The 118802-nt window shown below is 32.8% G+C and overlaps 10 protein-coding genes and 3 pseudogenes across 13 annotated transcripts; 7 read left to right on the plus strand and 6 right to left on the minus strand.

Annotated features, from left to right (window-relative positions):
- Positions 1-529: 529 nt before the first annotated feature.
- Positions 530-2136, minus strand: LOC125824043 (cytochrome P450 71A3-like). The gene is made up of 2 exons (XM_049503395.1): positions 1231-2136; positions 530-1132 (listed from the first exon to the last, which is right to left on the minus strand). The coding sequence occupies exons 1-2, from the start codon at positions 2134-2136 to the stop codon at positions 530-532; spliced, it is 1509 nt and encodes a 502-aa protein (XP_049359352.1).
- A 2680-nt stretch (positions 2137-4816) lies between these two features.
- Positions 4817-6598, minus strand: LOC125824144 (cytochrome P450 71A4-like). Its single transcript, XM_049503503.1, has 2 exons — positions 5657-6598; positions 4817-5567 (listed from the first exon to the last, which is right to left on the minus strand). Exons 1-2 carry the CDS (start codon positions 6569-6571, stop codon positions 4962-4964), a joined length of 1521 nt encoding a protein of 506 aa, XP_049359460.1. The 5' UTR covers positions 6572-6598; the 3' UTR covers positions 4817-4961.
- Positions 6599-7697: 1099 nt separating this feature from the next.
- On the plus strand, positions 7698-9823 carry LOC125824156 (cytochrome P450 71A3-like; annotated as a pseudogene).
- Positions 9824-19820: 9997 nt separating this feature from the next.
- LOC125824157 (cytochrome P450 71A4-like) lies at positions 19821-21643 on the plus strand (annotated as a pseudogene).
- Positions 19880-42844, plus strand: LOC125824150 (cytochrome P450 71A4-like). 2 transcript variants are annotated; one of them, XM_049503514.1, is made up of 4 exons: positions 19880-19906; positions 33469-33505; positions 41154-41918; positions 42036-42844. In XM_049503514.1, the coding sequence occupies exons 3-4, from the start codon at positions 41226-41228 to the stop codon at positions 42645-42647; spliced, it is 1305 nt and encodes a 434-aa protein (XP_049359471.1). In that variant the 5' UTR covers positions 19880-19906; positions 33469-33505; positions 41154-41225; the 3' UTR covers positions 42648-42844. The 2 variants fall into 2 exon arrangements, with proteins under 2 accessions (XP_049359471.1, XP_049359470.1); XM_049503513.1 differs by lacking the exons at positions 19880-19906; positions 33469-33505 and having other exon boundaries at positions 41031-41918.
- Positions 33380-35516, plus strand: LOC125824154 (cytochrome P450 71A4-like). Its single transcript, XM_049503517.1, has 2 exons — positions 33380-34270; positions 34740-35516. Exons 1-2 carry the CDS (start codon positions 33383-33385, stop codon positions 35340-35342), a joined length of 1491 nt encoding a protein of 496 aa, XP_049359474.1. The 5' UTR covers positions 33380-33382; the 3' UTR covers positions 35343-35516.
- Positions 42845-60759: 17915 nt separating the features above from the next.
- LOC125824045 (cytochrome P450 71A3-like) lies at positions 60760-69908 on the plus strand. Its single transcript, XM_049503396.1, is given in 4 exon segments — positions 60760-61498; positions 69051-69203; positions 69317-69388; positions 69391-69908. Coding segments are annotated over 4 exon segments (1482 nt in total).
- A 4348-nt stretch (positions 69909-74256) lies between these two features.
- Positions 74257-75888, plus strand: LOC125824153 (cytochrome P450 71A4-like). Its single transcript, XM_049503516.1, has 2 exons — positions 74257-75144; positions 75277-75888. Exons 1-2 carry the CDS (start codon positions 74257-74259, stop codon positions 75886-75888), a joined length of 1500 nt encoding a protein of 499 aa, XP_049359473.1.
- Positions 75889-80286: 4398 nt separating this feature from the next.
- On the plus strand, positions 80287-82752 carry LOC125824158 (cytochrome P450 71A4-like; annotated as a pseudogene).
- A 2407-nt stretch (positions 82753-85159) lies between these two features.
- Positions 85160-112781, minus strand: LOC125824148 (cytochrome P450 71A3-like). 3 transcript variants are annotated; one of them, XM_049503508.1, is made up of 3 exons: positions 111879-112781; positions 111175-111368; positions 85160-85649 (listed from the first exon to the last, which is right to left on the minus strand). In XM_049503508.1, exons 1-3 carry the CDS (start codon positions 112779-112781, stop codon positions 85241-85243), a joined length of 1506 nt encoding a protein of 501 aa, XP_049359465.1. In that variant the 3' UTR covers positions 85160-85240. The 3 variants fall into 3 exon arrangements, with proteins under 3 accessions (XP_049359465.1, XP_049359467.1, XP_049359466.1); XM_049503510.1 differs by lacking the exons at positions 111175-111368; positions 111879-112781 and adding exons at positions 85934-86339; positions 93940-94370 and having other exon boundaries at positions 85160-85843; XM_049503509.1 differs by lacking the exons at positions 111175-111368; positions 111879-112781 and adding an exon at positions 85934-86833 and having other exon boundaries at positions 85160-85843.
- LOC125824155 (cytochrome P450 71A3-like) lies at positions 88715-90326 on the minus strand. Its single transcript, XM_049503518.1, has 2 exons — positions 89424-90326; positions 88715-89317 (listed from the first exon to the last, which is right to left on the minus strand). The coding sequence occupies exons 1-2, from the start codon at positions 90324-90326 to the stop codon at positions 88715-88717; spliced, it is 1506 nt and encodes a 501-aa protein (XP_049359475.1).
- On the minus strand, positions 97181-98825 carry LOC125824146 (cytochrome P450 71A3-like). The gene is made up of 2 exons (XM_049503505.1): positions 97914-98825; positions 97181-97783 (listed from the first exon to the last, which is right to left on the minus strand). The coding sequence occupies exons 1-2, from the start codon at positions 98823-98825 to the stop codon at positions 97181-97183; spliced, it is 1515 nt and encodes a 504-aa protein (XP_049359462.1).
- Positions 108251-110122, minus strand: LOC125824145 (cytochrome P450 71A3-like). The gene is made up of 2 exons (XM_049503504.1): positions 109203-110122; positions 108251-108972 (listed from the first exon to the last, which is right to left on the minus strand). Exons 1-2 carry the CDS (start codon positions 110112-110114, stop codon positions 108367-108369), a joined length of 1518 nt encoding a protein of 505 aa, XP_049359461.1. The 5' UTR covers positions 110115-110122; the 3' UTR covers positions 108251-108366.
- Positions 112782-118802: the final 6021 nt, after the last annotated feature.

Consider the following 118802-nt stretch of genomic DNA (forward strand, 5'->3'; position numbering starts at 1 on the left):
ATTTCCCCCTTCGCCCTCTGCCTCTTCGAGTAGTCATTCACTTCTTCAGTCTTGCTGCTCTTCTTCCTCTATATAGCGTGGGTTGTACATACCAGGCCCCGAAGGATGGGCATTCCTTTATATCGGGAGGAGGAGAAGATAAGGCAGCTATTTTGCGATTCTTGCTAGTTTTTCTTTTCTTGTCATGTTATCATAATTAACTTGTGAAATGTTTATGTTATTTAATTTTGTGGCAGAGGACTTGGGGTGCATTCTCACGCAGTATAATGGATGATAAAAAAACGTCAAAATTTGATAACAAAGTAGTCATGATATAGTCAATGTCCTACTTCAATTGGACAAGGGCAAAAAATCAAATTCGGATAAATTTAATAACTAATGTAATATAGTACTGATTAACATGGCGCAAAATTAAAAAGAAATTAAGTGAAACAATTAAAGGTAAATGAAAAACAAAAGTGTTCCGACATTTATTTATGGCTTTGGATACAACAGTAAGAAATGGATATGGAAAGAAAACTGATCCTAATTAATCAGAACATGGAGTGGCAATTGCTAGCAAAGGTGATTTCCTACGAATAGTGATGCCAGTGCATTCAGTCATGTCCAATTCTTCTTCTTTTGGTAATGCTAAATTGAACTTGTGCACAATCCTTGCTAATGCTAGCTCATTCACCATAATAGCAAAAGTACTTCCTGGACAGCCTCTCCTGCCACCTCCAAACGGAATCAACTCAAAGTTTAGTCCTTTGACATCAATATCACTATTCAAGAACCTCTCTGGTCGGAATTCCTCTGGATTTTCCCACAACAACGGGTCTCTTCCAATTGACCAAGCATTGATAATCACTTGAGTTTTAGCAGGTATGTGATAGCCTAGTAATTTTACATCTTTAATTGATTCTCGGGGAATTAATAGTGGAATCGGTGGATGAAGCCTAAGACTCTCCTTGATCGCTGCTTTCAGATAGTGCATATTTCCCAAGTCATCCTCTTTTATCTCCGCTTTCCCTTGGACTAATCCCCTCACTTCATTTTGTAATGTTTCCATCGCTCTTGGATGCCTCAAAAGCTCTGTCATTGTCCATTCTAGAGCTGTATGTGTTGTGTCCGTACCAGCAGCAAATGAATCCTACGTATTAAAAGGGAAACACAATTAATAATATTAAGAAAAAGGTTAAGCTGAGCTTGCAAGTATACCTCTTTTGCACATATTGCCATGATGCTTACCACGAAGAGAGCCTTCAATGAATCCCTTTGAAGAATAAATCCAGTTTCCTTTCCATTCTGAATTTCCAACAAAACGTCCACAAAGTCTTTAGCTTCATCCGCGTGGTATTCTCCTTTTGTGTTCCTAATAATGTGTTCTTCAAACACACTCTCCAAAAATATATCCAACTCTTTCGCCACTTTGTCCACTTTAGTGTCAAGACCAGTGATTCTATTGACCCATTCAAGCCATGGAATATAATCCCCAATGTTAAGAGTACCTAAAAGTGAAAGAAGTTTTTCTATGATTGCCTTAGCATTCATCCCACTTTTATTCACTTCATCATATTTCCTCCCTAATGCCACTCTGCTAATTATGTTATTAGTCATACAACTGAAAACATCTCTCAAATCTATCACTGAATTCGAAGAATCACATCCTTGCTTGATTTTTTCAATCATATTCGATGTCTCTTCTTCTCTGATATCACTATAAGATCGAACTCTTTTGTTGCTGAGAAGGTGAAGTACAGTGACACTTCTAACTTGTCTCCAATATTCACCATAAGGACTAAAAGCCACATCCTTAGAGCCATAAAGGAGTTTATCTGCCATTCTAGAGTTAGGCCTGCTTGAGAATACGAGATCGTGAGTTTTCATGATATCACGAGAAGCTTCAGCAGAAGAAGCAACAAACACTGGCTTACTGCCCAAGTGAAGTAGCATGACTGGACCATATTTTTTGGATAACTTATGGAGAGAACGGTGAGGATGCAGACCGAGTTGATGCAAATTCCCTATAATGGGAAGCTTTCTCGGAGATGGTGGTAACTTTTTTGAAGTGTTGAAATTAGTAAAAAGCCATTTATGAAGAAAGAAAATGAAAACAAACAGAGGAAGTAAAAGAAAATAGCAGGGGAGATCCATTTTTGTTTTTGTTGTAGCTAGCGAGGAGTACCGAGATACAAAAAAATCTAAATTCGGGGCTTTAAGTTAGTATAATAACTACTCCCTCTGTCCCTAATTACTTGTCTAATTTCGAATTGACACACCTATTAAGAAAACAATAATTGATATAGTGAGTTTATCATTTTACCTCTATTAATTATGAAGTTGATGAATTAAAAACTTAAGATTTTCAAGAAGTTCTATCTTTTTCAAAATAATTAATTGAGGGTATAGTAAATAAAAAAAAAAAATCTTTTTTTGATTTGTCAAAATTGACAAGTAATTAGGGATAACTAAAAAATGAAATGTAGACAAGTAATTAGGGATAGAGGGAGTACTAGTCTTATTATAATCAACCGCAGACTATAACTTGCAAGTTTTCTCCATGAATACTTCTTTTTTATTTATTTTTTTAAAAAATAATATAATTATAATTTGCCTAGATCTATTTTAAAATGACGAGAGTTCTAAGGATTGAGATGTTTATATCATGTTTCGTGATCATGATCAAACTAATCACGCATTTTCATAATACCTAAAGAAAAGTTCTTTTGCATGAAAATAAGAATTCACGTTGTGATATCGACCAATTTCTTGAAGAAATTATATAGTGATGGAGACCACTTTCTTCTTTATACGATAAAAAACAAATTATTCAATTCTTTATTCTCTCAGAGCTTTAGAGTATACGTAAAGAAAAAATCTTTTGGTGAGAAAAAGATACATATATATAGTGGTGTCGACCTCTTTCCTGAGGATATTATTATTTGAGAAAGTGAAAAGGATGAGTTTATTAAATTAATTGGGAAAATTATATATAATAGCAAACTATTAATTCAAATTAAATGTTGTAAACATAGTTTGATTTAATTGTACCCCATAGCAAACTGTTGTTATTTCACCTCTCTCCCTGGTGAATCTCGCTCGCCACTCTCACTCCCCTCTCTCACTTTATACAAACACAAATGTATACATTGCGTTTGTGTTTGTATAAAGCGAGAGAAAATTGTATATACAAATACAAATGCATATATTTTCGTTCTATACACTTATGATTATACAAATATGATCTTCCCCAACCAAGTTTTCTTTTGTCTTTCTCTCTTCCTCGCTTTATACAAACACAGATTATATAATTGATTCTTTTGTATATGTATACCGAAATAGATTATTCAATTGCTTCTTTTGTACATATGTATAACAAAATAGTCATATATAGCAAACATAAAATTTGCTATGAAGCGCAATTATGCAAACTATAGCTATAACATACAAATATGATTTTTGTGTTTGTTATATGTGAAAGTTGCTCAACTAATAATGATGCTTTTAGTTGTAAATTGATAAGTTTTTGGTATATATTTAACTAGAGGAGATAATGATAATATCCTTGGGTTCTTTTTGCACCCTTAGGGTTGTTGGTAGTATAAATTAGAAAAAAATAATGCATACGCTTAGCTTTGTGTATTATCAATATCTTATTTTGTAGTGTATATTTTTAATTTATGTATAACAAATGCAGTGATTATACATTCTATTTGATATTATGTCATGTATAACTAATATATGTCAAATCATCGTATTGGCAATGTAAAGTTTTTAACGTATGCATTAACTGTTAAATATCGTACTGCAAAGTCAGTTTTTCCAACAAAATAACTTCAAACAAATTTCATACAAATAATGAAATATACAATATGAAGTTACATAAATTTTGGAAACAAAAAATCATATAATAACAAGATGAAAGGAAGAAGAGTCAAGTCCTCTGAATTCACATAGTTTCCTTAAGAAAATTATTCCCCTCAAGTACCCGATATTATGGAATATATCCTCCCAGGATAAAATGACTCACGAAAAACAAATAGTGATACCTCAAATTTGTTGTCCAGCGAACCACTCAATGGCATGTAATCACACTTGAAGTTTTTTTTGGAAAAGCAGAAACTTTTTTCTTACTATGTAGTGTTTTTCTTCTTGTAAACTTGTTTCAAAACTTATTTCAATATCTGAGAAAAAAATCAGATATTTATAGCCTATAGGTGAGCACAATGATTCATGCATGATATGTGAAAAGGTAACCTAGAAATACGAAAGGTTGCATTCATCTGTCATGAGTATTCATGAATGGAATAACTCCATTCATACTTGCAGCACTTTCACATTTTTTATTCACCAATCTTTATTCTATGTACCATTATCCATTCACACACATTATACAATGAACCCAACATTAACATGGTTAAAACAAAATCTTTTCCACACCTCCACTTTTATTTGTGGAGGATATTTTTGTAAAAAAATATTTATTTTTAGAAATTATGAAGTGCATGTTATTTTTAACATATCAAACAAAACAATGCATAAAAAATAATGTCAACTTATTAATATAGCATAACTAATACCAACATTACTAATGAAGCACAGTCAACACGATTATTTGACACACACCCTATCCTTGTATATTTTGCGATTTGACCCTTTACCCAGTCATTCATTTATCATTTATGAAATCATAAAATAGTTCATTTTGTGAGAGTAAAATAGGGATGATGTTTTTTTCAATTTCAAGTTCATTTTGTGATGGGAAAATTGGGATGATATATTAGAATTTCAATTTTTCGAGGAAGAAAACCAATACGTCAAAATACTAATTGCATAAAACAACATACAAATTAACACCCAAAAAGGAAGTCGACCAATACACTTATTACATATTGTGAAATTATTAACTACTAGCAATCCTGGTAACTTAGTTTAATTAATAATATTGGTGAATAAGACTATGGAGAAAAAACTCCTAACTAGCTAGAGCATGGAGTGGCAACAACTAGCAAAGGTGATTTCCTACGAGTAGTGATGCCAGTGCATTCAGTCATGTCCAAATATTCTTCTTTTGGTAACGCAAAATTGAACTTGTGCACAAGCCTTGCTAATGCTAGCTCAATTACCGCATTACCAAAACTACTTCCTGGGCAGCCCCTTCTGCCAGCTCCAAACGGAATCAACTCAAAGTTTAGTCCTTTTACATCAATATCACTATTTAATAATCTCTCAGGCCGAAACTCCTCTGGATTTTCCCATAATAAGGGTTCTCTTCCGATCGCCCAAACATTAATAATGGCTTGAGTTCTAACAGGTATGTGATAATAGCCTAATAATTTCACGTCTTCCATTGATTCTCGAGGAACTAATAGTGAATTCGGTGGATGAAGCCTAAGGCTTTCGTTGATAACAGCCCTCAGATACTCCATATTTTTTAGATCATCCTCTGTTACCTCTGATTTTCCTTGAGTTAATCCTCGCACTTCATTCTGTAATGTTTTCATGGCCCTTGGCTGCCTCAAAAGCTCTGCCATTGTCCAATCTAGAGCTGTATATATTGAATCCGTCCCAGCAGCAAACGAACCCTATGATAGAAAATAATAAACACGAAATAAAATTTAAAATAGATTGTTATGTTGGATTTAATAATGCATTGGAAATACGAGATTCTTACCAAGAGGATAGCTTTCAATGAATCCCTTTGAAGAGGAAAGCCAGTTTCCTTTCCATTTTGAATTTCTAGCAAAACATCTACGAAATCTTTAGCTTCAGCCGCGCTGTATTCTTTTTCCTTGTTCCTAATAATGTGTTCTTCGATCATACTCTCTAAAAATGTATCCAACTTTTTAGCTATTTTCTCCACTTTGGTGTTTAAACCATTGATTTTATTGACCCATTCAAGCCATGGAATATAATCCCCCACGTTAAAAGTACCCAAAAGTTGAAGAAATTCTGCTAGAATGGTCTTTGCATCTATTCCACTTTCCCTTTCATTATATATTCTCCCTAACGCCACTCTACTAATTATGTTATTAGTGAGCGAACATAAATGATCTCCCAAATTTATCACTGAACTCGAAGAATCACATCCTTGCCTAATTTTTCCAATCATATTAGCTGCTTCTTCTTCTCTGACATAACGAAAAGATTGGACTCTTTTGTTGTTAAGAAGGTGAAGCACGACAATACTTCTAACTTGCCTCCAATATTCACCAAATGGACAAAAGCCCACGTCCTTAGAGCCATAAAAAAGTCTATCGACTATGCTGGATTTAGGTCTGGTTGCCCATACAAGATCGTGAGTTTTCATGATATCACGAGCAGCATCGACAGAGGAAGCAACAATCACTGGCTTACTACCCAAGTGAAGTAGCATGACTGGACCATATTTTTTCGATAGTTTATGGAGAGAACGATGAGGATGCGACCCAAGTTGGTGCAAATTGCCTATGATTGGAAGCTTGCTTGGAGATGGTGGTAATAATATATTTTGGGTATTTGAAGTAGTATAGAAGCAGTGATGAATTATGAGGAAAATGAAGACAAACAGGGGAATTAGAAGAGAATACCAGGGACAGGGGAGATCCATTTTTTTGGTAGTTAGATAGTAAAATGAAATCAAATTAATAACACCTACAAGTTGATAAAATCATTGATTCCATTGCACCCAGATATATAGAGACGTAGTGAATACTTTTTGTTTAAAAAAATAATAAAAATGTATGTTTTGGTGGATTTTACTTTAACATGACAAGAGTTCAGATTACACACTACAAAAAAAAAAAGAGAAAAAAAAAAGAGGAGTAATTAGCTAGGAAATTTGTCAATGACCCGTAATTATCATAATTATCTGGTAATTCATTGCCAATCAATCGTTAAGCTGGTTTAGCGACAAACATATGTTATATTTAGGACAAGTTTTTGCCCAAAGCCATCCATTAAATCTGTGATTATGACAGTATTTTTGATATTATATAGGGAAAACGGTAAATATACTCCCTACTTTATTTTATTATTTTAACTTTATCCTCCGTTATATTACTTGATCAAATTTACACTTACGGTAATTGATCTTATCAAATATACCCTTCCATTAAATATTTCCCCTAATCTGGCCAAGATTTTCTAATTTCACCCCAAAATACCAATTTCAAAAGAATCCCCAATGCCTTGCGACCCACCAAACTAAAACGCAAATCAGATTATGTAACTATATATATTATATCTCGTGATTATGATCAAACATATTACTTATTTTTTATTGTTTCCGAGATTTAAAATATTTGTAAAAAAAACTCCAAAGTATCTAAAGAAAAGATTTTATGATTTCGACAAGTTTCATAAAGAAATTTTAAAATGATATCGACCTCTTTCTTGAAGAAATTAGTGACATAGACCACTTCTTTATTATAGAAACAAAATACAGTTTTTCAAAAGCTAAAAAATGTAGGTTTTCCCACTTAGCACCTACTGTTCTAATATTGGCTAAAAGATTTACAAATTGTTACTCTCGTGCATTTAGATTTTTGACAGGTATTCCATTAATATTTTAACGACCAAGATTTGATTTATTTTAACTGTGGTTAAGTTACTTCTCTCTCAAAAGTCAAAACCTTAACAAGCTACTTAAACTACGTTAGTCTTAAGGTTGGAACATAATTTGAGTCCAAATATTCTTGATTTGTACTCAATACTCCTTACTTTGTAAAACAAAAATGGACTATTTTCTTCTTGTTCCTCTGCTTGCCTTCATTTTGTTTCTTCATCTGTGCTTCTTTAGCCCTTCAAACAACCCAAAGAGGTTATTACCACCATCTCCAACAAAGCTTCCAATCATAGGCAATCTCCATCAGCTTGGATCACTTCCTCACCGTTCTCTCCATAAACTATCCAAAAAATATGGTCCACTCATGCTACTTCACTTTGGCAGTAAGCCTGTGCTTATTGCTTCCTCTGTCGATGCTGCTTGTGATATCATGAAAACTCACGATCTCGTTTGGTCAAATAGACCTAAATCTAGCATCGCTGATAGACTCTTTTATGGCTCTAAGGATGTGGCCTTTAGTCCCTATGGTGAATACTGGAGACAAATTAGAAGCGTTACGGTGCTTCACCTTCTGAGCAACAAAAGAGTCCAATCTTATCGTCGTGTGAGAGAAGAAGAAATATCAAACATGATTGATAAAATTAGGCAACAATGTGATTCTTCAAATTCAGTTGTGATAGATTTGAGAGATATTTTTAGTTGTATGACTAATAACATAATCAGCAGAGTGGCCATAGGAAGGACATACAATGAAGGGGAAAGTGAAATTGCTGTTAAGGCTCTCATAGAAGAACTTCTTATACTTATAGGTACTTTCAACATTGGGGATTATATTCCATGGCTTAAATGGCTCAATAAAATCAATGGTCTGAACACTAGAGTGAACAAAGTAGCTAAAGATTTGGATGCATTCATAGAGAGCGTGATTGAGAACGCATGATTAGGAACAAGAAAGCAGAATGCAGTGCGGGTGAAGCTAAAGATTTCGTGGGTGTTTTGCTGGAAATTCAGAATGGAAAGGAGACTGGTTTTCCTCTTCAAAGAGACTCATTGAAAGCTCTAGTTTTGGTAATTTTCCCTCCTTATTCCTTCCTTGGTTTGTGTCTTGTTTTAATTTTCTTTTAAGCATCTGTCTTACTCAGCAGGACGACATCACTCTATGAAGAAGATCCACAATGTAGTCTCAAGGGCTTTGAGAGTTTTGTTAGCGGGAGAATTTGTGAGACAGAAGTGTTATGTTATCAATTGTGTGAACTTCTTTTTATTCTGAGTGATTTTTTTGAGGTTATTCTTCTCGATATTTGTCCATGTATAGGTTCTAGTTCAGTTAATCCACAACCATCATGATATTCAATGAAAGTCCCTAGTTTCAATATCCTTAACAGTATATCCATTCTGTCTATCATCAAGATTCAACTTTGTATTATAGTCAAGATATAAATTTCTACGGTTTCTCCACAACCTCCTTCTATCTTGGACGGTGTGTAATCCATAAATAACAGCACCATTTGTAAATTATATATTCTGACTAGTCTATATATGTACTGTGGAATAGTTTAAAACTGTGTCAATCAGAATATTTTTTCTAAACCTTTATAGTATACTATATTTTTTTTTCTTCTTAATTTTCATATTATTTATTTTTAAAAACTAGTAAATTTTGTTCTTTGTGTTTCTTTATAATGCACAGGATGCGTTTGTTGCTGCCACAGAATCAACGTATACAGCTTTGGAGTGGATAATGACAGAGCGTTTGAGGCATCCAAGAGTTATGAAAAAATTACAGGACGAAGTGCGAGAATTAGCCCAAGGGATAACAGAGATAACAGAGGACGACTTAGGTAATATGCAGTATCTAAAAGCAGTGATCAAAGAAACTCTCAGGCTTCATCCACCAGCTCCACTACTAATTCCTCGAGAATCAATGGAAGACGTAAAATTACTAGACTATGACATACCTGCTAAAACTCAAGTCATTATTAATGCTTGGGCTATTGGAAGAGACCCATTGTCGTGGGATGATCCAGAAGAGTATATAGGCCAGAGAGATTCTTAAACAGTGATATTGATGTGAAAGGGCTAAACTTTGACTTGATTCCGTTTGGAGCTGGCAGAAGGGGATGCCCAGGAACTGTTTTTGCTATTGTGGAAATTGAGCTAGCATTAGCAAAGATTGTGCACAATTTCAATTTTGCATTACCAAAAGAAGAAGATTTGGACATGACTGAATGCCATGGGATCACTGTTAGTAGGAAATCACCTTTGCTTTATGTGGCTACTCCATGCTCTAGCTAGTGGTCAATAATTTCACGATATGAAATAACTGTTTGTTTGCACATATCTGTTATGTTGTTGTTTGCAAGATTTCTTCTTTTTGACATGTTCTTGTATGCCAAAAACATCAAGCTATTATTCTACACGGCAAGAGTTCAGATTACACACTACAAAAAAAATATAGGAATGATTAGCTACGAAATTTGTTAATGCCCCGTAATTAACACAATTATTTGGCAATTCATTGCTAATCAATCATTAAACTGGTTTAGCGACAAACATATGTTAATTAGGGACGAGTTTTTTTGCCCAAAGCCATCCATTAATTATAGGATTATGATTTATGACTGTTATTGAATATACCCTCTACTTTATTTTATTGTTTGACTTAATCCTCACTTATATTATTTGTTCAATTTTACACTCGCAGTAATTGAACTTATCAAATATACCCTTCCACTAAGATTTCCCCTAATCTGTCCAAAATTGTCCGATTTCAGACCAAAATACCAATTTCAAAATGATCCGTAATACCTTGCGACCCACCAAACTAAAACCCAAATCAGATTATATAACGGTATATGCTATATTTCGTGATTATGATTTAAAAAAAACATATCACTCATTTTTTAGTGTTTCAGAGCTTTAAAATATTTGTAAGAAAAAAACTTCAAAATATCTAAAGAAAATCTTCATGGTTTCGACAAGTTCCATAAAGAAATTTTATAATGATATCGACCACTTTCTTGAAGAAATTAGTGACATAGACAACTTCTTTTATTTTAGAAATAGTAAAGTAGTAGTATAAGATTTTAAACAAATATCAAGCGTGAAATCAAGAAGAGAATCTTTAAAATATATATCTTATTATTTAGTTAGTTTTGCTGGAATGTCTATACAATGTCAGAAGTTTTGGGTTTGTTAAATATATTTTTTGATTGAAACTATGCAATATTAGTTGGGAAAATTGTATATATGTTAATACCTCATTTAATTTTGGGAAAATTAAGCGGTTAAGCAAACTTATAGTACTTAATTACTCATCACAGCTATAGTTTGTTATAATTATCACTTGCGACTAATATTATACACTAATTACGTGGATTGACTTGAGTTTGTATAATTAACCACGTTTGTATATGTATAATTCGCCACATTTGTATAATTCGCAGCGAACAATTCTTTGTTTTGATTTGTATTTGTATACGATTGTTTGTATATGTATATGACGATGATTTCCTTTGATTTTTCAGTTTTGTCATCACATACATTCAATCTTTTTGTGTATAACTTTTTAAAGTTTGTATAAACATGTAGTTTTTGGATTTCGTATAATATGATTTATATAATGTAATTTGTATAATATATTTTGTATAATTGTTAAAGTTCATATATTTATGTTTGTATCGATTTGTTATTTCGAGTTTTATTATTTTTGTATAATTTCAGACTTTATATTACTCAATTATACAAAAACATGTGAATTATACAAACGAGATGCGAATTATACAAATTATTGTCCTCTCTCGCTCGCCTCTCTCCTCCCTCTCCCAGTCTCGCTCACCTCTCTCCTTCCTCTCCCAATCTCGCTCGCCTCTCTCCTCCCTCTCCCAATCTCACTCGCCTCTCTCCTTCTTCTCCCAATCTCACTCGCCTCTCTCCTCCCTCTCCCAATCTCGCTTGCCATATATACAAATGCATATGTATAATATACAATTATCTAACTGATATATATACACAATTCACCTCTCTCCCAGTCTCATTCGCCTCTTTCCTCTCTCCCAGTCTCGTTCGCCTCTTTCCTCCCTATAATATGTAGCTACGAATTGTAATTATCAAACTATAACTATGGAGAGTAATTAGGCTTTTTTTGAGTGGCTATATGCAAAAGTTCCTCTTTAATTTTTATGTTTGTCTTCTTATAAATTTTTTAATTACAATAAAAAGAAAAATAAACTTCTTCTTAATAACCTTTTTTTTTTTTGTAATTATATCATAACAAATATTTTTCTTTCAATATTTGACTTAATACACAACCAAATCATTAAAGGGAAAATTACACGGTTAAGCAAACTTATACTACTTAATTACTCATCATAGCTATAGTTTGCTATAATTACCACTCACGACTAACATTATACATTAATTACGCGGGCTGACTTCGAGTTTGTATAATTAGTCATGTTTGTATATGTATAATTCGTCAGAATATACAAATACATATGTATAATATACAATTATCTAACCTATATACATATACAATTCACTTCTCACCCACTTTCTGCCCTTTCTCGCTTGCCTCTCTCCTCTCTCTCCCAATCTCGTTCGCCTCTCTCCTCCCTCTCCCAATCTCGCTTGCTATATATACAATTGCATATGTATAATATACAATTATCTAACATATATACATATACAATTCACCTCTCTCCCACTCTCTGCCCTCTCTCTCTCGCCTCTCTCCTCCCTCTCCCAATCTCGCTTGCCATATATACAAATATATATGTATAATATACAATTATCTAACCTATATACATATACAATTCACCATTCTCCACTCTTTGCCCCCTCTCTCTCGCCTCTCTCCTCCATATAACATGTAGCTACGAATTGTAATTATCAAACTATAGCTATGGAGAGTAATTAGACTATTTTTGAGTGGCTATATGTGAAAGTTCCCCATCATTAAACTTGACAGGACACCTTAGATATTTGGGCTGCCTTGATATTTCACACCTTTTCATTCCTTCTTAAAGCCCAATTTATTATAATATAATGGACTTATGAAATGGACCACTTGAAGCAAACTGTGAAGCCCATTATTTCGTCTGCCTCTGGCCCAGAGAAATACCCAAGAAAGGAATTTGACTAATTAAAGCCGGTTTTCTCAATCTTTAAGAAATGGAGAACTTCCGTAAATGCATCCTTCGACTATCTAGTTTACCAATATGGTCATATAGTACACTATATATATATATTTTTTATTATATATGTGGCGTATAAGTATGTATATTATAAAGAAAAAAATATAAATTTCACTAGTTTAGAGATTAATTATTTGATTTTTTGTGAATTTTCAATATTACTGCTCCTATCATATTTTGATTTGTAGAGATATATGAATTTTGCACGTTCAGATACAAGTATCTCAAATACATGCTAAGAAGATATATTTAAATATGAAATTTAACTGAAACAAATCCATTTATAAGCAAATCACGCATTTTTTCTTGTGTTTACATCCCTACTTTATTCAAATAAGGAGAAACATCATGGTGACTAAAAAAAATGAATTAAGTCAATTTTAAAAGAATTTCAAGAAAAAGAGAGTTTTAAAAGAATCGCCACCTAATTTTAGGAAAAATTAGAAAACCAGTTAATTAAAAATGTTTACGAAACCATGGGATTCTAGGTAAGGGGTTCAAATTATTCCAAAGGAAAGGTGTTAGGCATCCTTCGAAATCCACAAATATGGATCCCAACTGAATTCATTTTTTCAAATTGAAGAGGAGATAAAAACAAATATACAAGTATAACAAACGTTGCAATATACACAAGCAATAAATTAAAATAATAATATAAGACACGACCTAAATTGCCTAACATCGATATATACAAAATAATGAATAAAGAATATAATTCATATTTTCATTTGAATAGCTTCAATGGGAAGCAACTTCAGGTACCTGTAAAAACACTTAGTAAAAGTGTTAGTAATAAATAAATATGAATAAAAGTAAATGAATTACATAATAACTTAAAAAATAAAATGAGAGGTCTTGGAAATTGACGGTAATTTCTTCATCGCCAACTTTAACATACAAAATATATGAAATTAAACTAAATTTCCGTCTTTAATAATAGGAAGACCTCCAAAACCGACGGAGAGATTTTCTCATTGGCCAAATTTAATATTAGCTACAAAGAAGAGCATAAACTCGCTAAACTAAACAGTTCATTAGAAGAGATCAAGAGTATCTAAAATTAATTTACTAATAACATTAATCAGAGAAGAGAAGAGGAAAATGAACAGATGAACAACAAATAATAAATAATCAAAATAAAGACATTAATAATTTAAGCTAACAAATGAGTAAAGGGAACAAAACATACCGTCAACTCAACTAGACTCGGCACTAAAGTGATAGAAAAATTCAAAAGATGCAAACTCAATTGTAACAACTCAATATTTAATAATAATAATATATATAATCTAAAGAAAAATGCTATAAACAATGGCCAAAGTAGCCTAAATCAAAATGGCAATTCAACAATAATATATAATTAAAGCAAAATGCAATCGTCCTAACTATTAAATAACACATAATCTATAAACAAACATAAAGATAATAACAACTTAAACATATACAGGTAACCCCAAAAAATAATAATTAAGACCCTACAAAAAAAAACCAACCAAACAATTGAAAAAAGAGTTAACAATGCAAAACAGAGAACTACCGATATGTTACTTTTTCGGTCAGATCTGGGAACTTCAGGGTGGTCACTGGTTGTTCTCCAGCTCGTTGAAGAGTGATGAAATGGAGCTCAGAGCTCATTAGAATGGCAGAAAGTTACCTGCAAAACAAGAGGAAGAATCGAAAAGGCGGAATGGGATGGGGACTGGTTCGGTTTCCTTGTTATTTGCTCCGGTTCATCGGAGTTTGAAGCTCCTCGCCGGAGTTTGAGGTCTGGCCGCTGGATTTGGTTGTTGTTTTCGAGCCTTGATACTCGCCTGGTTGTATTGTTGGTTCATGGCTGCCATCAGTGGGTTTCTCCGGAGATGGGGTCGAGCTTAGGATTCACGTGAAATCTGCAAAAAAACAACATAAAAATCGTGAAAGGGAAAGGGGAAGGGGTCTGGTTGCTTGGATTTGGAGGTTGTTTCCGGTGACTATTTCACCGTAAAAGGAGAAAAAACGAAGGGTTTTTGGAGTTGTTATTGTTGAGCTACTGGTGGCTGCTAGTTGTGGTGGTTTGCCGCTGGTAGCAACCAAAGGTAGAAGAGAAATGGGGTTTGTGAGTGGCGGCTGAAAAGTTTTTTAGAAAAAAAGATTAGGTTTCTATCTATTTGGAAATTGTTTTTCTGAAGGCCAAAAATATTATCCGCCACCCTTGGGTTAATGAATAAGCTATTGTTTATATAGAAAATTAAAAACTACCTATAGTACAATATTATTCTCTTAAAATCGAGGGTCAAAATCATTAGTAAATAAAATATTTGCGTATGAAATTTTATCCATATTGAATGAATTTCTAGATTGTACAAAATATCAAAATGTATATTAACAAATGTAATGAATAAATTAAATATTAAAAATTATATTGAACGTAACTAATGACATGTAAAAAATGCAATTTAACATAAATAATAATTTAATCAAAATGAACAAATATTTGAACGTAGTCAACCGGTTATAACAAAAATAATGTAATTAAAATTATCTAATAATTTTTTTTGAAATTTTGACAAATAAGGATAAATATTGATAAACTTATTTAAAATTATATTAAAAAAATGTATTTTACACTATTAAATAAATAAAACTTAAAAATTACGAATTTTGAAAATATTAGGCCAAAATTGGGTAACAAGACATTGAATTTGTTGTGACATCTTATAAATTGAATAGAAAAAAATGTCCTTTCAAATATATTATATGAAAATATACATCTCTTAAAAATGATATAGAACTAAAAACAATTTTCTCAATCATCACAATCACAATCACAATCACATTCACATTCTTTTTTCTACTTGGCACTTTTTTTTTTCTTTTTCTGGGGTTTCGATCATACAAAGAGGTGCCTTATTCCAACACAGTGTAAGTAGTATCTGTTGTTACTAAGATACTTAGAACAATAACTTTGAAGTACTTGGTATGAAACAACAAAGTTTAAAGAGTATTTTTAAAATTAGAAACTTAATACCAATAAAGAAAATAGAATCTGAAACAGATAAGAAATAATATATAAAATATTTTTCTCAACGAGCCCCTTGATTAATGCACAATGTGTTCTTAGGAAAATTATTATCCTTTAAGTACACGAGGTTAATGAAATATATCCCTCTAAGGATAGAATGATCTTACTCACCGGTGTATCAATACCTAAAATCACGATGTCAACGAACTACGCAACAATAGGAAAGTATACTTAGAATACTATATTTATTAGTAGAAGAAGAAGTCAAGAAATTCGTTGTTGAAAAATAAAATAAAAAACCCTTTTATTTATAGACAACAAAGGGTATAGTGAACATTTGTTTAATGTATCTTATTGTTCATCACAATCCTTTGGAAAAGTCAAAAGTATAACCCTTAGCAAAAGTTACAATCTTACAAAAAAAATCTCAACTTTTTATAAAAATTACAACTCTTCGTAAAAGTCACAATTCTTCATTTTTCCATTGACACATTTTAAAACCAAACATTATTTGTTCCACCGGCGCTACAAAAAAAAGCTGAATTTATGGGGGTCATTTTTTCAATTTGTGGCGTTTTAGGGACCCCACAAATTAAATTGTGGCGATCTTTAAAAACGCTACAATTACTCTTGCCACGAGTATATTTGTAGCGGTTTTAGTAAACCTCCACGACACCCCCCACAAATCACTAATAAATTTGTGGAGGTTTTCTAGTATCAATTTGTGTCGGTTTAAAACCTTCACAATATGATCCCAATATTTTATTATTTTATTTTTATGGATTTAAAATTTTTGTGATATAAAATCAATATTTACATAATTTGATTTGTGGAGTCTTACAAAATTATTATTATTTTAATAAAAAAAAATTGATTTACATTAAGCTTAAAATAATATAAATAAATAATTTTATTGAATAACACACTTAATGCAAATAAAATTTCATTAAACAAATTTATATTTATAAGTTTCACAAGTTCAAACTCATGTGAAATAAAAGTAATACAAACTTTTGTATAATAACTTCGACATTACATTTCAAATCATAAGAAATTCAGAACAAATAAATATTAAAAAAATCTATAGCATTTGTTTGGTGATTTAGGTTGTTGTCACTCAATCTCTTATCCAAGGTGAAGTAAGATCAATCCTCGCATCAAGCTGAAACAATAAAAAAAAAACTATATGTCATTAGATTAATAACATATAGTGATACATATATATTTTTGTAAGTCTTGAAAAAAATAATCAAAGTTTAGTTCATTCCAAAAGCAAATTCATACAAAACTTTGGTTTGAAAAAAATTATAAAATTATGGATGAGATAAATTTATTTTTGATGTTCTTTCATACACACTATTGCGAATAACAATGATTTCATGATTATTTCTACCAAAACAAAAGCTAGGTGTACAGAATAGGAAAATACATATTTTAAAGTTATACTTATATTGATCACAATCTCATATGCAAAATTATCCTTTAATTTGCAATAGTCAAATCCAATCAAGAATAAAATTATTACGGGATATTTAATTAAACAAAAATAAAATTGAGGCTTACCTGAAATCATTTAAAGATTGGCTATGAATAACTTACGATGTGGTGAGAATTTAAACAAATCCTGAAATATGTAAAGGCACTAACTCATTAGGTTTAAAAACTTGTAAAATACAAACTATCTACAAATTAAATAATGCTAAAAAATTCTAATGTGGATCATCAAACTCACCTTACAAAGATCAATATTTACATTAAAAAATTAAGATCAATATTTATATGCAAAAAGACATTTACCGTCTATTTCATTGTGCAGAACCTACAAGAGAAAAAATTAATTAGCAAAAAATTAAAATTCACACTCACCCAAAAATTACCTGAAAATGAAGTAAAAAAAGAATTAGATGTAAAGGGAAAGAGGAGAGGGTGACAGAAAAGTAATAACTTAAGAGGGAAAATGATATGGGATTTGGGTGTGGGAGGGTTACGTGGGAAGGGGGTAGTTATTTGGTTGATTTGAAAATTTTAAGGGAATTAGTGGGGATGGTTTTAAGTCTATTTTTAATGTTTTGGAGAGAAAAATAATTACTATTTATTTTTTAATGCACATAACAAGCTTTTTTCTTTTTAATGTTTATTAACAAGTAACTAATTAGTTAATTTGACATTAGTATTAAAAAAACTCAATTAAAGTTAAAATTTAAGCAAAAATAAATATAAATGAATATGACTATATAAGATATCACAATACAAATTATAGTACTACTATATATAAGATAAAACGTTTAAGTGAAATTGGATAAACAAAGTAGAAAAAATATTCAAGCTTATCGTAATAGATTGAAAAAAAATAAAGGATCTAAGATTATAATCAAATTGAAATGAAGAAGAAGAATGTATGTATATATATAATGAAATTAACTTTCAACATTAATTGTTATATATCATATAATTTGAATATATATATATATATATATATATATATATATATATATATAATTTTGAAAAGTAACAAAACAAATTTTTGGGGGTCGATAATCCCCACAAACTATTCCAGCTTATGACAATTCTCTAACCTCCTTAATAAAACTATCATAAAAAGATTTATATTGTGGGAGTTAGAAAAAACGCTACAAAATGTATTAATAGTGGAGATTTTAAGAACTCGCTCAAATTAACCGCCATAAATTCAGCATTTTTTGTAGAATATGTCCAACAATATTGCACTAATATCATTAAACTGTTTGCATTTATAACGAAAAATCAAACTTTATATTAGTATCAACCATATTATTTGTTGTAACCAAGAGGTCCTGAACTTTACCTAATTAGTATCGAGTCATAATTTGTGATTTATCACAAAAAATACCACCGAATAATGGGAAGTCTGCTCAGATGTTATGAAGGTATTATTAATTATTATACTTCATCCGTTTAAAAAAGAATGATTTTCTTTCCTTTTTAGTCTGTTTAAAAGAAAATGACCTTTTTTCTTTTTTGGTAAAGAAGAGGACTATGTTGATATCTTGAAAAATTCACATGGGTGTTAAGGACCAGAGAATAAAATATAGGATATTTGTAGATCATGATCTGTTCCTTTTTAAACAAAATAAAAATAAAATATCTGGCCTCTTTTGTTTACTACAAGGATATACTAATTTATTTTAAGATCTAAGTATTTCATTATTGAATAAATATTCCACGTTTATAGCTTTTCTGGTCAAGCTTTGGAAAGTGAAAAATGTTTTTTAAAGATGTACTTATTATATAACGTCTGAAGTGTTCAACCAAGCTTCCACAGAGAAAATTATGTGTTTTTATAGTAGCAAAAACAGGAGCTAATATGTTAAAATGTCATTGTACTATAAGAAATTATCTAGAAAAGTCATTGAATTACATTTTGTATCAATGAAGTCACTTAACTTAAGATTTTTATCTTTAAAAATCACTCAATTATATTTATCATTAAAATAAATTTGATATAACTCAGACAATAATTTTACTTTAAAAGTAATACAATTTGAAAACATTTTCTCTGCCAAGATCTCTATTTCTTATTTCTTTTGTTCACAAGGAACCAAATGAAGAACCAGTAATAGCTATTAAAAGTTTAAAACTAATGTGTTGGCTGCTCGAGGTGTTGATAAAGTTGTAAGTACTGAAACTGATGGACCATCTTCTACTTCTAAAAGAGGTTGTTGAGGTTCAGAAGAAGAAGATTAGAAATCCTAGTATAGTATAGATATTATCTTTGTAATTTTTTATTGTTATTTCAAACATTTATTATTTCATAATATTATTTTTTTGTGGGATACATGATTAAATGGCATAAGAAAAATAATAATTTGTCATGTTAAATTTATTTTAATGATAAATTTAATTGAGTGATTTTTGAAGATAAGTCTTAAGTCGGGTGATTTTATTGATACAAAACAAAGTTTAATGACTTCCTTACATAATTTCTCATAATTCAGCAACCTTTAAAGATATTAACTCCGAAAACCGAGTACAGTTTTTCAGCAGCTAAAAAAGTAGTTTTCCCATTTAGCACTTTTTGGAACATTGGCCAAACACAAAGTATTGTTCTAAAACAAAAATGGAGTATTTTCTTCTTGTTCCTCTGCTTGCCTTCATTTTGTTTCTTCATTGGTGGTTCTTTAGCCCTTCAAACACACAAAAGAGGTTATTGCTGCCACCATCTCCAACAAAGCTTCCAATCATAGGCAATCTCCATCAACTTGGATCACTTCCTCACCGCTCTCTCCATAAACTATCCAAAAAATATGGTCCAGTCATGCTACTTCACTTCGGCAGTAAGCCAGTGATTGTTGCTTCCTCTGTCAATGCTGCTCGGGATATCATGAAAACTCACGATCTTGTTTGGTCAGGTAGACCTAAATCTAGCATGACTGATGGACTCTTTTATGGATCTAAAGACGTGGCCTTTACTCCATATGGTGAATACTGGAGACAAATTAGAAGCATAACGGTGCTTCACCTTCTCAACAACAAAAGAGTCCAATCTTATCGTCGTGTGAGAGAAGAAGAAATATCAAACATGATTGATAAAATTAGGCAACAATGTGATTCAGTGATAGACTTGAGAGATGTTTTAAGTTGTATGACTAATAACATAATCAGCAGAGTGAACATAGGAAGGACATATAATGAAGGGGAAAGTGGAATCGCTGTCAAGGCTCTCCTAGAACAACTTCTTGTACTTACAGGTACTTTAAACATTGGGGATTATATTCCATGGCTTAAATGGGTCAATAAAATTAATGGTCTGAATAGCTGAGTGAAGAAAGTAGCTAAAGATTTGGATGCATTTCTAGAGAGCGTCATTGAAGAAGGCATGATTAGGAACAAGAAAGGAGAATGCAATGTGGGTGAAGCTATAGATTTCATGGGAGTTTTGCTGGAAATTCAGAATGGAAAGGAGACTGGTTATACTCTTCAGAGAGATTCATTGAAAGCTATCCTTTTGGTAAAATTTCCCTCTTTATTCCTTCCTTGGTGCGTGTCTTGTTTTACTAATTACTATAGTCACTCATTGCCAGCCAGCCAAGGGGTTTACTTGATTTATTAGATTTCTAAGTTTTATTCATAACCTCCTTCTATCTTGGACGGTATGTAATCCATAAACAACATCACCATTTGTAAATTATATATTCTGACTAGTCCAGATATGTACTTAATTGGGAATAGTTAAAAACATTGTCAATTGGAGTATATATTTTCATGTTAATTTTCATAGTACTATTTATTTTTAAAAACTAGTAAATTTTGTTCATTGTGTTTCTTTATAATGCATAGGATGCGTTTGTTGCTGGCACAGAATCAACGTATACAGCTTTAGAGTGGATAATGACAGAGCTTTTAAGGCATCCAAGAGTTCTGAAAAAGTTAGAGGATGAAGTGCGAGAATTAGGCCAAGGGAAAACAGAGATAACAGAGGATGACTTAGGAAATATGCAGTATCTCAAAGCAGTGATCAAAGAGTCCCTCAGGCTTCATCCTCCGAATCCACTTCTTGTTCCTCGTGAATCAATGGAAGACGTAAAATTACTAGACTATCACATACCTGCTAAAACTGAAGTCCTTATTAATGCTTGGGCAATCGGCAGAGACCCATTATTGTGGGACGATCCAGAGGAGTACCGACCAGAGAGGTTCTTGAATAGTGATATTGATTTCAAAGGACTAAACTTTGAGTTGATTCCATTTGGAGCTGGCAGGAGGGGTTGCCCAGGAATTACTTTTGCTATTATCATAAATGAGCTAGCATTAGCAAGGATTGTGCACAAGTTCAATTTAGCTTTACCAAAAGAAGAAGATTTGGACATGACTGAATGCCATGGGCTCGCTGTTCGTAGGAAATTACCTTTGCTAGCGGTGGCTACTTCATGGTTTAGCTAGTGCTTAATAATTTCACGATCTGCTTCCTTTTTGGGTGTTTTGCACATCTCTGTTATGTTGTTGTTTGCAAGATTTCTTCTTTTGACATGTTCTTGTATGCCAAAAACATCAAGCTATTCTATACGTCTTGCCATTTGATATTTAACTATCAAACTAAAAGATGTGTCACTTCATTGCTACACTAATAAATCATCTTGCCGTTTGATATTTAACTATCCAACTAAAGGTTTTCCAGGTTAAGTTGGGATATAATGATTGCAAAAGAAGCCTTGCCTTTTTCATTTTTATTCTTCAACAAACAGTGGTATAATTGAAGTGTTGAATTAATATTACAGAACCATAGAGGTAGAATTCTGTTGAAATAACTATTTGCACTTCAACGAGAAATTTGCCGGGGAACGTTTTTCGGAAATCCATTAAGGTAGAATTTTGTTGAAATAATCAAAATTTGTGTTAGATATATTTGTATTAGTCTGTCCCAATAATGTGTTTGAATTACAATATTATGAAAATGAGAATGTTAATGCTTTTTAGCTAACCTAGTAGGTGTTTGGACATCCGGTTTTATATCGCAATATAAAATTATGAGATGAAATTAGCGTTTGGATATGTGATTTCAAGTTGATCAAATTCTCCAAAAAGCATGATTAGGGATTTTTCAAATATAAAAATTGACTGACAAGTTTATAATTTGTAAAAATAACCCCACATTTATGTCTACTAATCATTTATTTCATATGTAAATAAAATTTATAATTCATATCATTACTTTTTGAATCATTTATATCTCATATAACGATTATTCTCAACAATATAAATTTATTTTTCTTCAAATACATTCCAACTTTACCATATATATTCACCAAATACATTCCTACTTTGACCAAATTTTTTTGTGGGTGTTTGTGATGATTTAATAAATTATATGTGTTAGTTCGAATGGGTAATTATAGGTATTTATAAGTTCAAATGAGGTATGGACCGTGAAATAGAGTTATTCTATACCCAAAACTAACATCTAAAGCCAAAATTATGAACGTTCGAAGTTTCTCTTATTCACAACTACACTAGTCTCACGTAAAATGGTCATAATGCTTAACTCTAAGCATTAAATGATACAAGATTGGTGGCATTTGAAAGAAAACTCATTGACCTACAATTTTCATATGTCATGGCTCACATAATTCATTACGTACTAAAAAATATGCATGGTAGTATACATTGTTTGCCTTCAAGAGAGGCACACATTGATTGAATGTAATTTTTCGACCAAATTTTTTTGTGGGTGTTTGTGATGATTTAATAAATTATGTGTGTTAGTTCGAATGGGTAATTATAGGTATTTATAAGTTCAAATAAGGTATGGAACGTGAAATAAAGTTTTTCTATACTCGAAACTAAAATCTAAAGACAAAATTATGAACGTTCAAAGTTTCTCTTTTTTACAACTACACTAGTCTCTGGTAAAATGGTCATAATGCTTTACTTTAAACATTAAATGATACAAAATTGGTGGCATTTGAAATAAAACTCATTGACCTACAATTTTCATATGTCATGGCTCACCTAATTCATTACGTAATAAAAGATATGGTAATATACATTGTTTACCTTCAAGAGAGGCACACATTGATTGCATATAGTTTACCCAAAAAAAATATTTTGTGGGTGTTTGTGATGATATAATAAATTATGTGTGTTAGTTCGAATGGGTAATTATAGGTATTTATAAGTTCAAATGAGGTATGGAACGTGAAATAAAGTTTTTCAATAACTGAAACTAACATCTAAAGCCAAAATTATAAATGTTTGAAGTTTCTCTTATTTTCAACTAAACTAGTCTTTGGTAAAATGGTCATAATGTTTCACTTTAAACATTAAATGATACAAAATTGGTGGTATTTGAAAGAAAACTCATTGACCTACAATTTCCATATGTCATGGCTCACCTAATTCATTCCGTACTAAAAGATATGGTAATATACATTGTTACACATTGATTGCATTTGGTATTTTGACAAAAAATCTTTGTGGGTGTTTGTGATGATTTAATAAGTTATGTGTGTTAGTTCGAATGGGTAATTATAGGTATTTATAAGTTCAAATGAGGTATGGAACTTGAAATCGAGTTTTCCTATACCCGAAACTAACATCTAAAGCCAAAGTTATGAACGTTCAAAGTTTATCATATTTACAACTACATTAGTCTCTGGTAAAATGGTCATAATGTTTTACTTTAAATATTAAATGATACAAAATTGGTGGCATTTAAAAGAAAACTATTTGACCGACAATTTTCATATGTCATAGCTCACCTAATTCATTCCGTACTAAAAGATATGGTAGCATACATTGTTTGCCTTCAAGAGAGGCACGCATTGATTGCATGCAATTTTTTCACCAAAATTTTTTGTGGGTGTTTGTGATGATTTAATAAATTATGTGTGTTAGTTCGAATGGGTAATTATAGGTATTTATAAGTTCAAATGTTGTATAGAGCGTGCAACAGAGTTTTTCTATACCCGAAACTAACATATAAAGCCAAAATTATGAACGTTCGAAGTTTCTCTTATTTACAACTATACTAGTCTCAGGTAAAATGGTCATAGTGCTTTACTTATAAATTATGTGTGTTAGTTCGAATGGGTAATTATAGGTATTTATAAGTTCAAATGATGTATAGAGCGTTCAATAGAGGTTTTCTATACCCGAAACTAACATTTAAAGCCAAAATTATGAATGTTCGAAGTTTCTCTTATTTACAACTACACTAGTCTCTGGTAAAATGGTCATAATGCTTTAGTTTAAACATTAAATGATACAAGATTGGTGGCATTTGAAATAAAACTCATTGACCTACAATTTTCATATATCATGGCTCACATAATTCATTACGTACTAAAAGATATGGTAGTATACATTGTTTGCCTTCAAGAGAGACATACAGTGATTGCATGTAGTTTTTTTGCCCAAAATATTTTGTGGGTGATTTATGATGATTTAATAAATTACGTGTGTTAGTTCGAATGGGTAATTATAGGTATTTATAAGTTTAAATGAGGTATGGACCGTGAAATAGAGTTTTTCTATACCCGAAACTAACATCTTAAGCCAAAATTATGAACGTTCGAAGTTTTTCTTATATCAACTACACTAGTATATGGTAAAATAGTCATAATTCTTTACTTTAAATATTAAATGATACAAAATTGGTGGCATTTGAAACAAAACTCATAGACCTACAATTTTCATATGTCATGGCTCACATAATTTATTACATACTAAAAGATATGGTAGTATACATTGTTTGCCTTCAAGAGAGGCACACATTGAGTGCATGTAGTTTTTTGACTAAAATTTTTTGTGGGTGTTTGTGATGATTTAATAAATTGTGTGTGTTAGTTCGAATTGGTAATTATAGGTATATATAAGTTCAAATGAGGTATGGACAGTGAAATAGAGTTATTCTAAACCCAAAACTAACATCAAAAGCCAAAATTATGAACGTTTGAAGTTTCTCATATTTACAACTACACTAGTCTCTGGTAAAATGATCATAATAATTTACTTTAAACATTAAATGATACAAAGTTGGTGGCATTTGAAAGAAAACTCATTGACCTACAATTTGTATATGTCATGGCTCAACTAATTCATTACGTACTAAAAGATATGGTAGAGGCACACATTGATTGCATGTAGTTTTTTGACCAAAATTTTTTGTGGGTGTTTGTGATAATTTAATAAATTATCTGTGTTAGTTTGAATGGGTAATTATAGGTATTTATAAGTTCAAATGAGGTATGAAACTTGAAATAGAGTTTTTCTATATCCGAAACTAACATCTAAAGCCAAAATTATGAACGTTCGAAGTTTCTCTTATTTACAACTACACTAGTCTGTGGTAAAATGGTCATAATGCTTTACTTTAAACATTAAATGATACAAAATTGTTGGCATTTGAAAGAAAACTCATTGACCTACAATTTTGATATGACATGGCTCACCTAATTTATTACGTACTAAAAGATATGGTAGTATATATTGTTTGCCTTCAACAGAGGTACATATTGATTGCATGTAGTTTTTTGACCTAAATTTTTGATAAATGTTTGTGATGATTTAATAAATTATGTGTGTTAGTTCGAATGGGTAATTATAGGTATTTATAAGTTCAAATGAGGTATGGAACGTGAAATAGAGTTTTTCTATACTCAAAACTAACATCAAAAGACAAAATTATGAACGTTCAAAGTTTCTCTTATTTACAACTACACTAGTCTTTGATAAAATAGTCATTATGTTTGACTTTAAACATTAAATGATATAAATTTGGTGGCATTTGAAAGAAAACTAATTTATCTAAAATTTTCATGTCTTGGCTCACCTAATTCATTACGTACTAAAAGATATGATAGTATACATTGTGTGCCTTCAAGAGAGGCACACATTGATTGAATGTAATTTTTCGACCAAAATTTTTTGTGGGTGTTTGTGATGATTTAATAAATTATATGTGTCAGTTCGAATGGGTAATTGTAGGTATTTATAAGTTCAAATGAGGTATGAAACTTGAAATAGAGTGTTTTTATAACCAAAACTAACATCTAAAGCCAAAATTATAGATGTTCGAAGTTTCTCTTATTTACAACTACACTAGTCTCTGATAAAATGGTCATAATGTTTCACTTTAAACATTAAATGATACAAAATTGGTGGTATTTGAAAGAAAACTAATTGACCTACAATTTTCATATGTCATGGCTCACTTAATTCATTACGTACTAAAAGATATGGTAGTATACATTGTTTGCCTTCAAGAGAGGCACACATTGATTGTATATAGTTTTTGACCAAAATTTTTTGTGGGTGTTTGTGATGATTTAATAAATTATGTGTGTTAGTTCGAATGGGTAATTATAGGTATTTATAAGTTGAAATAATGTATGGAACGTGAAATCTAGTTTTTCTATACCCGAAACTAACATCTAAAGCCAAAATTATGAACGTTCGAAGTTTCTGTTATTTATAACTACACTAGTCTCTGGTAAAATGGTCATAATGCTTTACTTTAAACATTAAATGATACAAGATTAGTGGCATTTGAAATAAAACTCATTGACCTACAATTTTCATATGTCATGGTTCACCTAATTCATTACGTACTAAAAGATATGGTAGTATACTTTGTTTGCCTTCAAGAGAGGCACACATTGATTGCATGTAGTTTTTTGACCAAAATTTTTTGTGGGTGTTTGTGATGATTTAATAAATTATGTGTGTTAGCTCGAATGAGTAATTATAGGTATTTATAAGTTTAAATGAGGTATGGATCGTGCAATAGAGTTTTTCTATACCCGAAACTAATATCTAAAGACAAAATTATGAACGTTCGAAGTTTTTCTTATTTACAACTTCACTAGTCTCTGGTAAAATGGTCATAATTCTTTACTTTAAACATTAAATGATACAAAATTGTTGGCATTTGAAAGAAAACTTATTGACCTACAATTTTCATATGTCATGCCTCACCTAATTCATTACGTACTAAAAGATATGGTAGTAGACATTGCTTGCCTTCAAGAGTGGCACACATTGATTGCATGTAGTATTTTTACCAAATTTTTTTGTGAGTGTTTGTGATGATTTAATAAATTATGTGTGTTAGTTCGAATGGATAATTATAGGTATTTATAAGTTCAAATGAGGTATGGACCGTGAAATAGTATTTTTCTATACCCAAGACTAACATCTAAAGCCAAAATTATGAACGTTCGAGGTTTCTCTTATTTTCAACTACACTAGTCTCTGGTAAAATGGTCATAATGCTTTCTGTGGATAGTTCATGTGCTAGATGTTTGTGTCTATCGACGTAAGTCCTCAAAAAAATTACTATGACTTTCAAACCGTATAAACCAGAAAAACCAAACCAAACCGAACCAAACCGACAATAACCAAACCAACGGTTATTTTTTTTCGTTTGATTTGGTTTGGTTTTAGAAATTTAAAAAACTGATTAAATTGGTTTGATTTTGATTTTAATCAATAACCGATCCAAACCGAACCACGAACACCCCTATGACTGCACCTATGAGGAAAAGTTTGAAAAAACCTAGTAATCATATCAAATATTTACAAAATGGCTAATAAAAAGTTCTAAACAAAATTATGGAAATAGCTTGCAATACCATAAATCACAATCAAATATACATTCAGGTTGAAACAGAAATCCTAATTATAACCTGTTGGAGATATTGATCTCTATAATAGACAAAGAAACCAATAAATATTAGGGGAACTTTCACATATAGCCACTCAAAAATAGTCTAATTACTCTCCATAGCTATAGTTTGATAATTACAATTCGTAGCTACATGTTATATGGAGGAGAGAGGCGAGCGAGACTGGAGAGAGAGGAGAGAGGCGAGAGAGAGGGGGCAAAGAGTGGAGAAAGGTGAATTGCATATGCATATAGGTTAGATAATTGTATATTATACATATATATTTGTATATATGGCAAGAGAGATTGGGAGAGGGAGGAGAGAGGCGAGTGAGATTGGGAGAGGGAGGAGAGAGGCGAGAGGCGAGAGAGAGAGGGCAGAGAGGGGGAGAGAGGTGAATTGTATATGTATATATGTTAGATAATTGTACATTATACATATGCAATTGTATATATAGCAAGCGAGATTGGGAGAGGGAGGAGAGAGGCGAGCGAGATTGGGAGAGAGAGGAGAGAGGCGAGTGAGAGAGGGCAAAGAGTGGGAGAGAGGTGAATTGTATATGTATATAGGTAAGATAATTGTATATTATACATATGTATTTGTATATTCTGACGAATTATACATATACAAACATGACTAATTATACAAACTCAAAGTCAGCCCACATAATTAATGTATAATATTAGTCGTGAGTGGTAATTATAGCAAATTATAGCTATGATGAGTAATTAAGTAGTATAAGTTTGTTTAACCGCATAATTTTCCCTAAATATTATGAAAGAAAAAAATGTTTGATTTTTTTTGTACATTTTAATTTACTAATCTACTGATAAAACAAAAAATAGATCAACAAAAAATAATTATAAATTACAATAATTGGTTAAGAAAAATACATAGAGAACTTGCAAGAATTTAAGAGATATTAGATAAGTTGCAACAAAGACTCATATCCCTACTATCTTAATTTTTCTTTTCAAGTAAATTAACGAAGCCTCTCTTTTGTAAGGAAGATTTATGTATGTTTTCTTGTAAAGATGAGTCTTAAATAGGAGAAAATTAATTAATTAAATTGAAAGATTGTACTTAAATTTTAGGTAAGAATTTAAACAGAATTAAATGGAAGAAAGTAAATGAGGGGAAATAAAATGTCCCAAACATGTCTTTTTATTTTTCACCAAATAGCTGGAGACATTGATAGATGAATATGGTTCATTATCCACATATTGAATTTGGTGTATTTATTTACTAGGTAACCCTTCAAATTCTTCAAATTTTCTATTTTCCGAAGGGTGTTATGGTTCGTATAAATTCTATAGGATTATTTTAGTAATTTAATCTTGTTGATTTTCATTTTTAGCATAATATGATTATTCACGACTTTTATTTGAAAATTTTGCAAAAATATACAGAGGAACACAAGTACACAACACATCACACCTACATAATCATATTTTCAATTATAGCCAAACACAACACTACACTTTGCACCCGTGAATTAAAAAAATAATTAAAATGGAATTATTAAAAAAATATTGTGAGGGATAGTAAATTTAATCAAAATAAGAGAATTAAAATTAAAATAAAATTCAGACACATTACTGAAGTGAAAGTGCGTATATGGCAAATGCATACTGATAATACATACCTTTTCTTTTGTTCTCATACGCACATGAGTGCGTATATGGCAAATGCATACTGATAATACATACCTTTTCTTTTGTTCTCATACGCACTCATGTCATCTCTTTTGGCTACGCGCATCAATGTCAAGTGTGCTTGAGTTTTAGTACGACTTATCAAGAAAAATGTATATAATATATTTTATATGGTTAACTTAATTATCTAATAGATAGATAAAAATGAGTGCATTTATTTTTTCTGAAATTTGAGTCGAGTGTATTAGAACACTTTATTAGAAGTTAAATTATTCAATTAGAACATAATATAATTTGAATGTCTACATTAAATATCTTCTAAGTTTAAGGGGGTGTAATGAGCCTAAATATTTTGAGAAGATTTTCATTATACATGAGTGACAATTCTATAAATGGCACGACAAAAAAATAACGTAATCGAACTATAACTACACAATTGATAAGAGATAATTGCGTCCAAATATTCTTGATTTCCATTCAATACTCCTTGATTTATACTTGGAAATTGGAGAGAAGTTACTCCAACACAATCAAGAAAAAAAGAGAGAATTAAATAGAAGTACTCCAACAATTGTCAATTGAATATTAAAGAGAAGTTCTCTAATATAACAATAGTGACAAGAATGAAATTGAAGATTGAAGAAAAGTGTTTTCCAACGCAACAACAATGACAAAGAAGAAAAAGACAAGAGTATACAATTTTGAATCACTGGAGAATGTTGGAATAATAATTTAAATTTGGAGTAGTAATCCAAAAATGTTTAAGATTTGTTATTTTTGGTATTTATTTAAGTAATGTTTAGTTAAAATTTGTTTGTTGTCGTTCATATAAGAAAATATTTTCTAAACGTACTTTAATTTGATTTCTTACTATAATAAAATAAGACGTTGTTAGTTATTTTTCAATATACAAAAAAAAGGAAAAAAGAACTTGAACTAAAATTAATAAACTTTTGAGTTTATGAATAAAATATTTGCGTTCAGACCAAAAGATGTATTATTTCTTCGTTTGATATTGAACCATCCAACTAAAGCTTTTCCATAAGTAGATGGATTGGAAAACAAGAGGAAAAAGAAACCTGATATTTTGATTAGTGTGATATAATTGACGTGTGGGATTAATATTACATAGCAATTGAGGTAAAATTCTGTGGAAATAGCTATTTTCACACAATGGAGCAAATTTGGGGTCCATCCCATTTGAAGAAAAAAAAGCAGAAAAAGTCAAGAAATAAGTGGCAGTGAGTAATGAGGTAAATTTTGGACTTGTCAAGGTTTAAACTATCAAGGCTCATTTGCTAGTTAATTAGATGAGATAATTTTTCCGATGGTCACTCAATGAAGATTTTTTATCTTACAAGTCACTTAATTTTCTTTTATAACCTCTAAGTTAATCAGCTAAAAGTTCTTCTGATGTCACTTAACTTTCTTTTATGAAATCAGAGTCACTCAACTAAGAGTTGTTCTCACATAAAATCGTTCAACTTTCTTTTATAACCTCAAAATCATTCAACTATGAATATTTTACCTACAAAGTCATTAACTTATTTAGTTGATTTTTTGCATTAAAATTTATTGTTATGAATTTTTTATTCAAAACCAAAATAAAGAGACATGCGTATGTAAAATTCCTTAATTAGCTAAAGGAATCCTAATTCTCTCAAAAGAATAGGATCATTTAGTATTGTAAACTTCAAGAACAAACTAAATTTTTTACCTCAAATCACAAGAAAATTTATCCCTTCAATCATAAATACTATCGAGATCCCAATTTGTAAAAAAACTCTAAGCGTAAACCTAATATCACCCCATCCCTATGGCAAGTTTGGAAGATCGATCTTAAACCTAAATAAAGAGAGACATACGTAAGTAATATTCCTTAGTTGGTTAAATGAATTCTAATTCTAAAAAGATTCTTAAAGCTAAATAAATAAAATCTATATAAAATGAATTTAAATTTTAGTTGTTAGGTTTTCCAATAAAAAGATTATTGCCTAAACAAATTCTACGTCTAATGAATTTTCCACTTAAAAGAGTTCTGTACTAAAAGTAGTAGTTGATTATTCTCCTAATACTAAGAATAGACAATTAATTATCTTCCTATAATTTAAAATTCTTCCCGTTTAATAATAATATAATTTGAGGAAAATAGTAAATGAAAATTTTATTTATTGTAAAGTTTTTTAATGAAGGGAAAAAAATTCAATAACATTTTTAAGGACTTTCATGTTGCAATATATATAGTAACATAAAGTTTGAATATATTGAATTGTTTTCCGTCGTTACATAATATCATACATTTATAATTTAATGATAAATGTATAAGAAAATAACTACGATACGAGGTAGAACTACTATGAAAAGGTAGCTAGGGTCATGATTAAATATAATTATTAAATAATAAGTAAAAAGACAAAATTAGAAGAAAATATTAAGATAACAATGGATCATACCAAATTAGTCATTACACAAAATGGATATTTTCATTGTTACCTAATGATAAATTTAAATGATACGATACAGTAATATTTAAGTAATAATCAAAGCAAACATTATACTTAAACTAACAATACAATACAGTTAACGGGCAACAACAATCCAAACAAGTTGTAGGGGAGACGGTCGACCGCGATTATATTATTTACAATACTGCATTTTCTTTTCCTTCAATTTTGTCCTAAGATCTTTTTATACTACTACATAAGTATACTTTCAAAACATTAGATGAGGTCATTAAAAATAGAGAAAAGGGTCCAAATGCTTTGTGTAATGTGAAATTAAACAAAAATGTTATTAAAAAAATACTACCATCGTTAATAGTTGAGTTAAAAAATACCACTACTATTAATAATTGGGACCACAATTCTATAAATTGCAATGCAAAAATATAACGCAATCGAACTGTAACCAAAAAATTTGTGTGCGCGCACAAAACCTCAACAAGATACTTAAACTACGTTAGTCTTAAGGTTGGTAAATAAGAGATAGGGTGAACATAGTCAGGATGGTTAGAGTTTTAAATACCAAATCAAATTATTTGTGTTAGATTTTTAAATTTATAAGTTAAACCAAATTAATAAAACTCGGGTTTTTCCTGATAAAGTATTCTTACAAACATATAATTAACTTGTGCTTCAAATATTTCTTTAATCCTACTAAAATACAACTTTATAAGGCGATTCTTAAGAAAATATCACAAAATATGAGATGAGTGATGACACTAAAATATTCAACAAAAAATAATAATGAAATCGCATAAAATAAATATTGTAAATTAATAAGTCATAATAGAAATTACCATAATTTAAAAGTACTAAATCAAATTAAAATAAGTCTAATAAGTAATAGTTACTTACATGATAAACATTAAAGAAAAATTAAAATTAGGTTTAGTATTTTAAATGTCCAAACCAACGTAAAACTAAAAAACAAATATTCAGTATTGTCGTCATTCTTAGTGTTGAATTAGTTCTTTTTGCTAGCATTAATACTAATTTGGTTTTGATTTGAGCTTTATTAGAGTTACTAGTATCTATGGACTATAACGTTTATTAGACAATTCAAAATTCTAAGTCTCATAAACTTGAAATAATATGTTAAAAGATAAAAATTATGAAAAAGTGAATAATTTTATGCATAAAATAAAATTTTAAAATTATATATATAATGTCATGTTGACTTTTTTTTTATAGTTAAAATCAACCCAATCCAAGTATAGTTGGATTTTTTTCGCAATACCAAGTCAAACCAAATCATTAGGTGGTTCTTTTATGATTTGACTCAATTTGGAATTTGATTCGGTTTTGTACACCAAATAAGAGATATATATTTGAGTCCAAATATTCTCGATTTGTAAAACAAAAATGGAGTATTTTCTTCTTGTTCCTCTGCTTGCCTTCATTTACTTTCTTCATCAGTGGTTCTTTAGCCCTTCAAACACACAAAAAAGGTTATTACCACCATCTCCAAGAAAGCTTCCAATCATTGGAAATCTCCATCAACTCGGATCGCTTCCTCATCGTTCTCTCCATAAACTATCCAAAAAATATGGTGCAGTCATGCTACTTCACTTTGGCAGTAAGCCAGTGCTTATTGCTTCCTCTGTCGATGCTGCTCGCGACATCATGAAAACTCACGATCTCGTTTGGTCAAATAGACCTAAATCTAGCATCACTGATGGACTCTTTTATGGCTCTAAAGACGTGGCCTTTACTTCCTATGGTGAAGACTGGAGACAAATTAAAAGCATTGTCATGTTTCACCTTCTCAGCAACAAAAGAGTCCAATCTAATCGTCATGTGAGAGAAGAAGAAATATCAAACATGATTTATAAAATTAGGCAACAGTGTGATTCAGTGATAGACGTGAGAGATGTTTTAAGTTGTATGACTAATAACATAATCAGCAGAGTGACCATAGGAAGGACATATAATGAAGGGGAAAGTGGAATAGCTGTTAAGGCTCTCCTGGAAGAACTTCTTGTACTTGTAGGTACTTTTAACATTGGGGATTATATTCCGTGGCTTAAATGGCTCAATAAAATCAATGGTCTGGACAGCAGAGTGAAGAAAGTAGCTAAAGATTTGGATGCATTTCTAGAGAGCGTCATTGAAGAACGCTTGATTAGGAACAAGAAAGGAGAATGCAGTGTGGGTGAGGCTATAGATTTCGTGGGCATTTTGCTGGAAATTCAGAATGGAAAGGAGACTGGTTTTACTCTTCAAAGAGATTCATTGAAAGCTCTCCTTTTGGTAAATTTTCCCTCCTTGGTGTGTTTCTTGTTTTAATTTTCTTTTAAGCAAAAGAAGATCCACAATGTAAGAGTTTTGTTAGGGGGAGAATTTGGGAGACACGTTATCACTTGTGTGTGAACCTCTTTTTTAAATCTGAGTGAATTTTGTGAAGTTATTCTTCTAGATATTTCTATGTAAAAGAGGCATAATTGACAATAGTCCTACCAATTATACTAGACATGGTTATTTATCCATGTATAGGTTCTAGTTCAGTTAATCCACAATCAACATGATATTCAATGAAAGTCCCTAGTTTCAATAACCTCAACTGTACATCCATTCTGTCTATCATCAAGATTCAACACTTAGAAGAGTACTGGGAAATAGTTAAAAACTTATCAATTAGAATATTATTTCTTCAACATTTATAGTATATGTTGTTTTGTTAATTTTCATATTATTCTTTGTGTTTCTTTATAATGCATAGGATGCGTTTGTTGGTGGCACAGAATCAGTGTATACATCTCTGGAGTGGACAATGACAGAGCTTTTGATGCATCCAAGAGTTCTGAAAAAGTTAGAGGATGAAGTGCGAGAATTAGGGCAAGGGAAAACAGAGATAACAGAGGATGACTTAGGAAATATGCAGTATCTTAAAGCAGTGATCAAAGAGTCCTTCAGGCTTCATCCACCGAATCCACTTCTACTTCCTCGTGAATCAAGGGAAGACGTAAAATTATTAGACTATGACATACCTGCTAAAACTCAAGGCCTTATTAATGCTTGGGCAATGGGCAGAGACCCATTGTTGTGGGATGATCCAGAGGAGTACCGGCCAGAGAGGTTCTTGAATAGTGATATTGATGTCAAAGGACAAAACTTTGAGTTGATTCCTTTTGGAGCTGGCAGAAGGGGTTGCCCAGGAATGACTTTTGCTATTATCATAAATGAGCTAGCATTAGCAAGGCTTGTGCAAAAGTTCAATTTTGCATTACCAAAAGAAGAAGATTTGGACATGACTGAATGCAATGGGCTCAGTGTTCGTAGGAAATTATCTTTGCTTGCGGTGGCTACTCCATGGTCTAGCTAGTGGTTAATAATTTTACAATATGAAATAAGTGTTGGTTTGATTCCTTTTTGGGTGTTCTGCACATCTCTGTTATGTTGTTGTTTGCAAGATTTCTTCTTTTGACATGTTCTTGTATGTCAAAAACATCAAGCTATTCCATATTTAACTATCAAACTAAAAGATGTGTCTGCTTCATTGCTACACTAATAAATCATCTTGCCGTTTGATATTTAACTATACAGCTAAAGCTTTGCCAGGTTTAGGAACTTAGGATATATAACTGATTGCAAAAGAAGCCTTCTATTTTGAAGTGTTCTTTTTTTTTCTTCTTCTACAAACAGTGATATAATTGAAGTGTTCAATTAATATCAAATTAATATTACAGAGCCATAGAGGTAGAATTTTGTTGGAATAATCAAAATTTGTGGTAGATATATTTCTACTAATCAATATGGAAGATTTATGTATGTTTTCTTGTACAGATAAGTCTTAAATAGGAGATAAACAATTACTTATATTGAAAATTTGTAACTTAAACTTTAGGTAGGAATTTAAACGGAATTAAATGGAAGAAAGTGAATGAGGAGAAATAAAATGTCTCAAACATGTCTTTTTATTTTTCACCAAGTAGCTAAAGGCATTGATAGATGAATATGGTTCATTATCCACATATTGAATTTAGTGCATTTAATTACTAGGTAACCCTTCAAATTCTCCAGATACTTTTAGTTAAGGTATCAGCTACTTTATCTCTTGAGCTTAAGTAACAGATATCCTTAGAGGCAACTCTCTCTCTCTCTCTGAAAAAATGAAAATTCAACTCAATATGCTTCGTACGAGCATGAAAGATTGGATTGGCAGTAAGATAAGTAGTTGATAAGCTGTCACACCAGAGCTTAGGAGATTTAGGCCAAGTAACATGTAATTCTTGTAAAAGATGTTGTAATCATGTAATCTCAGCTGTAGCAGTAGCTAGACCTCGATACTCGGATTCAGTACTAGATTCGTGCAACAACTCTTTGCTTCTTGGAACACCACGATACCAGATTAGGCCCTGGAAAATACAATAACCATGAGTGGATTGTCGATCATCAGGACACCTCGCCCAGTCCACATTAGAGAAGCCATTGGCAACTAGTGTCGGAGATTGTCGAAGTTGTAAACCAGGATGCATAGTCCCTTTCAAATAATGTATCACTCGCTTTATCACTTGAAAATAAGTAAAAATAGGAGAATGCATAAATTGATATAATTTGTTAACAGAATAGGATACATCTGGTCTATTAATGTTGATATATTGAAGAGCCTTGGCTAGACTTCGGTATAGCGCTGGATCTTCAATGGGAGTGCTTCCATGCTTGGATAATTGCAACCCACTGACCATAGGAATTAAAATGGGTCGTGCACCATCCATATGAACTCACTGTAAAATGTCTCTAATATATTTGGTTTGAGATAATACTAAACCAGTGGGAAAAGAAGTAACCTCCACACCTAAAAAATAATGCAAGTCTCCTAAATCTTACACAGAAAAGTCAAAGGACAACTTCAGAATGAGAGTATTTATGAATTCAGTGGAACTTCCTGTCACTATAAGGCCATCCACATAAACCAACAGTACTATAGTAATGTTGGAACCACATGAATGAATAAAGAGCGAAGTATCTGACTTAGAGCTACTGAAGCTAAGACGGAGTAATGTTGAACTGAGCTTCTCAAACCAAGCCCTAGGGGATTGTTTGAGACCATACATCGTCTTATGTAAACGACACAAATGATTAGGAAACTGTGGATCAATAAATCTAGTAGGTTGAGTCATCTATACCTCTTCTTGTAACTTGCCGTGTAAAAATACATTTTTGACGTCAAGTTGGCGAAGAGACCATCCTTATTTTTGTCTTGTGAAGGATCGGACAACGGGGAAGGTCCTATTGGAAGGTAGATTTGAAGATTGCCTCTACAAGCTTCTCTCCATTGACAGATCTGATTTGTGCTCATTCAATAAATCTCGAGCTTTTCTAGTGTAACTATATACAAATATTTTAAATCTGTCCGTCCTTAATCAGGATTGGTAGATATCCTAACATGCTACATCAATTAATCATGAAGTAAAGTTTTGCCAGGTTTAGTTGGGATATAACTGATTGCAAAAGAAGCTTGCCTTTTTCATATTTCTTTTTCAACAAACAGATAGCGGGGAGAGACAGAGAATTCTAACTATATTCAGCCTACGTACAAAATATCTCTATCAACTATTTAATAACCCTGTCCTTGTATGTAGTTAGAAATAATATCTCAAATGGTCATTCAATTATCGATATTTTATTTATATACAAAATCACTCAATTTATTTAATTAATTTTTTCAATAAAAGTTGTTGACATGTAATTTTTATTTAAAACAAAAAATTTGAAAAATAAAAATGGGTTAGTTATGATCTGTATATAGGGATCAATCATTTAAATGACATTTTTTTATTTCTTAAAATTTAAATAAAAAAATCATGTCAACAAATTTTATTAAAAAAATTAGTTATATAGATTGAGTGACTTTAAAAATAAAATACCTATAGTTGAATGCTTTATGTGAAATATGTTCATAGTTAAGTGACTTTTAAATTAAAAATCTAAATTGAGAGACTTTTTGTAAAAATAATCTATAATTGAATGAATTTTAAATTAAAAATCAACGTTGAATGACTTCTGATAAAGACCTCATACTTGAATAACCTAACCCACTCTAGTTACCTAGACTTCCAGCTATAATCTAATAACTTCTGAGCTGGTTTTGTGGTCCTATTGCTCCTTTTGAACGGAACCTTTTCAACTTCCTTAGACCATCTCCAATCCATCTCTATTTTACTCTCCATTCTCTACATTTGGAGAGTAAAATAGAGAATGGGTTCTCTAACCACTCTCCATTTCACTCTCTATTCTTCAATTATAAAGAGGTTGGAGAACTACTATTCACCTCTCTATTTTACTTTTTGATTATTATAATATTATTTCTATTATATTATTATCATTTGTAATTATTTTCTAATGTAACATAACATTTAAAAATATATTATCAACAAGTTATTACTTCCGCCCAAATTAATAATTTTTCTATTTTATTTTTTAAAAGAAATGGTCACTTTAAATATGCAATTTAAAGTTATTTTAATATTATTTATATTATATAAGATTATTAATTATGTCTCTAATATTTATAATTATTTTCTAAGTAATATAACATCTAAAACATTATTGATAAGTATACTACTTTCATCCCGAATTAACAATTTTTCTAATTTAATTTTTAAATTTTTTTTTTGTCATTTAAATATGTAATTTAGATTATAATTATTTTTCATTATGAAGTATGCACAAAAATTACATGATAATTCAAACAATCTACTTTTATGTTATATTGAAAAATTATTAAACTACACTTTTTAAAGAGCATGCAAATATTTGATGCAATAGTTCAAAATGGAATAGGGGAAGTAAATTAGTACACGAAATAATTGGACACAAGATGAAATTGTTAATTTAGATAATTTTTAGCTACACATAAAAAATAAGGACAAAAAATGCTTATTTTGAACTCCGTAATACATTAATAGAACATTCATGAGTAGAGGTGTGCAAAAACCAAACCAACCGATAAAAGTGTTATTGGTATATTATTATTGGGTTAACGATTTTTTAATGGTTTTATAAAAAAAATTATTGGGTTATCGGTTCAGTATTGGTTTTTAATATTGGGTTATTGGGTAAATCGATAACCCATTAAGACTAGTAATTTACTACTTTTACTTGTACATAAATATTATATATTAATCTTAATACCTTAGTAGTTACTATCTTTGTCCTTTAGCCTTTAATTCACATTTCATAATGGCTTTGAGTTCACAATTTCACATTATAAAAAACGTTAAAATCTAAAGTAAGAACCATATTCCTCTTAATTTCTCTTTGTGTTACGCTTGTATAGTTCTTTTCATCTTTGTTATTATTGTTTCTATTTTATGAGCATTATTGTAAAGTTACAGTATTATGTTTTCGCATCAACTTTATTAGAAAAGTCATATATTTGTTTTATAAATATTTTCTTATTGGTTAAACCGAAAACCGAATCGTTAAGGACTAAAACCAATAAAAAATATATTATGGTTTGGTTATTGGTTTAACATATTTAAAAACCAAAAATTGATAAATCGAACCGATAATACATAAAACCAAATCGACCGATGCACACCCCTATTTATGAGAGTAACCTAATAGTCTTAAAAGTTGAGTATTTATGTAAAATTTAAAATAAATTTTACGATAATACAATATTTATGATGCAATTATATTTCATCAATGAGTTCATTTTTATTTGAATTGTTCGTTAATATGTATTATATATAATATTTATTGCAATTTATGTTATTTAGAAATTTAGAATAAAATATAATTTTATATTAATGAAGAATTTGAAAAAAAATAAAATTTTGTATTACGTAAAGATTATAGAGTGATTATTTACAAAAAGAAGAAACAATTTATATTATGAAATAAGAAAATAAGTGAAATATAAATAATACTATAATATTAAGGAGAGAGAAAAAGATTTATTTTTAGAGAGTAACATAGAGAATTAGATTGAAGTTGATTGTCTGAAAAAATAGAAAACTCTATATTTGGAGAGTAAAATAGAGGATTGGGTTGGAGATGCACTTAGCTGGCCTAATTTGATCACCGTGTTATAGTCCATATAAATTTTATAGAATTTTTTTAGTATTCAATTTTTAACTTTGTTGAATTTCACTTTTAAATAAATATTATTATTGACGATTTTTATTTGGAAATTTTGCAAAAATATACTTCTTTTGTCCCTAATTAATTGTTCATTTTTTAAATGACACACCTATTAAGAAAATAATAATTGTCATAGTGAGTTTGTCATTTTACCCCTATTAATTATGACGTGAGTGAATTAAAAACATAAGATTTTCAAGAAGTTCTACATTTTTCAAAGTAATTAATTGAGGGTATAATAAGTAAAAAAAATTGTTCTTTCTTAATTTATCAAAATGAACAAGTAATTAGGAACAAACTAAAAAAGGAAAAATGAACAAGTAATTAGAGACAGATGAAGTACATGGGAACACAAGTATGTAATCATATTTTTGAATATTTGGAGATAAAAATATCTAATTAGAACACTTTATTAGGAGTTGAGATGTTCAATTAGAACATGATTTAATTTGAGCGTCTAAATTGAATATCGTTCTCTAAGGATAAGGGGTGATTTAATTTGAATATCTAAATATTTTGAGAAGATTTTCAAGGTAGCCAAAATTGACAATTCTATTACTCCCTCTATCTCAATTTATGTGACTTTATTTTTCTTTTTAGTCAGTCTAAAAAAGAATAACACATTTCTATATTAAGTAACAATTTCACTATAAAATGTCTATTTTATCCTTAATGAAATGATTTAAAGTCACACAAATTTCTATCATTCATTTTGAACCACAAGTTTTAAAAATCTTCCTTTCTTTTTTAAATTTCGTATCGAGTCAAACTACCTAACATAAAATGGAACGAAAGGAATAGTTGAATGACAAAAGGATAAGACATTCGAACTGCAACCACACAATTTCTGTCTTACCTAAGAGATAATTGAGTCCAAATATTCTTGATTTGTACTCAATACTACTTAACTAGTAAAACAAAAATGGAGTATTTTCTTCTCGTTCCTCTGCTTGTGATCATTTACTTTCTTCATCAGTGGTTCTTTAGCCCTTCAAACACCAAAAATAAGTTATCACCACCATCTCCAACAAAACTTCCAATCATAGGCAATCTCCATCAACTTGGATCACTTCCTCATCGTTCTCTCCATAAACTATCCAAAAAATATGGTCCAGTCATGCTACTTCACTTTGGCAGTAAGCCAGTGCTTATTGCTTCCTCTGTCGATGCTGCTCGCGATATCATGAAAACTCACGATCTCGTTTGGTCAAATAGACCTAAATCTAGCATGGCTGATGGACTCTTTTATGGCTCCAAAGACATGGCCTTTAGTCCGTATGGTGAATACTGGAGACAAATTAGAAGTGTCATGGTGCTTCACCTTCTCAGCAACAAAAGAGTCCAATCTTATCGTTATGTGAGAGAAGAAGAAACATCAAACATGATTGATAAAATTAGGCAACAGTGTGATTCAGTGATAGACTTGAGAGATGTTTTAAGTTGTATGACTAATAACATAATCAGCAGAGTGAACATAGGAAGGACATATAATGAAGGGGAAAGTGGAATAGATCTAAAGACTCTCCTAGAAGAAACTCTTATGCTTGTAGGTACTTTTAACGTTGGGGATTATATTCCGTGGCTTAAATGGCTCAATAAAATTAAAGGTCTGGACACCAAAGTAAAGAAAGTAGCAAAAGATTTGGATGCATATCTAGAGAGCGTGATTGAAGAACGTGTGATTAGGAACAAGAAAGCAGAATACAGTGCGGGTGAAGCTAAAGATTTCGTGGACGTTTTGCTTGAAATTCAGAATGGAAAGGAGACTGGTTTTCCACTTCAAAGAGATTCATTGAAAGCTCTCCTTTTGGTAAAATTTCCCTCTTTAGTGTTTTTCTTTTAAGCATTTAGTTTGAATATAATTCATACTACTAATATATTTACCATTTGACCATCGTCCCAATTTGTGTTTCTTTATAATGCTTAGGATGCATTTGTTGCCGGCACAGATTCAACATATACAGTTTTGGAGTGGACAATGACAGAGCTTTTGAGGCATCCAAGAATTATGAAAAAATTAGAGGATGAAGTGCGAGAATTAGGGCAAGGGAAAACAGAGATAACAGAGGATGACTTAGGAAATATGCAGTATCTTAAAGCAGTGATCAAAGAGTCCCTCAGGCTTCATGCACCGGTTCCACTTCTAGTTGCTCGAGAATCAATGGAAGAAGTAAAATTATTTGACTATAACATACCTGCTAAAACTGTAGTCCTTATTAATGCTTGGGGAATCGGCAGAGACCCATTATCGTGGGATAATCCGGAGGAGTACAAGCCAGAAAGGTTCTTGAATAGTAATATTGATGTGAAAGGATTAAACTTTGAGTTAATTCCGTTTGGAGCAGGGAGGAGGGGCTGCCCAGGAATTCCTTTTGCTATTATGGTGAATGAGCTAGCATTAGCAAACCTCGTACACAAATTCAGTTTTGCATTACCAAAAGGGATAAAAGGGGAGGATTTGGATATGACTGAATGTAATGGGCTCGCTGTTCGTAGGAAATCACCTTTGCTTGTGGTGGCTACTCCATGGTCTAGTTAATATTTTCACAATATGAAATAAATAAGTGTACTAGTCTATAAAGTTGTTGGGTATTTTTTTTATGTTCTTGTATTCAAAATTTCCTGTTTTAACATGTTCTGTAGATAATACTATTAGTTTGCCTGCCAAAAACATCAAGCTATTCTACAGACTACACGTATAAGACCAAAAGATGTGTTACTTGTTGACGTTTGATATTTCACCATCCAACTAAAGCTTTTCTATATTTAGATGCTATATAATTGATTGCAAAGAAGCCTTGTATATCAAGTGTGATATAATTGACGTGTGGGACTAATACTACATAGCCATAGAGGTAAAATTCTGTCGAAATAACTATTTTCAATTGATGAATTCAAGGAGCAAATTTGGTGTCCATCCCATTCGAAGAAAAAAGAAAAGAGTGAAAGAAAGAAAAAGTCAAGAAATAAGGGAGGGGAAAAGCGACGTGCTAAAAATACTTGGCTGACAAAGGTTGTTGATAAGTTTGATGGGACAGAGTGAGTAGTGACATTTGAGATTAATGAGGTAAATTTTGGACTTTTAAGAGTTTTTAAAATCAAAGTAAAAAGGTCACTTCATATTTAATGAGGCTTAAATTTGAGTCTTTTGATTAAGAATGAATATTATTTATCATTACACCACAATCTTTATTGGTATAGCCTAACCTATTTGATTGATTATTTCATTGAAATTTGCTGTTATGAATTTTTTATTCAAAACCAAAATTGTACAAATTACTAGTAATTATTTAAGTAACAAAGTATTGTCACACCCCTATTTTTCCCCAAACGAAGTGTTTGAAAAATAGAGTTTCTCCAATTAAAGTGACGTTTCGAAAAGGGATTATTTTATTTTTCAGAGTCGCCACTTGAAATTGAGTTATGGTGTTCCAAGTCACCTTTTTGTTTAATCCCCAATTAAAAGGAAATGACTCTTTATATGGTTTGCGAACTAGAAATTCGGGTAAGGAATTCTGTTGACCGAGAGGAAGGTATTAGGCATCCCTCAAGTCCCGTGGTTCTAGCACGGTCGCTTTTATTGACTTATACTTATTATAACTATCTTTCAGATATATTTTTATAGGCCATGATTTGCTTGCATTTTTTATCTGTTGAACTTTTACTTGGTCTCAACCTAGATGCGTAACCGCATTTTTGGTCTTGATATTTAGATGCATAGCTGCCTTCCTCCCATTACACTTAATAATGTTGTCTTTGAGTCTCTATTTTAAATTAATGAAGTTAATTACATTAGTAGACAAGGTGCGTCATCGCATCCTTGATTTTATTTTTTAATGTCTCAAGAAAGATGTGTAACCACATTCTTAATCGAAACAGACTGTTGAAACGAGTCATAAAACTCATATAACGTTATAAGAAAATATTAGTTATGTCTCACATCTTGATTTTAATTAAATAAAATATTTGTTAGAATAATTTGGTAAAGGTGTATCGCTACATCCTTAAATTTCTTTAAAGTATTTCAAAAAGATGTGTAACCACATTCTTAATTGAAACTATTTTTATGGTCTAAATTTGCCTAACATTAACACTATGAACATTTATTATGTAAGAGACATCCGCATATTCTTAAGAAAATGTACATATACTATAAACACTAAATCAGTAAATGATAATATCCTAACTAGATTTGTAATATTTTTTAATGAACAAATTCAACACAAAAATAAAACAAAAGCATACGTCAAAGATATAGTATGCCGTCACAATGAACTAACAAATAATAATAAAAAATTAACATGCAATGAGTTATTCTTATAATAGTTGTCAATATACTAGATTAAGAATATTTCCTTAAATATGAAAATAAATAATTTCAACATTCTAAAGATCTTCATTGTTAGCGATATGTAAGATTTAAATAATTATATTTCAACATTATAATATAAAAATTAAACACACATAAAATTCGAGCAACTTCATATCATATTAGAATCAAATATTATATAATCATGAAATCAAACTATACAATAAAAATTAAATAGTACCTCTTGCGAAAATTTAATTCACAAAAAAAGAAGCAATCCTAATAAGGAACCACGAACTCGAAACCACGAAAGTGAACCTCGACCTCAACTTTTGTTTGTGAGTGAAAGAAAAAATATAAATAAAATATGAGTTGTTGTTTTTTCCCTTTCTTCGTGTGTGTGTTGTGTATTGTGTGTTGTTTTTCTGATCCCCCTTTTTTGTTTCTGGGAATGGGTCGTATATGTAGGATAGGGGGTGGTGTGTTGTGGGAATGGGTGTGTGGATGTACGTGTGAGGGAGTGTGGTGTGTTGTGTGCAGATGGTGGGGTTGTGAGTGGAGTGGGTAGTAGTATAAGGGGTTAATGGGGTAGTGTAGGTTAGTTTTAGGTTTATTTTTTATCTTTATTTTATAAAATAATATAATATAATAAGAATATTATTTAATTATTTTTTAAACTAACAAAAGTCAAATAGCTAGTCTAAAAATATAATTAAGAAATACTAGCTTATTTATTAAAATTAAAAGAAAACATATATTTTTTGTAGTTTTTCAATCTTTTAAAATAAACTTACTAAAATACGATGAAAAATAACATATTTAATTTATATATAAAAGCAATATTTATGTACTAAAAATAGTGTAATACCTTAAATTCGGTCAAAAATTACGTGTCTACAGTTTGCCCCTCTTTGACTGGAAACACGAAGAGTTTTCAGACAAAGAAGTAGACAACGTGACAAGTTTTGAATGGACTCTTATTCGAAAAGAAAAATATGCAACCGAGTCCTAGTTTTGGACATCCTACATATCCCGGGTTATAGGGGAATCAGGTCACATGTAGTTCAAAGAGATGAGGTGATGAGTTTGAAGTTAAGTGAGGTTTTGTCGAGGCTCCAAGTTGCGGTTCCTATCCTTAAATAAAAATAATGAAAGCTAATAGTCAAAAGGAAAATAAAAGTACAAGCTCCTATCTATATAGCTTCTCTTGAGTCTTCACTTGTGTCTTTACTTTCAGATATCACCTTGATTTTTGGGTGAATGTCTTGATTTTGAATTGGATTGAGGCTTAACTTGCCGCTTAGAGTGTGTTTTTGGCACTCTTCAAAATGACAATTTGAATATGTTCTTGAATAACTGCATGTTTTCTTGATCAGAAGCTGAATAAAAATAGATGTTAGGAAGTCAGGCTATTATATGCATTGAAGAAACTGATTCTGACTATCATGAAATTGATCATTCTGAAAAAGAGTTGAAACTTTGTTCTTGAATTTCCAATCCATGTTTCGCTTGAAGAACCCTGAAAACCATCACAAATAAAAGAAATAAACAAAAATTTTGCCCCAGTTTTCACTGGAAAATTTTTGTGAGTTATTAGCAAATGTAAATTTTCAAAAATAAACTCAGATTAGGAAGCGTTTATCCTAGGAGAAAAAATATAAAAAAAAATAATGTCTCAGAGTAAGAAGTGTTTACCTAGGAGAAAATAACTAAATCCTATTATGTAAGAGGGTCCTGCTAATCCCATTATGTAGGAGGGTCTTGCTAATCTAAATCTCATTATGTAAGAGGGTCCTGCTAATCCCATTATGTAGGAGGGTCCGGCTAATCTAAATCCCATTATGTAAGAGGGTCGTGCTAATCTAAATCCCATTATGTAGGAGGGTCCTGCTAATCCCATTATGTATGAGGGTCCTGTTAATCCCATTATGTAGGAGGGTCCTGCTAATCTAAATCTCATTATGTAGGAGGGTCCTGCTAATCCCATTATGTAGAAGGGTCCTGCTAATCTAAATCCCATTATGTAGGAGGGTCCTGTTAATCCCATTATGTAGGAGGGTCCTGCTAATCTAAATCTCATTATGTAGGAGGGTCCTGCTAATCCCATTATGTATGAGGGTCCTACTAATCTAAATCTCATTATGTAGGAGGGTCCTGCTAATCTAAATCCCATTATGTAGGAGGGTCCTGTTAATCCCATTATGTAGGAGGGTCCTGTTAATCCCATTATGTAGGAGGGTCCTGCTAATCTAAATCCCATTATGTAGGAGGGTCCTGCTAATCCCATTATGTAGGAGGGTCCTACTAATCTAAATCTCATTATGTAAGAGGGTCCTGCTAATCTAAATCCCTTTATGTAGGAGGGTCCTGTTAATCCCATTATGTATGAGGGTCCTGCTAATCTAAATCCCATTATGTAGGAGGGTCCTACTAATCTAAATCTCATTATGTAGGAGGGTCCTGCTAAACTAAATCTCAGTACTTTAGGAAGATCTCAATTAACAGAATCATCAAATAAAATCACCACAATATTTTATCCCCCTTTTTTTTTTTTAGTTTTTAAATGTCTTATATTAGGAAATGTTTATCCTAGTAAAGAAATAAAAAATAAATAAAATAAAATAAAAATAATTGTCTCACACTAGAAAACGTTTATCATAGGAGAAACAATGCAATAATTTTTTTATTTTTTTGCAACAAATTTGGGTCTTCAAGATATCTTTTACGTAAGGAATATTTCCCTGTTTTAGAAAAGAAACAAAAGAAAGTTTATGTTTTTTTTTTTTTTTTAATGGTGGTCGATTGTGGCATCGGCTTTGAGGATACTTGCTTCTGTTGTTGCCATGTTTGAAGCTAATTTTAGCTTGAGATTGACTGCTTTTGTTTGCTAGTCAGCTCACCTTGATAATCTTGAAAACATCTCTAGTTGTTCAGAACTTCCAACTTCAAATTTGTTATACTGTTTCCACCCTTCAACAATAATTGAACCTTGTATTCAAAAATTGTTAATTGCTGACAAGTTACTATGCATATCACTATTTCTTGAATCATGTCACGATTGATGGGCTAATCAAACTATGTTTTGTGCAATTGAAGAGATGATAGCAATTTTGAAATCATTTTCTGCCTGCTTAATGAAGACTATCTCAAGATTGAATTGAGCGAGACGCAAAATAAGAAGAAATAATATTTGATCCTTTTAAGAAGAAAAAAAAATAAAAAAAAATAAATAAATAAAAATAAATGGATTCCATTGATAGTGGTGGTCAATTGTAATGATCATGACATGCTTTTTGGATTAAATGGTCTGGTCTGTCCAATCAATCTAAACTTTATCTTTGTCAAACTTTCAACTTTGAAGTCAGACTTCTATAATCCAACTTTTGCACTAGATTTATGACTAACACTTGACTGGTGGTGCCTTGAAAGGTTTTCACTAACAAGTCTTTTTTTTTTCTTATCTCTCACTCACTATCGTCTTACGGTGCCCTGAGGGTTTTCACCAATATGACTCTCTCATTTTTTACTTTCTCTCGACTCAAATGATCTCCTATAGGGATTTTGAGGATTTTCATCGATAAGATTCTCTCATTTTTCACTCCTTATGCGAGTGACATAACATTTTTCCTTATATAATCAACACTGAAAGCTTGCTTGACTTGTCATTGTTAAAAATTGATCAGAAGGTCTTTATTTGGATTGTAACGTGGCTTTTGGACAGGGTTAAAATGAAAGCTCAAAGATATTGCGTAACAGAGTTAAGACTTACAACTTTTGAAATCGACTCTTTTTACAAAAATACAATAAAATAATAATAATAATAATAATTATTATTATTATTATTATTATTATTGCCCCAGTTTTTGTGATGAGGACTTTCTAGATTTTTTTTTGTTTGGACCGAACCTCAAAATAAGGTTGCCTACGTATCTTGTCAAAGCAAGAATCAGGTCGAACGTAGTTCAGAAAGTTTGTTTTTTGTTGTTATTGGATTTTTTTTTTCACTCCAATTTTTCTTTCTTTTTTTTCCTTTCCTTTTTTCCTTTTTTTTCAACTCTTTTTTCACTTTTCTCTTTTCTTGACCCTTTTTTTTTGTACTGTATTTTGATTCCAAAAGAGGGGTGTGAAAGAAAATAAAATTAAGGCTCAAAAGGGATATCAAAGGATTACATGGTGTTTGGATAGTAGAATGAATTGCCTTCGTCATATCAATTATTAAAAATGTCAAATACAAGCAAATCCCTTTAAGATGTGAAGTGAAAATCATACAATATTTCTTTGCAACATATGTATTGATGAATATATATTATTTTGTTGCATGTTTGTCAGCTGAGAATCTCCATTTGAGTAATGCCTTCTTGACAACAAATGACATGTCAAGTTAGATGGTTTTTTTTTTTTTTTGATACTAAAGGAAGTATCAAGGTGTCTAAGTCCTTTATTCATTTCCTCAAAACAATTTTTTTATTTTTTTTTGGATGTATTCATTTCATGATTAGATATAATCTTAAGATCTGACCAAATCCTTTTGCATATCATGTCACAAAATTGAACTGAAAAGAGATGTATATGTGTAATGCCACATAGAACGGATCAAAGTGACACAGAATAAAGATTATATTAAAAATTTTAAAAAAAAACTTGGTGACAAGACAACAAACTAAATTTAGGTCAAAACTCAAACTACGACAAGACTAAACAAACAAACGCATAAGAGAAATGATAGAAAGATTTGACTTACTAAAAATAAAAATGATTGCATAGCAGAAATGATGACAAAATAAACTATCTATACACTCTTTTTAGAGAAAAGAAGAGTGTCTCACAATCACCAAGTTGAACTTCTTAGCCACTGCTTTGCATGTTAGCCTTCGTAAAAGCTCTACCAATTTCAATTGTCTTTTCTTTAGAATTGTCATATTCTTTGTCATCACATATCATCTCGATAAAGTGTACATCACTATGCGCCGGTAGAGGATTCTTAGTAACATTTGGGGGGTCATCATTTTGAACCACAATCATCTTTGTTTGAATCATCTCTTCCACCCTTTTTTTAAAATTACGACAATCTTCAATACTGTGCCCTGGAGCATCAGAATGGTATGCACATCGTGCTGTAGGATTGAAACCCTTTGCATGTGGATCCACATAATTTTGAGGAATCGGCTCTATTATCTTCAAATGTTTCAACTTGTTAAATAAACTTGTGTAAGACTCTCCAATTGGTGTGAAATTGTTTCTAGGCCTTTGACCTCCTCCAAATCCCTGTCTCGCACAAAGATTATAAGGTGCTCGAAAATTTTGAGAAGAAGAGTGAACATTTTGATATGTTGGCGCTCGCCATTGAGGATAGTTTGGTGGGTATGCATATTATTGTGCATTGTAAACCGCATATTGAGGTGGAACAACAGAATATTGTGTGTCTTGCATAGGGAGATAGTGATGGTATTGAGGTGGTGCCGATTGCTAAGGTGGACCCCTTAGACCTTTTTGTGTGCCTGACACAACATTTGCTACATCCTCCTTTATTTTCTTTCCCCCAAAATTTCCTGATCCATTTTTAATCACCTGTGTTGTAGCTTTCAAGGCAGCTTGACTTACAATTTTTCCAGACTTGATGCCATTTTCCACCATTTCACTAATCTTAATAACTTCAGCAAATGTTTTTCCAACAACGGAAAGTAAATAATGAAAGTAATCTGGTTCTTGCGCTTGAAGAAAAACATCGATCATTTCAGACTCTTTCATTGGAGGCTTAACCCTAGCAGCTTGCTCCCTCCACCTAATAGCATATTCACGAAAATTTTCAGTGGTCTTCTTCCTCATGTTGACAAGTGAAGTGTGATCTGGAACTATGTCAATGTTATATTGAAATTGTTGAACAAAACATCGAGCCAAATCATCCCATGTATGCCAGTTAGAAGTATCTTGGTCTATGAACCATTCTGAGGCAATTCCCATCAAACTTTCTCCAAAATAAGCCATGAGCAATTCTTCTTTGCTTCCAGCCCCTCTCAATTGATTACAATATCTCTTTAAATGAGCTACAGGATCTCCATGTCCATCATATTTCTCGAACTTTGGAGTTTTAAAATCGATGGGTAGATGAACGTGGGGAAACATGCACAAATCATTGAACGAGACACTTTTGTGACCTCCCAATCCTTGCATATCCCTTACACTCTGTTCCAAACTTTTCATTTTTCTAGCCATTTCTTCATGTTCCTCGTTCTTAACAACTTTTTCAGCTTCAACATGGGAACTATACTGATGAGTGTGAGGGTAAGAACTTGGAATTTTAAAAGTCAATTCAGGAGTATAATCTCGATATTGAACTTTAAGTAGAGGATCGTTGTTGGATTTTGGCTCCATTATAGGTTGTTGAACGACATTAGTCGGCGCAGTTGAAATGAATAGTGGATTACTTGTCATAGGCGTATTCAAAGGGTGCACCGTAGAAGTTCCAGCTACATTGGATGCGGGACCGAATCCAGGTGGATAAATTGGATCACTTATCGATACTTGGACAGGGGGTGACATATTTATATTTAGATAGTCACGGATTGAAGGCGGTGGAGCTTGTCCACTCATCCAAGCTTCGTACATCTCCGTCATTTGCTGTCTTAGTATCCTTATCTCTTCGGCTGACACTGTTTCTTGTGACATCATCTGATTCTGGACCTCATCATTGTCCGACTCATTTCCGTCTTTGTGAGTCATTTTCTTATTCCCTTTTGACCTTGTATTATAGGGATGAGATGCCAGCTTAACCACAAATCAACCACCTTAATTTAATTGTGCATAGATAACAATGCTTGTTACGGTTAGACCTTCTTCAGTTATAATTATTTTTTTTAATAATGCACTGATCAAATCCGTTTGAGATTGCATATGTAACACGCTTGCAAAGATCTTTGCATATTTTTTCAAAAACTCAATAATTAAGCTTTTCTTTTTTAGAGCTTTGAGATAAAATTCTTTAGTTTTTTTTTTATTATTTGAATTATTAAAAGAAAATTAATAAAAACTTATTTTTGATAAAGATTAAAGCTTCTTGTTTTCCATTATTTTTTTTAACTTTTGAAAAATGATTTTTTATTTTTTATTTTTGAATAAAGATCACCGAACCCAAAGAGGGTTGCCTACGTATCTCATTGAGGTGAGAATCAGGTGTGCGTAGTTCGTCCAGATTGGACAGTAAAAAACTTTAAGATATTAAATTTTTATTTTTTGACAAATATAACTTTTCAAAGTATTATGAAAGTAAAATATTTTGAATTTTCTTTTTACAAACTGTATGAAAAAATCTAAATAAAAATATTATTATTCTTTTCATTAAGTAATGCAAATTTTTTATTTTATTTTGAGAAATGTATAATTACTTCTAAAAGAAGAAATATTTTCGTGTTTTCTCTTCTTTTTTTTTTTTTTTAAAAATAAGATCAAAAGATTAAAAAAAATATCCATTGCATTAGTCATACTAAAATGAGTCAACTTATAGAAACTTTCAAATAAATGCATTTTCATGTAGCACATAAAATGAGCTAAGTGGTCAAGCAAGAGAGGGATACTTGTCCTGGACGGACCCAACTCTTGTTTTGAGGCTCACTAAGTCACATGAATCGGAGTCTTCTAGGGATAACCGTGTCTATGTTCTAGTTTTACTAGGTTCAAACCGGAATAAGATAGGTATCTAGACTGACTTACCCGAGTAGACAACTCGAGCTAAGGAGGGGCAACTTATCGGTAGCAGCGCTATTCCGACTTCATTGCTGGTCCAACCTTGCCTAACATGTGTGACTAAAATCCTTCACTGGGTGCCTAGACACTCCAGCTTTATCTCAAAAGAAATTGGGATGCATAACTGCATTCCCTACTATCCTATTTTTAGAGACTCAGATGGTGTACGAGAAGACAAATTATATATAATTCAATAATATTAAAGCGATAAATGAGCAGCAAGTAGCACATTAGGTCATCAAAACAATATATCCAATGAAATAATATAATAAAATAAAGTAAAAGTCAAATATACAAAGCTTGAATTCTGGTTATTCCCCGGCGGAGTCGCCAGCTGTCACACCCCTATTTTTCCCCAAACGAAGTGTTTGAAAAATAGAGTTTCTCCAATTAAAGTGACGTTTCGAAAAGGGATTATTTTATTTTTCAGAGTCGCCACTTGAAATTGAGTTATGGTGTTCCAAGTCACCTTTTTGTTTAATCCCTAATTAAAAGGAAATGACTCTTTATATGGTTTGCGAACTAGAAATTCGGGTAAGGAATTCTGTTGACCGAGGGGAAGGTATTAGGCATCCCTCAAGTCCCGTGGTTCTAGCACGGTCGCTTTTATTGACTTATACTTATTATAACTATCTTTCGGATATATTTTTATAGGCCATGATTTGCTTGCATTTTTTATCTGTTGAACTTTTACTTGGTCTCAACCTAGATGCGTAACCACATTCTTGGTCTTGATATTTAGATGCATAGTTGCCTTCCTCCCATTACACTTAATAATGTTGTCTTTGAGTCTCTACTTTAAATTAATGAAGTTAATTACATTAGTGGACAAGGTGCGTCATCGCATCCTTGAGTTTATTTTTTAATGTCTCAAGAAAGATGTGTAACCACATTCTTAATCGAAACAGACTGTTGAAACGAGTCATAAAACTCATATAACGTTATAAGAAAATATTAGTTATGTCTCACATCTTGATTTTAATTAAATAAAATATTTGTTAGAATAATTTGGTAAAGGTGTATCACTACATCCTTAAATTTCTTTAAAGTATTTCAAAAAGATGTGTAACCACATTCTTAATTGAAACTATTTTTATGGTCTAAATTTGCCTAACATTAACACTATGAACATTTATTATGTAAGAGACATCCGCATATTCTTAAGAAAATGTACATATACTATAAACACTAAATCAGTAAATGATAATATCCTAACTAGATTTGTAATATTTTTTAATGAACAAATTCAACACAAAAATAAAACAAAAGCATTCGTCAAAGATATAGTATGCCGTCACAATGAACTAACAAATAATAATAAAAAATTAACATACAATGAGTTATTCTTATAATAGTTGTCAATATACTAGATTAAGAATATTTCCTTAAATATGAAAATAAATAATTTCAACATTCTAAAGATCTTCATTGTTAGCGATATGTAAGATTTAAATAATTATATTTCAACATTATAATATAAAAATTAAACACACATAAAATTCGAGCAACTTCATATCATATTAGAATCAAATATTATATAATCATGAAATCAAACTATACAATAAAAATTAAATAGTACCTCTTGCGAAAATTCAATTCACAAAAAAAGAAGCAATCCTAATAAGGAACCACGAACTCGAAACCACGAAAGTGAACCTCGACCTCAACTTTTGTTTGTGAGTGAAAGAAAAAATATAAATAAAATATGAGTTGTTGTTTTTTCCCTTTCTTCGTGTGTGTGTTGTGTATTGTGTGTTGTTTTTCTGATCCCCCTTTTTTGTTTCTGGGAATGGGTCGTATATGTAGGATAGGGGGTGGTGTGTTGTGGGAATGGGTGTGTGGATGTACGTGTGAGGGAGTGTGGTGTGTTGTGTGCAGATGGTGGGGTTGTGAGTGGAGTGGGTAGTAGTATAAGGGGTTAATGGGGTAGTGTAGGTTAGTTTTAGGTTTATTTTTTATCTTTATTTTATAAAATAATATAATATAATAAGAATATTATTTAATTATTTTTTAAACTAACAAAAGTCAAATAGCTAGTCTAAAAATATAATTAAAAAATACTAGCTTATTTATTAAAATTAAAAGAAAACATATATTTTTTGTAGTTTTTCAATCTTTTAAAATAAACTTACTAAAATACGATGAAAAATAAAATATTTAATTTATATATAAAAGCAATATTTATGTACTAAAAATGGTGTAATACCTTAAATTCGGTCAAAAATTACGTGTCTACAAGTATTGATATATAATTTTATTTTTTTTGAAAAGAATGCTCTAAAACCTAAATAAAGAGAGACATACGTATGTAATATTCCGTAATTGGTTAAAGAAATCCTAATTCTAAAGTGATTCCTAAAGCTGAATAAATAAAATCTATATAAAATGAATTTAAATTGTAAGTAATTTTTAGGTTTTCCAATAAAATATTATTGTGTAAAATAAATTCTACGTCTAATGAATTTTCCACTAAAAAGAAAAAATTAATTATTCTCCTAATATTAAAAATAGGCAATTAATTATCTTCTATAATTTAGATTTTTTCCCTTATAATAATAATAATAATAATAATAAATAATAATTTTATCTGTAAAGTTTTTTAACAAAAAAAGGACAAAAATTCCATTCAATAACTTTCATACTTTTAATATAAAATGTAGCCAGATAGATAGATTTGTTATCCTTGAAAGTGGAGTTTGGAACCTATTTGAGCCATAAAGAGAGAAAAGTGATCAAAATAAGTCATAATTTTTTTAAAATAACTAAAATAGGCTTAGTATATTTTTTCTTCCGTTTTACCCAAAAATATAAACGGCAGGCGTTAGTCTGTTAACGTCTATATTTTAACATAAAATAATTTTTTTCCCACTTTATAAAATGTAACTTTTTCTTACACTTTATGAAGTGCAACTTTTTCTTATACTTTATAAGAAAAGTTAACTTTTCCAAAATCTCTTATTTACCGTACTACTCTAATCAACTCCATCTGACACCCTTAATATTGCAGATTTTATTTGTTTATTTTGACTTTTCTCCTCGATTCTAGATTACTACTTCACAAAATATTAGCACTTATTCTAAGAGAAAAATCATGTTTTTGATTTTAACTATATATAAACGAAATTTTAAATAAATTAGAACAACAACATCATTTCAAATCTTTCATTAATTTATATATTGATCATGGATCAATGAATATAAGATGAAAAGAAATAAATAACTTTAAAAAATTATAGGGTCGGATTGTTGGGTTGCATGTCGGGCTTCCATTTTTGTTGTGGGGCGATTGGTTTGTGGGATCAGGGTATCAGAGTTATAAAATTGATTTTGAGAAGACGAAAGTGAAAGGAGAGTTCAAAGATTTTAGGAAAGTTAACTTTTCTTATAAAGTGTAAGAAAAAGTTACGAAAAAAAGTTACACTTTATAAAGTGTAAGAAAAAGTTACACTTTATAAAGTACAAAAAAATTATGTTTTATAATAAAATACAAGCGTTAAAATATTAACGTTTACCATTTATATTTTTGGGTAAAACGGAAGAAAAAATTAAACTAAGCCTATTTTAGTTACTTTCTAGAATAAAGACTTATTTTGATCACTTTTATCTTTTTATAACTCAAATTGGTTCCGGCCTCTTCAAAGTGACTATTGTTACGACTCGATTTCAAAAACTAAGGTTTCGAGACCATTTTCGCAACTTTGGCAATTTTTGTTGAGTTTTGGAAAAATTTATAATTTGGAAGTCGCCACTTAATTTTTAGGAAAAAATAAGAAAACCCATTTTAAAAGGAAATTTTTCAAAGAAAAAAAAATGTTTTAAATAAACCAGAGTCGGGTAAGGGTTCAAATAATTCTCTAAGGAAGGGTTTAGGCACCTTAGAGAATCCGCTAATACGCGGTTGACCGACGAATTTAAAAATTTGGCTAATTTGTAAAAGGGGGTTACTTATAAAAATCTTATTTTGAAACTTAGAGAAAATCTTTTGATATTTCTAAAAAATCTCAAGAATAATCTTAACTTAAAACTTTTAACCACTGTCAAGTTTTGAATCATACAATTGATTCAAACTCATAAACATTGATTAAAAGACCTTGTTTAATAACTACGAAAGGATATAGAAAATCCTTAAGTTATTCTTACAAAGTCCTAAGACATTTTTAAAGACAACTAAATTTAGTATTTTTTTTAAAAAAATCTTAACAATTTTGTCCTATTCAAAAATTTGAACTATATAGTTAGTTCAAACTCATAAACGTGGATTCAAAGCTTTTGAAAGAACATGAAAAGTTCTTAAGTTATTCTAATAAGCTTAAATTTGCATAACTTAAAACGAGTTTTGGAAATTTGAAAATTTGAAATGCTACCAATTATAATAAAGAAAACTTTGATAAACATAAACTCGAAGAGATCCATGGGAATTTCATCTAGATTAAGAAAAAGTTAGCCATCACAAATAAGATAATAAGAGGAAGTAACATAAACGGTGAATCAAACAACTGGAAATTCCAGTCCACATTCGATCATTTCGGGGCTGAAATTGTAGTACCGCTGCTTCAAAACGTTATGGGTCATGACCCAATTTTGCTCTTCATTTTTTTCAGCCCTTTGAGGCAGCTGCTGCTGCTGTCTTTGGTGGATTTTTAAGTCCAAAAAAAAAACTCGAATTTCATGCCTTTTAGGCTGCGGTAACCCTGTTACTGTGTTGCTGCCTTTGATAACAAATGGATAAGTCCAAAATCCCTAAAATTTCAGCCTTTTATGGCTGCTGCAATCTGCCTCATTTCTTGGGTTTTTTACCCAATGAAAAATAACTTCTCTTTCACGATTTGATGGAGGTTGACTCGGAGAGAAGAGTATGCAAGAGAGTGAGAAGTCCAAGGGACTCGATAGAAGAGTGTCATGCCGAGAAGAGAGAAAAGAGATTAACATATTAATCAACATACGAAAATATTAAAGGAAAATGCTTTGAAAAGCTCATAATGATTAAACCAAAATAAGAAACAAAAAAAAAACATAGAAACTGAAATTTAACAATTAGAGGAAAGGAAATCGTGCAACCCTTTTTTTTTTTTTTTTAACAATGGACAGAGTCTAAATACAAAATGACATAAAACAAAATAAAACAGTGAACACTATCATACACATGGATGTGAACACATAAAAAAGCAAATCCTTCACTTGATCATGGCTTGGAAACACATTGATGTTTAGACATTAGAGTAAACTTTATTACAAATCAGCCACAAACAACAGAGGAAGTTTAAACAAGAAATAACAAATTTTCGCTCTAAAAATATTTTGTCTAATCTAAAATATCCAAAGAACTAAAAAAAAAACTTAAAATCTAATGAACACTTCTTTATGTGAACCTTAAAGAACCTGAAAATAATAACATTGCAACACAAGCTTTCTTTTCTAAACTATTATTATCCGAAAGCAGACCTCAAACTAAGACACACATAGACTAAGATACTAAAGGAATACAACTAAAGCAAACTTGAAAGAGAACCTATGCATGCTCCTATTAGTATTGCTTCCAACAAGACAAATAAATTTCAAAAATAAATAACTTTTGGCAAAAAACAGAGAACAAACTTCCGCAACATGATAAATGAGTAACTTTAGAGCCAACAAACTCAAAATAGCATTTTCAGACCAAGCAACCCAATGTTAAAGAGGGATTAAGATCTAATTTGACGTAGTGACATTGTCCCTTTAAGATTGAAACAATTTTCATTTTTTTTTAGACAAGTAACTTAAAAGATATTAAGAAACGACTTATAGCTTTTAAAATAAAAGACTCAAAAGAATGAATTAGGAAGGGTATGCTTATTTAAAATTTCATCGAGCACACCTAAGACTTAGTTCAAACACATCATACCGAGTAACAAGAACAATAGACCACAAGCAGTGTTAGAGTAGTAAAATATGCATCAGCTCGTCTAACACAGAATCAAGGCTTAAATAAGCTAAACATTTGCATTCGAACTAGAAGAGTTGAAGAACTACACATAGTTAATAGCCTCACTCCTTTAAACAAACTTGATGAACAAATCACTTCATTTAAATAAAAGGGAATACGAGATTACGCACTAAAGTTGACATCTACAAGTTCAGATTAGGTTCATGCTTCAAACGACTTTCGGAAGAACATTAGAGCCATCAACATACATTTAGAAAATGGTGGAAAAAATACAACACGAGATTTCAGCTAAGCATACAACTTGAGACAACAAACAAAAGGACCTCAGCATTAAGAAAAAGAAAATAACAGGGCATAGAAATGCATAAGAATTTTTACGTCAAATCCATGGAGAATTGACAGTTAAATCCAAAATTTTGAACAACATTTTAATCACCCCTATCAAGACTGAAACTGAATAGCTGAAGGTTTGAACACTTTTATTTAGTACTAAATTAGTCCTACTTAATCGCTTAAAGAAAATCAACACAACACTTCAACATCAAAATCAAATTAAGAGCAAACAACTAATAACAAGACTAAGAAAAACTAAATTTAACCAAGCATATCACATAGGAATCTACTATTGATTTCAAAAAGCAGAAAGCTTAGAGGAAGGGAAGGGAATAAGAATGTCACCTGGTTCTGGGCAGCGAACCGGAACGACGAGTTCGATGGAGACGATTCCACCTCTTTCAACTCGAACGGCCACAAAATTTTGAACTATTGAGCCGAGAATTCCCAAGCTTTTTAAGGGTACTCTCAGGTCTCAAAAAACCTCCCCTTTGAACAGTGAATGAAGCGGGTTTATATAGCACCAAAATCTCCAAATTTTGAGAAAATTTTCGATGTGGGACTTTGAGAATTTTCAAAATCCCATAACAGATAAGGATTGCCAACTAGCTAGTGTACGAATTCGTACCATTTTGAAAGAAATCGGAAAAGAAAAAGGGAATTTGAGGGATAATACCGCCCTAGAAGCTTCAAATAGTACCAAGGCTCGTGCCTTACACACAACGATGTACGAATTCAAGGGAGAGAAGAGTAAATTAAGGCTGCAAAATTGGAAATTTGGGGAATTAGAGCTCGTTCTTAGTTTGTTGTTGCTATGTGCGTATGTGAGGGAGGAGTACAGAGTACTGGGTATTAGGAAAATAGTGGAATGAAGGGTGTGGGCTGGTTTAAAGCTTTTTGGGGCCAAAAAATTGGATTAAAAAGCTGAGGAAAAATAAGTGGGTTAAGGAACTGGTCCTCTTACCATATCTTAAATAAATTGAAAGCAAAAGTAAATTACGTATTTAATTAAACACTAAGCTTCTCAACTCTTGCAACATAAAACAATTATTTTGACGCAAAAAACTAATATGTGAATTAATCATTTTTAAAGAAATAAAATGCATATTTAATTAAAAACCCATTTTTAGTAAAAACAACCTTCTAAATGTTTATTCAAATTGAAAATTATATAAATCTCTATATTTTAAGTATCTATATGAAAAATGGCGAAAAGTGCCTTGAAAATAATTTTTTAAAGTATTTTGATTTACCAAAACAATTATTTCAAATTGTTTGAAATTTGAGAAGCTTGAAAATTAACTAAATTGTGGAGGGTCAAAATTGGGTGTCAACAACTATAGAATCTGCATAATATTTAAATAAATAGTAGTTCTTTAACATTACATAATATCACATTTTCATAATTTGATGAACCTATAAGGAAATTATGGTATGGATAGAGCTATTACGAAAATAGTAGGGTAAAAAATTAAATAGAATTATTAAATAATTAGTAAAGAAGAAGAAGAAAATATTAAGATAATGACACGATCACACTAATTCGATCATTACACAAAATGAATCTTTTCATTATTATCTAAGAATGAATTTAAACGATACGTTACAATACAATAAAATTTAAATAATAATTAAAACAAACATGATATATCAACTTATCATACTCTACTTTATCAAAATTTAGTCACGCTCAATAAATTTATATGATAATAATATAATATTTTAAAAAATATTACTATATATATTATCAAACTAAAAATTCCACTATCGTTCTATGAACACCGCTGTGAAACCCATTCTATTTTCCCTAAATGATAATATGACATTTTGCTTATTCTTTTTTATATTAAAAATAAAAAAAAAATTGGAAATAAATAATAAAGACATAGTACATAAACATGATCCTTAACTTGATTTCAATAGATAATTGTGACTTTTAAATTTGCCATTAGAATATTGCAGGTCATATGTGTGATATATAAATGGTCCTACATGGATTAGTGAGCCTACCTGAAATCCTACATGTATTATGTTGTGAGTCTATTTATTCAATTTTATACAAATTAAATGCCTATACTTTTGCACACTATTTTGGTCCAAGTTAAAGCAAAATTCTTGTTCCTACATGCATACGCAACTGTTAATAGTTTGGACCAAAATTCTATGAATTGCAATGCAAAAATGATAACTCAATTGAACTGTAACCACAAAATTAGGTCGTGCGCACAAAACCTTAACAAGAAACTTAAACTACGTTAGTCTTAAGGTTGGTACATAAGATATGTATATATTTGAGTCCAACTTTTCTCGATTTCTACTCAATACTTGTGAATTTCTAAATGAAAAATGGAGTATTTTCTTCTTGTTCCTCTGCTTGTCTTTATTTTCTTTTTTCATAAGTGCTTCTTTAGCCCTTCAAACACACAAAAAAGGTTATTACCACCATCTCCAACAAAGCTTCCAATCATAGGTAATCTCCATCAACTTGGATCACTTCCTCACCGTTCTCTCCATAAACTATCCAAAAAATATGGTCCACTCATGCTACTTCACTTTGGCAGTAAGCCAGTTCTTGTTACTTCCTCTGTTGATGCTGCTCGTGATATCATGAAAACTCACAATCTCGTTTGGTCAAATAGGCCTAAATCTAGCATCGCTAATGGACTCTTTTATGGCTCCAAAGACGTGGGCTTTTGTCCGTATGGTGAATACTGGAGACAAATTAGAAGTGTTACGGTGCTTCACCTTCTCAGCAACAAAAGAGTCCAATCTTATCGTCATGTGAGAGAAGAAGAAATATCAAACATGATTGATAAAATTAGGCAACAGTGTGATTCAGTGATAGACTTGAGAGATGTTTTAAGTTGTATGACTAATAACATAATCAGCAGAGTGAATATAGGAAGGACATACAATGAAGGGGAAAGTGGAATAGCTCTAAAGGCTTACCTAGAAGAAATTCTTTTACTTGCAGGTGTTTTTAACATTGGGGATTATATTCCGTGGCTTAAATGGCTCAATAAAATCAATGGTCTGGACAGCAGAGTGAAGAAAGTAGCTAAAGGTTTGGATGCATTTCTAGAGAGTGAAAACTCCATTAATGGAGGTTTAGATCACACTGAAATGTATGAAAGTATGAAGAAGAGAAGAAAGAAAATTGTGTTACATTAGAAAATTGTGTTACATTGATTCTGATAACTCGTTCCTTTACATTTAGATGAGCACCTCTATTTATAGAAATGGGATTGTAACAAACTTCCTAACTGCATATAGAAGCTTCTAGAACTTTCTTAACAACTTGACTCACTTCACACCATATAGCTTGTTTTTAACCTTTATTGATCAACACTCCCCCTCAAGCTTATGGTTGAAATATATTTTTCATTCCCAGTTTGCTCCTCAATACACTGTGTTGAATCTTTCCAAGACTTTTAGTTAGTAGATCAGCTAGCTGGTCCTTAGTGTTTACATGTTCAGTTTTCAACATTCCTTGGCATATCCTTTCTCTAACAAAGTGACAATCAGTGTCAAAATGCTTTGTTCTTTCATGAAAGATGGGGTTGGCTGCAATTTAAATACCTGCTTTGCTGTCACATATTAGTTTTACTGGCAGAGTCACCTTGATTCCTAGTTCTTTGTATAGTCCAATCAACCAGGTTATTTCAGCAACACATGCTGCCATGCTTCTAAATTCTGCTTCTGCTGAGCTTCTTGACACTGTCTCCTGCTTCTTTGATTTCCAAGAAATAAGGCCTCCTCCAAACTCTACTATATACCCTGTAACTGACCTCCTGGTTTCAAGCATGCACCCCAGTCAGAGTCACAATAGGCTGTAAATTCAGTAGTCTCTTCTGCAGGCATCAACAATCCTAAACCAGGTGCTTCCTTGATGTACCTGACTACCCTTTGAGCTGCATTTATATGTGACTGTTTAGGACAGTGCATGAATTGACTTAATACTTGCACTGAGAATGCAATATCAGGTCTTGTCATGGTAAGATATAGAAGTCTTCATATCAGCCTTTGGTATTTAGCAGTATCAACTAAAATATTATCATCTTTAGCTACTCCATTCTTGATATGCTCATCATATTTAACTGAGGTGAGTTTCTGATTCAACTCCAATGGAGTGCAGGCCAGTTTAGCTCCCCCTAGGTGTCACGCCCCGAGCCTACACCCTGGGCGGGACCGGCACTCGGAAACCATTGCTGGCCCCAAGCGAACCCTTGGCCTGGCTTTCTTAACTCAGCGGAAACCTACTCAACAGAATAACTCAATGCTATGCAGAGGCATAAACAACTTAAATGATACATATCTGGCCAAAAAGGCAACTCGAGTCTCAAAATAGAATACTTACATATATACATAGATAAGAGACTCAAAACTAACGGACTGACTGTCTATGAAGCCTCTAAAATACTTAGATGGATGTTGGGACAGACCCCACAACACCCTAATAAACAAAACTAAGAGAACAAAATAACTGAGCCCTTTGGAAGCAAAGAGGCTCACCACTGACTCTAGAGTGCTCAACTGGATCAACGGCGTGCAGGATGCTGATCCTGGGTACCTGCGTCTGCATCATAAAACGATGCAGGCCAACTGGCATCAGTACATGGAATGTACGAGTATGCGAGCTGGATCGCTAAAAATAACTTAAGCTTGAAAAGGGAACAAGAGATCACTTACCTTGACTCTGAACGACTCATATACATAACTGGACTCAAAGTAAAGCAATAAGACACGAGCCACACATATAAAGCTTGTAAAAGAATGTAAACAACTTAGATCGTTAAGGATAAAATGACAACAAACTCCACTATTCTTTTATAAACATAAAACAGCTTTTGTGGGAGGTTCTTTAACCGACAACCACCACTACGAGCCTTAGTGATGATACAACGTTTTACCTCACGTTGCCAAAGGGCCATCCTATACTTTGCCATCGATATAGGACCTTACTTTTTCTTAGTGGATCCACTAGCCTAATCTTGCGTGATCATCTAAAAAGAATGATACGACAAGTCCCATGTTGGCGCATGGTTCTTAGGGAGAGTTGAGTTAATATGAACTCGTGTCCCCCAATTCGGTGCTCAATACTACTCCCAAAATTACTTTGGCTCATGCTTTTAAAATAACTTCTTTCTTTGATTGAGATAATTACTCAAAACTTTAGCCCAAAGGCTCCTTTGGGGAAAGAAAACATGATTCCCTTTTTATTCAAATATAATAGCATTTACGACCTCCTTTGGGAATACTTAGTTCCCTAATAACTTTCTTTTTTTTTGAAGAGAATTCAACTTTAAACTCATGACTTAGCTTGAAACTAAGACTCTTACTCGACTTGAAACTTCACTTGACTTGGAACTATCTTTCCTTGAATTGGAATTTTGAATTCAAGGTGTTCGATCACATGTTATGGAAGGATTCTTGAACGCTTAGACGCACTTTGGAACGTCGAAAACAACTATAAAACATAGGTAAATTACTTTGAAACATGTATGAGAAAGTGAGAAAAGAAGAGGGGAAACTTGGCTGAGACTTCAGATTTCTGGTGACACAGATGGGACTTACGGTCGCCATCGACGGACCGTAGATGGACCTACGGTCCGTACTGCAGGTCCGTAGATTGCGTCAGAGATTTTCCCCAGAATTTCATTTAAGAAAAAGACTAAGTGTTGGCCTACGGTCATGACTTACGGTCCGTAGGTCAGGTCACGGACCGTCGGTCGCGACCGTAGATCGACGCCCCATAACCCCAACTTCTGTCCCAATCGACGGTTGACCAGTACTGACCGTTGATCTATCTACGGTCCGTAGGTCAGTCCCGTAGATGGGGATCGACAGCCCAGAAACTTCTGCAAATCGATGGTGGATCAACCTCTTAAGGGTCATAGCTCTTAGAATCATAATCCCCTCAACATACAATAGGTTTCAACTTAAATATACGACCCAATCATGTCTCACAACGTACAATAAATTCAACAACACCACCAACAACCTCAACAACAACTAACAACTAACAACTTCAACACTTCAATAACAAACTCCCAATCTTTTCTCAAAGCAAGGAATAAACTTGGGGTGTGTGGGGGAAAGGATCAACCCACACGGAAAAACTCACATACCTTGATAGGGATCACCCCCGACGAATTTCCACAATGGTCTTGACAAATCTCCTCTTTCTTCTCTTCTTCTTCTTCTCCTTCTTCTCTTCTTCAATCACAAGAACCCTAACTCTTTCTCTTACCAAAAATGGGACAAAAATGATCCAAAGATCATCCTAATACAACAATATGAGCTCAAAAGAATTGGCTAGGGAAAAGACTAAAATGCCCTTAATGATTCCCGGACGGATCTCCTTGACAACTGCCCAACTTTCGAAGGTCATAACTCCCTCATACGAACTCGGAATCGAGCAAACTCGGCGGCGTTGGAAAGGTCGTTCCACGAACTTTGCAACCATCACTGGAATTCCACCTAACTCATCCTGAGCTAGAATTTATGGCTGTTCAAAGTTGGCCAAAATTTCACATTTTCCATACTTAGCCAAAATTTCCAATTCTAAGCCTCTTCAATTATTTCATATTGCCGGATGTTACACTAGGCCTGATTCAGATATTAGCTCCAATGCATACTTCCTTTGTGAAATTAGTATTCCCTTGTTAGACCTGGACACTTCAATGCCTAGAAAGAACTTTAGTTCTCCCAGATCTTTCATTTTGAACTTCTTTTGAATATCTAGTCTTGTATCACATAGTAGCTGTTGATTGTTGCCAGTGATCAGCAAGTCATCTACATACACTAATATTGCTACAGTAGCACCACCAACTAGTTTTGTAAACAGTGAATAGTCATAGTGACTCTGCTTGAATCCCATATCTACAAAAGCTTATGTCAATTTCACATTTCATTGTCTTGGTGCTTGTTTAAGCTCATATAAGGACTTGTGTAGTTTGCAGACCTTGTGAGTCTCCCCCTGTCTAGTAAACCCACTAGGAATGTCCATATACACCTCCTCCATCAAGTCATCATTAAGACCAGGAATGCATTGTGGACATCCATTTGATAGATAAACCAGCCTCTAGATGCAACCAGTGCCACTAAGGATCTAACAGTGACCATTTTGGCTACTGGACTAAATGTCTCTCCATAGTCAAGACCAACTTGTTGACTGTAACTCTTAGCAACCAGTCTGGCCTTAGTCTCTCCATAGCTCCAGAAGACAAGTATTTGACTTTGTAGATCCACCTACAGCCTATGGACATCTTGCCATGGGGAAGATCAACAATACTCTATGTCTTGTTGTTCTCTAAGGCATCAATCTCCAACTTCATAGCCTTTACCCAAGCTGAATCAGCATCAGTTTCTGAGAAGGATTTAGGCTCACAGATAACTGAGTAGGCAAGCAATACCTGCTGATATGTTTTAGACAGATGGGAATAAATGAGTTGATTAGCAATTGGATAAGTGCAAACATTCCTTCCAGGTTGAGTAACAAAGTCCTGAAGCCATATAAGAGGCTTAGAAGCACTGGTGGATCTTCTAGGTGTTGCAGCTGGAGCCTGAGGAGAAACATGCATAAGAGACACATGATCAATAACCTGATCCATTGTGTCTACCTCATAAGCAGGCATATGAGGCACATGGTCAACCCCCTGAACTATTGTGTCAACCTCAGAAGTATGAGGAACAGCAGGAGAGACACCACCTGAGTTAGCATCATCTGAAGGTAGTATAGTAATCACAGGAAACATAGGACTGGAGCCCTTTTGGGCATGTTTGAAGGGAAACAAATGCTCATGAAACACAACATTCATTTTCACAAAGAACGAATGGTTGTGAAGATCATACAATACATAGCCCTTATGTGTTGATGAATACCCCATGAATGCTGTAGGAATTGCCCTTGGAGAGAACTTATCTAGAATTTTAGGTTGAGCAGCATAACACAAACAACCAAACACTCTCAGATGTAGCAAGGAAGTGGGGTACATATACAGTTTCTCATATGGGGAAAGAAAACCAAATATCCTGGATGGAAGTTTGTTCATGATATACACTGCAGTGGACACACATTCACCCCAGTACTTGAGTGGGATTGAGGCTTGAAATCTGAGGGACCTAGCAATATTTATGATGGTTCTGTGTTTTCTTTCAGCAACACCATTTTGCTGTGGTGTGTAAACACAAGAACTTTGATGAATAATTCCTAGGGTGCTTAACAATGCTTTAAACTCATGACTAAAAAACTCACACCCATTGTCTGTTCTCAGAGTTTTGACATTAGTGGGGAAAACATTAGTGACATGTTTGAGAAACTGTGTAAAAACACCCAAGTCTATCTACTATAGTCATCCACAATAGTAACAAAGAACCTTTTTCCATTATATGTGGGCACTCTGTATGGCCCCCAATATATCACAATGTAACAGATCAAACATTTGTGGACATAGTAGTGCTAACAGGAAAATGAAGCTTGGTGTTCTTAGCAATTGGACACACTGTACAATGAGTGTTGTCCTAACACTTTAATGAACTAAGGAAGTCATGCTTCTTTATTACATCAATAAGAGCATGACCTAGTCTCTTATGCCATACATCAGCAGACTCAGAGGTAAACCAGCAGACTGAGTACTAGAGGTGGTATGACTTTCACTACTAGACCTTCTAGTGCTATGAACCAGCCGTTTTGGAGCTTGAGTTAGTCCCCTTTTTAGTATATAGAGTTCATGATCCTCATTACCAATCCCCTTCACCTGACCAGTCGAGAGATCTTGAAAAACACAAGTCAAGAAAAAATGCTACCATGCAGTTGAGTTCATTAGTGAGCTTGGAGACTGATACTAAGTTAACCTTAAATGAAGGCAGGTATAACAGATTTGATACAGTTTAGTTGGCCAGTAGGCATGTGTTGCCTACATGAGATATTGCTACTTTATTTCCATTAGGTAGATGCACATAATTGTTTGAACCAGCAGGAGTTGCACTACTAGTGACTAGTGTGTCAAGAGTAGAGGTAATATGGTGAGTGACACCAGTATCTACTATCCATTCATCTGGAGCATGAGAACATAGGTTTACAGAAGAATTACCTGCATCTACAGAGGCCACTTTGCCAGGTGAATTCACATCATTGATAGAGCCATTCTTGGACAGTAGCTGAAGGATTTGTTGGTACTGATCTTGAGTAAAAAGAGCACCAACTTGGGAACCAAAAGTTGCATTAACTGTATGCCCAATATCTGATGATCTTTCAACCTGATGTGCAGAGGCACCTGAAGAGGAACCTTTCCTTTTTGACTTAAAGTCAGCAGGATATCCCACAATTTTTTAGCATTGCTCTTTGGACTGCCCTTTGCAGCCACAATAAGTACACTGCAAAGTGTTTTGTCCGGTTTTATAAGTCCTAGAAGTATTTGCACTACCACTATAATTTCTACCAGACATGGAGAAGCTACTACTGGACCATGTGTGGTAGGCTGGACCTTTGTGACTATACATTGCTGAGCCTTCAATTGAACTGAGTCCTACACTCAGAGAAGCAGAATGCACTAGATTTCTCTGAGACTCTTTGTCCATGAGAAGAGCATATGCTTTGTTCAATGTGGGAATAGGGCTCATCATAAGAATTTGACTCCTAGGAGGGGAATAAGAGTCATTGAGGCCTATGAGAAATTGTAGTAACCTCTGGTATTCATAATGTTTACCAAATTTCCTTGATTCAGGACAAGGACATGAGGGACAGGGCATGATAGCATCATACTCATCCCAGATCTCTCAGTTTGGAAAAGTAATCAGCAATAGACATAGTTCCTTGAACAAGTGAGTGAATTTCTCTGTGAAGAAGAAACACTCTGGATCCATTAACAGTATCAAACCTCTCCCTTAGATCTAGCCATACCTTCCTTGCATCCGAAGCATACACAACTGAGCTCAAAAGCCCAGGTCTTACAGCATTCATAATCCAAGATAAAACTACATCATTACATTTTTCCCATCGATCATGCAATACAGGTTCAAACATAGACTCTTGCTACGACCTACAAGCCCAATCCTGAATGACCTATTCCATAGTGCATAATTCTCAGATCCAGTTAACTGGAGGGGGATTAAAGAGCTATCTGGAGTGTCTGTATGTTGCAGGAAAAGAGGGTGATTGTGATCGAGTACTGGAAATGCAGCCATTGGAGGAGCAGCATTGCTTCCACTTTCAATAGATGTTTCAATTGCCATTTGTAGAGAGTTGAAGTAGATTAATCAACTTTTGACACTACCTTTGGAGTTACTTCTGAAACACAGATGAACTCTGAGTATCTAGTGGTTGAGAACACTGTGAAGCTACCCTACGATCAAGGGCTCTGACACCATGAAAACTCCATTAATGGAGGTTTAAATCACACTGAAATGTATGAAAGTATGAAAAAGAGAAGAAAGAAAACTGTATTACTAGCTCAACATTTCACTTTTACATTGATTCTGATAACCCGTTCCCTTACATTTAGATGATCACCTCTATTTATAGAAATGGGATTGTAACAAACTTCCTAACTGCTTATAGAAGCTTCTAGAACTTTCTTAACAACTTGACTCACTTCACACCATATAGCTTGTTTTTCACCTTCATTGATCAACAGAGAGCGTGATTGAAGAACGCGTGATTAGGAACAAGAAATCAGAATACAGTGCGGGTGAAGCTAAAGATTTCGTGGATGTTTTGCTGGAAATTCAGAACGGAAAGGAGACTGGTTTTCCACTTCAAAGAGATACATTGAAAGCTCTCCTTTTGGTAATTTTTCCCTCTTTAGTGTGTGTCTTGTTTTATTTTTTCTTTTAAGAATTTAGTTTGAATATATTATTTTGTATGGTACCATTTGACCGTCCCAATTTGTGTTTCTTTATAATGCATTTGTTGCTGGTACAAATTCAACGTATACAGTTTTGGAGTGGACAATGACAGAGCTTTGGAGGCATCCGTTCTGAAAAAATTAGAGGATGAAGTGTGAGGATTAGCCCAAGGGAAAACAGAGATAACAGAGGATGACTTAAGAAATATGCATTATCTTAAAACAGTGATCAAAGAGACTTTAAGGCTTCATGCACCGGTTCCACTTCTAGTTCCTCGAGAATCGATGGAAGAAGTAAAATTACTTGATTATGACATACCTGCTAAAACTCAAGTCTTTATTAATGCTTGGGCAATCGGCAGAGACCCATTATCGTGGGATGATCCAGAGGTGTACCTGCCAGAAATGTTCTTGACTAGTGATATTGATGTCAAAGGACAAGAAATTGAGTTGATTCCTTTTGGAGCTGGCAGAAGGGGCTGCCCAGGAATGACTTTTGCTATTATCATAAATGAGCTAGCATTAGCAAGGATTGTGCACAAGTTCGATTTAGCATTACCAAAAGAAGAAGATTTGGACATGACTGGGCTCGGTGTTTGTAGGAAATTATCTTTGCTTGCGGTGGCTACTCGATGGTCTAGCTTATGATTAATAATTTTACTATATGATAATAAGTGTTGGTCTGCTTCCTTTTTGTTGTTCTTTGCAAGATTTCTTCTTTTTGATGTGTTCCTTCTTTGCTATGAAGGACTTAAGAGTCCAAAGGGAATTGAAAGAGTACTAAACTCTATCTATAATCACTATATACAAATATTTAAAATCTACCCATGTTTATCTAGAATTAGTAGATATCCTAACATCTCCCACAAGCGAAACTGTGATGTTGTAATAGTGAGCTTGTCTCGAAGGAACAAAAACCGCTGAGCCGGTAGACTTCTAGGTAAAGTATCAACTACTTGATCTATTGAGCTGATGTAACAGACTTCCATATCCTTTGAGGCAACTGAAAAAATGAAAATTCAACTCAATATGCTTCGTACGAGCATGAAAGATTGAATTGGCAGTAAGATAAGTAGCTGATAAGCTGTCACACCAGAGCTTAGGAGGTTTAGGCAAAGGAACATGTAATTCTTGTAAAAGATGTTGTAATCATGCAATCTCAACTGTAGTAGTAGCTAGACCTCGATATTCAGATTCAGTACTAATAGTGCAACAACTCCTAGACAAATACAATAACCATGAGTGGATTACTGATCACCAGGACACTCTGCCCAGTCCGCATCAGAGAAGCCATTGACAACTAGTGTTAGAGATTGTTGAAGTTGTAAACCAAGATGCATAGTCCCTTTCAAATAATGCAGCACTCGGTTTATCGCTTGAAAATGAGTAACAATAGAAGAATGCATAAATTGACATAATTTGTGAACAAAATAGGATACATCTGGTCTAGTAATGTTGATATACTGAAGAGTCCCGACTAGGCTTCGATATAGTGTTGGATCTTCAAAGGATGTGCTTACATACTTGGATAATTGCAACCCACTGACCATAGGAGTTGAAATGGGTCGTGCACCATTCATATAAGCTCTCTGTAAAATGTCTCTTATTTATTTGGTTTGAGATAATATTAAACCAGCAGGAGAAGAAATAACCTCCACACCTGAAAAATAATGCAAGTCTCCTAGATCTTTTACAAAATAGTCAAAGGACAACTTCTGAATGAAAGTATTTATGAATTCAGTAGAACTTCCTGTCACTATATAAGGTCATCCCCGTAAACCAACACAACAGTAATGTTGGAACCACATGAATAAACAAATAGTGAAGTATTTGACTTAGAGCTACTAATGCCAAGGAGAAGTAATGTTGAACTGAGCTTTTCAAACCAAGCCTATGGGCTTGTTTGAGACCATAGAATGCCTTATGTAAACGACACATGTGATCATGAAACTGCGGATCAATAAAATTAGTAGGTTCAGCCATATATACCTCTTCTTGTAACTCACCACGTAAAAATGCATTCTTAACGTCAAGTTGGCGCAGAAACCATCCTTATTTTTGTCTTGTAAAGGATCGAGCAATAGGGAAGGTCCTATTGAAATGGAGACTTGAAGATGGCCTCTATAAGCTTCTCTCCATTTGTAGATCTGATTTGCGCTCATTCAAATAAAAATTTGCCGAGGAACGTCCTTCGGAAATCTCGTAGAGGTAGAATACAATGTCTCAAACATATGTCTGTTTATTTTTCACCAAGTAGCTAGAGGCATTGATAGATGAATATGGTCCATGATCCATATATTGAATTTAGTGCATTTAATTACTTACAAGTTAACCCTTCGAATTCTTCAGATTTTCTATTTTTTCAAAGGGTGTAATGTAGTGAACTTTCTACAAACGAATTGAACACTCAAATAAACAGGGACTTTTGATTGAATTAGAAACTGCAATTACAATGAAAAGAAATAGAGATCAAGAAAAAGGATTACACAAGAGAAGCAAAGAGAGAAAGAAGACAGAGAGGTCATAGTCTGAGAAAAGAGGGAGGAGCAGAACGGATAGTGGGGAGAGAAAGTGAATTCTAACAATATTAGCCTACGTACAAAATACCTCTATCAGCTAGTGACGGATTCAAAATTTTCATTTAGGTGTTTGAAAAATAAAAGTATAAATGTGTAAATAAGCCAACAAAACACATTTTTAAGGAAGTAGTAGTATATAGTTTATAGGTACAAAAAGTTAATTCTGTTACAGGGGACCTTTTAGCACGTTTGGATTTTTTGGGTTTAAATCTACTTTTTTAGCAATTTTTTTTTAAAAAATAAACAAAAAAGGTGAAAGATTGTTCGTGAAACTAAAGGAAGAGAAGCTAAAAAATAAAATGTTCAAAATGGGACTCAAACCCCGAACACAAGGGTAGTCTTTAAAGGAGATCTACTACTATGCTACAATTTACATCATGTTCATGAAAGGGTTCAAAATTAATATATCTACATAAATGCATTAAATTTATCTTATATACAGTGTAATTTTTTATCGAGGAGGTTCGGGTGAACCCCTGGAACCCACGTGGGACCGCCCCTGCTACCAGCTATTTAATATCCCGTCCTTGTATGTACTTAGAGATAATATCTCAAATGATCACTCAATTATTAGACATTTTTCATAGAAATTCACTCAACTATGAACTTTTTTCCACATAAAGTCACTCAATTATGAGCTCTTTTCACACAAAGTCATTCAACTAAGTCACTCAATCTATTTAATTAATTTTTTTAATAAAATTTGTAGACATGTAATTTTTATTTATAACTAAAATTTAAAAAAATAGAAAGATATCATTTAAATTATTTAATGATTCGCTCCACTTGATCTGGCCTGCTTAAAATATTATAATGACCTTCTTATTTTACCCTTTTTTCCCCCCAAAATTTTTCTTACTTACCAGACTTCTCCTAAAATTACAACATAGAAAAAAAAGTGAGAAAATCATTCAACTCAATATGAAAAATAAGTTTTTTATTATACGAAGAAGAGGCAGCAGAAGAAAGATGAAACTGAAACTGGAGAAACAAATTCAATGGCATCTTTGAATGCCTGTGAAGATTATCTTCCTCAACAAGAACAATGACTACAACAACAGAGGCGTATCCAGGATTTTGAGATGATGGGTGCGCTATTATAAGAAGGTTGATCTATGATATATATTAGATCGGTTCGACGTTTAGATTTTTCCTACTGAAAATCGTTAAAATTTTAATATTATAGGTCTAAAATTAATTCATATATATATATATATATATATATATATGTTGAATTAATTAAAATGTAACAAGTGCTACCAATTACCACTTAGAGAAGTGTTATCTAATTTTAGAAAGAAAAATAAAATAAGATAAAAATAAAATTCAAATTTCTAACCTCGCTGAGAGAGGTACACCTAGTCATAATCACATTATGTGATACTCCGAGTGTGGGTTCACACATCTATATTTCAATATTTTTTAAAAATATAACACTATTATATATTATCTCAGGAGGGGATCATAACCCCCCTTAGATACGCCTTTGTACAATCGTACGTATAAAACGGGTTAGATATAATGTGTAAATACGAATTAGTCATTTAAATGATGTTTTTTTTATTTCTTAAAATTTTAATTTTGAAAACAAAATTCATATCAACAAATTTTATTTAAAAAATTAATTAAATAAGTTAAGTGTCTTTGTAAGTAAAACACTTGCAATTGAGTGACTTTCTATGAAAAATGTTCATAATTGAATGATTTCTGAGTTAAAAATCAAAATTAACTGACTATGTTTAAAAATTAAAGTTAAATAACTTTTTGTGAAAAGAGCTCATAATTAAGTAACCATATGAGATATTATCCGTATATAGTTAACCTAACCCACTCTAGTTACCCGAGATCCCTAGTTACCCAGACTTCCAGCTAAAGACTGATAACTTCTCAGGTGGTTTTGAGGCCCTTTTGTTCCTGTTGACTGGATCCTTTTCAACTTCCTTAGCTGACCTAATTTGTGTAATAATAGTCAATATAAATTTTATAGAATTTTTTTAGTAATTCAAGTTTTAACTTTGTTGATTTTTACTTTTAACATAACATGATTATTGATGATTTTTATTTGGAAAATTTGCAAAAATATGCAGAGGAACACAAGTATGTAATCATATTGAATATTTTTGAGATAAAATATCTAAATAAACCTTATAGGAGTTCAGGTGTTTAATTGGAACATGATTAGAACTATTTATTTTTATAACATCCGTGAATGTCTAAATTGAATATCTTTTCAAGAGTAAGGGGTGTATTAAGCCTATAGATTTTGAGAAGATTTTCAAGGTAGCCAAAATTGACAGTTCTATTGATTGAACGACAAAAAACATAACGCAATCCAACTGTAACCACACAATTTGTCTTACGTACTAAGAGATAACTGAGTCCAAATATTCTTGATTTTCTTTCTTTCTAAAACAAAAATGGAGTATTTTCTTCTTGTTCCTCTGCTTGCCTTCATTTTCTTTCTTCATCAGTGCTTCTTTTGCCCTTCAAACACACAAAAAAGGTCATCACCACCATCTCCAAGAAAGCTTCCAATCATAGGCAATCTCCATCAACTTGGATCGCTTCCTCATCGTTCTCTCCATCAACTATCCAAAAAATATGGCCCTGTCATGCTACTTCACTTTGGCAGTAAGCCAGTGATTGTTGCTTCCTCTGTAGATGCTGCTCGCAATATCATGAAAACACACGATCTCGTTTGGTCAAATAGACCTAAATCTAGAATGGCTGATGGACTCTTTTATGGCTCCAAAGACGTGGCCTTTAGTCCGTATGGTGAATACTGGAGACAACTTAGAAGCGTCACGGTGCTTCACCTTCTTAGTAACAAAAGAGTCCAATCATATCGTCATGTGAGAGAAGAAGAAACATCAAGCATGATTGATAAAATTAGGCAAGAGTGTGATTCAGTGATATACTTGAGAGATGTTTTAAGTTGTATGACTAATAACATAATCAGCAGAGTTACCATAGGAAGGACATATAATGAAGGGGAAACTGGAATAGCTGTTAAGGCTCTCCTAGAAGAACTTCTTGTACTTGTAGGTACTTTTAACATTGGGGATTATATTCCGTGGCTTAAATGGATCAATAAAATCAATGGTCTGGACAGCAGAGTGAAGAAAGTAGCTAAAGATTTGGATGCATTTCTAGAGAGCGTGATTGAAGAACGCGTGATTAGGAACAAGAAAGCAGAATACAGTGCGGGTGAAGCTAAAGATTTCATGGACGTTTTGCTGGAAATTCAGAATGGAAAGGAGACTGGTTTTCCACTTCAAAGAGATTCATTGAAAGCTATCCTTTTGGTAAAATTTCCCTCTTTAGTGTGTGTCTTGTTTTATTTTTTCTTTTAAGCATTTAGTTTGAATATAATTCGTACTACTAATATATTTACCATTTGACGGTCGTCCCAATTTGTGTTTCTTTATAATGCATAGGATGCATTTGTTGCCGGCACAGATTCAACATATACAGTTTTGGAGTGGACAATGACAGAGCTTTTGAGGCATCCAAGAGTTCTGGAAAAATTAGAGGATGAAGTGCGAGAATTAGGCCAAGGGAAAACAGAGATAACAGAGGATGACCTAGGAAATATGCACTATCTTAAAGCGGTGATCAAAGAGTCCCTCAGACTTCATGCACCAGTTCCACTTCTAGCTGCCCGAGAATCAATGGAAGAAGTAAAATTACTTGAATATGACATACCTGTTAGAACTCAAGCCATAATTAATGTTTGGGAAATTGGAAGAGACCCCTTATTATGGGAAAATCCAGAGGAGTTTCGGCCTGAGAGATTCTTAAATAGTGATATTGATATCAAAGGACTAAACTTTGAGTTGATTCCGTTTGGAGCTGGCAGAAGGGGCTGCCCAGGAATTCCTTTTGCTATTATGGTGAATGAGCTAGCATTAGCAAACCTCATGTATAGATTCAATTTTGCATTGCCAGAAGGGATAAAAGGGGAGGATTTGGACATGACTGAATGCAATGGGCTCGCTGTTCGTAGGAAATTACCTTTGTTTGTGGTGGCTACTCCATTGTCTAGTTAATAATTCCACTATATGTAATAATAAAGTGTACGAGTCTACAAAGTTGTTAGGTTTTTTTTTTTTTTAATGTTCTTGTATGCAAAATTTCCTGTTTTAACATGTTCTGTAGATAATATTATTAATGCCAAAAACATCAAGCTATTTTACACGTATAAGACCATAAGATGTGTTACTTGTTGACGTTTGATATTTCACCATCCAACTAAAGCTTCTCTATAATTAGATGGTAAGTATATAATTGATTGCGAAAAGACGCCTTGTATATCAATTTGACAGTGTGTGTTTTTTCCCCTCAACAAAGTGTGATAGAATTGACGTGTGGAACTAATATTACATGGACATAGATGTAAAATTCTGTTGAAATAACTATTTTCAACAATATGGAATCATAAAACACCTGCAGATTGTAGCTGGTATTGGAAGAAGCTAAATGCAATCAAGTTCCAAATGCTTGGTTGGTATAACCAATTAGGAAGATACATGCTCACACAAACTGGGAAATATTCCATCACTAGCCGTTACTTAGCACTAATTGGCCAACAATCACGTATGAGAACTGTTGAGCTAGTATGGACCTCTATAGCTCTACCTAAACATAGATTCATAACGTGCTGTACAAGGAAGATTATTCACGCAGGAGAGGAAACTGAAACTACACATTCAGGTGGAGGACACTGATTGCTGCCTTTGTGATAAGAAGGTCATGGAGACTACAATGCACTTATTCGTGAAGTGTGAGTGGGCACAGGCTATATGGAAAGAGGTGAAACAATGGATAGGAATAGAGTTGCAAAACAATGGGATCAAACAGACACTGAAAAGAATAATGTTGACGCACTGGAAGAAATTTAAGAAGGAGACTATTGCAGCTACTTGTGGAGCAATCTTATATCACATATGGAGAGCCAGGAATTGGAAAAAGTTCAAAGGCAAGACTGTACATACAAAGGAGGCAGCAACACAGATCAAAAAGGAGATTATGGAGAAATTACAATTACTTAGTAGTTCAAAGAAAACACAAAATTGTAGGAGTTTTGTTCAACTACTTTGTACTTAAATTTTTTACTTTGTAGGAGGCCTACTCTATATTACCAAGTATAGGTGCTCTTTATTTGTACTGGTTTTGATGATAATGGTAATCTTTTACCGTAGTTACCAAAAAAAAATTAAGGTGCAAATTTGGCGCCATCCCATTCAAAGAAAAAAGGATAAAAAAGAAGAAGAAAAAGTCCATAAATAAGGGAGGGGAAAAGGCACGTGCTAGAAATACTTGGCTGACAAAGGTTGTTGACAAGTATGATGGGACAGAGTGAGTAGTGACATTTGAGATTAACGAGGTAAATTTGGACGTTTAAGATTTTTTAAAATCAGAGTAAAAAGGCAATTTTGTATTTAAGGAGATTTAAACTTGAGCCCTCTAGTTAAGTAGAAATGACTACTTATCATTGTACGATAATCTTTGTTAGTGTTGGCTAACCAATCTTATTGATTTTTTCATTAAAATTTGTTGTTATGAAATTTTTATTCAAAACCAAAATTGTAAAAAATAATTATTTAAGTAACAAAGTATTGATATAATTTTTTATTTTTTTTGAAGAATGGTCTAAAACCTAAATAAAGAGAGACATACGTATGTAATATTCCGTAATTGGTTAAAGAAAACCTAATTCTAAAGTGATTCCTAAAGCTGAATAAATAAAATCTATATAAAATGAATTTAAATTGTAAGTAGTTTTTAGATTTTGCAATAAAATATTACTGCGTATAATAAATTGTCTAATGAATTTTCCACTTAAAAGGATTTTGCACTAAAAAGAAAAAAATATTATTCTCCTAATATTAAAATAGGCAATTAGTTATCTTCTTATAATTTAGAATTTTTCCCTTATAATAATAATAATAATAATTTTATCTATTATAATTTTTTTTTTAAAAGGACAAAAAGTCCATTCAATAACTTTCATACTTTAATATAAAATGTAGACAGATAGACAGATTCGTTATCCTTCAAAGTGGCTAGACAATCTGCAATCGGCAATAACATACACCCTCCGTTTTAAAAAGAGTGACCTAATTTGACTTAACACGAAGTTTAAGAAAATAAAGAAGACTTTTGAATCTTGTGGTCCTAAATTAAAGTTATGTCACATGTACAAAATTGCCCTTTAATCTTGTGGTCTTAAACATGTCACGTGGAAAGCTGAAATTAAAATGTTACAAAAAAAAAAGGTAATTTTCTTTTTAAATAGACTTAAAAGGAAAGGGGGTCATTCTTTTTGAAAGAGGGAGTAATATTTAAGCTTAAGTCATTTGCGACCCCTTAAAGTTGTCCACATAATTTACTTAGACACCTCAACTAGGATTAGTACCTATTGAACACCTCTACCCTCTCGAATTTGAACCAATTAGAAACTTTATGTAGATGTGGCACAAAAAGTGTAGCTCACATCTTGATGAGCACATGAAATCAATATTTTAACGTTTTTCCTTTTCCTTTTCAATTTTTTCTTTGTATTTCTCATTATTTTTTTAAAAAATAACAATAGTTTTCTTCTTCCTCTCTTTCAAAACCACACATCTACTGCAACCACTTCTTCAATACAATCCATCACCATTTCCCCCCCACAAATTTCCTTTTTTGAAGAAAAAAAAATCATCTAATTATTGTTTACTTCCGTCTTCTTTTTTCCAGGAAAAAAGATGGAGATCACCAGTTCTTTGTAGTTAAAATGCAGATTATTGTGTTGTCTTCTTTGTCGGAAAAAACGGAGACCATCTATATCTACTTTGTCGAAAAAGATAGAGATCATTATTCAAATATTTACTCTCTCCCTCTTCACCTCTCCCACACACTCCCGATCTTCCTCACAACAAATCGAACAAAAAATATTGAAATCAAAATTAAAAAAATGAAACTTTTAAGAAAACACCATCAATTTAAATGTAAATAAGAAAGAAGGCATACAGAGAAATAAAAATGATAAATTCATTCATAATATATGTTAAAACCTCTAATTTTTCTAAATGGAAGTTAACAATGGTGGATAAGGCAACTGTTAGGGAAAGAGAGGAAATGGAGAGGTTTGAGGTGGGTGCCTGGTGGGGTGCGGGGGTGGGGTTAGGGGGTGTATAATTTATTTATTTTATAGTTTAAAGTATTTTCTTTTAGGATTTTGTTATATTCAAAATTCATTTTTATGATTATTTTAAATTAAAATGCCACGTGTCTTCATTTGATTCATCATTTTGCCACATCATATGCATATGTATTACATGCACATTCTCTTTAGATTAAGTGTCAGAAAAATGTTCAATATGAACTTATTTTTTAAGATTGGAGTGTTTAATAGGAAACAAGGTTTGTTAAGGTGTCTAAGTGAATTATACGGACAACTTTAAGGGGCCACAGATGACGATGACTTAGGCCTAATATTTAAATAAATAGTATTGTTCTTTAACATTACATAATAACACATTTTCATATTTTGATGATAAATCTGTAAGGAAATTATGGTATGGAAAGAGCTATACTATGAAAAAGTAGGATTAAAAAATTAAATAGAATTATTAAATAATTAGTAAAGAAGAAGAAGAAAATATTAAAATAATGACACTATTACACTAATTCGATCGTTACACAAAATGAGTCTTTTCATTATTACTTAACAGTGAATTTAAGTGATACAATACAATACAATAAAATTTAAATAACAATTAAAACAAACATGATATATTATCAACTTATCATACTCTACTTTATCAAAATTTAGTCACGCTCAATAAATTTATATGATAATAATATAATATTTTAAAAAATATTACTATATATATTATCAAACTAAAAATTCCACTATCGTTCTATGAACACCGCTGTGAAACCCATTCTATTTTCCCTAAATGATAATATGACATTGTACTTATTCTTTTTTATATTAATAATAAAATAAAAATTGGTAATAAATAATAAAGACATAATACATAAACATGATCTTTAACTTGACTTCAATAGATAATTGTGACTTTTAAATTTGCCACTCGAATATTGCAGGTCATATGTGTGATATATAAGCGCTGCTACATGGATTAGTGAGCCTACCTGGAATCCTACATGTATTATGTCACATTGAATGTGAGCATATTTGTTCAATTTTATACAAATTAAATGCCTATATTTTTGCACACTATTTTGGTCCAAGTTAAAGCAAAATTCTTGTTCCTAGATGCATACCCAACTGTTAATAGTATGGACCAAAATTCTATGAATTGCAATGCAAAAATGATAACTCAATTGAACTGTAACCACAAAATTAGTGTCGTGCGCAAAAAAACTTAACAAGATACTTAAGATACGTATATATTTGAGTCCAAATACTCTCTATTTCTACTCAATACTTGTTAATTTGTAAAACAAAAATGGAGTATTTTCTTCTTGTTCCTCTGCTTGCCTTCATTTACTTTCTTCATCAGTGGTTCTTTAGCCCTTCAAACACACAAAAAAGGTTATTACCACCATCTCCAACAAAGCTTCCAATCATAGGAAATCTCCATCAACTCGGATCACTTCCTCATCGTTCTCTCCATAAACTATCCAAAAAATATGGTCCACTCATGCTACTTCACTTTGGCTGTAAGCCAGTGCTTATTGCTTCCTCTGTCGATGCTGCTCGCGATATCATGAAAACTCACGATCTCGTTTGGTCAAATAGACCTAAATCTAGCATCACTGATGGACTCTTTTATGGCTCTAAAGACGTGGCCTTTACTTCCTATGGTGAAGACTGGAGACAAATTAAAAGCATTGTCATGTTTCACCTTCTCAGCAACAAAAGAGTCCAATCTTATCGTCATGTGAGAGAAGAAGAAATATCAATCATGGTTGATAAAATTAGGCAACAGTGTGATTCAGTGATAGACTTGAGAGATGTTTTAAGTGGTATGACTAATAACATAATCAGCAGGGTGAATATAGGAAGGACATACAATGAAGGGGAAAGTGGAATAGCTCTAAAGGCATACTTGTTGGGTTTTAAAAGGTGTGAATGGAAAATGAAGAGTTGCGACTTTTATGAAGAGTTGTGACTTTGATGAAAAGTTGCGACTTTTATGAAGAGTTGTAACTTTTATGAAAAGTTGCGACTTTTATGAAAAATTGTGACTTTTATGAAAAGTTGTGACTTTTATGAAAGGTGGTGACTTTTCCGAAAGATTGTGACTTTTCCAAAGGTTTGTGACCTTTCCGGTAAGGCACAATAAGAACCTTTTCACACTACCCTTTGTTTTCTATAAATTGAGGGATTTCCTCTCATTTTAAAAGGGAACCAATTTTTGGACTTCTTCTTCTACTAATAAATCTAGTATTCTAAGTATACTTTACTGCCGTTGAGTGGCTCGTAACCACCAGCATTTTGGGTATCAATACACTGGTGATTGAAATCATTCTATCCTGAGAGGACATATTCCAAATCAAATCTCGGATACTAGAGGGGAATAATTTCCTTAAGGGGACACTGTGCATTCAGTGGGCTTGATCTTCTTTCTGTTTTTCCAGATTCTGGTATGTGTTACAGATTTTAGATTTGTGAATTAATTTGTGTTCTTCTGTTCTTCACTAGTTTATTAAACTTTGGTAACTTCGTGTTTCTGCAAAGTTTGTTGGAATCAGTAAGATTCTTTAAACACAGATTGACAACAATTCTTCTTTAAGGAAAAAATATTTCGTATATTTTATCTAATTTGTTTCTGATTCTAGTTTCCTACTAGTTTTAATTTTCTAGTTGTGAAAATGTTCTTAAACTTTATTGTGTCTTACCAAGTTCTTCGTGTCTTACCAAGTATCTTAGGAATACAAGATGAACAACATTACCTAGAAGAAATTCTTTTACTTGCAGGTGTTTTTAACATTGGGGATTATATTCCGTGGCTTAAATGGCTCAATAAAATCAATGGTCTGGACACTAGAGTGAATAAAGTAGCTAAAGGTTTGGATGCATTTCTAGAGAACGTGATTGAAGAACGCGTGATTAGGAACAAGAACGCAGAATACAGTGTGGGTGAAGCTAAAGATTTCGTGGACGTTTTGCTAGAAATTCAGAACGGAAAGGAGACTGGTTTTCCTCTTCAAAGAGATACATTGAAAGCTCTCCTTTTGGTAAAATTTCCCTCTTTAGTGTGTGTCTTGTTTTATTTTTTCTTTTAAGCATTTAATTTGAATATATTATTTTGTGTGGTACCATTTGACCATTTGTGTTTCTTTATAATGCATAGGATGCATTTGTTGCTGGTACAGATTCAACGTATACAGTTTTGGAGTGGACAATGACAGAGCTTTTGAGGTATCTAAGAGTTCTGAAAAAATTAGAGGATCAAGTGCGAGAATTAGGGCAAGGGAAAACAGAGATAACAGAGGATGACTTAAGAAATATGCACTATCTTAAAGCAGTGATCAAAGAGACTCTAAGGCTTCATGCACCAGTTCCACTTCTAGTTCCTCGAGAATCGATGGAAGAAGTAAAATTACTTGATTATGACATACCTGCTCTTTTTTAATTCTTGGGCAATCGGCAGAGACCCATTATCATGGGATGATCCAGAGGTGTACCTGCCAGAAAGGTTCTTGAATAGTGATATTGATGTCAAAGGACTAAACCTTGAGTTGATTCCGTTTGGAGCTGGCAGAAGGGGCTGCCCAGGAATTCCTTTTGCTATTATGGTGAATGAACTAGCATTAGCAAACTTCGTTACAAATTCAATTTTGCATTACCAAAAGGGATAAAAGGGGAGGATTTGGACATGACTGAATGCAAAGGGCTTGCTGTTCGTAGGAAATTACCTTTGCTTGCGGTGGCTACTCCATGGTCTAGCTAGTGGTTAATAATTTCACTATATGTAATAATTAAGTGTACTAGTCTACTCCCTTTTTGGGTGTTTTATTATATGTTCTTGTATGCAAAATTTCCTGTTTTAACATGTTCCGTGGATAATACTATTAATATGCCAAACATACCAACCTATTCTACACATATAACTTATAAGACCAAAAAATGTGTTACTTGTTGATGTTAGATATTTAACTATCCAACTAAAACTTTTCCACATTTCTATGATATATAATTGATTGCAAAAAGAAGCCTGGATATTTTCTGTGAACAGCTATAGAGGTAAAATTCTGTTGAAATAGCTATTCGGGGAGCAAATTTGGGGTCCATCCCATTTGAAGAAAAAAGAGAAAAATGAAGAAGAAAAAGTCAAGATATAAGGGAGGGGGCTAAAATTACTTGGCAAACAAATGTTCTTGACAAGTATTATGGGACTTTTGAGATTAATGAGGTAAATTTTGGACTTTTTAATTACATGCAAATTTTACGAGTAGTAAATATAATTTCTTTCCATGTAATAAGAAAAATGAATAATATTCCAATACATTCATTTCATATGATTATCTTTTTGACATAGTTATAAATAGGCATAATACATATATTGACCCCTAAACTTGGCTTCAAATTTTAACTTTGACCTTTAACTTTGTAAGTGCACAAATAGGCACTTTAACTATCCAAAACTTAAACAAAAAAACACTCGGATCCTACCTGGCAAAATGCGTGAAATACACTCAAATTAGGCGCGTCAGATGGAAAAATTCAGGGGGTCAACAGTAAAAAAAGCATTGAAAGGACAATTAAACCCTTTTTATATTTTTTTCAACAATTTTCCCCTCTTTTTTGCATTATTTGTTGTTTACTGCAAAATGCAAGTGACATTTAATAAAAAATTTTGTTATTACGAAAAAAAATTATAATGAAGTTTTTTTTTGGCAAGAAGGAAAAAGGAACACGTGTAGTACTAATTTTTTTTTTTGAGATTCAATCAATTTTTTTTGTCTTTGAAATATTTCTAGCTGTTAATTACTGTAATTTATAGTACTTTCTAAGAAATTTTCAAATAATTTATATTATTTCATTTGTCCGAATTTATGCGTCACCGGTAAAATTTGAAGAGTCAATCAGATTTTTTATATATTTTTATATCTTTTAAATATTTAAGTAATTAATTATCGTGATTTATAATATTTTATACAATTATTTAGTATGGTAAAAGAAATTTAAAAGAAACACGTATCCTTCAATAGTAAAATATGGGTCCCCCTTTTTTTTTACAGGTTGACCTCTTGTCTGTATAGTCTTTTTTTGTCCAGAAGGAAAAAGGAACACGTGTCGACCCCAAGGTCCCCTCTATTCCCGCTTATTATATTATATACTAGTGATGAAGAGCCCGTGCTAATAATTAATTTAAAAGTTAATTTTTAATTGACGTTAAATAAATAGTTTTAAATTTTAAATTTGAATAAATTATATATATTTATATGGTAGTAAATGTTCATGTTAACTCTAAAATGAATACATCACTATTAATAAAGCTTGAAGTTTAAAGAAAAATCCTTAAATGACCAAAATAACCCTTAAACTCAATTTTAATCACAAAAAACATACATGTCCACGGTGTGGTGGCTGATTCATCAACTAATTTTTTGTATGTTTTTTCAAAAATATTTTAGTTGCTAATTTGTTATAATTTATAAAAATCATTAACGTCATTTTCGAATAACTTATAGTATTTGTTAACTTTCAATATATATTGTTCCATCTATTCAAATTCATGTGTCACCAATAGAATTTCAAGAGTCAACAAAAAATTTTCTAAAAAAAATATATTTTAATTATGATTTATAGTACTTTTAAATATAATGTATAGTGTGTTTGTAGGCTCTTATTAGATTGAAAAAATATTTTAAATTAGTAATTATTGTAATTAATAGTGTATATTACGTAATTTTCAAATTTGTAATAAATTTTTTTAAATATTAAGTCTAATAATTTATAGTATCTTAAATGTAATCTTTGAATACACATAAATTAAAAAAAGAAATAAGACAAATAAATTATAAATTGAATAATTGACATTTTCAAATATTAATTTACCACAAAATGAAAGTGAAGGAAGAAGTTGTGAGGCAAAAATAAAGAGAAATTATTTGAAAAGGTGTCAAATAGACAGGAAAACGGGCCCATATGCATTGAATAGTTGGCAGCCATTGAGTGGGTCACTAACACACGTGGCAGCGTGTGCATTTCACGCTTTTGACTCCAAAAATCGCGTGTTTATTTATTTAAAGGTAGGATAGTTAAAGTGCCTATTTGTGCATTATGAAAGTTGGAGGTCAAAGTTAAAATTTGAAGCCAAGTTTAGGGGCCAATATATGTATTATGCCTTATAAATAATAATATTATCTGCCAAACATGTTAAAATAAGAGAGTAGACCAATACACTTATTTCATATGGCAAAAATATCAACTAATTAAGTAGAGTATGGAGTAGCCAATGCTAGCAAAGGTGATTTTCTACGAATAGTGAGGCCAGTGCATTCAGTCATGTCCAATTCTTCTCCTTTTGGTAATGCTAAATTGAACTTGTGCACAATCCTTGCTAATGCTAGCTCAATCGCCACAATAGCAAAAACAGATCCTGGGCAGCCCCTTCTGCCTCCTCCAAACGGTATCACCTCAAAGTTTAATCCTTTGATATCAATATTACTATTTAAGAATCTATCTGGCCGGTAATCCTCTGGATCATCCCATGACAAGGGGTCTCTTCCAATTGTCCAAGCATTAATAATGACTTGAGTTTTTGCAGGTATGTGATAGCCTAGTAATTTTACTTCTTCCATTGATTCTCGAGGAACTAGCAGTGGAACCGGTGGATGAAGCCTGAAAGTCTCTTTGATCACTGCTTTGAGATAGTGCATATTTCCTAAGTCATCCTCTGTTACCTCTGCTTTCCCTTGGGCAAATCCTCGCACTTCATTCTGTAATTTTTCCATGGCTCTTGGATGCATCAATAGCTCTGTCATAGTCCACTCCAAAGCTGTATATATAGTATCCGTGCCAGCAGAAAACGTATCCTATGCATAATAATATAATTAGAAAGAAACAAAACTAAGGGTGGACTCCATTTTAACATTCATACATGATTGAATTTTAATGACTCTTACCAAAAGAAGAGCTTTCAATGAATCCCTTTGAAGAGGAATGCCAGTTTCATTTCCATTCTGAATTTCCAACAAAACATCCACCAAGTCTTTAGCTTCACCAGCGCGATTTTCTCCTTTCTCGTTCCTAAGCATGTGTTCTTCAATCACGAGCTCCAAAAATGTATCCAATTCTTTCGCCACTTTGTCCACTTTGGTGTCAAGACCGGTGATTCTATTGACCCATTCAAGCCATGGAATATAATCCCCTACATTAAAAGTACCTAAAAGTTCCACAAACTTATTTAGAGTGGCCTTAGCATCTATTCCACTTTCCCCATCATTATATTTCCTCCCTAAAGCCACACGGTTAATTATATTTTTAGTCATACAACATAAAACATCTCTCAAGTCTATCACTGAATCACACCTTTTCCTGATTTCATCAATCATGTTTGATGTTTCTTCTTCTCTCACATGACGATAAGATTGGACTCTTTTGTTGCTGAGAAGATGAAGCACCGTAACACTTCGAATTTGTCTCCAGTATTCACCATACGGACTAAAAGACACGTCCTTGGAGTCATACAGGAGTCTATCAGCCATTTTACATTTAGGTCTGTTTGACCAAACAAGATCATTGGTTTTCATGATATCGCGAGCAGCATCAACAGAGGAAGCAACAATCACTGGCTTACTGCCAAAGTGAAGTAGCATGACTGGACCATATTTTTTCGATAGTTTATGGAGAGAACGGTGAGGATGCGACCCAAGTTGATGCAAATTTCCTATGATTGGGAGCTTTCTTGGAGATGGTGGTAATTTTTTTTGATAATTGGAAGTAGTACTAAAGAAGCATTTATAAAGAAAGAAAATCATGAAAACAAAGAAAGGAACAACAACAGAATACGGGGGAAGATCCATTTTTTTGGGCAGGAAAGAAATGTAGAATTGGGTGTATATTTGGAAACAATATATTTATCATCGTACCAAATGGAAAACAAACGTCATTTTCATATACTGTTGGAGATGATTTTAATTCCGTAAAGCTTTACCACACAAACTTAAGTAGAGTACGATCGACCACAATTATATTATTTGCATTATTTCAAACAAAAGACAACCATTCGAACTTTAACCACATATTTTGTTTCCAACTTTAAAGTTCACTACATTTTCTTTTCTTTCCTTTCTTTTTCGTCCTCTAATTTTTATAATACTGTATTATTATTCCGGCAATCAATGTACAAACAAGAATGAAAATGATCACAAAAAAACTATTTATTCTTAAAAAATTATGATCACAATCCTTCCTTTCTTGCTGTTATCTTTATTTAACATTTTATTCCTTTTTAGGAGGAAATTAAGTATCAACATGTTTGGATTGACTTAAAAGTTGATCAAGTCTACTTTCAAGTCATTGTTAGCTTTTGGAAGTGTTTGACAAGATTAAAAATAACTTAAAATAAGTTTAAAATGACTTTTAAAAAAAAGTAAAAAACCAAAAGTAAGTCTACCCTACTTTTTATTTTTTGACTTAAAAACTACTTTTTTTTTAAGTCAATCCAAACGGGTGTTAAGACGATACGGTACAAATAGAAGGGCACATATCTCTGTTTCAAGTGCCCTGTCCATGCTTCTTTTGAAATTTTTATATACCAATTGAATGTGGAAATGCTCTAGCTAGTTGGATATATAGTTTAAATATCGAACGGCAACACATATTTTTGGACCAATATATATACAAGTGTAGAATAGCTTAAATTTTGGCATATTAAATTATCAATGTTATCTATGGAACATGTTAAAATAAGGAGTCTTTCATTTGAGAAGATAAAAGAAATATACAGAACACCTGGAAAAAAAAAGGAGTCAACCAGTACACTTATTACATACCGTGAATTCTGAAATTATTAACTTTTAGGGGTCATTTGGTACGTAGAGATGCATAATGCAGTGATTAGTAACGCATAAATTAGTAATGCAAGAATTAATATATAATGTAGGGTTTAGTAATGCAAGATTAGTTTTTATCAAGTGTTTGGTTCATTGCTTCCCACCTAATCTTGCGTTTAGTTTAAAATTTTACAATAAACTTCTTTCTTATTATATCCTTGAATTATTATGGGATTTTTCTCTTTCATTTAACTAGAAGTTAAATACTAATATATAAAAATAAATTATTATTAATTTTGAGGTGTGATGTGTCACTACGGAGATCTTTGATAACACGGTGTATTTCTAATTTTTTGTTGGTTAAATATACCTTAAACTTAACAAAGATTTAAGGCTACTTAAATTGTCCAAATACACAAAGCTTATTTTTCTTTTTTCTTTTTAAAATACAAATAGTTCAAGTGGTCCATTGACGAACTACATTTTTTTTAAAAACCTAAAAAAAGTATCAACCCAATATAGCAAATCAAACATGGACAAAAAAAAATAGTTTGTGAAATCATCAAATTACATTGAACAGATGTGGAGAATTAAAAAAAAAAAATTATCCATAACTATATCAATATGTATATATATATATATATAAAAGGACATTAAATTACAAAAGAAATTTAGGAAAAAAGATTGGAAGATAGTTTAGTTATTTAGGGGTCTTATCCAAGGGTTGTTTAACCTTGAATTAGTTATCCCTCCTTTTTCTAGGGATAAAATAAGACTTTTTATGAGGTATTACTAGTCCATGAATTAAGTAAAATAAAGTAACCAAACAATATTTTTATTGGACTAAATTTTAATCCAAAGACTGTTTTGATTAATACCTCCTACCAAACGATCCTTAGTAGTTTCGTACTAAGTAGAGCATGGAGTTGCCACTGCTAGTAAAGGTGATTTTCTTCGAATAGTGATGCCAGTGCATTCAGTCATGTCCAAATCTTCTTCTTTTGGTAACGCGAAATTGAACTTGTGCACAATCTTTGCTAATGCTACCTCAATTACCATGATAGCAAAAGTAATTCCTGGGCAACCCCTTCTGCCAGCTCCGAACGGAATCAACTCAAAGTTTAGTCCTCTGAAATCAATATCACTATTCAAGAATCTCTCAGGTTGGTACTCCTCTGGATCATCCCACGACAATGCGTCTCTTCCAATTGCCCAAGCATTAATAAGGACTTGAGTTTTAGCAGGTATGTGATAGTCTAGTAATTTTACGTCTTCTATTGATTCATGAGGAACTAGTAGTGGAAACGGTGGATGAAGTCGAAGTGTCTCTTTGATTACTGCTTTAAGATACTGCATATTTCCTAAGTCGTCCTCTGTTACCTCTGCTTTTCCTTGGGCTAATCCTCGCACTTCATTCTGTAATGTTTCCATGGCTCTTGGATGCATCAAAAGCTCAGTCATTATCCACTCTAAAGTTGTATATATTGAATCCGTACCAGCAGTAAATGAGTCCTTTGCATTAAAAAAAGCACATATATATCAGTACGAAAATGCTTAAATAAAATAAAATTAAAACAAGACAAGCCAAGGATGGAATAAGTAGTTGTAAGAGAGATACCAAAAGGATAGCTTTCAGTGAATCTCTTTGAAGAGGAAAACCAGTCTCCTTTCCATCCTGAATTTCCAGCAAAACGCCCACGAAATCTTTAGCTTCACCCGCACTGCATTCTGCTTTCTTGTTCCTAGTCACGCCTTCTTCAATAGCGCTCTCTAGAAATGCATCCAAATCTTTAGCTACTTTCTTCACTCTACTGTCTAGACCGTTGATTTTATCGACCCATTTAAGCCATGGAATATAATCCCCAATGCTAAATATACCTAAAAGTATAAGAAGCTCTTCTAGAAGAGCCTTAACAGGTATTCCACTGTCCCCTCCATTGTATGTCCTTCCTGTGGTCACTCTGCTGATTATGTTATTCGTCATACAACTTAAAACATCTCTCATATCTATCACTGAATTCGAAGAATCACCACCTTGCCTGATTTTTTCAATCATGTTCGATGTTTCTTCTTCTCTGATATCACGATAAGATTGGACTCTTTTGTTGCTGAGTAGGTGAAGCACGGCGATGCTTCTACTTTGTCTCCAATATTCACCATAGGGACTAAATGGCACGTCTGTGGAGCCATAAAGAAGTCCATCAGCGATGCTTGATTTAGGTCTGCTTGACCATACAAGATCGTGTGTTTTCATGATATCGCGAGCAGCATCAACAGAGGAAGCAACGAGCACTGGTTTGCTGCCCAAGTGAAGTAGCATGACTGGACCATATTTTTTGGATAATTTATGGAGAGAACGGTGAGGATGCGACCCAAGTTGGTGCAAATTCCCTATGATTGGGAGCTTTCTTGGAGATGGTGGTAATTTTTTGTTATTATTGGAATCAGTAAAGAAGAACCTTTGAAGAAAGAAAATGAAAACAAACAGAGGAACAATAACAGAATACCAAGGGAACTCCATTTTTTAATTTAGCAATTATGAGAAAATGGGAATTGAGTATAGATATATGTAATGTTTTATCATATTATATTAATAGAAGCTTCACCACATAACAACTTTCTTGTTTTTTTTTCTTGGTTAATTACTGCCCGTTGTTTCCTTGGACCATTATTTGATAGTGTCATGGGGCATATAGTAATTTGTTATTTTGGAGCTGATTTGAAATTTTGATGATTTAACAAACTTCGGGATCTAACAAGGGAAGTTGAATAAGTTTGTCATCACCAAAAAGAGGAAAAATGTTATTTTGGAGCTAATTTGAAGTTTTGATGATTTAATAAACTTTTTGATCTAACAAGGGATCTTGTTGAGGAAAGACTGCGTACGTGAAAAAAAACAAAAAGATAGCTGTCTAAAAACTGCCACAACTACCAACTCTGTTGTGGCTGGTGCATGTCTTATCGTAGCAGCAGACTCAGCCAATGACTTTGCCCGAAGGGTTTGTGTCCATTTCATACTAGTCTTCTTCTCAAATGACACAAGCCAAGTTTTGGCAAACAATGTTTGTGAATTCTGAAAATTCATAAGCTCACAAAGAAAAAGCCGTCTTCAAGGAAGAACACTGCTTATACTCAACAAGGGACCCGATGGAGTGCTGAAGCGTCTTTTGCTATATTTTTAAGCTTTGTGTCTTGTGTTCTTATATTGTAAATCTACTCCTAAATTATAAAGGATAGTAGATTTGTTGCTTGTCTAAGTCTTTAGGTTGAGTCGGATTAACTAGAGTTAGTTACTCAAATCATTTATATTTTAGTCAAGCCTCTTTTCATCATTGTTTTGATGTCTCTTAGGTAGAATTGCCTAGGAGTGTCAACTAGAGTTAGTTGATGTGTGGGTGCAACAGAGTTGCTGCTTGTTTACGCTCCTATCTTTGAGATATGAGTTGGTGGCAAGAGTTAGCCTTGTTGGGTTCTTGAAGTTTAGATCAACTAGAGTTAGTTGGTTTAGTGGACAATGGAGTTATTGCTTAGTTTCCTTTGTAGTAGAGTTGTTACAGTAAGGGGGGAGGGTTTAAGAGTTTAATTCCTAGGTTACAAGAAGTTGTAATATGAAGTTGTGCTCCGTTTTGAGTGAAATGGAGTTTGGGTTGAAATCATATGAGTACAAGTTGTGGTTTTCACCTCCCTTGGGCAAGGGGTGTCCATGTAAAATCCTTGTGCTTGATTTACTTTGAGTTATTTATTTTCTGCACTATTATTTTATCGAAGGACCTAGTCAAGCGATCGCTAATGGATGCATACGTTTTATCATAATTTTTATGCAATCTTTACTAGTATTCCGTATGTATATTTCCACTAGTTAATTTGTGCGGCCACAAAATAATAAATAAAGATACAGTCAAACCTCTCTATAGTGGTACAGTGATAGCATTTGCCTGAACATTTCATGAGTGCTATACTGAGTTACTTGTTATATATGTATATTGTCATTTAATTTTAAACCTCATTTAGTTGTTATAAACATAAGAACCAAAAAAATTAGTAAAGTTAAGTTGGCCTCCAAGAAAGAAAAAGAAAAAGTCATAAAATAATAGTCATGTGCCAAAATATAAAGTAAACCACAATTTGTCTACCACAAATCTGGTTTGCTAGCCAAGAAGAACCTTCATAAGCAAAGTATTTTGGCACATGACTATTATTTCTTTGACTTTTTCTTTTTTATTTTACTAGAACTCTACCCCTATGGCTCTGTAGTATTCGCATGTTTTCACAACCTAGATATCTTTAGGGGATGCAGAGCATGTTTCTCTCTAGAGAATGCAAAGTGTATTTAACTCTTGTAACTCCAACTAATGTGGAAAATCTTCTTTAGACACTAAAGGTTAGGGCTTAAGATGAGGAGGACAATGCAAGCTAATGGCTAATGGACCTGATAGTTTATGGAGAGAACAGTTAGGTTGCGACCCAAGTTGGTGGTGATAACTTTTTTCGGGTAGTAACGAACGACTTATGGAGAAACAAAATGAAAACAAGTATAGCGAGAACATAAAAGAGATATACAAAATACCTAAGAAAAAAGGAGTCAACCAGTACACTTCTTACATACAGTGAATTCTAAATTCTCTTGCAATGCCCTTTCCAATGGGTTTCAAATTATTATATTTTATGACATTATAAGAAATTGAAAGAAATACCACACGGAGTTGCCACTGCTAGTAAAGGCAATTTCCTGCGAATGGAGATGCCAGTGCATTCACTCATATCCAAATCCTCCTTTTTCATTCCTTGTGGTAATGCAAAATTGAATTTGTGCACAAGCCTTGCTAATGCTAGCTCAATTATCACACTAGCAAAAGGAATTCCCGGGCAACCCCTCCTACCAGCTCCGAATGGAATCAACTCAAAGTTTAGTCCTCTGAAATCAATATCACTATTCAAGAATCTCTCAGGTCGGTATTCCTCTGGATCATCCCATGACAATGGGTCTCTTCCGATTGCCCAAACATTAATAAGGACTTGAGTTTTAGCAGGTATGTCATAGTCTAGTAATTTTACGTCTTCCATTGATTCTCGAGGAACTGGTATTGGAAACGGTGGATTAAGCCTGAGAGTCTCTTTGATCACTGCTTTCAGATATTGCATATTTCCTAAGTCGTCCTCTGTTATCTCTGCTTTCCCTTGGGCTAATCCTCTCACTTCATTTTGTAATTTCTCCATGGCTCTTGGATTCCTCAAAAGCTCTATCATTATCCACTCTAAAGTTGTATATATTGAATCCACACCAGCAATAAACGAGTCCTTCGCATTAACAGAAACACACATAATTAAAAACAACTTTATGAGCTCCGTTATTACTCCGGGTGGATCAATAAATCAAAGAGGTTATAGAATTCAAACTAATTGGCAAAATAATAGGGAAAATTACAAGATATGTAAGTAGTGTATATATAGCAGATACATTATACAAAATATACATATAGGATATATACCTATACACAGATATACAATTGAAGTATATAGGTACTAGGAAGTATATACTTTAGCCATGTTGGTAAACTAGATTGCCAAAGTGTTCCCATTATAAAAATTTTAGTCCCAAGTTTTAAAATTTGAATTATGAATCAGTATATTAGTACGAATTATATCCGAGTGCTTAAAACAAAAATTAAAACAAGACATACCAAGGAGGGAATAAGTAACAGTAAGAGAGATGGTAATAAATTACCAAGAGAATAGCTTTCAATGAATCCCTTTGAAGAGGAAAGCCGGTTTCGTTTCCATTCTGAATTTCCAGCAAAACATCTACGAAATCTTTAGCTTCACCCGCAGTACTATATTCTCCTTTGTTGTTTCTAATCACATGTTCTTCAATGACGCTGTCTAGAAATGCATCCAAATCTTTAGCTACTTTCTTCACTCTGTTGTCAAGACCATTAATTTTATTGAGCCATTTAAGCCACGGAATATACTCACCAATGTTAAAAGTACCTAAAAGTGCAAGAAGTTCTTGTAAGAGAGCCTTAACAGCTATTCCAGTTTCCCCTTCATTGTATGTCCTTCCTATGGTCACTCTACTGATTATGTTATTAGCCATACGACTTAAAACATCTCTCAAGTCTATCACTGAATCACACTGTTGCCTAATTTTATCAATCATGTTTGATATTTCTTCTTCTCTCACATGACGATAAGATTGGACTCTTTTGTTGCTGAGAAGCTGAAGCACCATGACACTTCTAATTTGTCTCCAGTATTCACTATAATTACTAAAGGCCACGCCTTTGGATCCATAAAGGAGTCCATCAACGATGCTAGATTTTGGTCTGGTTGACCATACGAGATCATGAGTTTTCAAGATATCGCGAACAACATCGACAGAGGAAGCAACAAGAACTGGCTTACTGCCCAAGTGAAGTAGCATGACTGCACCATATCTTTTTGATAGTTCATGGAGAGAACGGTGAGGATGCAACCCAAGTTGATGCAAATTTCCTATGATTGGGAGCTTTCTTGGAGATGGTGGTAATTTTTTGTTAGTATTATTAAAAGTGGTAAATAAGCAGTTATGAAGAAAAAAAATGAAGACAAACAGAGGAACAACAACAGAATACCAATGGAACTCCATTTTTTTAATTTAGCAATTATGAGAAATTGGAAATTGAGTGTAGATATATGTAATATAATATAAGCACATATATTCAGAAAAGCTTCACCACATAAACTAAAGGAGACAATCACCACATAACTAATATTTTTTTCTTTTTTCCTTGGTTAATTATTGTTTCCTTGGACCTCACTATACTGTATTTGTCTGAACATTGGTTGTTAAAGTTAGGTGGGTTACATATGTATATTGACATTTTACGTTTAAACTTCGTTTAATTGTTTTAAATAAAAGTATGTAAAAATTGAGCTTAAGAATTTTGTGTACCAAGAAGAAGGAATATATTTGTTAGTCAATTTAAACAAAATACTCTCTTCGTATATCTTTAATTGTCGTGATTTTCTTTTTCAGAGTCAAACTATAAAAATTAGTCATTTTATCTCTCTCGTTCATTTACAATCATTTGAAAAAGAAAGGAAATGGGACTCACCATCTTATGTGTCACCAATTTGATGGAGCCTTGTACTATCTTATGTGTCACCAGTACTATCTTGATTATTTTTTTCTTTAAATGTTGATGGACCCTACAGTTGCTCCTTTGGTCATATTATTATTCTAGTATTTTATTCCGCATAAAATAACATATAAATTTCCTTATTTTATACCTATATTAGTTATGTCGGCTTCTGAATTTTCAACCAAACATCTTATATAATTTTAGGAAATTTTACATAAATTTATAGTGGTAAAAGCTAACTACATCATATTTCTACTCTTTTTTAAATTACAAAAATCTCTTAAATTTGGTGGAATTCGAATACATCCCAAAACGTCCTAATACATCGCGTCCCAATTTACTCAACGTCTCGATATGTCGCCTACTTCCTAATACATCATGTAAAGTGATGTATCTGACATATACATCGCATAAAGATTTATTCGAGAATAGGAGAGAGTATGATTCTTGTCATTTTTTCAAATGGTAGGTAATTTTAGATAATATAGTAAAAAAAAAAAAAAAATGTATAGTTAGTAAATTTTTTTCTTAATTTTATACATGAATAACGTATTTTCTATCTAGCAAACGTCATATAATTATGTTATACGAGAATTAATATATAAATAACTTTATTTTATTCAACTACCAACAACTCCTAAATGTGGATTAAAGATCAAGAGGACAATGCAAGCTACTGAACGGATCCGGCTCCCCTCCATTACCTCTTCCTTTCATTTCGTCAAGTGCACGTCTAGCTTAGAGACATGTGTCATATTTAAAGTTTAAATATCAAGATTATATTATATTAACAAATATCATAACCATAGTTAAGTCAACTAATTTTAGAAAACTACTCTCCAAATTTGATAAGAATTACAATATATTCCATACAAAATTTGATATTTATTAATATCTTTAATTTCATCTTATATTTTTAATTTACAATTTAATATTTAAATACCAAAATATAATATGAAATTAATGATTATAACTCAAAAGTCACTCAACTATTGATATTTTACTTATAAAGTCACTCAACTATTGATATTTCACTTAAAAAGTCAACCAATCAATTTAAATATATTTTTTTCATTAAATTTTGTTGAAATATAATTTTATTTTAAACTATTTTTATAAGAAATATGAAGATATCTATTTTATTTATCTTACTAATGCACTCCAATTATTTAATTATATTTTTATTTTGAAAAATGTACTGTAGCAATAAACAAAAAAATCATTTTCTGTTCTAGCAATTATTTAGTAGAATTAAATAAGCTGAAAAATGATCCAAAAAAAATGAGAACATTGAAATTGATCAGAAGTAATCAAAAGAACGCAGAATAGCAATCTTTTATCATTTAAAAATAATTGGTTTAAAACTAAAAATTACAATTTAATATTGAAATACAAAAATATAAAATGAAATTAATGATATTAATAAATATCAAATTTTGTATAGAATATATTGTAATCCTTATCAAATTTGAAGAGTAGTTTTCTAAAATTAGTTGACTTAACTATGGTTATGATATTTGTTCATATGATATAATTTTGACCTTTAAACTTTAAATATGACACATGTCTCTAATCTAGACGTGCACTTGATAAAATAGAGGGAGGGGGTAATGGAGGGGAGCCGGATCCCTAATGAACAGCTAGCTAAGGGCTAATTAACACATCTTATGGATGGATCCAATTTAATAGATATTTCGAACAAGTTGGATAGTTAAATATCAAACGGCGTTATTAGGTAGCGTATCAGAAAAGTAACACATATTTTGGTCCTACATGTACTATAGCTTGATTTCTTTGGCATATTAATGTTACACGATTTGATTTTTCAGCCACTCAACTAATAGAATTATTAGAAATGAAAGTCAATTTTCTTTTTTAATTTGTAATAGAAAAATAATTTTATTTATTTTTGCCATCTTACCTACAGAGTCACTCACAATACTTAGGCGATTTTTTCAGCCACTTATCTACAGTTTTCTATTCTCTGTCGATCTTGATGTCGAATTAAGTTATTTCGAGTTAGGCGTAATGAATCTTCTATTACGACAAACTAAAGAGAAGTTATTTTCTTTCAATAATTTCTATTAACTGGATAGTTATCTCAGAAAACTACTATGTTATAAGCTAAACATGTTAAAATAAGAAATTTATAAACTATATAAAGCGAGATAAAAGAAAAGCATGCGGCAACTCCTGCCGAGGGGAAATAAAGTATAAATGAAAATAAAGTATAAATGAAGAGAAAAAAAAGGTCCTAATAATAAGTAGAGCATGGAGTTGCCACTGCTAGCAGAGGTGATTTCCTACGAATAGTGACACCACTAGCTTCGGACATATCCAACTCCTCCGGTAATGAGAAATTGAACTTGTGCACAAGCCTTGCTAATGCTAGCTCAATTACCACAATAGCAAAAGCAATTCCTGGGCAGCCCCTTCTGCCTGCTCCAAACGGAATCAACTCAAAATTTAATCCTTTCAAATCAATATTACTATCTAAGAACCTCTCTGGTAGGTAATCCTCTGGATTTTCCCATGATAGTGGATCTCTTCCGATTGTCCAAGCATCGATAATAACTTGAGTTTTTGCAGGTATGTGATAGCCAAGTAATTTAATGTCTTCTGTTGATTCTCGAGGAACTAGTAGTGGATCCGGTGGATGAAGCCTGAAAGTTTCTTTGATCACTGCTTTCAAATACTGCATATTTCCTAAGTCGTCCTCTGTTACCTCTGCTTTCCCTTGGAATAATCCTCTCACTTCATTCTGTAATTTTTCCATGGCTCTTGGATGCCTCAAAAGCTCTGTCATTATCCACTCTAAAGCTGTATACGTTGTATCCGTACCAGCTGCAAATATATCCTACGCATTAAAAAGAAAAAACTATTTTTTAACAATGAAACAATATAGTAGTACAAATGCTTCGAAAGAAAAATTAAAAAAAAAAAACACGCCAAGGAGGGAATAAATAGTATGAGAAATTCTTAATTACCAAGATGATAGCTTTCAATGAATCCCTTTGAAGAAGAAATCCAGTTTCCTTCCCATTCTGAATTTCCAACAAAACGTCTACAAAGTCTTTAGCTTCACCCGTGCTGTATTCTCCTTTGTTTTTCCTACTAATGTGTTCTTCAATCACACTCTCCAAAAATGTATCCAACTCTTTAGCTACTTTCTCCACTTTATTGTCCAAACCGTTGATTTTATTGATCCATTCAAGCCATGGAATGTAATCCCCAATGCTAAAAGTACCTAAAAGTTCACCAAATTCATCTAGAGTGACCTTAGCATTCATTCCTCCTTGTCCTTCTTCATTATATTTCCTCCCTAAGGCCACTCTGCTAACTATGTTATTGGTGAGAGAACATAAACAATCTCTTAAATCTATCACTGAACTCGAAGAATTAGAATCACACTCTTGTCTGATTTTTACAATCATATTCGATGTCTCTTCTTCTCTGATATCACGATAAGATTGGACTCTTTTGTTGCTGAGAAGGTGAAGCACGGTGACACTTTTAATTTGTCTCCAGTATTCACCGTAGGGACTAAAGGCCACGTCTTTAGAGCCATAAAAGAGTCTTTCAGCAATACTAGATTTAGGTCTATTTGAGCAGACGAGATCGTGAGTTTTCATGATATCGCGAGCAGCATCAACAGAGGAAGCAACTATCACTGGCTTACTGCCAAAGTGAAGTAGCATGACAGGGCCATATTTTTTGGATAGTTGATGGAGAGAACGATGAGGAAGCGATCCAAGTTGATGGAGATTGCCTATGATTGGAAGCTTTGTTGGAGAGGATGGTAATTTTTTGTTATTATTAGAAGTGGTAAATAAGCAGTTATGAAGAAAAAAAATGAAGACAAACAGAGGAACAACAATGGAATACCAAGGGAGCTCCATTTATTTAATTTAGCAATTAGGAGAAAATGGGAATTCAGTGTAGATATATGTAATATAATATAATCACAATTCACATATATTCAGAAAAGCTTCACCACATAAACTAAAGGAGACAATCACCACATAGCAACTTTTTTGTTCTTTCTTTCTTGGTTAATTATTGTTTCCTTGGACCTCACTATACTGTATTTGTCTGAACATTGGTTGTTAAATTTAGGTGGGATCCCTATGTATACTGACATTTGACGTTTAAACTTTTCATTTAACTGTAGTAATAAATGTTATAAATAAAAGTATGTAAAAATTGAGCTTCATAATTTTATATACCATGAAGAAGGGGTGTATTTGTTAGTCAATTTAATCAAAATACTCTTTCCATTCATCTTTAATTGTCATGATTTTCTTTTTCAGAGTAAAACTATAAGAATTAATCATTTATAAAAAATAAAAAAAAACTTCTTCCAATATTCCCTCCAATTGGAATGGAGGGAATAATATTTTTATGTTGATAGATTTTTTTTTAACAAGTGATAAAGTTAAGGACTTCACAAAAAATCAAATAAAATCAAAGTAAAAACTCCATTTTTTTTATTTTGATTTTGTTATGTTTTACATTTTAAAAGATTTGACTAATTTGATTTGGTTTTGATTTTACATTTAAAAATTGACATATTTGATTATTAGTCTGGTATTAAGCAAAAAATAATTGAAAAAAAAACGAATCAAGCGGATTATTTAAATGCATTTTTAAAAACTATAATTGCATAAATATAAAGTTTCTTATTGATGATTTTATATACTAAAATAAGGTTCATTAATGAATAACTTCTCTCTTTTTTTCACTTTTCTTCTTTTCATTGTGGTAATGCAATACAAAAGGTCAAAATTTTAATTGTCTTTAACAATGAAAATATCTTTTTATCTTATGCGAAATATATGAAAACTCAAAAGGTTAAACTTTGACAAGGAAAGATAACTGCACAAATACAATGACTTAGGGCCCGTTTGGTCATGAGATGAAATTGAAGTTTTGTTTGGACATGCGATATGAAATTTTTGTGTTGTATATTTTCTCATAAACATAAAAATTTCATAAGTTGTAAAACTATTAAAATATCCCAATTGTTTATTCAATCTTACCAAATAAATAAAAAATTATAAAATCGCATGATAAATTATTACAAAGTTATTTGTTCTCCACTTAAGTAACTGTTTCATCTAACTTTAATTCAATAAAAAAAATTGAACATAAATTATAGTGTACTAGTCTTTAATATAGTCCTCCCACATAGTACGGACAATTTTCTCACGTTGAACTTGCATTTCTCGATCATGTGACCGAGAAGACAAACCAACATTGTTACTTTGAGTTGTATTAAATACAAAATGGTAAAAGTAATAAATTATGTATTGGAGTAAATGAAGAGAACAAATTCATTACTCAACAATCGATTGATGTGAATTAAAGTGACTATTTTATTTTATTTTGGTAAAATATGAGCTTTTATTAATACTGAAATGAATTAGTAATTACACCTCCATACACTTCCGCGGGCATGGCCCAACCCAACACTAACCCAATACTGAAAAGTAAATAAATAAACATCAATTACTAGCCTATTCTCTTTTCTAGATCGACGTATATATCCTTGTATGTAGGGTTTCCTAATCGTTCCCCTTTCATTTTCATTTCCCCTTTTTCCGCTCCGTTGTCTCTATCTTCACTCTTCATCGTCTCCATCTTCTCTTGCTTTGGATAATCATTGTGATGATATTGGCCTCCTTGACCTCTGTTACATCTAACAAGAGTAAATCGAGATTTTTATTTCTTGTTTCCCTCTTGCTACTGATGATCTCCTTGTTTTCCAGCTGAGTTCTTAGGTTCCATGGGTTGACAGTATTGCTACTCTTTGTCAGATCTTGGCTATCTCCTCATTTGGTATGATTTTCCCTATTTTCCAATGTCGTCCCTTTTAGCTTTCTTTTCCTGCATTCTAATTTGTGCTTTCCGGTAGGTGGTTTGTGACAGAGTGCATGGAGCTCTCTACTTCCACCCTTCGTTGATGATGAAACAGACTCCTCCATTTTAAATTGTTCCATCTTGCCTCCAGATCCTCCCATTCGAGTCCTTTTTTGCTGGCTGTTGTAGTATCTAGATAGCATTTCACTTTTTTGCTGCCTTGAAGGCTTTTGTAAATATTATGCTTCGTGAAAAAATTCATATTGTAGCCTTGGCTGCCCCTTTCCCTTTAGCAGTGATACTCTTAAATATAGACATAGTCGCTTGTCATTGTTAACTATTTTTCTCCCTTCTATCTCCATGTTATTACCGTCTGTAAGGGAGAAATTTCCTTTATCTATTGCTCTGTTTGCACAGTGATCTGCCAATTTATTGCCCTCCCTTGGAATATGCTGAAAGATGACTTGTTTACCATGTAAGCATGTTTTGCTCTCTGCTACCATGTCTATAATTAACCATGGACATGCCCATTCACCCTCTAGCACTTTATATAATAGTATTTAATCTATAATAATTCAATTGTTTTGTGTCTATTTGCTATGTTTGTTTGCCTGTAGTATAGTCATTGCTTCTGCAACTGTGTTAGTGGTATTATCTATGCATGCCCCTTCTGCATATTCAATATCTCCCCGCGGAGCGTATGAATTTCCTGGAATGTAGATAGACCAAAAGAGGGAATGAAGGGATAGGAATAGGAATTATAGGAAAGACACATCTTCGTCCAGACAAGATCCTTAGATGATCATTTTGTTCATTCCGTACACAAATTGCATATGAACTGAATCTCAAATTTCCCCTTGATGCTCCATCTGTATTATACTTTACCCAATCTTTGGGTGGGAATTCCCATAGTATCTTCTTGACCTTCATTCTAAGACTCTAGTGCTGCAAGTGCTCCACCATATTAGGCCAGTTAATAGGAAAATTCATGCTAGGTTTTCTCATTTTTATCAGCATGTATATATTCCTAGAAACATTGTGGATGATTCTAACTATTGTTGTTTTCTTTCCTTCATGCTTCATTCTATTTTTTTCCTCCGTAGGTCCCATATTACAAAGCTAGGTATTACTTTATAAACTGCTTTCATATTCCTCCTTATATCAGTCCTCCACCACAACATTATCACTTCTGTCAATGGGAGTCCCTCCATTTTTAGACCTGCAAAAGAACAAAAAAAGGACCACGTCATGTTAGCTGCATCCGACTTCAGAAACACATGAGTTAGTGTTTCTTGTTGAGGCCTTTCACAACACCAACATTTAGATAGCTCTTCCAACCCCCATCTTCTCACCCTGTCATCCACTGAAAATTTAAATTTCCATAGTCTCCACATTATGAATATCATTTTAAAAGGTACACCTGGCGTCCATATCCACTTATAAATTTTATTTTCCTCTTCCTTGTGCCTGATATATTGCCACGATGATTTATCTGTGAAATTCCCCCTTTTCTCCAACATCCAACATGGTACATTAGTCCTTGCTTCACTCCTTGGGGGTTGAATATTTTGCACAATATGATGCACCAGTTCTTGTGGAAGTATCTCCTTCAACATATCCTCATTCCATTTCCCCTCTTGAGTTAGTTCTACAATTTCTTTAAATGTATCATCCCATGCAAAATCTTCCCCAGTTATAGTATACAGATCTCCTTGACCAATCCAGTTGTCATGCCATACTGATGTTGACCCATTACTTGTGTGCCACAAGATTTGATGCTTAATTAGATCTCTAGCTTGCAACATTTCTTTCCATACATGTGATCCTCCTCCTCCCGTTTTACACATACTCACATTAGCGTGGGTATTCTTGCAGTATTTATTTTTCATATACTCACTCCATATCAATGATTTTGTTCTGAACTTCCACCATAACATATAGAAAGTGAATATATGTTGGTGAGAATAATAAATTTTGTTTCGGTGAGAATAATAAATTTTAAAAAGTAATGATGTGATTATAAATTTTATTTACATATGAAATAAATGGTTAGTAGATATAAATGTGAGACTGTTTAAACAAAATATAAATTTGTAGATCAATTTTTGTATTAAAAATATCTCGAATCATGATATGAAATTCCTATATCATGATTTTTGGAGAATATGGAATCACATCTCATGATATGGAATCATGAGATGGAATCAGTGTAAAATCACATGTCCAAATGATGATTTCATCTCACGATTTCATACCGTGATATGACATCGCATGACCAAACGCCTACTTAAAAAAAATTACATATAATTATATTTTCATGTATTACGCAAATAAATAAATTTATATATTTTATCTCTCTTGTTTGTTAATCATTACATTCATTTGTTTGAAAAAGAAAGGAAATGGGACTCACTATCTTATGTGTCACCAATTTGATGGAGCCAGTGGCGGACCCAGGATTTTCGTTCAGGGGGTTCGAAAAATAAAAGTATAAACATGTAAATAAGCCTATAGAAATGGAAACCTTGAATCCTTTTAGGTATAAAACTGTAATACCCCATAAATTTTTTTAAACTAAGACTTGAACCATCCTTCGTTGTGAGTAGGATTTTATCGAGGAATTAAAACTTCTTAACTATTAAGGTCACTGGATGTAGCACCTTGAGTTCCAAAAAGAATTAAATTGGAAATAGCAAAATCTGAAATTTTGCAAGTTAAGCTAAGTATGAGTTTTGGGTTGACTTCAAACGATCATAATTCCTAGTTCAGGATGATTTAGGTGTTCTATCAGATACCGTAGGAAATATCTTTGAATTATCTTTTCAACGCCGCCAAGTTTGCTAAGTTTTGAGGTCGTATGAGTAAGATATGGTCTTTCGAAGATAGGCTGTCCATTTAAGGAAAGTTAGCCGAAAATAGAGAGGGGTATTTTGGTCTTTTCCTTACCCAATCAGATTTAATTCATTTTTAGTAATATTTTAAGGGTATAATCTGATTAGGTTCAGTTTTATAATCCTAGTTTACGCCTACGGCTTTAGTTGAGAGAAAAGAAGAGAAAAGAGGAGAGGATCAAGCGTTCGTCGAGATTCTTGCGTCTTGTTGCGGATTTTTGCCATGGGTTTAATCCCTAAGAGGTATGTAAGCTTCCATAGTGTTGGGTTTATTCACCCACACGCCAAACATGTTATTTTCAGCACAAATTTCATTCTTGAAGTTGAAAGATTAGAGTTCTTGATAGGTGTTCTTGAAGTTCATTCTAAATCTTATTGTGTTGGTTTTGGATGATTTCTTGAGATCAAAGTGAGTGTTTTAAGGGATGTATTTAGTAGATTAGAGTGTACTAATGTTAAGTAATTAATTCTAAGTGATTGGGGAAGAAACCATTTGATTCTAGGCGAAATAGGGTGAGAAAACGAGAAAGAAACTGGCTGAATTTTCTGGGTTGGGCCCTGGCGTGATGCGCCTGCTAGAGCACCCCAAACCCACCTCTGAAGTTTAGGGGCTGGCGGCCCGCGCCACCCATAGCGCCAGGGTCGCCTGCCCCATCCAGTTTGTCGTCAGTTGCCCCGTTTGAGTTCGTTTAAAGTGCACCTTCACTCCTTTTCGATTTTAACCACTCTAAGCTTCTTCTAAACACCTAAAAGCATTCCTAACATGATCATAACCTTGAATTCATAAATCAAATTCAAGGTAGAGTTGAGAGTCAAGTTTGAGAGTTCTTTTAAACCTTTTGATAAGGTCCCTTAGAGTCTTTTTGAGGAGTCTTCTACAATTATTAGTAACTTGTTTCAAGACTCGAGCAAGTGAGTATGAGGATGAAGAGAATGTATTCATGAATCTACTTTGTCATCATGAGATCTTTCATATCATGAACCAAAACTCTTGAATTCATAATTCACATTCAAGAGAGAGTTAAGAGTAGAGTTCAAGAAAGCCTTTGAGTTCAATTGTGAATCCTTTGAGATCAACTATCGATTTGAACTAAGTTTTGAAGAAGTAATTCAGAGAATGAGAAGAGTTGTATCATGAGTTCCATAATGTTATGTAGACCTACGAGTCAAGTCGTTCATACCATTAAATTCCGCATGAACTACAGAAGTTGAGTATTTATGAGAAGAGAAATATCTTCAGATCCTAAGTCTTAAGTATTAAGTTTCTAACCCATTTGAGATTACATTCCTAATCATGGGACTATTACCTATTACCCATGAAGTCCATGAGTTGACTTGTTCACGCCCATAATTCCGCATGAACATTATAAGTCAAACAGTCTTGAGATGAGAAGTATCGTTGAGTCCTTGAGTTGAGTAGTTCATGCTCATAAATTTCGCATGAACCCTCTGAGTTGAGCATTCTTGAAGTGAGTAGTATTGTTAAAGTTCTTGAGTTCTATCTTTGGTTATTGAAAACCTTGCATTAAGTCGTTCACGTCCATAATTCGGCATGAACCATATTCTAAGAAGTCTTTTACAAGCGTTTTAACTTTGTTTTAAGACTTAAGTTTTGAGTTAAGCAAAGAGTAAAGAGTTGAGTTCATTTCTTCAAAAGAGTATATTGGGACTATGTATTCCTAAAGAGTAAATGTTTTCACATTTAAACAAGAAAGGAAACTGAGATTTCAAAAGAGCCTTTGAGCTAGTTTTTCAGTAAAGAGGAAACTATGATTTCCAAGAGAGTTTTTAAGCCAAGTTTTGAGTAATTATCTCAAACCAAAGAAAGATTTTTGTTTTTACAAACATATGAGCTAAGTATATTTTAGGAGTAGTATTGAGCACTGATATGGGGATGCGAGTTCAGATAACTCAAATCTCCATAAACCATGTACCCATCATGGGTAGTAAAGGATCATACTTTTTAGATGACGCCTTAAGATGTTTTTAGCATAGACTAGTGGATCCACTAAGTCAAGCGTTCTATATGACGGCAAAGTATAGGACAGTTTCGACAGCGTGGGCAAGACGTTGTATCACCACTTAGACTCATACTGGTGGTTGTCGGTTAGAGAAACTCCCACAGAAACTATATTACTTTATTATATAAGTAAAGTTGAGTTTGTTATTGCATTTTCTTTAACGAACTAAGTTACTTTTACTGTTTTATAAAGCTTTACATATATTGCATGTGTATTGTTGTTTTATATTTAGTTGAGTACCTAGAGTCGAATATCTAATCTCTGAGTTTAGTATCTTATCCTTGAGTACTTCTGAGTTGAGTAAGTTTGAGTAGTTTTGAATATCCTTGAGTATTCCTTGAGTTGAGTAAGTTTGAGAAGAGGTAAGTATGTTTCCTTTTTATCAAGTTTCAAGCTTATGTTTATGTTTTAGAATTCCTCTTACATGCTCGTACATTTTCCGTACTGAGCCATTTGGCCTGCATCTTCTCATGATGCAGACACAAGTATTCAGGATCATCAACAGGAGATTCGTTGATACATCCGGGAGTTCGAGTTAGCTATGGTGAGCCTCTTTGTTTCCAGAGGATTTCATTTTCTATTCAGTTTAGTCAGGATGTCGTGGGTCTTGTCCCGACTTCCATCTTTATCAGTTAGAGGCTTCATAGATAGTCAGTATAGTTGAGAAGTTTGTATTATTTATTTTATTAAATGTTTTAAAGACTAAAATTGCCCTTTCATAGCGAGTTGTATATATTTTATTATACAGAGTTTTCTTTGGATTTAAAGTTTGTATTTAAGTTTTATGAACTTTTATTTCAGTTTTAAACTTTTGCATGCTTAAGTTAGTCTTCCGCTTGTAGTTAGCCAGGATGAGGGTTCGCTTGGGAACCAACAATGGTTCTTGAGTGCCGGCCACGTCTAGTGTGTAGACTCGGATCGTGACAAAAACCAAACTTTTAGCACATTTTTTAAAGTTAAAAAAAAACTAAAAAAAATAACTTGAAAAACAGAACTGAAAATTAAAAAAAAAAAAACTAAAAAAAAAATAATATAAAACACTTTCACTAGGAATCGATCCGATGACGTACAACTTAATTTCAGGGGTACGTGCCACTATGCCATTAATTTCTCTTTGTTATTGAGAGGGTTCAAAATATATATATCTACAGAAATACAAAAAATTTACCTTATACATACCATGTAGTTTTTTGTCGAGGGGGTTCGGGTAAACCCCTGGATACCACATGGGTCCCCCCTGGAAGGAGCCTCGCACTATCTTATGTGTCACCAGAACTATCTTGATTTTTTTTCTTTAAATGTGGATGGACCCCACAATTGCTACTTTTATCATATTATTATTCTGTATTTATTCTATTAAAATAACATATAAATTTCCTTATCTTACGCATATATTAGTTATGTTGGTTTCTAGCCTAGCCTCCTTGCTTATACTTATTCCTATTGAGGATTTTTATATTTTTATTAATAAAACACCACTAGACAAAGTGAGTGTATTTTAAAAAAAAAGTTATGTTGGTTTCTAAATTTTCAACCAAACATCTTATTAATTGTAGGAAATTTTACACAAATCTATAGTGGTAAAAGTCAATTACATCTTATTCCTACTCTTTTTCAAATTACAAAAATCTCTTAAATTTGATGGAATTTAGGTACATCCCAAAATGTCCCAATACATCGCGTCTCGATTTCGAATACATCACATCTCGGTTTCGGATACATTACGCAATGTCTCGATACGTCCTGATACATAGTGTAAAGTGATGCATCCGATCGATGAATCGCGTAAAATGATCTATTCGAGAATAGGAGAGAGTAGGGATTCTTATATTTTTTTCAAATGGTAAGAAATTTTAGACAATATGGTAAAAAAGATTGTATAGTTAGAAATTTTTTTCAACTAACAAATTAATATACACATAACTTTATTTTATTCAACTACCAAATAACCCCTAAATGTCAGGATTAAAGATCAAGGGGACAATGCAGGCTTATGAACAGCTAGCTAACGGGCAAATTAACACATCTTATGGATGGATCCAATTTAATAGATATTTTGAACCAGTTGGATAGTTAAGTATCAAACGGCAAGATGGGTATTTAGCTAGCGTATCAGAAAAGTAACACATATCATTTGGTTCTAATGTACTATTGCTTGAAGTCTTTGGCATATTAATGTTACACGATTTGATTTTTTCAGCCATTCATCTACAGTTTTCTATTTTCTATCTATATTGGTGTTGAATTAAGTTATTTCGAGTTAGGCGCAATGAAATGATGAATATTCTATTACGACAAATTAAAGAGAAGTATTTTTCTTTCAATAATTTCTATTAACTAGGTAGTTATTTGAGAAATCAACTATGTTATATGGGAAACATGTTAAAATAAGAAATCTTGCATAAATAAAAGAGTTGTACAAAAACACTCAAAAGGGAGAAGACCTAATTAATACTCTCCTTCTTTCAATTTATGTGTTTACTTAAGATGAATACGTATGAAATAGCTTTAACTTTTCGACCGATGTATAAAACACCTAAGAAAGGGAGTTTGTGATCTGCATAATATATATAAAAGTATATCGGTTCGACTTACTAATGGAGAAAAAAAGGTGAGAACTACTAGCTAGGGAAAGAAAACAGTGTAATGGAGAGAAAAAAAAGGTCCTATTAATAACTAGAGTATGGAGTTGCCAATGCTAGCAGAGGTGATTTCCTACGAATAGCGACACCACTGGCTTCGGTCATATCCAACTCCTCCGGTTTTGGTAATGAGAAATTGAACTTGTGCACAAGTCTTGCTAATGCTACCTCAATTACCACAATAGCAAAAACAGTTCCTGGGCAGCCCCTTCTCCCTGCTCCAAACGGAATCAACTCAAAGTTTAATCCTTTTATATCAATATTACTATTTAAGAATCTCTCTGGTTGGTACTCCTCTGGATCATCCCATGACAACGGGTCTCTTCCAATTGCCCATGCGTTGATAATAACTTGAGTTTTTGCAGGTATGTGATAGCCAAGTAATTCAATGTCTTCTGTTGATTCTCGAGGAATTAGTAGTGGAATTGGTGGATGAAGCCTGAGAGTCTCTTTGATCACTGCTTTAAGATAGTGCATATTTCTCAAGTCCTCCTCTGTTATCTCTGTTTTCCCTTGCCCTAATTCTCGCACTTCATCTTCTAATTTTTTCATAACTCTTGGATGCCTTAAAAGCTCTGTCATTATCCACTCTAAAGCTGTATATGTTGTATCCACACCAGCAGCAAAATTATCCTACGCATTAAAAAAAGAAACACACAAGAAAAAACTAAAATTGTTAAGCAGGATTAGGCGTATATGACTAAGTGGAAGATTAATCAATACTTAATATTCTACATCACCAGGTTTTTAACGATGAAGCCATACAGTAGTACAAATTATAATCAAATGCTCCGAATTTTTTTAAAAAAAAAAAAAAAAACTCGCCAAGGAGGGAATAAATAGTATGAGAGATGATTCATTACCAAGATGATAGCTTTCAATGAATCCCTTTGAAGAAGAAATCCAGTTTCCTTTCCATTCTGAATTTCCAACAAAACGTCTACAAAGTCTTTAGCTTCACCCGTGCTGTACTCTCCTCTGTTTTTCCTACTAACGTGTTCTTCAATCACACTCTCCAAAAATGTATCCAGCTCTTTAGCTACTTTCTCCACTTTGTTGTCCAAACCACTGATTTTATTGACCCATTCAAGCCATGGAATGTAATCCCCAATGCTAAAAGTACCCAAAAGTTCACCAAATTCTTCTAGAGTGACCTTAGCATTCATTCCTCCTTGTCCTTCTTCATTATATTTCCTCCCTAAGGCCACTCTGCTAACTATGTTATTGGTGAGAGAACATAAACAATCTCTTAAATCTATCACTGAACTCGAAAAATTAGAATCACACTCTTGTCTGATTTTTACAATCATATTCAATGTCTCTTCTTCTCTGATATCACGATAAGATTGGACTCTTTTGTTGCTGAGAAGGTGAAGCACGGTGACACTTTTAATTTGTCTCCAGTATTCACCATAGGGACTAAAGGCCACATCCTTAGAGCCATAAAAGAGTCTATCAGCGATGCTAGATTTAGGTCTATTTGACCAAACGAGATCGTGTGTTTTCATGATATTGCGAGCAGCATCTACAGAGGAAGCAACAATCACTGGCTTATTGCCAAAGTGCAGTAGCATGACAGGGCCATATTTTTTGGATAGTTGATGGAGAGAACGATGAGGAAGCGATCCAAGTTGATGGAGATTGCCTATGATTGGAAGCTTTCTTGGAGAGGGTGGTAACTTTTTTTTATTATTTGAGTAAGAAAAGAAGCACTGATGAAGGAAGAAAATGAAGACAAAGAGAAGAAGTAGAAGAGCATACAAGGGAAGATCCATTGTTACTTTGTTTTCTAGAATTGAGTGTATAAATGGAAACAAGTAGTATGAAAATATCTCCTGATTTTTAATTTGTGGATAAGCTTTCACCACACAAACGGAAGGAGACTAGTGATTTTCATGCTTGACTAGTACTCCAACTTTTAACACAAATTTTTGTTTAGTTCACGCAAAGATAACCATTCGATCTTTAACCACAAATTTCATTTGCATAGGATGCAATTAAGTTCAATACATCTTTTTTGTCCTCTCCTTTTTTATACTACAAAATGTTTAATTACTTTCAAAACATCAGATGAGGTCATTGAAAATATATAACAAAGTCACTAGGAACGCTAAAGATAGGATTTTTTTGCCATTCAACTCTTTCTTTTTTAAGGGAAGCAATGCAAATTGTAGTGTAGAATAGCTTGGTGTTTTTGGCTTATCAATGTTATCTGTGGAACATGTTAAAATAAGAAATCTTGCATTCGACAACATAAAAGAGATATACAAAACACCTAAGAAAAAAGGAGGCAACCAGTACACTTCTTACATACTGTGAATTCTCTTGCAATGCCCTTTCCAATGGGTTTCAAATTATTAGTAGTTTAGTACTTATTATATTTTATGACATAATACGAAATGGTAGGAGAAAAATAAACTAACTACCGCACGGAGTTACCACTGCTAGTAAAGGTAATTTCCTGCGGATGGAGATGCCAGTGCATTCACTCATATCCAAATCCTCTTTTTTCATTCCTTGTGGTAATGCAAAATTGAATTTCTGCACAAGCCTTGCTAATGCTAGCTCAATTATCACAATAGCAAAAGGAATTCCTGGGCAACCCCTCCTGCCAGCTCCAAATGGAATCAACTCAAAGTTTAGTCCTCTGAAATCAATATCACTATTCAAGAATCTCTCAGGCCGGTACTCCTTGGTTCATCCCATAATAATGGGTCTCTTCCGATTGCCCAAACATTAATAAGAACTTGAGTTTTAGCAGGTATGTCATAGTCTAGTAATTTTACTTCTTCCATTGATTCTCGGGGAATTGGTATTGGAAACGGTGGATTAAACCTGAGAGTCTCTTTGATCACTGCTTTCAGATACTGCATATTTCCTAAGTCATCTTCTGTTATCTCTGCTTTCCCTTGGACTAATCCTCGCACTTCATTCTGTAATTTCTCCATGGCTCTTGGATTCCTCAAAAGCTCTATCATTATCCACTCTAAAGTTGTATATATTGAATCCACGCCAGCAATAAACGAGTCCTTTACATTAACAGAAATACACATAATTAAAAACAAGTTTATGAGCTCCATTATTACTCGGGGTGGGTTAATTACTTTTCAAAAAGGCCTTAACACTTATACATAAATCACAAATTTATAAATTTTAGATTTTAATATAAAGTAAATGAAAATAAATCAAAGATATTATAGAATTCAAACTAATTGGCAAAATAATAGGGATAATTACAAAATATGTAAGTAGTGTATATATAGTAGATACATTATACAACATATACATATAGGATATATACCTATACACAGATATACAATTGAAGTATATAGGTACTAGGAAGTACATACTTTAGCCATGTTGGTAAACTAGATTGCCAAAGTGTACGTTTACTTAAGTTTCGCATTATAAAATTTTAAGTCCCAAGTTTTAAAATTTGAACTATGAATCAATATATTAGTACGAATTATATGCAAGTGATTAAAAAAACAATTGAAACAAGACATGCCAAGGAGGGAATAAGAAAAATGCTAAATTACCAAGAGAATAGCTTTCAATGAATCCCTTTGAAGAGGAAAACCAGTTTCCTTTCCATTCTGAATTTCCAGCAAAACATCCACGAAATCTTTAGCTTCACCCGCACTATATTCTCCTTTGTTGTTTCTAATCACACGTTCTTCAATCACGCTGTCTAGAAATGCATCCAAATCTTTAGCTACTTTCTTCACTCTGCTGTCCAGACCATTGATTTTATTGAGCCATATAAGCCATGGAATATACTCACCAATGTTAAAAGTACCTATAAGTGCAAGAAGTTCTTGTAAGAGAGCCTTAACAGCTATTCCACTTTCCCCTTCATTGTATGTCCTTCCTATGGTCACTCTACTGATTACGTTATTAGTCATACAACTTAAAACATCTCTCATATCTATCACTGAATTCGAAGAATCACCACCTTGCCTGATTTTTTCAATCATGTTCGATGTTTCTTCTACTCTGATATCACGAAAAGATTGGACTCTTTTGTTGCTGAGAAGGTGAAGCACGATGACACTTCTAACTTGTCTCCAGTATTCACTATAAGTACTAAAGGCCACACCTTCGGATCCATAAAGGAGTCCATCAGTGATGCTAGATTTTGGTCTAGTTGACCATACGAGATCATGAGTTCTCAAGATATCGTGAGCAGAATCAACAGAGGAAGCAACAAGAACTGGCTTACTCCCCAAGTGAAGTAGCATGACTGGACCATATTTTTTTGATAGTTTATGGAGAGAACGGTGAGGATGCAACCCAAGTTGATGCAAATTTCCTATGATTGGGAGCTTTCTTGGAGATGGTGGTAATTTTTTGTTATCATTAAAAGTGGTAAATAAGCAATTATGAAGAACGAAAATGAAAACAAGCAGAGGAACAAGAACAAAATACCAAGGAAACTCCATTTTTTTATTTAGTAATTAGGAGCAAATGGCAATTGATATATATATTCAGAAATGCTTCACCACAGAAACTAAAAGAGACGATCACGACATAACAACTTTTTTGTTCTTTTTTCTGACAAAATAAGAGAACAACTTTTGGGAATTTTCCTTTTCTCTGTATAAAACTTGAATGAGAACCATCTGTACAGTATACATATTTATATAAGCAAAAAAGAATCTAGCTATAACTGACTCCTACAGCTGTCCTCTTTCTATTTGTTTACGACTAACAAACTAAAGGATAATTACAAAAATAAAAGGAATGAAAATTTGTACAAAATAAAAAAAAAAAGATGGGCTGAAATATAACTAGACCAATTATCTAAAGGAGGCCCAAGTTTGTGAAGCCCGAAGTTCAAAATTATTTGTAAAAATTAGGCAAATGACATAGTATAAGAAAGAAATTACTTCCTTTCCCTACTCTTTCATTAATTACCAAAAATCCGTTTTTTTAGTGTTCTGCGGATACATAATATAGCAGCGTGGATACTTAATATAGCAGCACGGATACTTTAATTAATAACGGGCGGATACTTAAATTATTAAGTTGTTAGCAGCACGGATACTTAATTAACGGACGGATGCATAATATAGCAGCGCGGATACTTTAATTAATAACGGGCGGATACTTAAACTAATAAAGTATCCGGTTAAGTTGAATTGGGGGAAAATAAGGGATTTTTGTATTTTAGTAAAAGAGTAGGGAAATATTGAGAATAGGTAAAGAAGTGTTGTGTATTTAAGTAATTTTTCCAAATTATTTTGCCACCTTGTATTGTCTTCACTGTTGGGCTCGGATGATTTTCATAATATTCACCATTGTCAATGTTGGTTCCAATACCCCTCCTCAAGTTGGAGGGGGATGAAAGAACACCCAACTTGCACAGTAGAGTGTGATGAAGAGGGCCAGTCAAAGGTTTGGTGAAAATGTCAGCTAACTGAGAAGAGGAACGAACAAAGGAGAGAGAAATTAGACCAGCTTGAAATTGTTGACGCACAAAGTGATAGTCGAGTTCAACGTGTTTGGTGCATTTGTGAAAAACGGGATTTTTGATTATATGAATAGCAGCTTGGCTATTTGAAAGAAGAGGAACATGAAGTTCGATAGGAATGGTTAGATCAGAGAACAAACGAACCAACCAAGTCAATTCACCCACAACCCGTCTCATGGAGCGATATTCAGCTTCAGCAGAACTGAAGAAAATGGAGGTATGTTTCTTGGATTTCCAAGAAATTGGAGAAGAGCCCAGGGAAATGTAGAAACCACTCACTAATTTGCGTGAGTTGGACAAGATGCCTAATCGGAGTCACAAAAGACCAATAATTTGAAATCAAGAGTAGAAGACATGAATAAACCTAGACCAGGGTCGCGAAGGGGGTATCGAAGAATGATGTGCTGCGAAATCGTGGCACATTTGATGTTTAATAACTATGAACTAATACTAGAATTAAGTGATATTTTGGGATTATTTGATGGGTTTGTTAAATGTGTAGGCAGAATCTAAGTTGTACAGAAAAAGAAGCAGAACTGATGTTGGCCCAAGTGAAGTTCACGGCCAACTTCACGAATCGTTAACTTCTTTACGGTCCGTGGTTGAGCTCGTGAAAGTGGGGCAGAACTGGGCCTTGAGAAGATGAAGAGCAAGAATAACAAAGTGAAGATCACGGAGGGTTATACAGGCCGTTGTTCTTACTACAAACCGTGGTACCTACCGTGAAGCTGAACCAGTATAAAAGCAAGAAAGAGTTGAAAGAAGGTTGAAACTCAAGTGAAGACCACAAGTGACTTCACAGGCCGTGGTCCTCACTACGGACCGTGGTGTCTCTCGTGGTATATTTTCCAGTGACCAAGTTTTAAGACCCACTCTGGGGAAGCTCCAAGGCAAGACCACGGAGGGCTTCACGGTCCGTGAAGCCCTTGACGGGTCGTGGTAGTGGTCGTGACAAGGCCCGACAACTCAGTCCTAACTTGATTAGGACTCATTTTAAACATTTTATTTTGAATTACTTTAGGTCATTTTTGTGAATCATTATTGATTATCTGACGTTTTCACAACAAGGAACAGAGAAAAACTTGAGTTTTAGATTTTTGATTCAGATTATTGTTATCGATGGGACGTTGTTCATTTCGATCTTGAGATTATCAAGTGGTTGTGATTTACCGATTATTTTTGTAAGTAATTCTTAACATGTTTTCATTATCTATTATTAATTCTTTGCATAAGAATATGAATGGCTAAATGTCACGACTGGGTGTGTGGAATCTATGATGATATTCTAGTTGCGATTCTGTAAAATGAGTAAAAGGCAATCTTTGTTTACAACTTGTAGTTTACAGCTTTCATTTTCATTTCAGTCTATTGAGTGCACGCTTTAGACAGGTATGTATCTGGTGTTTGTTCGAGAGAAAAGCATTAGTTGGGAAAAAGCTAAGCTAAGTTTACGAATTGGAGTTAAAGTTGGATTTTAAGAGAAGGGATCTTTAACACCATATCAAATTAAGCGAAGTCCAATATCGATAACACTTTAAGTTAGAGAGAATTAGAGTGAATATTATCCAATTAGGCTGAGAAGCGTTAGATTTATTTAATTCGCAAAGAGTCTGTAAACATTGATTTACTTGACACTCAATTTACGGAAGAGCGTTATAATCGATGTCATGGTGAACACAAAACCTAGTTTCTTTAAATTAATTGAATCAACTTACAACGAGATCTTTTGTGAACCGTGTAACTAAGTTTTAACTGGAAGTACTTGCAGATAGAATACTTTTCAATTAAACCCAATTTTACTTTCCTTGTTAATTGTTTAGGAAATAGTAACGACAATTGAGTAAATGCGATAGTGAAACTTTATCTGTAAAGAAATTCTATGTGGGATCGACCTCAACTCTGGTTGAGTTCTGTAAATTGACAACGACCGTTTACACTCCTTATTTGGAATGTAAGTTTGGACGTATCAAAGAACTCGGAGAACAGCTTGTACGTGAGGAAGACGATGATCTTGCATAAATTGGCTTAAATATTGGACAGTGAAAGCCAAGTATGGTCGGGTATGGGTGAGATAATTTAGCTTGCCCAATAAATGTCGATAAAGCGTAGGATCAGGAATAAGATCCCCTGTTTTGGCAAAAAGTTCAGTGGAGGGATCAAGAGGGGATGACACAGGGGTAAGATGTGAGGAATGAAACTTCTCCAGTAAATCCAAGGTGAATTTTCGTTGGCTAAGAATGAGACCATGAGATTCGCGTAGGACCTCCATACCAATGAAGTAATGCAAGCTGTCCAGATCCTTAATCCTGAATTCATTGTGCAAGAAAGCCTTGAGATTATTGAGTTCATTCATATCATTGCCCGTCATCAAAATGTCATCGACAAAGATGGTGACAATAGAAACAGATGAGTCTGTCTTTTTGTAAAATAAAGAGTAGTCGTTGAGAGAGAGTGTATAGCCTTTGAAAGTGAGAGCAGTTGTCAGTTTAACATACCATTGTCGAGATGCTTGCCGAAGACCATAAATAGATTTCTTTAAGAGACAAACAAGATTTGAGGAGGGAGGAGTGACACCTGCTGGAAACTTCATGTAAATTTTCTCCTCTAAATCACCATGTAAAAAGGCATTGTCCACGTCCAATTGAAATAGACCCCATCATTTCTTAACTGCGATGGACAAACTACACCTTACTGTGGTCATCTTGACAATCGGTGAGAATGTTTCAGTAAATTCGATCCATTCTCATTGAATATCCCCTAGAATCACCAATCGTGCCTTCAATCTTTCCACACTGCCATTGTTGACACCAAATTTTAGTATGATATTTCTAAAGTTAATACTTGTTAAGTATTTTATTTTTTAAATAGTTCAAAATACTCCCTCCGTTCCATTTCATGTGAGGTAGTTTGACTCGGCACAGAGTTTAAGAAAGAAAAGAAGATTTTTAAAACTTGTGGTCCAAAATGAATGATAGAAATTTATGTGGCTGTAAATCATTTCATTAAGGGTAAAATAGATATTTTATAGTTAAATTGTTACTTAATATAGAAATGTGTCATTCATTTTTATATTTTGCACAGTCCCGAGAATCATTCTGATATGGATAATATTTCATACACATATATTTTATTAATCGGTGACCTTGACCCACGATTTTAAGATAGTGATACTGTACTATTGGTGATTTTTAATTCCCTATTTAAAGAATAACTTATTCATTAAGTTAAGCTATGGTAGATAAATTTTAGGAGTAATTTTCAGATTTTTTCAGTATTTAGAAATTTCTTGTAGTGTTCATAATTTTAAGATGACAAGCTCACCGGAGCTCCGCCGGAATCTGGCGAGTCCACCACCCATAACCCCTTTTCCTTTTTGTTTTTTTTCGGCAAAACCCAGCTTCCAACTCCACCTCTACAGCAGCAAACAACCAGAACCCCTTCCTTTTTTTCCGTTCTTCCAGCAACCAAACAGCCACCACAGATCTACCAGACCAAAACCCCCCATTTGTTTTCTCCTTCTTCCAGTAAAATAACCTCCAGACCAACCTGTTAAATTAGTTCTTAGGCCTAACTCACACCCCAAAAGCTAGCTCAAAGGGAGGAGGATTGTTCAAGCCTTATAAGGAGTCCATCCATCTCATTAACCACCGATGTGGAACTTTTGTCATTCTTTAACACCCCACCTCACGCCTAGTGCTTAGCATTTGGTGCGTGGGCAATTTTGATTTTGGGGGCCCCACATCGGGTGAGACGGACCCTGCTCTGATACCATGTTAAATTAGGTCTTAGGCCTAACTCACATCCCAAAAGTTAGCTCAAAGGGAGGAGGATTGTCCAAGCCTTATAAGGAGTCCACCCATCTCATTAACCACCGACGTGGGACTTTTGTCATTCTTTAACACAACCAAACCCCGACCAGAATCAACAACAACCCCAAATCCACCAGAAACGAGACCCTCTCCATCACCACCACCGTCGGAATCATCTGAAAACACAACAGCTCCACCCACGAGCTTCTCTGGCGAAACAAAACTCGCGACTCTCCAGCAAGCTTGAAGCTCCGTTCACGAACTCCGGCGAGGAGCTCTAAGCTCCGTCGAACCGGACCACGCAGCCAGCCCCCTTACCCTTTCCCTTTTTCATTTTTTGTTTGTTTTGCATGTTTCCGGCAAGTTCAAACTTCAGCCATGACTCTGGTGATAGTAACAAACAAACGAGCTTTAAGCTTTTAAAAAAAAAAAAACCAGACCCTATTAGCTCCAATAGTGAGCTCAACCATAAAGCTCCGATGAGCACCGTCAGTCCCGGACTCTTATCATCATCAGGGTACTCTGTCTTTCCTTTATTCCTCCTCACGATTTTTTATCTGTTTTGCAAGTTATATTTGTGTTGTTAATACTTCATTTTTATAGATCTTGCTCCATTATTTATTGTTTTCATTTGTTCTAAGAGTTATATTGAAATATTGTTGGATGATGTGGTTTTTATTATTATTTTAGTTTTTGTTTTGTTGTTGGACACATTTAAGTTAAGTTATAATTTCTAGATTCGTTCATTTTGAGATTTTGCCGGTAATTAATTTGATTTTCTAATCTGATATATCAATTCCACTGGTTTCTTATTTTTCATTTTTCATATATTGCCGTTTACCTTTTCCAGTTGTTAATGACTTTTAGATTTGATTTACTTATTTTATATTGTTTGTTGTTATTTTGGTAGTACATTACTGTTGGTTATTATTATTAATATTTTTATTATTATTAATTATTATTATTAGTAGCAGTAGTAGTCTTGTTACTATATTGTTACTGTTGCTGTTGTTATGGTTGATATTATTATTAATATGTTTATCCTTTTATTTAAAGTTAATTTTAGACACTTTGTGCTTTATTCATATATTTTGTTTGTTAAAAATGACCAATGAAAAAAAATCTCCATCGATTTTAGAGACCTCTCTAATGTTAAAAGACGGAGATTTAATTTAAGTTTA

The sequence above is a fragment of the Solanum verrucosum genome, unplaced genomic scaffold (assembly GCF_900185275.1).
Source record: "Solanum verrucosum unplaced genomic scaffold, falcon-dt-bn FXZP01000088.1, whole genome shotgun sequence".
NCBI lineage: Eukaryota > Viridiplantae > Streptophyta > Magnoliopsida > Solanales > Solanaceae > Solanum > Solanum verrucosum.

What these genes read in the sequence shown, in the direction of transcription:
- LOC125824043 (XM_049503395.1), bottom strand. Translation starts at nt 2,136, where the DNA reads ATGGATCTCCCCTGCTATTTTCTTTTACTTCCTCTGTTTGTTTTCATT. An exon ending in CATTGAAGGCTCTCTTCGTG is followed by an intron (nt 1,133 to 1,230) that starts GTAAGCATCATG and finishes TTTAATACGTAG; the next exon opens with GATTCATTTGCTGCTGGTAC.
- LOC125824144 (XM_049503503.1), bottom strand. Translation starts at nt 6,571, where the DNA reads ATGGATCTCCCCTGTCCCTGGTATTCTCTTCTAATTCCCCTGTTTGTC. An exon ending in CATTGAAAGCTATCCTCTTG is followed by an intron (nt 5,568 to 5,656) that starts GTAAGAATCTCG and finishes TTTCTATCATAG; the next exon opens with GGTTCGTTTGCTGCTGGGAC.
- LOC125824154 (XM_049503517.1), top strand. Translation starts at nt 33,383, where the DNA reads ATGGAGTATTTTCTTCTTGTTCCTCTGCTTGCCTTCATTTACTTTCTT. An exon ending in CATTGAAAGCTCTCCTTTTG is followed by an intron (nt 34,271 to 34,739) that starts GTAAATTTTCCC and finishes TATAATGCATAG; the next exon opens with GATGCGTTTGTTGGTGGCAC.
- LOC125824150 (XM_049503513.1), top strand. Translation starts at nt 41,031, where the DNA reads ATGGAGTATTTTCTTCTCGTTCCTCTGCTTGTGATCATTTACTTTCTT. An exon ending in CATTGAAAGCTCTCCTTTTG is followed by an intron (nt 41,919 to 42,035) that starts GTAAAATTTCCC and finishes TATAATGCTTAG; the next exon opens with GATGCATTTGTTGCCGGCAC.
- LOC125824153 (XM_049503516.1), top strand. Translation starts at nt 74,257, where the DNA reads ATGGAGTATTTTCTTCTTGTTCCTCTGCTTGCCTTCATTTTCTTTCTT. An exon ending in CATTGAAAGCTATCCTTTTG is followed by an intron (nt 75,145 to 75,276) that starts GTAAAATTTCCC and finishes TATAATGCATAG; the next exon opens with GATGCATTTGTTGCCGGCAC.
- LOC125824155 (XM_049503518.1), bottom strand. Translation starts at nt 90,326, where the DNA reads ATGGAGTTCCCTTGGTATTCTGTTATTGTTCCTCTGTTTGTTTTCATT. An exon ending in CACTGAAAGCTATCCTTTTG is followed by an intron (nt 89,318 to 89,423) that starts GTATCTCTCTTA and finishes TTTAATGCAAAG; the next exon opens with GACTCATTTACTGCTGGTAC.
- LOC125824146 (XM_049503505.1), bottom strand. Translation starts at nt 98,825, where the DNA reads ATGGAGCTCCCTTGGTATTCCATTGTTGTTCCTCTGTTTGTCTTCATT. An exon ending in CATTGAAAGCTATCATCTTG is followed by an intron (nt 97,784 to 97,913) that starts GTAATTAAGAAT and finishes TTTAATGCGTAG; the next exon opens with GATATATTTGCAGCTGGTAC.
- LOC125824145 (XM_049503504.1), bottom strand. Translation starts at nt 110,114, where the DNA reads ATGGATCTTCCCTTGTATGCTCTTCTACTTCTTCTCTTTGTCTTCATT. An exon ending in CATTGAAAGCTATCATCTTG is followed by an intron (nt 108,973 to 109,202) that starts GTAATGAATCAT and finishes TTTAATGCGTAG; the next exon opens with GATAATTTTGCTGCTGGTGT.
- LOC125824148 (XM_049503508.1), bottom strand. Translation starts at nt 112,781, where the DNA reads ATGGAGTTTCCTTGGTATTTTGTTCTTGTTCCTCTGCTTGTTTTCATT. An exon ending in CATTGAAAGCTATTCTCTTG is followed by an intron (nt 111,369 to 111,878) that starts GTAATTTAGCAT and finishes GTTAATGTAAAG; the next exon opens with GACTCGTTTATTGCTGGCGT. An exon ending in GTGATCAAAGAGACTCTCAG is followed by an intron (nt 85,650 to 111,174) that starts GTTTAATCCACC and finishes AGAGACTTTCAG; the next exon opens with GCTTCATCCACCGGTTCCAC.